This window comes from Pelophylax lessonae, assembly GCF_965119305.1.
Source record: "Pelophylax lessonae genome assembly, chromosome: 12".
Classification (NCBI taxonomy): domain Eukaryota; kingdom Metazoa; phylum Chordata; class Amphibia; order Anura; family Ranidae; genus Pelophylax; species Pelophylax lessonae.
Window position 1 is genome coordinate 200,941,938 of NC_138779.1, and position 144,179 is coordinate 201,086,116.

General features: G+C 42.7%; 8 protein-coding genes across 8 annotated transcripts in view; all 8 read right to left on the reverse strand.

The window, feature by feature from the left end:
• Nucleotides 1-7,857, reverse strand: part of LOC309568981 (uncharacterized protein) — a gene marked incomplete at both ends in the record, with an annotated part of 57,298 nt that extends 49,441 nt beyond the window's left edge. Inside the window, one exon of the mRNA XM_082274745.1 lies at nt 6,853-7,857. Within this exon, the coding sequence (XP_082130871.1) occupies nt 6,853-7,857 (1,005 nt within the window). The remainder of the gene's footprint in view (nt 1-6,852) is intronic.
• Nucleotides 1,544-4,741, reverse strand: LOC309568177 (formyl peptide receptor 2-like; the record flags this gene model as incomplete). The annotated part of the gene is made up of 2 exons (XM_082273813.1): nt 4,658-4,741; nt 1,544-2,575 (listed from the first exon to the last, which is right to left on the reverse strand). The coding sequence occupies exon 2, from the start codon at nt 2,543-2,545 to the stop codon at nt 1,544-1,546; it is 1,002 nt and encodes a 333-aa protein (XP_082129939.1). The 5' UTR covers nt 2,546-2,575; nt 4,658-4,741.
• Nucleotides 7,858-14,970: 7,113 nt separating the features above from the next.
• On the reverse strand, nt 14,971-17,096 carry LOC309568176 (chemerin-like receptor 1). The gene is made up of 2 exons (XM_082273812.1): nt 17,002-17,096; nt 14,971-16,066 (listed from the first exon to the last, which is right to left on the reverse strand). Exon 2 carries the CDS (start codon nt 16,033-16,035, stop codon nt 15,022-15,024), a length of 1,014 nt encoding a protein of 337 aa, XP_082129938.1. The 5' UTR covers nt 16,036-16,066; nt 17,002-17,096; the 3' UTR covers nt 14,971-15,021.
• Nucleotides 17,097-25,916: 8,820 nt separating this feature from the next.
• Nucleotides 25,917-39,560, reverse strand: LOC309568983 (uncharacterized protein; the record flags this gene model as incomplete). The annotated part of the gene is made up of 3 exons (XM_082274747.1): nt 38,508-39,560; nt 29,869-30,055; nt 25,917-26,949 (listed from the first exon to the last, which is right to left on the reverse strand). The coding sequence occupies exons 1-3, from the start codon at nt 39,541-39,543 to the stop codon at nt 25,917-25,919; spliced, it is 2,256 nt and encodes a 751-aa protein (XP_082130873.1). The 5' UTR covers nt 39,544-39,560.
• LOC309568984 (uncharacterized protein) lies at nt 39,556-74,353 on the reverse strand (the record flags this gene model as incomplete). The annotated part of the gene is made up of 3 exons (XM_082274748.1): nt 39,556-39,583; nt 58,379-59,359; nt 73,356-74,353. 3 exons carry the CDS (start codon nt 74,351-74,353, stop codon nt 39,556-39,558), a joined length of 2,007 nt encoding a protein of 668 aa, XP_082130874.1.
• A 9,960-nt stretch (nt 74,354-84,313) lies between these two features.
• Nucleotides 84,314-85,366, reverse strand: LOC309568178 (chemerin-like receptor 1). The gene has a single exon (XM_082273814.1). The coding sequence runs from the start codon at nt 85,346-85,348 to the stop codon at nt 84,377-84,379; it is 972 nt and encodes a 323-aa protein (XP_082129940.1). The 5' UTR covers nt 85,349-85,366; the 3' UTR covers nt 84,314-84,376.
• A 15,749-nt stretch (nt 85,367-101,115) lies between these two features.
• Nucleotides 101,116-102,252, reverse strand: LOC309568174 (chemerin-like receptor 1). Its single transcript, XM_082273810.1, has one exon. It carries the CDS (start codon nt 102,223-102,225, stop codon nt 101,158-101,160), a length of 1,068 nt encoding a protein of 355 aa, XP_082129936.1. The 5' UTR covers nt 102,226-102,252; the 3' UTR covers nt 101,116-101,157.
• A 19,190-nt stretch (nt 102,253-121,442) lies between these two features.
• On the reverse strand, nt 121,443-128,328 carry LOC309568175 (chemerin-like receptor 1). Its single transcript, XM_082273811.1, has 2 exons — nt 128,291-128,328; nt 121,443-122,620 (listed from the first exon to the last, which is right to left on the reverse strand). Exon 2 carries the CDS (start codon nt 122,583-122,585, stop codon nt 121,524-121,526), a length of 1,062 nt encoding a protein of 353 aa, XP_082129937.1. The 5' UTR covers nt 122,586-122,620; nt 128,291-128,328; the 3' UTR covers nt 121,443-121,523.
• Nucleotides 128,329-144,179: the final 15,851 nt, after the last annotated feature.

Genomic DNA, 144,179 nt, shown 5'->3' on the forward strand with positions numbered 1-144,179 from the left:
CTCTCTCTCTCCCTCCCTCACCCACACCCCTCTCTCTCTCCCACCCCCTCTTAACCCCCCCTCTCGTGAGATCTCAGGGGTTAATGCTTGGACTTGTAGTCCTTTAATTTTGGATCGAGTCAGATCCGTTAAAAAGGAAGGAGTGGGGCAAATTTACTTAGGAGGGGGAGGGGGGGCACCCAATTTTAGCCTTGCCTAGGGCAGCACAAAACCAAAATACACCACTGGGTATAAGTTACCTGTATATGGAATACTATAGAATACATTCCCATTGTCTAAGAGTTTTCTCCAAGAATATTTTTATTAGCAATATATGATTTCATGTATTATTTTCATGATACTATTGTCCTCACCTGAAGTTAGGTTGTTCCTCTTGCTATACTCTATCCAAAGCCATTAAAAAAAAAATGTATTTACAGTCAATAAACTTTATTCAGGTCCATAGAGTACCCAACCACATTTATTTTAACCACTTAAGCCCCGGAAGATTTGACCCCCTTCCTGACCAGGGCCTATTTTGCGATTCGGCACTGCGTGACTTTAACGGACAATTGCACGGTCGTGCGACACTGTACCTAAACTAATTTGACGTCCTTTTTTTCCCACAAACAGAGCTTTCTTTTGGTGGTATTTGGTCACCTGTGCAATTTTTTGATCATGCGCTATAAACAAAAAAAGAGCGTCAATTTTGCAAAAATAACAATATTTTTCACATTTTTTTATATGAAATTCCCCCCCCAAAAAAAAGGGTAAAAATCAAAATGTTTTAACATTTTCGGCCAATTTGTTTTATGCTACATATGTTTGGTAAAAAAAAAAAACGCAAAAATCGTATTTTGATTGGTTTGCGCAAAAAGTTATCGCATTTATTAACAAAGGGAAAGATTTTTGTAATTTTTGTTGTTTTTTTTTTAACGCGTAATGGCGGCGATCTGCGATTTTTTTTTTGCGGTATTGCGGCAGACAGATCGGACCCTTGACTGACATTTTTGACACTTTTGGGGTTACCAGTGACATTTCTACAGTAATCAGTGCTATACATATGCACTGTTACTGTAAAATCACACTGGCAGTAAAGGGGTTAACTTTTTTTTGAGAGGGAGGGGTTATGTGTGTCCCTAGGGGCGTGATTCTAACTGTGATTGGCTGTGGCTTGAGGTGTAGGAACAGTGATCAACGGTCCTACATAGTAGAACCGTATGATCACTATTTCTACACAGGGGAGAATGACAGGCGGCTTGTTTACATCAGCCGCCTGCCTTTCTCCCTCTGCACCGGGGATCGCCGAGTGACTAGCGGACATTGGGTCCGCCGGTCACACGCGCGGGGGGGTCCGTGACCCCGCGGGAGCGCACCTCCGGGGGCGCGCGCTCGCTCCCTAGACCCTCACAGGCTAGCGACGTAGTACTACGTCGCTCTGCCTGTGAGGGGCTGACCACCGCAGTAAATAGTCGTGCGGCGGTCGGCAAGCGGTTAATAGAAAAAGCACATTCTTTTTGAAATGATGTCCAATCAACCCTCAATATGTGTTGAAACAGCTTTATCACATTTGACTTATTGCACGATCGGGTAAAAATCTGTGTCTATTTGGATTTGGATTTGGATCTGTCACGTTGGCATCCTCAATAAAAGTTCTCTCAAATGCAGATTTAATGGCGCTCAAAAATTTTTGCTTGAAGTCTTGGCCAATGAAGACGTAGAGAAGAGGGTTAACACAGCTGTTTGAATAAGCCAACAAACAGGATATAGGTCTGCCTATGTCAATGACAAGCCAGATATTAGGATTCCATGTGTTGCTTCCGTATGAAGACATGATGGCAAATACATGGTAAGGAAACCAGCAAATAAAGAAGGAAATGATGACAGCAGCAATAACTTTAAAAGGTTTGTTAGATGTTATTCTGTGATTTCTTCGAATACGCAAAAAGAGGACAGCGTAAGAGAGAATAATGATGGTGAAAGCTATAACAAACAGAACAATAAATCTTATTATAGTTTGTACATCGCGCATTACCCAATTGTCCAAACAATACTCAAATTCTTTGCCTTCATCATATATATGGGTATTTGTAAAGTGAAATACATTGAGCAAAAGAGATATAATCCAAATTGCCAGAATTACTTTCACAGCCAGTCTCACGGTGCGATGGTTATGACACCAAACTGGGAAGACTACGGAGATGCAGCGATCAATGCTGATGATGGTGAGTTGTAGGACACTGGCAGACATATTGAGATAAGTTAAAAAACGGTTAAGCTTGCACATAAAGGTTCCAAATGGCCAGTAATAGCTAAGGGCAACGTAAGTGATAGTTAAGGGTAGAAAAAGGCTGAAGGTAAAGTCGGCAAAAGCTAAACTTAAGAACCAAACAGAGTTGACCGTTTTCTTCATCCTGAAGGCAACAAAACAGATGACGAGACCATTTCCAGTTATTCCCAACAAAAATATCCCAGATATAACCACCATGGATGAAACATCAAGTAATTTATGTATAGTGGTAAAGGAGTCTTCCTCAGTGGTGTTGGTCTCCATACTTCCAGACATGTCAGGGGGTCAGATATCAAATTCGATGCTCTGCAAAATCAAAACCAATACATGTAAATGGGATTTAAGCAATATGTAGCGAAGGTTCACTGTGACCTCTGAAGAAACATCTTGACCAAGTAAACTGGGGGGGGGGATTTATTTTTATATTTATATGAACAATCTTCATTGTTTCATTACAGCACTAAAAAGGGTTTTTGTCAGATAAAAAAGGAAGCACGGCTCTAAATAAATGAAACAATGCTGGCATACAGTTTATACATCTTTATTGATGTACAGTAAAACCTTGGATTGGGAGCATAATTCGTGCCGGAAACATGCTTGTAATCCAAAGCACTTGTATATCAAAGCGAATTTCCCCATAAGAAATAATGGAAACTTAGATGATTCCTCCAACAACCATTTATTCATAAATCCTTCAGTTTATAGTCAATATAAAAAGATTATAGCAATATGATCCAAAATCCAGCAGGGGCTACAGAGTATAAAAGAGAAGAGAGGCTCTTTTAAGTGTAGTAATATGGATACATTTATTGAAGGTTCAACATTTAGCAACTCACATGCAGTGGCGGCTGGCGCTCCATGGGTCGACGGGACGGCAGACGGACCACACCATACCCCCCCCCCGGACCACACCAGCCCACTCACCATACCCCCCCCAACCACACCAGCCTGCACACCATATCCCCCCCCCCGGTCATCGGCTCACTCACCCTGGACATGTGGAGGGCAGGAGGCAGCATACCTCCCCCCGGACCACACCAGCCCACACACCATAACCCCCCCCCGGACCACACCAGCCCACACACCATATCCTCCCCCCCTGGTCATCGGCTCACTCACCCTGGACATGTGGAGGGCAGGAGGCAGCAGTGGCGGTGGCTTCCCTTTCAGTCTCCTGCGTCTCCTCCCTCCTCCTCTTCCTTGGCCAATGGCATGGCTTCTCATTTCGGCCAATCGGGAAACGGGTCTCAGGACCTGCTTCCTGATTGGCCAGGAGGATAACCTGTGTGAGAATAGCTAATATTCATTTGCTATTGCCATACAACTGGGTGAGCTCAGGACGCAGTGCTCTGCACCCCAAGCCCACCCTTTTATGAAGCCTATTAGAGCCTCTGGCTCCAATCACGTGCTTAAAAAAAAAAAAAAAAACGCATTGGAATCCATGCGTCCAGTTCCCTGCATGTAAATTCACTTTAAAATATTTTTTATTCATTTTTTATTTTTCTATATCATATTTTTTATACATTGAGCATATCATTTCGGTCACTGTCACCTTATTGCACTTATTCACTTATATTATTTATTACTGTATTATCATCATTACTTTTAGCTATTTGTTTTTATTGGATCTTATTACCATATACTATATAACTTTCAGTGACATAACTTATTCTAATCTTTAGAACCACAATAGATTATATTATTTGGCAGCGCCACCCACCTCACTATCCCTACACATACCTGAATATAGACGTTAGACTATATTTTGAGGTAGGCTGCAGCCATTAGTATTTTTATCCATTAGCGCGGAATTCCCATTTTCTCAATGTAGTGCAAGGACCTGCCTGATTGCATACAAATTGAAAGTCTTTAGGTTTGACCTCCTATTATCTGGTTTTGGTAAATCTAAAGGAAAAAAAATCTAAAGACAATTGTATAGTGTGTATCCAGCTTAAGATTTTAGGTGTGTAGAACTAAACCTCATTATTATCCTTAGTAAACCCTTATATCAATCTAATTCATCCAATGTACTACAATGTAAAGAACGTAATAGCTGTTTGTTTCCATAGGAAACTTTTTATAGCTGGAGACTACAGCAGCAAAAAAAGTCAATATTTTTCCCACGGAAATAAGAAAGTTTAGATATATTTCCCAACGGATGTATTAAATCTTCCAAGGCACTTGCTGCCCCTCCATACAAAATTATTTTAGTGCAACAGATGAAGTCATTTATATCTAGTGACTACATACTAGTATCAGTTACCCGCACAATGGAATACTATAGAAAACATTCCCTTTGCTCAATTGATTTCTGAAATTATTTATTTATTTATTTTGTTAATCATTTTAATCCCTTCTGTATTCTTTTTCTGATATTATTGTCCTTACCTGAAGTCGTGTTGTTTCTGGTAGAAGTTTTCGGTGTGTTTAGCTCCAGCACAGCTCAGTAATGTTTTTGCACTCCGTATATGGTTACTCTTTTGGGGTCTAAGACTTGGCTATGACGTTATCGGACAACACCAACGTCTTTAGCTGAGAATCAGAAAGGAACTGAACTTATGTATGGTAAGATTAGATATGTCCTCTGTATACTAAAGAATATTTTCAGTTACTCATATGACTTTATTTTTAGTGTTAAAGAGCCCCATACTGTGTAAAAAAATATGTAATATTACTATACAAGATTTTTATAGCGCTGACAGGTTGTGCAGCACTTTACAATGTAGAGGGTGTGTGGGGGGGGGGGGGGGGCAGTACAATTACAATCCGTATAAAGGATAAAAGGAGGCATGAACACCTAGTGCATTACCCTTGGACACCTTTAAAACTTTTTATTTAAATGCCAAAAACATACTCACTGACATGAAGAGCAAAAATTGCATTGAATGAGTCCACCACATGTGGAAGTGATCATCCCTGTAATTGGACTTCTAACGCGTTTCAGGGGACACGCTCCCTTCCTCAGAGCTAGTCCACCTTCCAGCAGAGTCAGATTTATACTAAATGTACCAAGTGTGCCGACACAAGTCACTCCCCCTCCCTCCCAGGGATGATCACTTCCACATGTGGTGGATTCATTCAATGCGATTTTTGCTCTTCATGTCAGTGAGTATGTTTTTGGCATTTTAATAAAAAGATTTAAAGGTGTCCAAGGGTAATGCACTAGGTGTTTGCACCTCCTTTTCTCTTTCATATGCACTTCTGTTTGGAGTTTCCCACCTGAGGAGAGCAGCACACCTATTATTTCCATCAGAGTGAGCGCTTGGGTGATTCACTTGTTTGGAAAATCACAATTGCAATCCAGTTCAATACAGGAGGGACAGGAGGGCCCTGCTCATTGAGCTTACAATCTAAAGGGAGGGGTAGGTGGTACAAAAGGTAGGCTTGCCCGAATAAGTGAGTTTTCAGGAATTGCCTAAAGGGTAGGGGCTGACCAGACATACTGGGGCAGGGAGTTCCAGAGGATGGGAGAGCCTCTGGAGAAGTCCTGGAGGAGAGCGTGGGAGGAGGTAGCAAGGGAGGTAGAGAGCAGGAGGTCTTCGGAGGAGTGGAGAGGACGATTTGAGCGATATCCGCAGATGAGGTTGGCAATCTAGCTGGGGGCGATGTTGTGGATGGCCATGTATGTTGTGGTTAGTATTTAGAATTTTATACGGTGGAGTAATGGAAGCTACTGAAGGGATTGATAGAGAGGAGCAGCAGGTAAGAATCGGTTAGTAAGCTGTATTAATCTAGCAGCAGCATTCATAATAGACTGAAGGGGGATAGCTTGTGTAAGGGATGGCCAGTGAGGAGAGATTTGCAGTAGTCAAGGCATGAAATAACCAAGGACTGAATAGGTTGTTTTGTGGTGTCATTAGTCAGAAATGGGCAAATGTTGTGGGGGTTAAGGCAGCAAGATGTAGAATGTGGGGGCTAAAGGATAGGTCAGAGTCTAGGATTACATCCACCACCAGTGGTGGCCCGTCCATTGGGGGCGCAGGGGCGCCGCCCCCCCATCAATGCGTCTGGCCCCCTAATCTACATGCAGGGCGCCAGATGCATTGGCTCTAATAGGCTTCAAAAAAGGGTGGGCTCGGGTCGCAGAGCACTGCGCCCTGAGCCCACCCAGTTGTGTGACAATAGCGAATAAATATCACGTCCGGGTTTTTACATGGAGACCCGATCAGAGCCGAATGTGGCTTATATCGGGTCTTCGGTGGCTGGTGGGACGGGTGACCCGGGTGAGGCGCGGAAGGCGGCGTGAGGGGGGGCGTCCCCTCCCGCTCCTTGTAATGACAGCCGAGCGGCTTCTCAGCCGCATCTGTTGTCATTACAAGACAGCCAATCGTCTGCTATGGACGCCGGTACCGGGTTGATGCCTCTAGCTGCAGGCATCACTCCGGTACAAGCACTTTCCGAAATATCGGCAATATCGGTAACTTCAGGGGCCGATTCCGATATATCGGGGGAAAGTGCATATCGGCCCTCAATATATCGGCTTTGCCGATAATTGGTCGATCCCTAGTTAATAGATAAAGCACATTCGTTTTTAAATGTTGGCAAATCATTCCTCAGTTTATTTTTAAACAACTCTATCATACTTGGCTTATTGCACGATCAGGTAAAAATCTGTGTCTATATGGATTTGGATCTGGCATGTTGGCATCCTCAATAATAGTTCTCTCAAACGCAGATTTAATGGCGCTCCAGAATTTTTTCTTGAAGTCTTGTCCAATGAAGACATAGAGAAGAGGGTTAACACAGCTGCTTAAATCTACCAACACATCTGATAAACGTCCTCCTATACCAATTATAAGCCGGAAATGACGATTCCATGTGTAGCCTCCGTATGAAGACATGATGGAAAATACATGGTGAGGAAACCAGCAAATAAAGAAAGAAATGATGACAGCAGCAATAACTTTGAAAGGTTTGGTAGATGTTACTGTGCGATTTCTTTCAATACGCAAAAAGATGACAGCGTAACAGAAGATAATGATGGTAAAAGGTATAACAAACAGAGCAATAAATCTTATTATAATTTGTACATTGCGTGTTAGCCAGTCTTCCACACAAGCCACAGATTTATCATGTTTATCATATATGTATGCATTTGTAAAGTAAGATACATTAAATAGAAGAGATACAATCCAAACAGAGAGAGCAACTTTCACAGCCAGTCTCACGGTGCGATGGTTCTGGCACCAAACAGGGAAGACTACGGAGATGCAGCGATCAATGCTGATGATGGTGAGTTGTAGGACACTGGCAGACTGATTGAGATATATTGCAATAAGGATCAGCTTGCACATAAAGGTTCCTAATGGCCAGTGATAGTCAAGGGCCAAATAAGTAACAGTTAAGGGTAGGAAAAGGCAATAGATAAAATCGGCAACAGCTAAACTTAGGAACCAAACAGAGTTGACCGTCTTCTTCACCCTGAAGCCAACAAACCAGATGACCAGACCATTTCCAGTTATTCCCAACAAACATATCCCAGATATAACCACCATGAATGAAACATTAAGTATTTTAAACACAGTGGTATAGAAGTCTTCATTCGTGTAAGTTTCCTCGGTGGCGTTGGTCTCCATACTTCCAGACATGTCATCTGTCAGATATCAAGTTTTGATGCTCTGCAAAATCAAAACCAAAACGTGGAAATTTACATAGTTACATTGTAAAAATCGAAAATCAAAACCAAAATCAATTGTAAATCAAATGTAAATTTGATTCAAGCAATATGTAAGAAAGGTACCCTGTGACCTCTGAAAAAACATCCCGAACAAGCAAATGGGGGGGGGGGGGTGCTCATTTATTTTAAGCATTTTATGATCAATTTTTATTGTTTCACTACAGCACTATAAAGTAAACAAGACTCGGTTCACACTACGGCGATCCGACTTAGGGAACGACCTGTGTAGTCGCGTGCACTGCGACTTTGGCAGGACTTGCACGGACTTCATAAAATGAATGTCTATGCAAGTCGCTCCAGGTCGCCCCGAAGTAGTACAGGACCCTTTTTCTAATGGCACTTTTCCACTGCAAGTACCGGCTAGTACCAGCTCGGCTCTACTCGGCCCTGCTTGGCCTGGTTTGCTTTTCCACTGTGGTACCGCATGGTATAGTGTCGGAACGGTTCGGTACGGTACGGTATAGGTTTGCTTTTCCACTAAAGTAGTACTAAAGTTAAGTGGGTGGGATAACAATGGGGTGGGTGTGATTCTCTGACCAATCAGTGGCTAGTAGTGACTGCATGCAAAGGATTGTGGGATATGGTACCAGTTTGGTACCTGTTGGAACCACAATCGAGTAGGTACTGTTTTTTCAGAGCCGTACCGTACCGTACCGTTCGGTTCCATGCAGTGGAAAAGCAAACCTATACCGTACCGTACCAAACCGTTCCGACCCTATACCATGTGGTACCGCAGTGGAAAAGCACAAAAACGTGCCGAACTGGTACGGTTCCATGCAGTGGAAAAGCGCCATAAGTGTCGCTCCTATTAGAACCGGTCCTGTACTACACTATGGGACGCGACGGTGCGTGACTTGTCGGGCTGACCAATTTGCCTGACAAGTCGTACCAGTGTGAATGGAGAATAAAGACAAATATGAATCTTTATTTATTTATTTATTATCGAGGAAGGTTTTTTAAGATACATTATCTCACCATAACACCTTAAAAATCCCCAACACAAGAGTGCCAACAACTAAAAAATATACTCAACGTAAAAATGTATCAATGTTGCTATGCCAACTAAGTTTGTAAAAATAGATATTAGGCAAATAGTAGGCTACGGTAATGAATTATGGCAAGGGATTGCATACTGTAGCTGATCCTGTAACAGCTCCACATATAAAAAAATGTTCAAAATGTATATCACTCTTATAGAAAGCATTTACTTTTCATACCTGCAGCATCTGATAGTCATATGGCTCATCTCATCATTGTATATTTAAATTACGAACCAATGGGAGAATATCCAATATCCAGACTTTTGGGTGGAGCACCCCACTCTCCAACACCCATACCTCATTATCATGTCCACCTGTGAGTAGTCATAGGAGGGGTCCCTTCATTGCAGTTTTAACAGAGGAATCTGCAGCTAGCAAACTTCTCCCATGCAAAGAATGAGTATGCCCTATGGTTCTGAAAAGTGGGGTTTATCTTTTCTATGAATAGTGTAGGACCCACTGAAAATGGGGTACTTTGACCGTCAAAGTCGCATGTCGGCCCTGTGCTACTGTCAGGCCACTTGGGCCATGCAGGGGGAGCTCACAACTGCAGGAATGCCTGTCTGCCTCCACAGGAACAGGCACACAAAGGACAGTCAAGTCTGACTCCCGTCCCTGTGTGTGTTCACCGGATCCAGCCTCCAAACTTGGGAGCTGTCATTAGCCTGGCACTGCTGTACCAATAAATATCACCTTATCGATAATTTGCATTTTTATTCCGGTGGGTGATTGTGTAGGCGGGGCCCCAGTGCACTGCATTGCCCGGGGCCTATAATGCTCTTAAGATGCCACTGCTTTGACGTAGTGGTGGGCTTAAGCACAATATGGCCATATGGTGGGACTAAATCCCCATATTTATTTATTAAGAGCAGGTGTTTTTAAATAGCCTTGCAAGATTTTAAAGCAACTTTTTTTCGTGTATGTGTGCGCTTTTTTATGGTTTAATTTGCATATTGGTCTTTATAGCAGCACCAACCTTAGAATTGTGTGTTTAGGGTGTGCCCCCCAATATCTTTTTGTTGCCAATGGGAGAATAGACATAATGTTGTTAATAAAGATACAGAATATAAAGATTTTAGGTGTGTAGGACTCAACCTCATAATTATCCTATGTAAGCCTTATATCATTCTAATCCAGGGGTGTCAAACTCAATTTAATCAAGGGCTGCATCAGCAATATGATTGCCCTCAAAAGGGGCAGTTGTATCCATAAGACTAGATGTCCAGGGCATCCCCTACCCTTACATAAGATGTCAGGAGCCTCCCCACCATTGGAAGTTGAGTCCCCCACCCTCCTTTACATTACAGTACACCACCCTTACCTTGTGCTGCTGCTGGGAAGAAGCTAGAGGCATTGCTGGAAAGCAGAAAGCACAGGGTCTGGAGGAGGTCTGGAGCTCCCCTGCAGCTGCAGGAGAGGTGTGAGGGACACATAAAATGGATTTGGCCCACGGACTTGTGTTTGACACATGTGTTTTAATCCATCCAAACAGTGCTTTAAGTGGGCCGGTATGCACTGGTACTCAGTACCGCCACTTCCAAATATGGCTCTTGAGCATACCTCTCCGTGCGCCTTAGCGTACCAGTATTTTGGACCCTCAATTGCCCCCCCAAGAATATTTCCCACTCCAGAGCCAGACCAGTCAACACCAGTGAGTTCCCCTGCTCCGGAGTCCCAGCCCAGGCCAGGGGGGTGCTCTGTGGGGACCCTGATGTGGGGTGGGGGGGGGGGGACAAAATTTAAAGGGCTATAATAGAGTACCGACACCTCTTTTGGGCCACTTAAAGCACTGCATCCAATGCACTACAAAGTAAAGAAGGTGATCAGGGTTTTTCTCTATAAGAATTTGTCTACAGCAGTAGACTTTTAGTAACCTACAGCTATATAAAAAGGTTAGTATAGATGGAACACTCTGTCTACAGAATCCAGCAGGAAACAAGAAGCTTTAAATAAACTGTATTTCCCAATGGATGTATTAAAAAGCCCAAGACACTTGCTGCCCCACCACACCATATTAGTTATACTATACCACTATTTACGTGGTCTCAGTTACCAACCTAAAAGAATGCTATAGAAAACCTTCCCTGTGCTCATTAGATTTCTGTTTTTTTTTTAAAAAAAAAAAAATGTTGCCTTTACACACACATGAACTTTAATGGCATCCCAGTCTTAGTCCGTAGGGTTCAATATTGAGTTGGCCCACCCTTTGCAGCTATAACAGCTTCAACTCTTCTGGGAATGCTGTCCACAAGGTTTAGGAGTGTGTCTATGGGAATGTTTGACCATTCTTCCAGAAGCGCATTTGTGAGGTCATTATGATCCCTTCTGTATTCTTTTTATGATATTTTTGTCCTTACCTAAAGTCAAGTTGTTTCTGGTAGAAGTTTTCAGTGTGATTAGCTCCAGCTCAGCTCAGTAAAGTGTATGCACTCCGTTTATGGTGACTTGTTTTGGGTCTAAGACTTGGCTATGATGTTATCTGACAATACCAAAGAGATAAGGATTTAAACTGAGTGCCTGAAAGAAAACTGATGATAAGATAGAAGATGTCCTCCGTATAATAAAAAATATTTTCAGTTACTCATATGACTTTATTTTCAATGTTAAAGAGCCCCGTACTGCCCACACATACTAGGTTATCTTTTCCTCTGCCATCAAAGAGGACAGATTGTGAAAAAACTATTTTGTACTTACAGTGAGATTCTTAGAACACTAAAAGACAGTTAAACTTCTCATACATAATCCTTCCAAACCTGGCTTAGCTGTACTGCTATCGAAGGAGACAAAACTGCAGGGGGGGGGGGGGGGGGGTACAAAGGATTGAGTAAGTCCTAAAGCTGCACCTTAGACAAAAAGTTAAACCAACAATTGGAATTTGTATATGGGAAACTAGCAGCGCCATCCCCCTTTTTTCTTTTACTTCTTTACATAGTCTTTGACTATATTTTAGGGAGGCAGCAGCCTATTACTTATTTCTCATCCAAGTACATTATCATGAGCGCGGAGTTTACCATCTACAATAGTTTTACTTGCCAAACGATATTTGATTCTATTCAGATTCTTATATTAGCAAGGTACCACTACCAAACAGCATAGCTAGGTTTTACACTCCCAATATCATCTCTAAAGACTAAGCTGCAGTAGAGTAATTGGGCTTATCTATGCCCCACCCCAGCCAGTGATTAGGCAATCTCACTAATTAGCTTAAAGTGCTTCTAGAGTCAACCGTTTTTTTTTTTTTTTTTTAAACTTGGCCGGGGTCTCCAAATTATGGCTCTCCAGTTGTTCAGGAACTACAATTCCCATCATGCCTAGTCATGTCTGTGCATGTCAGAGTTTTACAATGCCTCATGAGATGTGTAGTTCCACAACAGCTGGAGGGCCAAAGTTTGGAGATCCCTGCATTAAAGCGGAGTTCCGGCCATTGGAAACTATTTTTCACTAAAAATACCTCCGGACAGTCAGGGCTAGTACATTCCATAATGGTCACACTTACCTTTTAGAAGAAATACTTACCTTGAAAATTTCTTCTCCAGCACTGCCATCTCAGGTGTGGGCAGCTGAAGCCAGCGCGTCCTCTTCTGCGTCCTCTTCCGTGTCCTCTTCAGTCCCACAATGCTCTGCACCGGCCCCGCTCGTCAGTTCCGGTGCAGGCACGTCATCCCTGCACAGCTTCTGGGCATGCCCAGAATACTGCAGGGAATACTGCCCTGTGGCCCAGTCTCTGAAGGGAGGGGATCATGCTCTGCTTCAGTATGTTACAGTACATGTTGGCATTCATGGTTCCCTCAATGAACTGTACCTCCCCAGTGCCAGCAGCACTCATGCAGCCCCAGACCATCACACTCCCACCACCATGCTTGACTGTAGGCAAGACACACTTGACCTGGTTGCCGCCACACACGCTTGACACCGTCTAAATAAGTTTATCTTGGTCTCATCAGATTCCAGGACATGGTTCCAGTAATCCATGTCCTTATTCTGCTTGTTTTCAGCAAACTGTTTGCAGGCTTTCTTGTGCATCATTTTTAGAAGAGGCTTCCTTCTGGGATGACAGTGTGCAGCGTATGGTCTGAGCACTGACAGGCTGAACCCCCAAACCTTCAACCTCTGCAGCAATGCTAGCAGCACTCATACATCTATTTCCTAAAGACAACCTGTGGATATGACGCTGAGCATGTGCACTCAACTTCTCTTGTCAACCATGGCGAGGCCTGTTCTGAGTTCCGGAACCTTTCCTGTTAAACAACTGTATGGTCTTGGCCACCATGCTGAAGATCAGTTTCAGGGTTTTTGCAATCTTCCTATAGCCTATGCTATATTTATGTAGAGCAACAATTCTTTTTTTCAGATCCTCAGAGAGTTCTTTGCCAAAAGGTGCCATGTTGAAATTCCAGTGACCAGTATGAGAGAGTGAGAGAGATAACATCAAATTTAACACACATGCTCCCTATTCAGACCTGAGACCTTGTAACACTAACAAGTCACATGACATCAGGGAGGGAAAATGGCTAATTGGGCCCAGTGGCAACCTGTGAAGCTCTGGTGTACTCTATGCCCAAGAGAGTTAAGGCAGTGCAGGAAAATAATGGTGGCCACACAAAATATTGACACTTTGGGCCCAATTTGGACATTATCACTTTTTTTTTGTGCTCACTTTTGTTTCCAGCTGTTTAGACATTAATGGCTGTGTGTTGAGTTATTTTGAGGTGACAGCAAATGTACACTGATATATAAGCTGTATACTCACTACTTTACATTGTAGCAAAGTGTCCTTTATTTAGTGAAAAAGATATAATAAAAAAATTACAAAAATGTGAGGGGTGTACTCACTTTTATTAGATACTGTATGTGCAGCTGTAGACCTAGAACAATCTGCATCTGCTGAACAGTGTTAATTTACATGACATTACCTGTCTACAGACCAATGCAGATACAAGGTAAAATCATTTGCAATGAAAACTTGTGCAGTCCAAGAGGCTTTTTGTTCTACCATACAATTTTATTGCAACAGGTAACGTCACATTAAACTTTTAGGTACTTACTAGGTATCAGTTACCTGTACATGGAATACTATAGAATGCATTCCCTTTGCTTACCAGTTTTCTCCTACAATATATTTCTTAGCAATACGTATATGATTCTTAATGTATTATGTTAATGATGTCATTGTCTTTACTTGGAGTTAGAGATCGACCGATTATCGGCAAAGCCGATATATCGAGGGCCGATATGCACTTTCCCCAATATATCGGAATCGGCCTTTGGATTTACCGATATTGCCAATATTTTGGGAAAGTGCTTGTACCGGAGTGATGCCTGCAGCTAGAGGCATCACCCCGGTACCGGTGTCCATAGCTGACGGTTGGCTGTCTTGTAATGACAACTGATGCGGTTGAGAAGCCGCTCGGCTGTCATTACAAGTAGCGGAGGGGACCCCCCCCCCCCCCCCACAGCCTTCTGCGGCTTGCCCAGGTCTCCTGTCCCACCGGGAGACCCGGGCAACCAGCCTGCATGGCCAACGAAGACCCGATCAAAGCCGCATTCGGCTCTGATCGGGTCTCCATGTAAAAACCCAGAAGTGATGTCATGAGTGACATCACTTCCGAGTACTGTCTGGCACTAGATTTAAAAAAATGACAGCATTCAAAACAGCCAAACTTGGGGTTTTGAATGCTTTTAAGTGCAGAGGAGGGGTTTGGGGTCTTCACAAGAGTACCTGTAAAATAAAAAAAAATTAAAAAATGTTTTTTTTGTATGAAAATATCAGCCAATATCGGCCAATACCGATATGTATTGGCCAAAATATCAGTATCGGTATCGGCAACTAAAAACCGATATCGGACGATCACTACTTGAAGTCATGTTGTTCCTATTGCTATACTCTATCCAAAGCAATTAAAAAAAATGTTTTACAGTCAATAAACTTTATTCAGGCACACAGTTCCCAAGCACATCTATTTTATTATAAAAAAAAACACATTAATTTTCAAATGTTAGCATATCATCCTTCAATATGTGTTGAAACAACTCTATCACATTTGGCTTATTGCATAATCAGGTAAAAACCGGTGTCTATTTGGATTTGGATCTGGCACGTTGGCATCCTCATTAAAAGTTCTCTCAAATGCAGATTTAATGGCAGTCCAGAATTTTTTCTTGAAGTCTTGCCCAATGAAGACATAGAGAAGAGGGTTAACACAGCTGTTTGAAAAAGCCAACACAGATGTTATACATCTGCCTATATAAATTGCAGGCCAGGAATTATAATGCAAAGTGTAGCTTCCGTATGACTCCATGATGGCAAATACATGAAAAGGAAACCAGCAAATAAAGAAAGAAATGATGACAGCAGCAATAACTTTGAAAGGTTTGGTAGACGTTGCTCTGCGGTTTCTTCGAATACGCAAAAAGATGACGGTGTAAGAGAAGATAATGATGGTAAAAGGTATAACAAACAGAACAATAAATCTTATTATAGTTTGTACATCCTTCATGAACCAATCTTCCACACAAGCCACAAATGTATAATCATCTGTATTATATATGTAAGTATTTGTAAAGTAAGATACATTGAGTAGAAGAGATACAATCCAAATCACAAAAACAACTTTCACAGCCAGTCTCACGGTGCGATGGTTCTGACACCAAACAGGGAAGACTACGGAGATGCAGCGATCGATGCTGATGACGGTGAGTTGTAGGACACTGGCACACAGATTGAGATATAATGCAAGAAGGTTAAGCTTGCACATGAAGGTTCCAAATGGCCAGTAAAAGTCAAGTGCAATGTAAGTGACAGAAAAGGGTAAGAAAAGGTTGAAAGTAAAATCGGCAAAAGCCAAACTTAAGAACCAAACAGAGTTGACCGTCTTCTTCATCCTGAAGGCAACAAACCAGATGACCAAACCATTTCCAGTTATTCCCAGCAAACATATCCCAGATAAAACCACTACAGATGAAACATTAAGTATTTTAAACACAGTCATATCGAAGTCTCCATTAATGTAGGTTTCCTCAGTGGTGTTGGTCTCCATACTTCCAGACATGTCAGGGGGTCAGATATCACGTTTTGATGCTCTGCAAAATCAAAACCAATACATGTAAATGTGATTTAAGCAATATGTAGCAAAGGTACACTGCGACCTCTGAAGAAAAATCCTGACCAAGCAAACTGGGAGGCAAATTTATTTTTATAATTTTATTAACAATTTTCATTGTTTCACTACAGAACTAAAAATACTTTAAGGGTTGATTTACTAAAATTGGAGAGAGCAAAATCTGGTGCAGCGCTGCATGGTAGCCAATCAGCTTCTAACTTCAGTTTGTTCAATTAAGCTTTGACAAAAAAAAAAAAATCTGGAAGCTGATTGGTTACCATGCACAGCTTCACTAGATTTTGCACTCTTCAGTTTTAGTAAATCAACCCCTTTATGTCAACAAATTAATCAAGGCATAGATACATCTATAACGATTTCTATAATCTCAATATACACCATAAAACACCCCAACACATGAGTACCAACAACTAAATAATAGAAAATGCATTATACCCAAAATAAAAATGTATCAATGTTGCTTTGTCAACTATGTTTGTAAAAACACATACGGAGCAAATAGCAGGCAATGGTAATGAATTATGGCAAGAGATTGCATGCTGTAGCTGATCCTGTAACAGCTCGACATTTAATAAAAATACATCTTCGTAATGTTTACCACTCTTATAGAAAGCATTTACTTCCCATACATATTAAACTCTTAAGTAAATACACCATATTACCAAAAGTATTGGGACGCCTGCCTTTACACACACATGAACTTTAGAGGCATCCCAGTCTTAGTCCGTAGGGTTCAATATTGAGTTGGTCCACCCTTTGCAGCTATAACAGCTTCAACTCTTCTGGGAAGGCTGTCCACAAGGTTTAGGAGTGTGTCTATGGGAATGTTTGACCATTCTTCCAGAAGCGCATTAGTGAGGTCATTATGTATGCTTCCTATGATAGTATTGTCCTTACCTGAAGTCGGGTTGTTTCTGGTAGAAGTTTTCTGTGTGTTTAGCTCCAGCACAGCTCAGTAATGTGTATGCACTCAGTATAGTGTGACTCTTTTTGAGTCACAGACTTGGCTATGATGTTATCTGACAATAGCAAAGTGATTGGGATGGGAGATCTAAGCTATCTGAAATAAAACTGAATTTCTTTATGAGAAGATAAGGGTTAGATATGTCCTCTGTATACTAAAAAATATTTCCAGTTAAGAGTATGATTTTATTATTAGTGTTAAAGAGACCCGTACTGTGTAATGAAACAATATGATGGGAAAAGGGAATTGACCACTTCAGTTCTCACACCTGTTTACCCCTTATGGACCAGAGCATTTTTGAATTTTCAGCTATGACCCTATTTATTCAGTGATAATTTTGTCACTACTTAAAGCGGAGTTCCAGCCTAAAATTATACTTACCTCCATCTTCTTGCTCCGGGTCACCTGAAAAACAAATGGATAATCGCAATTTTTTTTTTTTTTTTACTTACCTTGGATTAGAAGAAAATATACTTACCTTACTTCCTCTTCCTCCCCTCGGCGGCCACAGCAATTCGTCACTTCCTGGCTTGCAATGATTCCTGGGAGCTGAACGTCATCGCTCCCAGGAATCAATGCGTCTGCACCGGCCCCGACGTGAGTTCCGATGCAGGCGCCGTCATACCTTGCTTAACAGCTTCTGGGCATGCCCAGAAGCTGTGCAGGGATGACGCTGAGGCACCAGAAGTGACGGCGGGGCCGGTGCAGTGCATCGTGGGACCGAAGAAGACGGAAGGGGACACAGAAGAGGATCGCGCTGGCTTCAAGCTGCCCACACCTGAGATGGCAGCGCTAGACAATACATTTTCAAGGTAAGTATTTCTTCTTGCAGGTAAATGCGACCCGGGACAGATCAGAGGCTATCCATTGTGGAATGCACTAGCCCTGACTGTCTCGGGGGTATTTTTATTAAAAAAAACTTTCCCAGGGTGGAACTCCGCTTTAACATAACAACATAATACACATTGCTTTTGAAGGACAAACAAGGCTTTCTTTTTGTGAATATTGTCCTGCAACAATATTTTTTTGTTGTGCAATCCTTACACCATTAAATGTAATAATGAGCAGTGTTAGTTTAAACATAAATAGTGTTACTTCACATAAAAAACGTATGCATTTTATTCTGTAATTTGTCCTGTTTAACCACTTTAAGACCGGAAGGATTTGCCCCCTTCCTGACCAGGCCCTATTTTGCGATTCAACACTGCATTACTTTAACCACTTGCCGACCGCTGCAAGTACATATACTGCGGCTGCCAACCCCTCCTGGGCAAAGTGACGTACCGGTACATCACTCACCCACGAGCCTCTAGGGGGCGAGCACGCGCAGCCGGCGGCGCGCTTCCGCCACCGCTTGTTCCCTGACATCCCCATGCAAGTGACCGGCGGCTCCGGTCACTCGCGATCTCCCGCTGGAGAGGGAGAAAGGCAGGCGGCTGATGTAAACAAAGCCGCCTGTCATTCTCCCTGGTGTAACTGCAGAGACTATACGATCCTGCTATGTAGGATCGAATGTCTCTGTGGTTACATCACAAGCCACACCCCTTGACAGTTAGAATCACGCCCCTAGGGACACACTTAACCCCTTGATCACTAATAAAGTTAACCCCTTCCCTGCCAGTGTCATTTTTTACAGTAACAGTGCATATTTATAGCACTGATTACTGTAGTAATGACACTGGTACCCCCAAAAGTGTCAAAAATGTCAGTCAGGGGTCAAATTTGACCGCAACAATGTCGCAGTCCCGCAAAAAAAATCGCAGACTGCCGCCATTACTAAAAATAAAAACAATAAAAATGACAGAAATCTTTCCCGTAGTTAGTAAATGCAATAACTTTTGCGCAAACCAATCAAAATACGCTTATTGCGATTTTTTTTACCAAAAATATGTAGCAGAAAACAAATTAGCCTAAAATGTTAAAACATTTTGATTTTTACATTTTTTTTTTTGAGAATTTCATATAAAAAATTTGAAAAATATTGTTATTTTTTCAAAATTGTTGCTCTTTTTTTGTTTATAGCGCAAAAAGTAAAAATCGCACAGATGATCAAATACCACCAAAAGAAAGCTCTGTTTGTGGGAAAATAAGGGCGTCAATTTCATTTGGGTACAGCGTCGCACGACCGCGCAATTTTCCGTTAAATTCACGCAGTGCCGAATCGCAAAATAGGCCCTCGTCTTTGAGCAGCCAAATCCTCTGGGGCTTAAGTGGTTAACGGACAATGTACCGACGCTGTACCCAAATAAAATTGATGTCCTTTTTTCCCACAAATAGAGCTTTCTTTTGGTGATATTTAATCACATGTGCGATTTTTATTTTTTGCACTATAAACGAAAAAAAACAGCGACAATTCTGAAAAAAAAAAAAACAATATTTTTCACATTCTGCTATATAACATTCTCAAAAAAAAAAAAAAAAATCTAAATCAAATTGTTATTTATTTTTTTACATTTTAGGCCAAATTGTTTTCTGCTACATATTTTTGGTAAAAAAAAATCACAATAAGCGTATTTTGATTGGTTTGCGCAAAAGTTATCGCGTCTACTAACTACGGGAAAGATTTATGTAATTTTTATTGTTTTTATTTTTTACTAGTAATGGCGGTGATCTGCGATTTTTAGCGGGACTGCGACATTGCGGCGGACAGATCGGACCCCTAACTGACATTTTTGACACTTTTGGGGGGACCAGTGACATTACTACAGTAATCAGTGCTATAAATATGCACTGTTACTGTAATAATGACATTGGGAGGGAAGGGGTTAAAACAGTGGGTGATCAAGAGGTTAAATGTGTACCTAGGGGCGTGTTTCTAACTGTGGGGGGAGGGTGTGGCTTGTGAAATGATCACAGAGACCTGTGATCCTATATAGAAGGATCACAGGAGCTCTGTGATCATTCCAGGGAGAAGAACAGTCAGCTGTGTTTACATTAGCTGACCGTTCTTCTCTCTCAGCAGGGACGATCGCGGGTGTCAGGCGGCAATCGGAAGCCACCTGCCCCGTGCATCTGAGTCATCGCGCTCGCCCCCTAGCTGCAGGAGCATGACTGACGTAGGTCTACGTCAGTTTGGCAGGAGGGCCGCACTGCCACAGTAAATAGGTGGCGGGCGAGAAGAGGTTAAGCACAAACAAGGCTTTCCTTTTGTTAATATTGTCCTGCAACAATATTTTTTTATTGTGCAATCTTTACATCATTAAATGTTATAAAACTAAAAAAGAAAAGGCATTTTTTCTTTTTTTTGAGCAGTGTTAGTTTAAACATAAATAGTGTTACTGCACATAAAAAGTGTGCGTTTTATTCTGTATTTTGTCCTGTTTAAAACAACACTAAGGGCTCTTTCACACGGTCCGCCTCCGTAGGCGGATCCGTGCTGCTCAGCGGGGATCGATCCGCGATCCCCGCTGAGCCGGCGGATGACAGCTCCGTCTCCACTTGCAGTGCGGAGAGGGAGGTGTCACAGCCCCCGCTGCCCTCTATGGGGGATCGGATGAGAGCGGACCGCCTGTCCGCTCTCACCCGATCCGATCCGATTACTGAACGGATGGAAAAATAGGGTTTCTATCCGTCCGGATTTCACGGACAAGATCGGATACGGATGGCAGTGGGTGTCAGCGGAGGTGTCTCCGCTGACACCCGCTGCCCCATAGAGCTGCATGGAGGATCCGATCAGATCCGCCTAAAAAACTGACAGGCGGATCTGATCGGACCGCCCGTGTGAAAGAGCCCTAAAATAATGATTTTGGCACAAAGCTTTGTAAAGTTATTTACAAATGAAGTAAAGTGTTTTTTTTTGTTTTTTTTTTAGTGTGATACGTGTAAAAATTTGTAAAAGGTGTAAAAATAATAATGAATAAAGCAAAAAAAAAAAAACAGAAAAAAGGTTTAACTATTAGTTAATAAAATAGAAAAACAAATCACCAGGGAAATACAATTGAATGGAGAAGGAGAATATGGAGTTAATTAGTGCTCAAGTCATTAGAGTAAATGAAGGGTTTAAAAAGGGGTTTAACAGATACATTTAATTAGAGACATTTTTATTTTTATTTGTCAAGGTTGCTTTAAAGGGGTTGTAAAGTCAGAATGTTTTTTATCCTAGTGCATTCTAGGCATTAGGATAAAAAGCCTTCTGTGTGCAGCAATGTCCCCCCAGCCCTTCTAATACTTACCTGAGCCCTATCTCTGTCCAGGGATGTCTACGAGTGTCTCGGCTGTCCGAGACTCTTCCTCCTAATTGGCTGAGACACAGTGGTGGCGCCATTTGCTCCTGCTGCTGTCAATCAAAGTCAGTCAGCCAATCAGGAGAGAGAGGGGGCGAAGCCAGGCCACAGCTTTGTGTCTGAATGGACACAAGGAGCTGTAACTCGGCTCGGTTGCCCCCATAGTAAGCTACTTTATGTGGGGGCACTGAACAGGGAGGAGGGACCAGGAGCACAGAAGAGGGACGCAAGAAGAGGAGGATACGGGCTGCTCTGTGAAAATCCACTGCAACAGAGCAGGTAAGTAAAATATGTTTGTTATTTTTATAGAAAAAAAATTTGACTTTCAAATCACTTTAACTTTCTTTCATTATCAGATCAAAGTTCATCTCGTTGATGTGTTAATGAATAAACAAAAAGTTGCAATGTTTTAATGTCATTTTCTGTATTCTCGTCTGAGCAATGTTGTTGATAAACATTGCTCGACTGTTTTTTTTTTTTAAAGCTCCTGGTGCGACCTTCTCTGTGAACTCTGCAATGCAGCTGTGATTAATCACAGCTAAATTGCATTGTACTGGGATAGTGGAAATCCCAGCAGCAGAGCAGAAGGGCTGGAAGTACTAGACACGTCCTGTGTACAATGATGACATGTTTTTGGGCGTGTCTAGTATGCCCAAAGTCTGCAACTGGGTAAAGTGATACCAAACAGTATTTTTTAGTTTATGCTATAAAACATGCCTTGTAAAATTTTTTTAAAAAACATCAAATTTCTTCATCAGTTTAGGACAATGTATATTCTGTTACATGATTCTGGTAAAAAAAAATCCCAATACGCGTATATTGATTAGTTTGCGCAAAAGTTATAGCGTCTAGAAACTTTGGTAAATATTTACTGAATTTTTTTTATACTAGTAATGGTGTCATTTAGTGATTTTTAGCAGGACTGGGACGTTTAAGTTGGTAACAGAAGGAGTGAGATGGTGCAAGCTGAGAAATCAAGTAGAGAGTTCCCATCATTGAAGTTCCAAAGTAGGGATGAGCTTTGAGTTGAACGTAAGTTCGACTTGAACATTGGCTGTTCGCTCAATGACGAAAAATTGGGCTTCTTTGTGGGAAATTTGAGATTCCACATTATGATTGACTCTGACCTCTGATTCCATTAAATCACCTGCTGGCCAGGGGATTTGAACCCATGACCATCTCAATTAGCAAGTCTGGTATTCTACCAACTACGCCACCATCAAGCCTATTAATGCTTAAGTCTAACACACTCTCCCTTATTTCTATCTCATCCACTGTGTGTAGGGCGAGATAGAAGTTAGTTAGGCAGGGAGAGTGTGCTCCGTTTAAACATGCTTGACAGTGGCGTAGTTGGAAGAATACCAGGCTTGCAATTGCAAAGTTGTGGGTTTGAATCCCTTGGCCAGTGGGCGATTTGTAAGTGGAATTCTATAGTTAATAATACATTGCTGCCAGGGAGAACTTTTCCCCTGTTCAAGATGTTCTGGTGCAAACAGAAAAGGGGGGTGTTCAGCTCCTCACTATTCTGAAAAGACCTGGGATAAGATGAAAGTGGGTGGTTCTCCTCCATGAAAAAAATGCAAGTTTTACATTCAAGGGTTAAGTCATCAATGTCTTCACCCAAAAGCTGTACATTTGCACCTAAAATTTATTTTGAATGCATATCTTTTTGCAGGTAAAAAAAAAATGCATTATTTTTTTTTTTATTATTATTGGAAGCCTGGAAAAAACATTGTACCCACTATTAGCAAATTATGGGTGCAAAGCAGGGCTCTTACTAGAGCTGCACAATTAATCCTTAAAAAATTGTGATCTCGATTCACCCCCCTCACGATCTTAAAATGGCATCTCCTCGATTCTTACAGAACCGTTCTCTGCTCACTCCCAGATGTCAAAAAAAGAGGCTCCAGCAAATGTTTATCAACATTGTTAAGGCTGCTAGATAAATAGCTTGTGGAATTCGGGAAGTATATCAAATGATTCTTCAGAATTTCCAACGGAGCGATGTGCCAGAAAGAGACATCAGTATCGTCGCTGTCGTCACTTTCCATACCTGATGAAGAATTTTCCCACGAATCGCTATCGCTCAGTTCTCCAAGTAACTCCGTTTCGCTGTCACTGTTTTTCAGTTAGTCTAAAAGCGATTTTGCGCAAAAAGAAAGTTTTTTGGACGCCATGGTTGTTCTCTATTTTCCAGGCACAAAGAACTGGAAAAGCACAGGCAGGGCACTGGAAAAGTCACCAGGTGAAATCCTGTGGGGAAATGGGATGATACAGTGTAATCCGTTAGGATCACAGCTTTGTATCATCTCATTTGGTGTATTTACATTTTTGAAATTGCTGTCAGTTCCACCCCCCTGCATCGCAACGCTCGCAGGGAAGGGAACCGGAAGACAGGTGGCGGCATCGGCCGAGCACACAGTGGGAGGACAGCAGAGGGAATGGCTGGAGGACGGCGGGGGAAGACGGCAGGGGATCGCAGGGGAAGGTGAGTTTTAAAATATAAAACAACAGATTTCCATGCAAAATAATGTACAGCTTTTAGCACAGAAATCCTGACCTAATCAGACAGCTCAGTAGGTTAACCACTTCCCGACCACCCGCCAACTTTTTACTGCGGCAGGGTGGCTCTCCTGCGCAAAATTACGTAGACCTACGTCGGTTGCGAGCGGAAAGCTAGGGGGCGAGCGTGCGCCGCCACCGGCGCGCTCCCTCCCCCACTCGGCAGCGAGGAAGCCGATGCATGGGTCAGGCGGCTCTGATTGCCGCCTGACACCCGCGATTGCTCCCCGCTGAGAGAGAAGAACGAGCAGCTATTGTAAACACGGCTGACCGTTCTCCCTGGAATGATCACAGAGCTCATGTGATCCTTCTATATAGGATCACATGTCTCTATGGTCATTTCACAAGCCACGCCCCCCCCACACTTAGAATCACTCCCCTAGGCTTTCATTTAACCCATTGATCACCCATAGGGTTAACCCCTTCACTGCCAGTGTCATTTTTACAGTAACTGTGAATATGTTTAGCACTGATTACTGTAGTAATGTCACTGGTACCCCCAAAAGTGTCAAAAATGTCAGTTAGGGGTCCGATCTGTCGGCTGCAATGTCGCAGTCCTGCAAAAAATCGCAGATCGCCGCCATTACTAGTAAAAAAAAAAAACAATAAAAATTACATCTTTCCTGTAGTTAGTAGACGCGATAACTTTTGCGCAAACCAATCAAAATATGTTTATTGCAATTTTTTTTATCAAAAATATTTAGCAGAAAACAAATTGGCCTAAAATGTTAAAAACAATTAGATTTATTTATTTATTTATTTTTAGAATGTCATATAGCAGAATGTGAAAAAAATTTTTTTTTTTTTTTTCAAAATTTTCACATTTTTTTATTTATAGCGCAAAAAATAAAAATCACACAGGTGATCAAATACCACTGGAAAAAAAAGCTTTATTTGTGTGAAAAAAAGGACATCAATTTTATTTGGGTACAGCGTCGCACGACAGAGCAATTGTCTGTTAAAATAATGCAGTGCCAACTGCCGAATCGCAAAATAGGGCCTGGTCATTAGGGGGAAAATCCTTCCGGTCTTAAAGTGATTAAGCAGCAGTGGGTTTAGGGGGAAATTACTTTTCACATAGGGCCAGGAAGGTTTGGCCATCTTTTTTTCCCCTTATAAATGAAAGCACCATTTAAAAACAGCATTTTATATTTACTTGGGTTATCCTTGTGTAATATTAACATTTGTATGACGACCTGAATTATTTAGATGTGACAAATATGTAAAAAAAATAAATAAACAAAAATGAAGATGGGGGGCAAATACTTTTTTTACAGCACTAAATTTTCTCTCACTTCCTGTTAATGAAATTATTTCTTACATAGCACATAGCAAAATGGAAAAAATAAATAAATAAATAAATAACATTAAGGGGATTTTAACCAGTTCTGGCCTGAAGATTTTCCCCCTTAATGACCAGGCCATATTTTGCGATTCGGCACTTCGTTACTTTACTGGACAATTACGCAGTCGTGCGAAGCTGTACCCAAATAAAACTGATGTCCTTTTTCCCCACAAATAGAGCTTTCTTTTGGTGGTATTTGATCACCTGTGCGATTTTTATTTTTTGCGCTATAAACACAAAAAGAGCGACAATTCTGAAAAGAAAACAATATTTTTCACTTTCTGCTATATGACATTCCCGAAAGAAAATGTTAAAAATCTAAATTTTTTAACATTTTAGGGCAATTTGTTTTCTAATACATATTTGTTTGTATGAATAGATAGCAATAAGCGTATTTTGATTGGTTTGAGCAAAAGTTATCGCGACTACTAACTATGGGAAAGATTTATGTTATTTTTATTGTTTTTTTTTTTTTTTTCACTTCCTGTTATTGAAAGTATATTTTCCGAAGTGGCACATAGCAAAATGAAAAAAAGAAAAAATGTAATCAAAGGGATTTTAACTAAAGCAACTAAAAAACAAACAAAAAAAAAACTTTTTGCTATCTATACAATTTATTCATGCTCTTAGAGTACCCAATCACATTTATTTTTCCAGATAAAGAACATTAATGTGCAAATGTTAGAAAATTATCCCGTAAAGTCTCGAAGCAGTCCTATCACATTTGGCTTATTGCATGATCAGTTAAAGCTCTGTGTCTCTTTGGATCTCTCAGGTAGGCGTCCTCTGTGAAAGTTCTCTCAAACGCAGATTTAATGGCTCTCCAGAATTTCTCCTTGAAGTGTCGGCCAATGAAGACATAGAGAAGAGGGTTAACACAGCTGTTTGAAAACGCCAACAAAGATGATATATCTTTGCCCATAAAATACAGCACAAGCCGTGGATTATTATGTGATGAGTTGCTTTCATATGAATACAAGATGGAAAATACATGGTAGGGAAACCAGCAAACAAAGAAGGAAATGATGACAGCAGCAATAACTTTGAAAGGTTTGGTAGACGTTGTTCTGTGGTTTCTTTGAATACGTAAAAAGATGACAGCGTAACAAATGATAATGATGGTAAAAGGTATAACAAACAGAGCAATAAATCTTACTATGACCTGTACATGTTGCCTTGACCAACCTATGGAACAAACCGTATTGTTATCTACATCATCCACGTGTGTGTTTATGATGTAAGGTACATTGAGTAGAAGAGATACAATCCAAATTGCAAGAGTGACTTTCACAGCCAGTCTCACGGCGCGATGGTTCTGACTCCAAACAGGGAAGACTACGGAGATACAGCGATCAATGCTGATGATGGCGAGTTGTAGGACACTGGCAGACTGGTTGAGATATAATGCATAAATGTTAAGCTTGCACATGATGGTTCCAAATGGCCAGGTATAGTTAAGGGCAATAGAGATGACAGTTAAGGGTAGGAAAAGGCTAAATATTAAATCAGCAAAAGCTAAACTCGAGAACCAAACAGAGTTGACTGTCTTCTTCAGCCTGAAGGCAACAAACCAGATGACCAGACCATTTCCAGTGACTCCTAGCAAAGTTATCCCAGATAAAACCACCATGGATGAAACACTGAGTATTTTATACATAGTACTGTGGAAATCTCCATTTAGGTAAGTTTCCTCAGTGGTGTTGGTCTCCACATTTCCAGGCATGTCAGGGGTCATATAAAATCTCGATGCACTGCAAAATCAAAACCAAAACACGTCAATGCAACCTAAAGTAATTATAAAGATTACCTTGTAAAACAACCCATTTAGTTTGAAATAGAATTGAAAGGGGGACATTTGTGTATAGATATTAAAAAAAAAAAAAACATTATAAATACCTTTTTCCCTATGTATAAGTGATCACATGCCCTCTGTTCTCAGCTGTATAAGAGCTGGGGGAGGAGAAGGAGCAGCACACTGAGCTTCCCAGTGAATGGCTGTTTAGGGGGATGTCAGGACAAGTCTGATCATTGGAGGAGAGTAAACTTATCTCCCAGCATAGCTAGGGAACTGACCACGCTGTGCTCTCCTGCTTAGCAGTGGCAGCCCGTCCATTGGGGGCACAGGGGCGTCGCCCCCCCTATTAATGCATCCAGCCCCCTAATCTACATGCAGGGCGCAGGATGCATGGATTTCAATAGCGGATTTTTTTTTGAAGCACATGATTAGAGCCAGGGGCTCTAATAGGCTTCAAAAAAGGGTGGGCTCATGGCGCAGAGCACTGCACCCTGAGCCCACCCAGTTGTATGACAATAGCGAATGAATATTCGCCGTTATCACACTGATTTTTCTCCTAGCCAATCAGGAAGCGGGTCGTGAGACCCTTTTCCTGATTGGCTAAAAAGAGAAGTGATTTTACTGGTCATTGGGCAGGAAGAGGGAGGGGACGTATGGCTGGAGAAGACTCACAGCTGCTCGGGGAAGGAGCAGGTAAGAATGCTGGCTGGGAAGCCAGTCAGCCGTCCCGGGAGGGGGGAGAAGGTAGGGGGTGGTAGATTTGATTGTCGGCCGTCCCACCAGAGGGGGTGTTGGTTTTGCCACCCCCCCCCCCCCAATTTTCATTCTCCAGCCGCCACTGCTGCTTAATGTGGTCAGTTTTTACTAGGAAAGCAGGGGGACTGACAGGAACACCAGGGATTCCACATAAAGGAAGCAATACAAAGAGAACAGGATACTTTCTCATACAAGTACATGGTACCGCAGGCACATATCAGGAATATGAAGTGTCAGGGGAAACAAATGCTTTAAGCATTATATAACAAAAGTACACTGTGACCTCTGAAAAAAAAACACCCTGACTAAGCCAACTGGAATGAAGATTTTATTAGGATGGGTTTTTCTGAACATTTTTAATTATTAGCATTAAAAATAGATCAGATGAAAAAAAGAAGCACAACACTAAATCAATAAATGTATACAATCATTCATGTATCGCTATTGATTTATTATCAAGGAGGATTTTAAAGCGGAATTCCACCCAAAAGTGGAACTTCCGCTCTTTTGCTTCCTCCCCACCTCCGGTGCCACATTTGGCACCTTTCAGGGGGGAGAGGGGAATGGGTACCTGTTTTTGACAGGTACCCTTCCCCACTTCCGGGATATGGCGCCGTCCCTCGGAAGTTTGGAACCCTCCTCCTTCCCCCGCCGCCGAGCCAATAGGAATGTGCAGCGTGCTTCGCGCATGCACAGTAGGGACCCGCCCGTGAAGCCGCAAGGCTTCACTGCCGGGTTCCCTTACCGCCAATGGCGGTGGCAGCACCCGACAGACGATACAATCATCGGCTGCGGTGCCTACATCGCTGGACTCCAGGACAGGTAAGTGTCCTAATATTAAAAGTCAGCAGCTACAGTAGGTGTAGCTGCTGACTTTCCATTTTTGGAGGGGGGTGGAGGGGAAGGCGGAACTCCGCTTTTTAGGAAAAATAATAGCACCATAACTCCTAAATACACTCTAAAATCCCCAAAACAAAAATTCCAAAAGAAAACACAGCATATCCAACATAAAAAACGTATAAATGGTGCAATAGTAAGTATGTTTGTAAAAATACAGATATAATAGGCAATGTTAATGAACCATGGTAAGTGATTTCATAGCTGATCACGTAGCAGCTCCCTGTTTTCTCTTAAATAAATAGATACATACTACTTCTAATATTCATAAAACATATTGCATTATTGTATATTGCACTGTTCAAATTAGGAACCTGTAAAAGTGCAAAAAAAAGATCTGCCCTAACATTGTAAAGCGCTGTGCAAACTCTTGGCACTACTTATATAAATCCTCCATAATAATAATAATAATAATAATAATTGTTAACAAACATACATAAAATAGGATTTCAAACATGAAGAAATCTATATCAAAAACACACGATTCTAATCCATTTAATGTGCTACAATGTAAAGAACATACTAGGTGTTTTTCTCTATAAGAATCTTTCTACAGCTTTAGACCAATATTACCCTATTGCTACATAAAAATATTAGTATACAGTAAACCCCCGCTCCATCGCGGTTCAGTTTTTGCGGTCCCGGTATATTGCGTTTTTTCTGTAATGTTATTTTACTATATAAATCATTGGAAATTAAATATTTTTGTTTTTTCATAGCTCTTGCTCTGTCTCTCAGTATCTTTTATGTGTTTAAATGAGTTTCTATTGTTTTAAAAGTGTGTTTAAAGACGTTAAAATGCTTTTAAAAGTACAGTGACAGTAAAAAAAAACATGCCTACAGTGTATTTTAATAGGGTTTTCTATTTCGTGGATTTTTACTTTTCGCGGGTTGGTCCGGAACGTAACCCCCGTGATAGAGGGGGGTTTACTGTAGATGGCACACTCTGTTTAAAGATTCCCATAGGAACAAGGAACTTACAAATTTTTTTTCTTAATAGACGTCTTAAAAAGTCTTTAATTGCTGCCCCCTTTTGCAATATTAATTTTAGTGTAGAAGGCACTTCACCTTCGCCATGCTTTCCTGTTCACTACTTACTAGGTATCAGTTACCCATCTAATAGAATGATATAGAAAACCTTCCTTTGCCCAACAGATTTCGGAAGAACATTTTTTAAAAATTGATCCCTTCTGTATTCTTTTTATGAAATGTTTGTCCTTACCTGAAGTTAGAGTGTTTCTGGTAGAATTTTTCTGTGTGTTTAGCTCCAGGACAGCTCAGTAATGTGTAGGCACTCAGTATATGGTGACTCTTTTTTGGGTCTAAGGCTTGGATATGACGTAATCTGACAATACCAAAGTGATTGGGGTGGGAGATCTTAGTATTGTGTCTGAAAGAAAACTGAACGTCTGTATGACAAGATAAGGATACTGTTAAATAAAGAATATTTCCAGCTGCTCATATGACTTTATTCTCAATGTTAAAGAGCCCCGTACTTTGTAAACAAAAAATATTCTGGGGAAAGGGAATGGAGGGATGTTTAGCATCGTTCATTTCCCTCTTATTGATACATATTATTTCATGTCCATTAGGATTTCATAACACATTAACAGCTTCAGCTCTGGAAGGTTTACCCCCCTTAACCACTTGCCGACTGGGCCATAGCCGAATGATGGCTACAGCGCGGCAGGCTAATTCTGGGAAGGGGAAACAATGATGTCCTCCCGGAATCGTGCATTCCGCGCTCCCCCTGAGGCACGCACATGGAAGTGTCCGTGCTCCCCAGGTTTCCAGGGGAGCTCTCTGAGTCTGAGTCCGATTCTGATTGGGCAATTGAACTTGTTTTAAGCAGTGGGTCTGCTACAGAATCAGAGGAAGAAGAAAGTGTGCCCATGAAAAGAAGGTGTTCTGGGGAGGAGCAAGCTACCACAAGTAGAGCAGTGGCATCAACCAGCAGCCCTGTGCCATCCACCAGTAGGGCAGTGGCATCCATGGAGTACCACTGCATTAAAGACCAAGCACTAGTGGGGTGTCTTTTAAGCTCCAAAGGGTTAGGACTCATGCCAGCCTTCCCTATGCCCTTCAAAACCCTTTGTGGCTTCCCTCTAATTTAGGAGCAGCAAACATCCCCCCTTTTACTGCCCAGCCAGGTGTCCAGGTTAATTCAGAGAATTTTGCCCCTAATAATTTTCATTTCTTTTTTATTTTTACCCAAGACCTATTATCTTCCATCGTGGCCCAGTGCAACCTCTATGCACAGCAGTTCATATCAAGCAACCCAGGTTGAAGTTATGCCTGTCCCTATGAGTGGAAAGAACTAACAGAGGAGGAATTTAAAATATTTTAGGGCCTCACATTCAATATGGGACTCACAAAAAAAAAAAAAAGGAATTATACTCCTACTGGTCCACCAACCCTATCCACCACATGTTGATCTTCTCTACCATTATGCCAAGATCAAGATACCTAATGATTATGCGGTTCCTTCATTACAACGACAACACTCAGTGCTTGTACTGACTGTGCCTATTTCTAGTCAAACGGTTCCCAGATGGAACTAGTGCTAATGTGTTAGTCAGATTGGCAGGAATTGTTCTGTTCTGTCTATTGCAGGTGCACAGGTTGCAGGTGGACAGATAGACAAGTTAAGCGTGCCCTTAGGGGGCCGGCAGTATCGAAGGCTTGCAGAGGACCTTTGGGCCTTGGAAAGGCTATCCGCTATCCATCACTGTATATACTATATGTACAAATGTTACTTGTAGTCTAGTCAGATAGGATGTCTAATCTTCACCTGTCTGACAGATTTTTGTTTGGTGGGGGGTGTATTGGTTCAAATGCACCTGATACGTTCCTATTTTTCACTTAATTTATTGTATTTACTGGCCAGATATGGGGTATGCCCCATGGCCTTGTACATATGTTATTTCCCTTTTCCCCCTTTTCAAGTTTGTGGGATACTCCATGTACATTTTTGTATAGGTGTTTTGTAGGGACAGATGCCTAGAGCCAGTGAGGACATGGCTCCGTTTGGTGTGGGGGTGAACGTAGCACCCTCCTAGGTAGATGCTAGAGAGAGAGAGTATAGTTTTGAATCCTTTCTGCTTACCAGAGGGATTGCAGGTAAATCTATACTGTTCTCTGCCTACCAGAGAGCAGGATTTGCTAGTGAGGTCTGCTCAATGTGCTCAGGTGCTCTGAAGAGTATTTCACACTGGTCAAATAGGGAGGCATATTGGACAGTGGGAGGAAACCTGAAAAATGAGTGCACAGACGTTTAGTACAGCCCTGGTGATTTGGCAGAGAAAAGTGACTCAGTGCATGCTGGGATACTGTATAAATGACAGGAGCACATGTGCTCGGGGTCTTGCAGCTGAGAGCGGAGTCTCAGAGGGAGGGGGCGGCTGCCTCCTCCTCTGTAGAAGTGCCATGTGGCCTCAGGTAGTTGACCTGAGAGCATAAAGAGCTAGAGAGGAACTGAACTCAGAGGTCCTGTGAAGCTGACTGGAAGGGGAGACACTGAAGGATCTGATTCTGCAGTACAGTGAGTACAGATCTGTGTCAAGGGGCCTGACTTGATGGGGGCCACCCCTGCAGCTAGAAGAGTCAGTGGACAGGTATCGGTAAAGGGGATGTTAGGGAGTGTCCTGAAGAGAATGTGGATCACCAAGTCTTTTGCTGGAGAAAGAGCAAGGAGACTTAACCCTTTCCATACATGTGGCAGTATGGTTTAAGCAGCGTGACTGCTTCCACAAGCAACCTGGTGAGGCCCAGTGAGAGTTGTCCTTATCCAATGTACATAGTTCCAGTTGGAATATCCAACTATTCCCTTCTCCCATCCAAGTTCCACAATAAATACTAAAAACCAACACCCCTGGTCTGTTTATTGAGCAACGAGCCATTGGGAGTAAGGATGAATGTGTGAACTGTACCCTATGTGACTGTATGCTGGTAATCAGAGGAGGCCCAAAAGGTCATCATACAGCAAGCCATACAGGGACAATGCTACATACATTTATTTTAATAGAAAAAGCACATTATTTTCAAATAAAATTGAAAATTTTAAACAACTCTATCACATTTGACTTATTGCATGATCAAGTAAAAATCTGTCAGTTTAGCTTCTTGGATCTGTCAGGTTGGCATCCTCGATGAAAGTTCTCCACAAACACAGATTTAATAGCACTCCAGAATTTTAGCTTGAAGCCTTGCTCATTGACATAGAAAAGAGGGTTAACACAGTTGTTTGATTAAAGCGGAGTTCCGGGCACAGAAATCATTTGTCAACAAACATACCCCCGGGACAGTCAAGGCTAGTACATTCCACAATGGCTAGCCTCTGATCTGTCCCGGTTCGCACTTACCTTTTAGAAGAAATACTCACTTATAAAATTTCTTCCACAGCGTTTCCATCTCTCTTGTGGGCAGCTGAAGCTGGTGCGGTCCTCTTCGGCGTCTTCTTCCGTGTCTTCTTCACCCAGAATGCGCCTGCACCGGCCCCTCTCGTCACTTCCGGTGCGGCGCCGCATTCCTCCACAGCTTCTGGGCATGCCCAGAAGCTGTTTAGCAGGGGAATGCGGCGTTGCCCGGAAGTGACGAGCGGGGCCGGTGCCGTCAAATTGATTCCTGGGAGCGATGACGTTCAGCTCCCAGGAATCAGTGCAAGCCCGGAAGTGACGGCGGAGCCGCGGCACAGAGGGAGGAAGTGAAGACTAGGTGAGTATATTCGATCTTCAATTACAAGGTGAGTAAATAAAAAATGAAACCTAACTATCCAATTCCTTTTCAGGTGAAGGGGGACAAGCGGACGGGCACAAAAAAAAATATCGTTTTTGTGCCCCGAACTCCGCTTTAAGCCAACAAGGTTGATATACGTCCACCTATACCAATTATCAGCCAGGAGTTACAATTCCATCTGTAGCTTCCTTAGGAATCCATGATGGAAAATACATAATAAGGAAACCAGCAAAAAAAAAAAAAAAAAAAGGAAATTATTACAGCAGCAATAACTCAAAGGTTTGATAGATTTTGCACTGTGATTTCTTTGAATACGCAAAAAGAATACAACATGACAGAAGATAATGATGTTGAAAGCTATAACAAACAGAACAAAAAATCTTATTATCATTTGTACATCATGTATTAGCCTTCTTCCGAACTAACCACAGATTTATCATGTACATCATCCATGTGTGTATTTGTAAAGTAAGATACATTGAGTAGACGAGATACAATCCAAATTACAAGAATGACTTTGACAGCCAGTCTCACGGTGCGATGGTTCTGACACCAAACAGGAAAGACTACAGAGATGCAGCGATCAATGCTGATGAGTTGTAGGACAGTTGGCAGACAGATTGAAATATAATGCAAGAAGGTTAAGCTTGCACATGAAGGTTCAAAATGGCCAGTGATAGCCAAAGGCAATGTAAGAGATAGTTAAGGGAAAGAAAAGGCTGAAGAAAAGCTAAACTTAAGAACCAAACAGGGTTGACTTAACCGCTTTACCACCGCCCACAGCAATATTACTGCGGCAGAGTGGCTCGTTATCGTCTGACGACGTAGTACTATGTCGTCATACACTCCCCCTTCTGGGCGGCGCTTGCGCGCCGCCGGAGGCTCGCTCCCGCTGTTTTCATTCACAGCGGGAGTCGGGCCAGGGGAGGAGCAGCGGTGATCGCCGCTGCTCTGCCCCGATCGCCGGGGATCTAGTGTGGAGATCCGCCCGCCTGTGTAAACGCAAGCGGGCGGATCTCCATAGTGACAGGCAGTGACAGATCGGAGTGTTCAGCATAGCTGGACATCCGATCTGTCCATGACTCACTCAGTCACCTCCCCCCCTACACGTCAGTAAGCACCAGGCATGCATTAACCCCTCCCTCTCCAATAAAATTAACCCCTTCCCTGCCAGTGTCATTTTTACAGTAACAGTGCATATATATAGCACTGATTACTGCAGTAATGTCACTGGTACCCCCAAAAGTGTCAAAAATGTCAGTCAAGGGTCCGATCTGTCCGCCGCAATGTCGCAGTCCCGCAAAGAAAATTGCAGATCGCCGCCATTACGCGTTAAAAAAAAAAACACCAAAAATGACAGAAATCTTTCCCTTTGTTAGTAAACGCAATAACTTTTGCGCAAACCAATCAAAATACGCTTATTGCAATTTTTTTTACCAAACATAGGTAGCAGAAAACAAATTGGCCAAAAATTTTTTAAAAAATTGGTTTTTACACATTTTTTGGGGGGAATTTCATATAAAAAAATGTTAAAAATATTGTAGTTTTTTCAAAATAAATGCTCTTTTTTTGTTTATAGCGCAAAAAGTAAAGATTGCACAGGTGATCAAATACCACCAAAAGAAAGCTCTGTTTGTGGGAAAAAAAGGACGTAAATTTCGTTTGGGTACGATGTCGCACGACCGCGCAATTGTCAGTTGAAGTTGCACAGCGCCGAATCGCAAAAAGTGGCCTGGACGGAAGACAGCAAAATCCTCCGGTGGTAAAGTGGTTAATACTTACCTTGGTCATAGTACAGAGATACGAGGAACTTATGACTTTTAAATAGGGAGCTATTCGTATTTTATCAAATTTGTCATCAGGAGTCTGTACGATGAAACGCGTAGAGCGTCACTGCGTCACTTCCGCCTTTGCTTTTGGAACGCACTTCCAGACGTGGAACTCATAACGTTCCGGAAACAGTTACAGCGCGGCAGACCTCCCGACTCATGTTGATTTTCAAATGCCTGATTTACTGCATGTATATGTGAGTACATTTCGTTATTAAACTTTATAATTTTTTAAACGGTACTGCACTATACATTTCTTTCCTCACATGCATACCCGGATCATACCTGGCCATTGAGAGTATTCACCACAGGACCCCCAGTGGTGTTCCCATTTATCCAAGGGTGATAGGATCCCCATTGATGTTATAACCAGAGGAACCAAGTGATGACCATTGAGGGATATAGGAGCCACATCCAATTTGGAACATAGGCGTATTACCCCTGTAGGGGTTCCCCCTTCTGGTAAGTGCGGTCCTGGGAGTGAGGGGAGCACCTTGACCCATCACACCGGCTACACTTGAAGAGTCACTGGAAATACACAAGTCACCCCTTATGTGAAGTTGCACCAATTTAATACCTGGACTGGAGCACTTTGCCATGCGATTTGGGACTATTGTATTAGCAATATAGTTGCACCAATCTAAAATCCTGCAATGGAGCACTTTTGTTGTGTGATTGGAACTATTATAAATATATTGTTTTGAAGTATCATACCTCACTTTATTGGATATATATTTTGTTGAAATCTTCAATTTTTTGCAATGTATGCGATTTGGAATCTCACTGCATTCCACTATTAATTATCCCTTCTTCTTTTTTAAAACACTTGCACTGTTGTATTCGTTTGAAAACGGAGTTGTATCCATTTACACCCACCCCTTTCTGTGGGATTTGCTCTGTTAGAGTATATGCACATATAGTCACGGTAGCACTTTACATTTGCACCTTGATTGCTACTTTGCATCTCTTTTAGTTTACCATTGATCTTTTATAATTTATACCACTGAGACACTCAGTCACCTTAGTTCATGCACTTTATTTCTACAAGGGTCTCTTCCCTTTATCACCAATAGTCACTTATTTGGATATTAATTTAGTATAATATTTATTTATTTATTTATTTATTTATTTATGACCATTTTTTATATTAACCAGCACATTACGTATAAGGATTTACTTGATGTTTATTTTATGTACTTAAGTATTATTTGAACACATATCAAATTCTTACACTGCTGACATATATGTACAGGTTTTCCTTTGTCCTCTTATATTTATATCTGGCAGCGCCATTTACCTCCTTACCATTCCTTGATCTTTACTGAACACTTTCTGTGAACAGTTCTAGAGGTAGGCTGCAGCCAATTTCCTACATTCTTGATTGAGCCTCTTATTCAAAGCGTGGATCCTTCTCTCCCTTAGTGATCAGCGATGTTTGATCGCTCAGTTCTCAGCCTTAGAGACGGCAGGGGACAGATTCAGTATCAATGCTGCATCCACCTACCCACATGGAAAAAAATATATATTTAAAATATATTTAAAAAAAACATTCTTAATTTATTTTTCCAAAATATATTGGAAATATATTTGAAATGCTACAATTTTGGCCATATTCAATATATTTCTAAAAAAATTTCCCTAAACATATTGGAAATATATTTTTCTTCCATATGGGTAGGTAAGTATAATGTAAAAAAAAAAAAAAAAAAAAATTTGGTTTGCTCGCCGACTGCCCCACGCAGATTTACTGCGGCAGGGTGGCTCGGCTGCGCATAATCGCCTACATGTACGTGATTATGTGCACATGGTTTCGGCAGTGTGCGGGCACCACCAGAGCCGTGCTGCCGCTGTGATTAGACACAGAGGGAGTCAGACCACGGGAGGAGCGGGCTCAATCTCAGCCAGCCTCCCGTGATCTTCACAGAAACTGACAGAAGAGCTGCCTGCCTATGTAAACAAAGCAGGCGGCTCTTCTGTCAGACAGGCAGAGGGAAATCCTGTGTTTCAGCTAGGCTGAAACACCAATCTCCCTGTGCCTGTCACAGAGCCCCACCCCCCCCACAGTTAGCAAACACAAGTAGGCATACATTGAACTCCTTGATCACTCCCAGGATTAACCCCTTCCCTGCCAGTGTCATTTATACAGTAACAGTGCATATTATTTAGCACTGATTATTGTATTAATGTCATTGGTCCCCAAAAAGTGTCAAAAATGTCAGTTAGGGGTCTGATCTGTCCGCCGCAATGTCGCAGTCCCGCTAAAAATCGCTGATCGCTACCATTACTAATAAAAAAAATAAAAAGTCCAAAAATCCATCCCTTAGTTTGTAAACGCTATAACTTTTGCGCAAACCAATTAAAATACGCTCTTTGGATTTTTTTTTCCCAAAAAATTGCAGCACAATACAAATTGGCCTAAACTGATGAAAAAAAATTCGATTTTTTTAAATTTTTTTATTGGGAATGTTTTATAGCAGAAAGTAAAAAATATGGTGTTTATTTCAAAATTGTCGCTCTTTTTTTCGTTTATAGCGCAAAATGTAAAAACCGCAGAGGTGATCAAATACCACCAAAAGAAAGCTCTATTTGTGGGGGGAAAAAAGGACATCAATTGTATTTGAGTACAGCGTCGCACAACCGCACAATTGTTAAAGTAACGCAGTGCCGAATCGCAAAATGGCCTGGTCATTAAAGGGACAAAAACAGCTGGCGCACAACGGGTAACAAGAGTTTCACCAGGGACTTCACAAGTAGCACTAAACACAACAACCAATAAAAAGGGTTGTCAATAAGATAAAGGAATAATTCATAAGACCATATATAAATCCAAGTATGATTCCATATATGAAAAGTCCATAAAAAGGTCCATAAAAGGGGAGTCCATAAAATATCCCAAGGGGCACTCTTGAGGCAGCTCAAGTGACAAGTAGAAGAATGCTTGGAGCCAACTGGGGAAGAAACACAGGCGCCACTCTGAGTGCAGTAACTCGAGATTTATTGAATAAAATCAATAGAACAGAGGGTACTCACAAAATGAATAAAATATCATTCCGGTCGGATCAGGATGGCTCGAGCGGTGACGGGTGACAGGCTGTGAGCGGTAGCTAGCCGCTCTTCCTGGTCCCAGGAACACACAGAAGCCGATCCGGAAGTGACGAGTGGCGCCTATATTTCTTCCCCAGTTGGTCATTAAAGGGGTAAAAACTTCCGGAGCTGAAGTGGGTAAACATGATTGCATTTGGGAAAGAAACCAAAATGATCACTTGTATTAGAACTAAGCTCTCTGTTGAGGATCAAAAATTTGAAGATGCTACTATGACATTCTCAGCCCCACAATACGATTTGTTAGATTCTTCCACAAAAGCATTCTCAAACACCGAGTGAATGGACCTCCAAAATTTTTCTTTGAAATTTTGACCCACGAAGACATAGAGAATAGGATTAATGCAGCTGTTGATATACATCAGGCTCCTAGCTAAGGGATATCCAACTGCTACCACGTGTTTTAGACATTTATCATTGGTACGCTTCACAGCCATTCCCAGGAGGGCAAAAACTTGATAAGGAAACCAACACACAAAGAAGGAAATGATGATAGCCACAATAATCTTGAAAGGCTTACTGGTCTTAGCCATGTGATCCCTTTGGATACGGAAAGTAATTACTATGTAACAAGACACAATGATAGTGAAAGGGATAAAAAAAGCGATGATGAATCGTGTAACCAATAAACCCATTTCTCTTGATGATGCAACTTCGGACCTTAGATTGTCTCCATCAAACTTATAAATGCAATAAATTTTTCTGGTATTAAAACTGTGTGTATCTCGGAATATAAAGAAAGGTGAACTGAAAAGCAAAGCTAAGATCCATATAGTTAGAACAACAAAGGATGCCATTCTGGGAGTTCTGTGGTTCCTACACCACACAGGGTAAACTATGGAAATACAGCGATCAATACTGATAACAGTGAGTTGTAGGACACTAGCGTACAAGTTTAGATTAATGAGCATGGTGTTTAACTTGCACATGTACCTCCCAATTGGCCAGTGATAATCAAGGGCTGTGTTGGCAATCGAGAAAGGCAGGAACAAGGTGAAAATAAAATCAGCTGCGGCTAAATTTAAGTGCCACATAACGTTGACTGTCTTCTTTATCTTGAAAGTTGTAATCCAGATAACCAGTCCATTGCCTAAAGTCCCCAGTAGAAAGGTCAAAGAGAAGATTATGATGGAGAAAATCCAAAGAATCTGCTTTTCTTTAGAGTCATAACTTTTTGGGGGTTGGGTGGAATTCCTCAAAATAGAAAGGTGAAAGGTGGTGATATTTTCCATCTCTCATTAATGTTAGGGTTTAGGAGATCCAAGGACAATTCTAGGAAACAAAAAGACAGGAAAATTAGTCTGTTTCATTAATAAAAAAATAAATAAAATATTAGGATGGCTGTAGAAACGTGTTAATGCTTATGCAGTCAAAAATTAATTAATGTAAAATTCATTACAAAATTGTATGAAGAGTATACAAAAGAATATACAAATTGGCCAAAAAATCGAACTAAAGCGTAAAAAATTAGAATTGACTTTGAGGTGAACAGGAAAAGACTAAACTTTGTTTTTTGTTTGATAAAAGGGGGGTTGTGATGCGCTTCAAGGTGTTATAAAATATAGTAAAGTGCTTGTAGTGATTCACCTCTAAAACAATAAAACAATATATGTGTCTAAAATTCATATAATCCTATTATAATTTCCAAAATACATCTTGTTGTGCATAAAATATATTATAAGGTGCTTGGTGGCTTAAAAAAAACTTAATAAAATTATTAGGTGCTTCTCCTATGTGCTTCTCTAAAGTGCTCTATGCATACAGTGATAAAGATATATATATATAAATAGTGAATCACAATAAAATAAATGTTCCAGCAATAAATTACAATGTATCAAAATATGTGCAAAATTCGCAAATACGCATATATTTGAATGTCTGTTTCCACAATGGTGTTTCAAACAGTTCTCGATGAAATGGCTGTGCTGGCAGCCTTATTCCACCAAACAATATATAGATGCAATAAACCGGTGATAAAGTGATTTATTTCCTCCACCTGTGCCGTGATATAACCTCTAGGTGTACTAAACTCTCACCTCAGAGCAGAGGGTAATACGCCTGTATTGTTTCTCTGGATGGGGGGGGTTGATCCCTTCTCTTCCTTTATTCCAGCGTGGTGTTTAGTGTATGTGGTCTGTCCTTGGGCTTCCTGTATTAGTTCCCGACCTTGTCCTATAGACCTTGTGCTATTGCGGGTGTTTCCTATGCTTTCCTCTGAATGCAGCTTCTTGGGGTGAGTCTCGCTTCCTTAGGACTCATTAAAATTGAGGGACCATCATTGTGCAGTATTAAAGACTGTTTATTTAACCTCTTAAGCCCCGGAAGATTTTACCCCCTTCCTGACCAGGGGGTTTTTTGCGATTTTTTACTGCGTGACTTTAACGGACAATTGCGTGGTCGTACGACGCTGTACCTAAACAAATTTCACGTCCTTTTTTCCCACAAACAGAGCTTTCTTTTGGTGGTATTTAATCACCTGTGCGATTTTTTAATCATGCGCTATAAACAAAATAAGAGCGTAAATTTTGCAAAAATAACAATATTTTTCACATTTTTTTATATGAAATTCCCAAAAAAAAAAAAAGTAAAAATCTAATTTTTTTAACATTTTCGGCCAATTTGTTTTATGCTACGTATGTTTGGTAAAAAAAAAAATTGCAAAAAGCGTATTTTGATTGGTTTGCGCAAAAGTTATCGCGTTTACTAACAAAGGGAAAGATTTTAGTCATTTTTGGTGTTTTTTTTTAATGAGTAATGGCGGCGATCTGCGATTTTTTTGCGGGACTGTGACATTGCAGCGGACAGATCGGACCCTTGACTGACATTTTTGACACTTTTGGGGGTTACCAGTGACATTACTGCAGTAATCAGTGCTAAAAATATGCACTGTTACTGTAAAAATTACACTGGCAGGGAAGGGGTTAACTGTATTGGAGAGGGAGGGGTTAAGTGTGTCCTAGGGGCGTGTTTCTAACTGTGATTGGACATGTCTCCTATTGTAAAAACAGAGATCAATGGTTCTACATAATAGAACCGTCTGATCTCCATTTTACACAGGGGAGAATGACAGGCGGCTTGTTTGCATAAGCCACCCGCCTTTCTCCCGCTCTACCGACGATCGTAGTGTGACCGGCAGACATCGGGTCCGCCGGTCACACGCGTGGACTCCTCCGTGAACGAGCCGCGGCGGGCGCGCGCCTCAGCGGGCGCGCGCTCGCCCGCTATTGGCTCACAAACCGGTCACAGGCTAGTGACGTATATATACGTCACTTTGCCTGGCCGGGGCTGACCGCCGCAGTATATCTACTTGCGGCGGTCGGCAAGCGGTTAAAATTGAGGGACCATCATTGTGCAGTATTAAAGACTGTTTTTTTAAAAAAATAGCCAACTTACATGTAAAAACATATCATCCAGTATTCAGATAACGCCGAGGGAGCGCCGTCCCGTATCACACGTCACTTCCGGTTCCGGGTTCCTACGCATTACGTCACGGAGTCACGTGACTTCCTCAGGGAATGCCTGTTGTTTTTTGTTTACTTTTAGGCCCCATTCCCATTTTGCATAGTGGGAACTCATACTCCTGATCACAAATTTATTTGCGTGATTTTCGCATGATTTCACGTGTCTCACATAAGGAAGCCTATTCATTTGAATGGGCTGCCCTATGAGCATTTGTCATAGTAAAGAAGCTCAGGGACCATATTTTGCAGTGTGGGCCTCCAGCTTCATAACAACAAATAATGCTCTAGGGCCAGTACCCATGGCGTCATTCATTGCTATGATAATGGTGAAAAGCCTACGCCCGCCATGGCAAGGTATGACTCTGATTGAGCACAGCTGGCATGCAAGGCTGCCCCAGCATTTAGGAGAATATAGAAGTCTACCTCTTACAGACATCTTCCAAATCCTGCCTTTACCATGGTGCTGGAACCTACAGAGTAAGACTCTGATGTGAAGAGGGGACTGTGTGATTGGGAGTTCTATGATGGGTGAACTGTGTGATTGTGGGATTTTTTGATGTGGGGGCCTGGTTGACAATGGAGGGAAATGAAGAGAGATAACAACGCTCAGTCCACGATTCAAGGTGGGTGCTAAACCTCGGTGCTCCACCAGGAGAAGCATGAAACAAGAAAATAGTCGCACACCAGCACGGAATCCAATGAAGAAAATTTCTTTATTCACATAAGTGGTACAAGGTACAGCAGGGTAGGACAGTAGATTGTTTTACCAAAAATATGTAGCAGAAAACAAATTGGTCTAAAATGTTAAAAAAATTTAGATTTTTAATTTTTGTTTTAGAGAATGTTATATAGCAGAAAGTGAAAAATATTGTTTTTTTTTCAGAATTGTTGCTATCTTTTTGTTTATAGCACAAAAAATAAAAATCGCAGAGGTGATCAAATACCACCAAAAGAAAGCTCTATTTGTGAGAAAAAAAGGACATAAATTTTGTTTAAGTACAGCATCGCACGACTGCGCAATTAAACTAACGCAGTGCCGAATTGCAAAAAATGGCCTGGTCATTAAGGGGGAAAATCTTCCACTTTAGCGCTGCTCACTAGAGCTCTACTGCGGCAAAGTGGCTCTTGTAGGTCTGACGATGTAGACCTACGTCGCCAGACATTCCCCTCCCTCGGCGGCGCGCGCCGCCGGAGGCTCGCTCCCGCTGTATTCAGTCACAGAGGGAGTCGGGCCAGGGGAGGAGCAGCGGCGATCGCCGCTGCTCTTCCCTGATCGTTGGGGAATCGAGTCTGGAGATCCGCCCGCTTGTGTAAACAAAGCGGGCGGATCTCCTAAGTCACAGGCAGGGTCAGATTGAAGGGTTCAGCATAGCTGAACCTGCGATCTGTCCCTGTGTCACTCAGTCACCTCCCCCCACACACGTCAGTAAGCACCAGGCATACATTAACCCCTCCCTCTCCAATAAAATTAACCCCTTCCCTGCCAGTGTCATTTTTACAATAACAGTGCATATTTATAGCACTGATTACTTCAGTAATGTCACTGGTACCCCCAAAAGTGTCAAAAATGTCAGTCAAGGGTCCGTGTGTCCGCCGCAATGTCGCAGTCCCGCAAAAAAAATCACAGATCGCCGCCATTACTCGTTAAAAAAAAACACCAAAAACGACAGAAATCTTTCCCTTAGTTAGTAAACGCAATCACTGTTGCGCAAACCAATCAAAATACGCTTATTGCGATTTTTTTTTACCAAAAATATGTAGCAGAAAACAAATTGGCCTAAAATGATAAAAAAAAATTATTTTTACATTTTTTTAGGGGGGAATTTCATATAAAAAAATGTGAAAAATATTGTTTTTTTGGCCCCTGGGTGTCTGGGGGAGAAGGAGAGGGCCCCTGGGTGTCTGGGGGAGAAGGAGAGGGCCCCTGGGTATCTGGGGGAGAAGGAGATGGCCCCTGGTTGGCTGAAGGAGAAGGATAGGGACCTTGGGTGGCTGGAGGAGGAGAAGGAGAGGGCCCCTGGATGGCTGGAGGAGAAGAAGGAGAGGGACCCTGTGTGGCTGGGGGAAAAGGAAAGGGCCCCTGGGTGGCTGGGGGAGAAGGAGAGGGCCCCTGGGTGGCTGGGTCAGTTGCCAGGGAAGAGAGTGGAGCTGAGCCAGTCCTGCATATCTGACATCAAAGCCAAACATGGTGGAGCTGGAACCCTTTGCCCTACACAATGGCAGCACCCGAGGTGGAAGGTGAGGGGTAGCGGGCTGTGACATTATATAGCATATGGACTGTGTACATTATTGGTAGTTTTGGTTGGAGTTGTCCTTTAGATGTTTAATTCTGTTTTTTTTTCCCCCAGCTGTGAGGGACTGAGGAATGACAGCCCTACAATGTGGAGGACTGAGGAATCCTCAGTCCCTCACAGAGGGCACTACAAGTTCCAGAATAGCAGGCTGCCATGCCTTAGTCCCCACAGAGGGCACTACAAGTCTTAGCATAGCAGGCAGTAGTTCCTCAGTCCCCTACAGAGAGCAGTACAAGTCCAAGCATAGCAGGCTTCCATTCCTCAGGGAGGAATGGCAGTGCACTATACTGGAATTTACAGTGCCCTCTGTGGGGACTCAGGTATGGCAGCCTTCTGCAGTGGGACTTGCCGTGCCTTAGACTGTGGTGGACTGAGGAAGGGAAGTGTAAGGGGGTCTCTGGAAACTCTGATGCAAGGGGGAGCTTTGGTGACCACAGAGTTCCCTTTTACACCAGAGTCCCCAGCTTTCCCCTCAAATCAGGGTTCCCAGAACTCTCCTTACATCAGAGTCTCCAGCATTCCCCCTTAAATCGGGGTTCCCAGAACTCCTCTTACAATGTAAGGGGGAAACTCTGGTGACTCTGATGTAAAGGGGGCTCTGTGAAATTTGATTTAAGAGGAGGACACTAATGTTAAGAGGAATTCTGTGGACTGGAGGAGGAGATGCTGGGGGGAATCTGATTTAAAGGAGAACTCTTATGTAAGGGGGGACACTGAACTCTGATGTAAGGAGGGACTCAGGGAATCATGACCTATAGGGAAATGCTGGGGACTGTGATGTAAGAGCAGACATATATATATATATATATATATATATATATATATACATACATACCCGATGTTTAATGATCTTTGATTAAATTATAATTGGTTAGAGAAAATTCTAGAAACTGTGAATTCATAGTACAAAGGTTAAGGCTCTTAATATATGCAATTTATACAGTTAATTTTTATCGCTTGAATTATTTTTCCCATTATGAGCGTGAGTGGGGCCTCATTTCCAAGTTTTGCCTTAGGCCTCACAAAGCCTAGAGCTGCCTCTGCTTATCTTACCACATTTGTTATTTATTTCACATTATGAGTAGTGTAACAGGAAAGGTAAGAGCCAGTGCAGAGAGATAGTGCAAGCTTAGAAATTTGGAAGAGAGGTTTCAACACTAGAATCTCTGAGAGAGCACTAAAAATGAAACAGCCGATTCATCTAAGCCATGGACAGTCATGGCTAAAATTTTATTTTACACCAAAAGAATCGTTTAGCATAAAGTTGAATTCTAGGCACTTCTGGGAGTGTGTCAATTTCCAGGTCCCCTTCTGTAGTCCCTCCCAGAGACGGTACAAGCAGAGGGGGGGCGGAAGGGATGGATGCCCTGGGCGGTACAATTTATTGGAGGGAGGGGGGGGGGGGAGCGCAGGTGAAGTGTAGAAGTGTAGAAGTTTTAGAAGTGTGCTTCTAAAATCTGTCTGGACAAATGTGTGTGTGACTGTACATACCAGCCGCTAATAGCTGTACCTGCAGTTATGTGCTGAGAGCACTCTTGCACCCGGCACAAGCTTACAGCAGACTCGCCTTTCATTTCCCTTCCTCCCTGTCAGCAGAGATACTCCCCCTGACAGACGCTTCGTAATCCCGGCCCGGAACGACGTGACGTCACTCATTGAGAGGCCAGCCGGAGGCGGAATGGGAGGACTACATGGCAGCCCGTGGTCCGAACACGGACCAAGCAACTCTCCTGCCCAGACCATCAGGCCGCCAGTGTAATGACACATTTTAGCAGTCATTGGTTGCTAGGATCGAGGGTGTCCCAGCAACCAGTGATGTTGTGTGTCTGCCCCGTCCCCTGCTGCTGACCACGGCTCTCATTCCCGGCTCTCACTCCTGGCCGGGCCGCGAGCGGATTCGGGCTCTTGCTCCTTGCGAGGTATGATACCTCGCAGCTTCTGCCCCCTGCAGCTTGCCACCTGTGCCAACTCTTGCCCTTAAGGTATGTTGGGCACATTTTTTTTCTTACAGGGAGCACTGATGGGAATATTTTGTTAGGAAGCACTCTGATGGGCACATTTTGTTGTGCCCATCAGAGTGCCCCTTAATATAAAATGTGTCCATAAGCGAGCCACTTATTTTATGTTAAGGGGAACTCTGATGGGCACCATTTATGTGAAGGGGCACGCTGATGTGCACATTTTATGTTAAGGGGCACACTGATGGGCATATGTCATTCCGTCAGCTGACGTCACCGCGCTTCTCGAATCCCGGAAGGACGGGTAGCTGCGATTAGCCAGCTGGCTTGTTTTGATCCTAATGTGATTACGTGTTTTTCTTGCTGTAAGGGCAATATTTTATACCTTAAATAAAGTTTTTAAAGATTTTTACACTATGGCGAGCAAGCCTTTTGTGTTTTGAGAACCATCAGTGATATTGTTCCCTGGATGGTGGGTCCACTTGCCATAAGAGGTTCCTGGGACGGTTAAAGACCCTGGTTGGGTTTAGAGCCACAAGTGGCAATGACCTTCCTTGATAGGAGGTCCGTGCAATCTGGTAAGCTAGCACTTTATCTATGGTGGAGGCGACTGTCACAGGATCACTCAACTGAAGGTGGCAGATGGTGCGAATGCTTTTTTAGCACATCGGGACTTTGTGTTTATCACTGGTGTTTGACTCAATTTGTGATATGCAGCATAAGGGGATAATGTATTGCCACTGGCCACTAATGCAGCACAAAGTGGTTAATTCACCACTTTGTATCAGTGACCAGTGGCAATACATTAACCCCCTCATGCTGCATATTACAGAAATTAAATACAATTGGTAATTAACCTCCCTCAGGCAGAACCCCCCCCCCCCCAACACACACACACACACACACACACACCAATAAATATATATTAATCATCAATCATTATCGGCTTACTTGTGCGATACACAGTCTGCAGTACTTACTTCCTCCTCCTCGGCTCCTCTAGGTTGCAGCTCAAGCAGCACTCTATGCTCCTCTGAGTCCTCCCATTCCGCATCCAGCTGGCCTCTCAGTGAGTGACGTCACGTCATTCTGGGCCGGTATTACAAAGTGCCTGTCAGGGGGAGTATCGCTGCAGAAAGGGAGGAAGGGAAATGAAAGGCTGGTCTGTTCTAAGCTTGTGCCGGGTGCAAGAGTGCACTCGGCACAACGCTGCAGGTACAGCTATTAGCGGCTGGTATGTACAGTCACACACATTTGTCTAGACAGATTTTAGAAGCACACTTTATCTGCGCCCCCCTCCCTCCAATAAATTGTACCGCCCAGGGCATCCACCCCTTCCGCCCCCCCCCCCCCCTGCTTGTACCATCTCTGGGAGGAACTACAGAAGGGGACCTGGAAATTGACACACTCCCAGAAGTGCCTAGAGTTCAACTTTATGCTAAATGATTCTTTTGATGTAAAATAAAATTTTAGCCATGACTGTCCATGGCTTAGATCGGCTGTTTCATTTTTAGTGCTCTCTCAGAGATTCTAGTGTTGAAACCTTTCTTCCAAATTTCTAAGCTTGCACTATCTCTCTGCACTGGCTCTTACCTTTCCTGTTACACTACTCATAATGTGAAATAAATAATAATTGTGGCAAGATAAGTGAGACCCTCTCAATGATTCCAGCAGGGGGACACAGCATGGACTGCAGTTACAGAAATTCTGCCATTAAAGCCCCATAAAAAAGAAGCCATTAGAAATAATCTTGCGGGAAACAAAAGGATGAAACACCTATAGAAAAGATGGTAAAGAAACACTTTGGAAGGCATGGATCCATAGTTCCTTAAATAAAAATATTGCACTTTAAATATTACATGAAATTACCTAACATATAGTAATAGTTTTCCTTATTTTTCCTATGATCTTGAAATGTACTAGTTAGCTAATGTAAACTTGACCTGAAGTTTTTTTCCCCCCAAAGCCTGTGTTCCCGTCTAGACCACTGGCTCTGTAGAAAAGAATGGAACAGTTGAATTGTTTTTTTGAAATTCTCTTTCCATAGGTTGCTGATTGTGCAGCCAACATTACACCACCACCATCTGATGTAAAGAAGTGGGAATCCATGGGTCATTCTTTGCCTTTGGTTACTACCCCCATGGGGGCTGCCATTATTATACCCTACAAGTATTTTCCACCTTCTACTATAATAAACTCAAATGTTTCACCTGCTCTAACACTGCACAGGAATCTCTTCCCCGATATATCGGAATCGGCCCCTGAGGTTACCGATATTGCAGATGTTGCCGATATCCCGGAGTGATGCCTGCAGCTAGAGGTATCACCCCGGTACCGGCGCCCATAGCCGACGGTCGGCTGTCTTGTAATGACAACCGATGTGGCTGAGAAGCTGCTCGGCTGTCATTACAGGGAAGGGACTTCGCCCCCCTCCCGCCGCCTTCCGCGGCTCGTCCGGGTCTCCCGTCCCATCAGGAGACCCGGGCAACCAGCCTGCACGGCCGCCGAAGAGAAGACCTGATCAAAGCCGCATTCGGCTCTGATCTGGTCTCCGTGTAAACCCCGGAAGTGATGTCGTGACATCACTTCCGGGTACTCAGCTCCAAATTTTAAAAAAATGACAGCATTCAACACAGCCAAACGTTGGCGTTTTGAATGCTTTTAAGTGCAGAGGAGGGGTTTGGGGTCTTTTAGAACCCAAGTTCCCTCCACAAGAGTACCTGTCAAAAAAAATAAAAATTTATACGAAAATATTGGCCAATATCGGCTGATACCGATATGTGATACCGATATGTGATATCGGTATCAGCAATAAAAAAACGATATCGGTCGATCATTAATTTTGATGTCTTTAAATTGCTGTCTTCAAACAAAGTCTGCAGCAAAAAGTCTTTATATATTTCATTCTGGTCCTTCTTCACTCACTAAGTTGCTGCTGAGATACTAAACTCTTTGCCAATAAGGCCCTGAACTGACCTCTTATGTCTAATCACTGTCCATTCCCATAGCCGATTCCTCCAAGAAGGGTATTCTCTTATGATAGTTTCTTAGCATCGGAAAGTTACTTACATGCTTCTTCTGTGGTCTGTTCTCTCTTCTGTTGCTCTTACGAACTGCAAAGAAACCAAAATAAACTTTTTCTAGATGTAAAGATTAGCTAACGAAATTTCACGTTCATCAAGATAAACAGTTTGTAAGCTGTTGTGTCATTGCTTATCTCAAGCCTGTGACCTAAATTCAAGCAAATTTTGGTCTTATTTTGTTTTTTTAACCACTTAAGCCCCGGAAGATTTTACCCCCTTCCTGACCAGGGGGTATTTTGCGATTCGGCACTGCGTGAATTTAACGGACAATTGCGCAGTCGTGCGACGCTGTACCTAAACGAATTTGACATCCTTTTTTTCCCACAAACAGAGCTTTCTTTTGGTGGTATTTGATCACCTGTGCGATTTTTTGATCATTGCCTATAAACAAAAAAAGAGCGTCAATTTTGAAAAAATAACAATATTTTTCACATTTTTTTATATGAAATTCCTCAAAAAAAAAAATGTAAAAATCAAAATTTTTTAACATTTTCGGCCAATTTGTTTTATGCTACATATGTTTGGTAAAAAAAAAAATCGCAAAAAGCGTATTTTGATTGGTTTGCGCAAAGTTATCGGGTTTACTAACAAAGGGAAAGATTTTTGTCATTTTTGTTGGTTTGGGCGGCGATCTGCGATTTTTTTTGCGGTACTGCGACATTGGGGCGGACAGATCGGACCCTTGACTGACATTTATGACACTTTTGGGGTTACCAGTGACATTACTGCAGTAATCAGTGCTATACATATGCACTGTTACTGTTTAAATACACTGGTAGTGAAGGGGTTAACTTTATTTGAGAGGGAGGGGCTGTGTGTGTCCCTAGGGGCGTGATTCTAACTGTGATTGGCTGTGGCTTGAAGTGTAGGAACAATGATCAACGGTCCTATATAGTTTCTACACAGGGGAGAATGACAGGCGGCTTGTTCACACTAGCCGCCTGCCTTTCTCCCACTGTCACGGACGATCGTGAGTGAGCGGCGGACATCGGCAGTATATGTACTTGCGGCGGTCGGCAAGTGGTTAAAAAAAGGTCAGCCAGGAGGTTTTCCTATTTATTATTTGTTGAAAAAAAAAAAAAAGTCAGCCAGGGTATTTAAAATAAAAAGTAGCTCTAGCTGCAATACTCATCTTCTCTTTGGAACTGTCCCCACAGAAATCCCTTTCCCACCACTAGATGTTCTTAGTCTTAAGCTGGACACACACTATACTTTTGTTGTCAGATTTCCTTTAGATTTACCTTTGTAGTGCAAGCGCCTGCCTGATTGCATACAAATTGAAAGTGTTTAGGTTTGACCTCATATTATATGGTTTTGGTAAGTCTGAAGGAAAAAATCTAAAGAAAATTGTATAGTGTGTATGGCCCATTAGTCATACAGTCCATTGAGATCTCCCGGGAGCCACCTTCTCTTTGGAGCTGCCTTCACAGAAGTTCCTTTCCTGACACTAGATGTTCTTAGACTTTTAGTTTGAATGATCAACACCATTCAGTCCAGAAGATTGAGGACATCCTGTGAGTGCAGGGAGTCATAAACTGAAGTACAATGATACAAAGTGTGGTGCTGACATTATCAAGTCAACATACATACAGTCCATTGAGTTCTCCCAACAAATGTCCAAGACTCCCAAGGTTTTTAATGCTAAAATTGATTCAAAGCAGAAAAAATTCAACATGTCCCGGGAGCCACCTTCTCTTTGGAGTTGCCTTTACAGAAGTTCCTTTCCTGACACCAGATGTTCTTATGGCGCTTTTTCACTGCATGGAACTGAACGGTTCGGCTCGCTTTTGTGCTTTTCCACTGCATGGTACCGCATGGTACGGTGTAGGAACGGTTTGGTGCGGTACGGTGGCGCTTTTCCACTACATGGAACCGAACGGTACGGCTCGCTTAAACAGTACCACCTCAGTTGTGGTTCCAAGAGGGCCGTACCAATACCATATCCCACAATCCTTTGCATGCAGCCTTGACTGTTTGTCACTACTAACCACTGATTGGTCAGAGAATCGTTGTTATCCCACCCACTTACTTTAGTACTACTTTAGTGGAAAAGCAAACCGTACCGAACTGTTCCAACACCGTACCATGTGGTACTGTCAGAATATTTATACTGCTCTGAATATAACAGTGTCTATTTATGTCAATAAGCAAAGATCAGTGCGGTAGGAGAATCTCAACTTATTTCCACAAATCAATATGTAGCAAATTCTTTTTATTGATTAATTTCTTTTTAAAAGCATATACCAATCTTAGTGAAAACAGTCTACAGTATGGAATATATATAAGAATATTTATTCACGAGACATGTATTCACAATAAGTGATCAAACTTGAGATGACACAAAAAGATAACTTTACATAAAATACAAACTTCAAACAATGAATGCAATGTGATTTGTAGCTCAATAATAAAAGTAAAAATAAAGCAAGATTATGTTTTCTCCAGGTAAAGTATAAACCATAAATGAATGATCTATATAATCAGACCACAATTGTCTGCGCAATGCACAGCCGAAAGTCACTTCACTGCAGATGGAGCGAGAATAGGCCATGCAAAACGTGAGACTAATACGTCAATATGCCCTAAATCTGATATTAATAAAAATGTATAAAAAGCAAAAATCAGCTCTTAGAGAAAAATCTACATATGGTTAATACGGCTGGGATTGTAATCTTGTTACCCTTGAATATGCAATGTAAAACATTTAAGGAAGTACATAAACGATATTGAATATTAATCAAATAAACAGCAAGGCATATTTACCATATTTAAAATGTCTGCTATCTTAGAATGGTCGTTACCACAGTCCTTAAGATGGCTGCCTTCCCAAGATGGTGGCCAGGTAGGGAGGAGTTTCGTTTGGCATCCTTCCAAGTTTCAGAGACATGATGGAGCAAAATGGAGTATGTATAGATGAGTCTATGCATGGCTGTAGTAGCGTGTGTGTTGTATGTGTAATGTATGTTGTGCAATGTCCTGTGTTCCTCTCTCATCTGGGTTCTCCTTTTTATATGGTATAGAACAAAGGACTATTAAAATTACCATAAGTTAAACCCAGAGGGAGTAACATTATCCCCATTGGTTGGGACATCTTATTCATTAACTGGTGATTAGGGATGATTGAACTTTTCAAAAGTTCGGTTCGGCCAGAACATCCAAACTTCTCGAAAGTTTGGCCCGGATTTCAGAACCCCATTGAAATCAATGGGACCCGAACTTCGGTAATCAAAAAACACCATTTTGAAGCCCTAAAACCCAGTGCCTAGGGTTCTGGGTCATACCCCAAGGACTATTAATCACACAAAAAAAGTTCTTAAAAATTGTAATTTTTGATAGAGAGCCAATTATTGAAAGCATTAGAACCCAAAAAAATGCCCAAAAAAACGCTAGCGCCAAAAAAAAACGCCCAGGTGTATTGTTGCAGGCATTTTTTGGGGGTTTTTGGAGGCAGGCAAAACATCTGAACTTGTGTATAGTGGTATATATACACACATACTTATATGTATTTTACACTTAGACATATATAGGTGTTATAGGAGCGGAGCCATATTAGTGTAAATGATTTCATTAGCGCAAGCATATATTTCTGCTACTATCACACCTATATATGTCTAGGTGTGTATTAACATATAAGTATGTGTGTATATATACCCGTATACACAAGTTCAGATGTTTTGCCTGCCTCCAAAAACCCCCAAAAAATGCCTGCAACAACACACCTGGGCGTTTTTTTTTTGTTTTTTTTTGGCACTAGAGGTTTTTTTTTGGGCATTTTTTTGGGTTCTTTGGAGGCAGGCAAAACATCTGAACTTGTGTATATGGGTATATATACACACATACTTATATGTATATATACACCTAGACATATATAGGTGTGATAGTAGCAGAAATATATGCTTGCGCTAATGAAATCATTTACACTAATATGGCTCCGCTCCTATAACACCTATATATGTCTAAGTGTAAAATACATATAAGTATGTGTGTATATATACCACTATACACAAGTTCAGATGTTTTGCCTGCCTCCAAAAACCCCCAAAAACCCCCAAAAAATGCCTGCAACAACACACCTGGGCGTTTTTTTTTTTGACGCTAGCGGTTTTTTTTAGGCATTTTCTTGGGTTCTTTGGAGGCAGGCAAAACATCTGAACTTGTGTATATGGGTATATTTACACATACACATATATAGGTGTGATAGGAGCGTAACTATATTGGTGTTAATTATTTCATTAGCGCAAGTAGTGTTTTCTGCTCCTTTCACACCTATATATGTGCAGGTGTATATATACATACATGGGTGTGTATATATACCCCCTATACACATGTTCAGATGTCATCCCTGACTCCAAACATGTGCTCAAAAAATCCCTATAGACGCCTGCAGCCAAAAAGCAAGTTGACAGGGGCGAAGCCATATTACTGCAGCGAAAGTGACTTCAGAGAAACTAGCTTTTCTCTATAGCGGTCACCCTGATATGGAAGGGTTTGGTCACCCTGCCATAGCAGTCAGTGTCAGTTCACCCTACACTACATTACGGTCACCCTGATATGGAAGGGTTTGGTCACCCTGCCATAGCAGTCAGTTCACCCTACACTACATTACGGTCACCCTGACACTTCACACTTTCCCCACAGAAACCACCTTTTTGCATCTAACTAAAGTGTAAAAGAGCACCCTAACTACACTAGATATCCCTTTCCTCACACTAATAAATGCTAAATGACACTTTTAAAGTAAAATTAACAGAACTGCTTCCACTCTCTTCCATGTCCCTGTATAACAATGCTAGGAATTTGGCGGGGGCTATCTTATATACTGGGTGCGTATTCACTAATGATTGGACTATGGACCCCCTAGTCACTCCAATCACATTCCTAGCATTCTCCTGCCCCCTCAATTGGCTTTTGCTAATGGTTCTGGTCCAATCATAGGCTTTTAAAGCCCATTTCCTGGCCCATTTCATTTTGGTCGGTTCTGGTTGCCGAATTCCGAACTTTTTCAGCAAAAAGTTCTAAATTCGGCCGAACCTCGAACAGTCAATGTTCGAGTCGAACCGATGGTTGACCCGAACCATTCGATCATCCCTACTGGTGATGTCATTGGGTGACACCTCTTGGTTGACCAGTATATTGAATATTAAATGATGATTTCTCCATTTAAGACTATCATAAAACAACATAGTTATTTTATCCATACTCTCATCTAATATACATGTCCATCTTATATCCATTATGTATCTAAATAAGAAATTACTTTTCAACCTAAGACTTCAACTAGTAGCAGTCAGTCACCAGAGATGGCAGTATTGTATTGCTCTGAGCTTCAGCATATAGAATATAGCAGCATTATTTATCTTCAAATAAACTTTGCAACTTATATTGACAAAGAGTTTACAATCTCAGACCTTCTAGATCCTTGGCAAGGTTAGAAAAGTTTTATGATACTTTCTCACTTACAAAGGATTAACATGAAGTCTTTCTTTCTTGACATGTAGTGATGAGTCATCACAATCAGTTAAAACTAGGATTTAGCAAGGATGAAACAATTATAATATATAACGGTTTTCTACATATCTATGTATGTTAGTTATATATATATATATATATATATATATATATATACTTCATTGTTAATATTCTGTTACATATAAGATTATAACGTATCTGTAAATCTTATTTTTAAATGGGTCTAAACACAGAAAATACTGACTTGTGTTTTATGGTCCCACACATAGATAAGATTACCTTGGTATAGCTCCAGCTAGGCTTTATCTAAAGAAGGTCAACAGACTATTTATTTATTACCTTAGGTCAACACAGCATGTTTGGGTAAACCTGTTTTAGAATTTCCTGAATAGACACTTTTTGTTAAAGGAGATTTAACCTTTCAGTAGCCTTAACAAAAATGGATGTCACTGCTTAATATTTCTATATAGAACAAAATATGACATTTCCATTTTCTTTTTTTTAATCTCCCCAAATAAATCTGACAGTACCATGCAGTGGAAAACCAATCAAGGCCAAGTAGGGCCAAGCAGGGCCAAGTGGAGCTGAGCCGGTACTTGAAGTGGAAAAGTGCCATTAGTCTTTCAGGTTGACTGATGCTCAACATCATTCAGCCCAGAACACGAAGGACATCCTGTGAGTGCAGGGAATCATAGACCCTCCACTATGAGGGCCTGTCACTATGCTGCCCTGCACTCCCGTACAATCATGCAGAGTGTTGCTTGCATCATCACATAAGCACACATACAGTCCAATGTGAGTGCAAAACAAATGTCCAAGAATCCAATGTTTTTAATGGTAAAAATAATTCATAGCAGGAAAAAAATTCAACATATTTCGGGGGCCATCTTCTCTTTGGAGCTGCCTCCACAGAAATTCCTTTCCTGACACTAGATGTTCTTAGTCTTTCATGTTGAATGATGCTCAACATCATTCAGCCCAGAACACGAAGGACATCCTGTGAGTGCAGGGAATCATAGACCCTCCACTGAGGGCCTGTCACTATGGTGCCCTGCACTCACGTACAATCATGCAGAGAGTGTTGCTGACATCATCACATAAACATACATACAGTCCAATGTGAGCACCAAACAAATGTCCAAGAATCCAATGTTTTTAATGGTAAAATGGATTCATAGCAGAAAAAATGCAACATGTTTGGGGAGCCAACCTCCCCCCCCCCCCATCCCCCTTTCATCAGAGTTTAGGAATTTTGACTTGGAACAGTTGTGTGTGTGTGTGTCGGGGGGGGGGGGCACTCTGTTGTTTTTTCTACTATCGATCACATCAAATAACATGCAGAGCTATCCCTGAAGAGGGAGCTATTTTGACTCTGAAACTATTTGGACATCTATGTGACCTCTGCATGTAAAATCAAAAATATTAAGTGTAACAATGTTATGTGCATATCACCTTTTAACCATTTCAGCTCCGGAAGGTTTACCCCCCCCCCCCTTCCCTTCCTGACCAGGCCATTTTTTTTTCGATACAACACTGTGCTACTTTAACTGACAATCGCGCGGTCGTGCAAAGCTTTACACAAATAAAATTGACAACCTTCTTTCACACAAATAGACCTTTCTTTTGGTGGTATTTGATAATCTCTGCGGTTTTTATTTTTTGGGCTATAAAAAAAAAAAAAAAGACAATTCAAAAAAACAAAAAACAAAAAAAAAAAAACATTTTTCACTTTCTGCTAACATACCCAATACAAAAATGTAACAAATCACATTTCTTCATTAATTTAGGCCAATATGTATTCTGCTACATGTTTTTGGTAAAAAAAAAAAAAAAAAAATCCCAATAAGTGTATATTGATTGGTTTGCGCAAAAGTTCTAACAATTACAAACTGTGGGATATTTTTAAAGGGTTTTTAATTATTTTAATTTTTTTACTAGTAATGGCGGCGACCGGTTTATAGTGGGACTGCGACGTTGCAGTGGACAAAATCGGAGTGCCGGTTCACACATATGCGATGTCAGACATCACATGTGATTGACAGCGCCCTGCTCTGCAAATCACATGCGATGTCTGTGCGTTGCAAATTCAGCCATACAGATTGAATGGTTGAATTTGCATCGCATTCGGACCAAAGTCACACAGGACTCTTTTTTTGCCCTACACCAGAATTGGATCACATGGGTGTTCACACCTATGTAATCTGATTCATGTGCAAATTAACAGTTTGCACTGCAATATGCAAACTGATCTGTGGGTGTCATTAACTTTGTATTGATACCCCCAGCGATTCGCATATGGCAGTGTGAACTGCCTGTGAGTCAAGTGTGATGTGGGGTCCTGCAGTGGATTCGCAGGGTTCTCGCATTGCATATGTGTGAAACAGCACTTAGTGACACTTTTGACACTTTTTTTAGGGACCAGTGACACTAATACAGTGATAAGTGTGAAAAAATATGCACTGTAACTGTACTAATGACACAGAGGGCGATCAAAGGGTAAAATCTGACCCTTCAGAATGCTTTCTAACTGTGGGGGGGGGGGGGGTTGCTTTAACTTTGGGAAGACAGAGATCCATGTTTCTCTGTCTTCCCTTGTCACAGAACAGCGATCTGCCTTGTTTACATAGGCAGACCACTTTTGTGCCTCTCTCTTATGAAAGATAGGCAGGACCTAGCAAACATCGGGTCCCCCGGACCCCGCTGATTGGCTTTCGCTGTGTACAATCACAGTGGGAGCTGATCGCCAGTGAGAGAGCAAAAACACTTATGTGATTTCGCGCGGAAGAGTCGCCACCCTGCAGTATATGTACATGGGGGGTCGTCAAGTGGTTGAAGAACTAAAATATAATGTATACATTTTATGACAAATACTTCTCAAGCCCTTAAAAGCCCGCAAAAATGGAGGGAATTTAACCATTGTTAGGACTGATTTACTGTAGTTGTTATTTGGTTCTCTACACATAAATAGGTGAAAAAGCATATTTAAAGTTTTTAGTATACAACATATAATTATGTGGAACTAGAACGTCTGATATACAAGAAGAAAGAGAAAAAAAAACCAACTACCGAGGTAGCCATGCTGAAATAAAAAAAAAAAAAGGCAAAAATATTAAGGAAAAAGGAAGAAGAAAAAAAGAATAAAAAAAAATCAGAGAAAGAAGAAACAAGAAAAATAAAGAAAGATTTTTTTTATTTTTCTTGTTTCTTCTTTCTCTGTTTTTTTTTTTTTTATCCTTTTTATTTTTAATATTCTTCCCTTGCTTTCTTTTTTATTTCAGCATTGCTACCTTGGTAGTTGCTTTTTTCTCTTTCTTCTTATATATCGGACGTTCTAGTTCCACATAAGACTCGGTCCACACTAGCGCGACTTGTCAGGCGACTTGTCAGCCTGACAAGTCGCGCTCCCTCGCGGTCCATTGACCACTACAGGACCCGTTCTAATAGGAGCGACACAAATCGCTCCGACTTAGAAAAAGTGTCCTGTACTACTTTGGGGCGACCTGGGAGCGACTTGCATAGACTTCCATTATGTGAAGTCCCTGCAAGTCGCTCCGAAGTCGTGGTGCATGGCAATGCACAAGTCGCCCCCGAAGTAGTACAGAGTCGTGTCGCCTTAGTGTGAACCGACTCTAATTATATCATTGTCTATTGGGATGTAGGTACCTTATATCTGGTGGTTACAAACCTTAACACAATCTAATTCCTTTTTGCAATATACAACATATTTGAGAAGAAAAAAGTCCATTCTAGAAAGCAGGAAAAAATCATCCATAAATGTCCCTTTTTAAACCAACACAATTACTTTTGGCTTGTTTCATGATTAGTAATCGATCTGCGGTCAAATCCGTGTCTCTTTTGATCGGTCAGGTTGGTGTCCTCGGTGAAAGCTCTCTCAAAACCAGATTTAATGGCACTCCAGAATTTTTCCTTAATGTCTAGCCCAATGAAGGAATAGAGAAGGGGGTTAACACAGCTGTTTGAATAGGCCATCAGAGAAGATACCATATAACCAATAAAAATTATCTTCGAGTGTTCTAAATTCCACCCCATGTATTCTGCGTATAACGCCACGAAAGAAAATACATGGTAAGGAAACCAGCAAATAAAGAAGGAAATGATGACAGCAGCAATAACTTTGAAAGGTTTGGTAGACGTTGTTCTGTGGTTTCTTCGGATACGCAAAAAGATGACGGTGTAACAGAAGATAATGATGGTAAAAGGTATAACAAACAGAACAATAACTCTTAATATCACTTCTGTTTCCTGTATTGACTGTAAAAGGAAACATACCATATCTTCTTGGGAATTTAATATGTGTGAATTTAACAAGTAAAATAAACTGAGTAGCAGAGATACAATCCAAATAACAAGGACGACTTTCCCAGCCAATCTCACGGTGCGATGGTTCTGACACCAAACAGGGAAGACTACGGAGATGTAGCGGTCAATGCTGATGGCGGTGAGTTGAAATACGCTGGCAGACAGATTGAGGTATGAAACAAGATAGTTCACACTGCACATGAAGCTACCAAATGGCCAGTAAAAGCCAAGGGCAATATATATGGCAGTTGTGGATAGGAAGAGACTGAACGTGAAATCAGCAACAGCTAAACTTAGGAACCAAACAGAGTTGACCGTCTTCTTCATCCTGAAGGCAACAAACCAGATGACCAGACCATTTCCCGTGATTCCCAACAGAGATACAACTGATAAAAAGACCACGTATGAAACTTGAAATTTATAAAAAAAAGTCATTAAGTCTTCAAATTCAGGAAGATCCACACTGTTGTTGGTATTCATAATTTAGAAGTTAGATATTACGTTTTACTGATCTGAAAAATAAAAATCATTTAAATTGTAACTCCACTTTTGTTGAGAGAAAAAAAAAAAAACATTCCCCTCTGGGTGATCTCTGTACATTACAAGGATTTGTAACCTTTGCTTCAGATTCCTACCTTTTGTTATCCTGAAAAACAATCTGAACCTTAAATAATTCTAATCCATCCAATGCACAACAATGTGAACCTTATAGAATTCTAATCCATCCAATGCACTACAATGTGACCCTTATACAATTCTAATCTATTCAATGTACTACAATGTGAACCTTAAATAATTCTAATTCATCCAATGCACTACAATGTGACCCTTATACAATTCTAATCTATTCAATGTACTACAATGTGAACCTTATATAATTCTAATCCATCCAATGCACTGCAATGTGAACCTTAAATAATTCTAATCCATTCAATGCACTACAAAGTGAACCTTTTATAATTCTAATCCATCCAATGCACTACAATGTGACCCTTATATAATTCTAATCTATCCAATGCACTACAATGTGAACCTTATAGAATTCTAATCCATCCAATGCACAACAATGTGAAATTTATATGATTCTAATCCATCCATTGCACAACAATGTGAACCTTATATAATTCTAATCCATCCAATGCACTAAAATGTGAACCTTAAATAATTATAATACATCCAATGCACAACAATGTAAACTTTATATAATTCGAATCCATCCAATGCACTACAATGTGACCCTTATATAATTCTAATCCATCCAATGCACTACAATGTGAACCTTATACAATTCCAATCTAGAATTGTAATCCATGTACTGCACTGCAGTGTAAAGGGCATGCTGGGAGTTTTTCTCCATAGGAATATTTTTACATCTGTAGACCTATAGTAAGGTTATATGCGATCTCTTCTGTATTCTTCTCATGTTATTGTCCTCACCTGAAGTCAGAGTGTTTCTGGTAGAAGTTTTCCTGTATGTTTAGCTCCAGTACAGCTCAGCAATGTGTATGCACTCAGTGTATTGTCAGCCTTTTATGGACTTAGACTTGGCTATGATATTATCTGATGATAACAAAGTGATAAGGATGAGAAGTCAAAGTTGTGTTTCTGTAAAAAATGAAAATTTGTACAACGATCGATAAGAAAGGATTTAGATAATAAATACAGTTACTTGCAAGACATTTGTTTTCAATAAGGAGATCCTGTACTGTGTGATAAAGAACTAAACTTGAAAATAGTCAGACAAGATAGTTTATGGCTGAGGTTGCCATCTTTTTTGGGGCAAAAGATGGTAACCTCAGATAGATCGACTTGTGTACCACCAGCTAGCCCATACATGGACCGAAATTGGGCCAGTCCCTGCTGAACCAGACATACACTATATTACCAAAAGTATTGGGACACCTGCCTTTACACACACATGAACTTAAATGGCATCCCAGTCTTAGTCCGTAGAGTACAATATTGAGTTGGTCCACCCTTTGCAGCTATAACAGCTTCAACTCTTCTGGGAATGTCATCCAGAAGGTTTAGGAGTGTGTCTATGGGAATGTTTGACCATTCTTAAGAAGCGCATTTGTGAGGTCAGGCACTGATGTTGGATGAGAAGGCCTGGTTCAGTCTCCGCTCTAATTCATCCCAAAGGTGTTCTATCAGGTTGAGGTCAGGACTCTGTGCAGGCCAGTCAAGTTCCTACACCCCAAACCCGCTCTTTATGGACTTTGCCAGTGCACAAAGCAAGGTCCATAAAGACAAGGAAGAGCGAGTTTGGGGTGGAGAAACTTGACTGGCCTGCACAGAGTCCTGACCTCAACCCGATAGACTACCTTAGGGATGAATTAGAGCAGAGACTGTGAGCCAGACCTTCTTGTCCAACATCAGTACCCAACCTCACAAATGCACTTCTGGAAGAATGGTCAAACATTCCCATAGACACACTCCTAAACCTTGTGGACAGCCTTCCCAGAAGAGTTGAAGCTGTTATAGCTTCAAAGGGTGAGCCAATTCAATATTGAACCCTACGGACTAAGACTGGGATGCCATTAAAGGTCATGTGCGTGTTAAGGCAGGCGTCCCAATACTTTTGGTAATATATATACACACACACACACACACACAATATTGCAGCTTACCAATTCTTAGATGTATAACCAGGTTGGTAGGCGACTAATAGGATTGGGGGGGGGGGAGACAAAAGGTGGGAATAAATCTACCAAACACTGGATATGGGGATTTAAATGTGCCTATATATCAACAACAAAGTCCACAATTAAGAAAAGATGTAACATGTTTATTAAAATTACAGACAGTAGACAGTATTAAATATATATATATACATATATATATATATATATATATATATATATATATATATATATATATATATAAAATAAGTATATATATATATATATAACCAATATATAAGTAAGTATATCGAAGCATTTGTATGAGTACCGATACTCATGCAAATGCTTTGTATCGGCACCGATACCAGTATCGGTGAAATCCTAGTTTCCGGAGACCTGAAAGTCACTTCAATGGTTTCTCCATGTTAAAAGGTTGAAAGGGCTGAAATATAAGATGACCTATATATTTCTGGTCACACTATGGCAGGAATAAAGACTTATAGAGAGTAAATATCCCAAAAAGTTTGAGTTCCTTCTTAAACCATTTATGGACCGGGAGGTTTTCCCTCTTTATGACCAGGCCATCTTTTGCGATTCGGCACTGCGTTACTTTACCTGACAATCGCCCGGTCGTGCGACGTTGTACCTAAACAAAATTGAAGCTCTTTTTTTCCCCACAAACAGAGCTTTTTTTTGGTGGTATTTGATCACCTGTGCGATTTTTATTTTTTGCGCAATAAACAAAAAAAGAGCGACAATTCTGACAAAAAATATATATATATATATTTCACATTCTGCTATATAACATTCCCAAAAAAATTTAACAATCAAATTTTTTTCATCCTTTTAGGCCAATTTGTATTCTGCTACATATTTTTGGTAAAAAAAATTGCAAAAAGTGTATTTTAATTGATTTGCGCAAAAGTTATCTCGTCTACAAACTAGGGGAAAGATTTGTCATTTTTATTTATTTTTTACTAGTAATGGCGGCGATCAGTGATTTTTAGCGGGACTACGACATTGCGGTGGACAGATTGGACCCCTAACTGACATTTTTGACACTTTTGAGGGGGGGGGGGGGAACAGTGACAATACTACAGTAATCAGTGCTAAAAATATGCACTGTTCCTGTAATAATGACATTGGCAGGGAAGGGGTTAACCTAGGGGTGATCAAAGGGTGAAGTGTGAGCCTAGGGGGTGTTTCCTAACTGTGGGTGGAGGAACTTGTGAAATGATTCATAGAGACCTGTGATCCTATATAGAAGGATCGCAGGTGCTCTGTGATCATTCCAGAGAGAACGATCTGCTGTGTACAACAGCTGACCGTCCTTCTTTCTCAGCGGGGAGCGATCGCGGGGGCCCGGCGGCAGCTGCGGCCGGCGGTCCCATGGATCGGCATCCTCCGCTGTGTCCCAAGGATCGGTGATAGTCGCTCGCCCTCCCAGCACCACTCCCACGAACCAACATACCCCTACGTCGATTTGCGCAGCCGAGCCTGCGGCAGGCGGTCGACAAGTTGTTAAAAAAACAACAGACTTAAAGCGGAGTTCCACCCTGGGAATACATTTTTTAATAAAAATACCCCCGGGACAGTCAGGGCTAGTACATTCCACAATGGCTAGCCTCTGATCTGTCCCGGGTTGCACTTACCTTTTAGGAGAAATACTTACCTTGAAAAAGTATTGTCCAGCGCTGCCATCTCAGGTGTGGGCAGCTTGAAGCCAGCGCGATCCTCTTCTGCGTCCTCTTGCTTCTTCTTCAGTCCCACGATGCACTGCACCGGCCCCGCCGTCACTTCCGGTGCGCGCGCGTCATCCCTCCACAGCTTCTGGGCATGCCCAGAAGCTGTTTAGAAGGGAATGACGCTCGTGCACCGGAAGCGACGTCGGGGCCAGTGCAGGCGCAATGATTCCTGGGAGCGATGACGTTCAGCTCCCAGGAATCATTGCAAAAACCAGGAAGTGACGAATCGCCGTGGCCGCCGAGAGGAGGAAGAAGGAAGTAAGGTAAGTATATTTTCTCTAGGAGGTAAGTAAAAAAAAAAAAAAATTGCGATTATCCATTTGTTTTTCAGGTGACCCGGAGCGAGAAGATGGAGGTAAGTATAAATTTAGGGTGGAACTCCACTTTAATAACAGAAACACTAGGTGAAACAAAAGGAAAGAAAGCCTAAAAAAAAAAAAAAAGAAAACAAATGCAGCTGTAACATCTAAGCGCCGGTTCACACTACCGCGACGCTATTTTAAGGTGGCGACCTCCGAGGTCTATGGCGGTCGCCTCCTGGTCGCCCCAAAGAAGCTCCGGACCCTTTTTCTAGGTCACAGCAACTTGTGTCGCTCCTATTAGAACGGGTCCGTAGCTTCCCTATGGGAGGCGACCTGCGGCGACCTGTGAGGCGACCAGGTCGCCTCACAGGTCGCCCTAGTGTGAACCGGCACTTAGAGTTGATAAGCGGCAATACAATAAATATTTGCTTTTGGCTTTAATACTGCCTTAAGCAGTAATGATTAGCAGAAATAAATGAGAGGAACAGTAATGATTAGTGATGGGCCGAACATACCTACCCCTGTTCGGTTCGCACAGAACACTGTGAACATCGGAAAAGTGTCTCGAACTTCTAAAATCAAAAGAACTAATTTTAAAGCCTTAAATGCAAGTTTTTTCCCCCCCAAAAATGGTATGGGGGACCTGGGTAATGCCCTAAAGAACATAGATCAATGAAAAAAAATTAAAAAAAGAAGCATTTTTAAAGGAGCAGTGATCTTAATGATATTTAAAGCGAAACAATAAAAATGAAAAATTCCTTAATACTAATGATTAATAGAAATAAATGAGAGAAAAGAAACAGGAATTACATTAAGTTTTACTTATGTACTTGTTTTACAAAAATAAGTTTACAATTCAGAATGTTTTTTTAAAACTAAACTTAAAAATAAATTAAAATGAAAAATAAATCGTCCGTCTGGTTATTTCCGGTATTTTGGTAAATTCTTTTTGAAATCTGGAGATTTGAAAGCATAAATAATAGGATTGACTGGACCACCCAAAGAAGGACAAGCAGACTAAGCACATATATTACTGGAACCATGTCCTGTGGTCTGATGAGACCAAGATAAACTTATTTGGTTCAGATGGTGTCAAGCGAGTGTGCCGGCAACCAGGTGGGGAGTACAAAGACAAGTGTGTCTTGCCTACAGTCAAGCATGGTGGTGGGAGTGTCATGGTCTGGGGCTGCATGAGTGCTGCCGGCACTGGGGAGCTACAGTTCATTGAGGAAACCATGAATGCCAACATGTACTGTGCCATACTGAACAGATCATGATCCCCTCCCTTCCGAGACTGGGTATTCCAACATGATAAACACATCTCCAAGGCTACCACTGCCTTGCTAAAGAAGCTGAGGGTAAGGGTGATGGACTGGCCAAGCATGTCTTCAGACCTAAACCCTATTGAGCATCTAAGAGGCATTCTCAAACAAAAGGTGGAGGAGCGCAAGGTCTCTAACATCCACAAGCTCCATGATGCCACCATAGAGAAGTGGAAGAGGGCTCCAGTGGCAACATGTGAAGCTCTGGTGAACTCCATGTCCAAGAGGGTTATGGCAGTGCTGGAAAATATTGGTGGCCACACAAAATATTGACACTTTGGACCCAATGTGGACATTTTCATTGACGGGTGTACTCACTTTTGTTGCCAGTGGTTTAAACATTAATTGCTGTGTGTTTGGTTATTTTGAGGGGACAGCAAATTTACACTGTTATACAAGCGGTACACTCACTACTTTACATTGTAGCATAGTGTAATTTCTTCAGTGTTGTCACATGAAAAGATATAATAAAATATTTACAAAATGTGAGGGGTGTACTCACTTTTGTGAGATACTGTATATGTTACAGATAAATGTAGAGCTAAAACTTGCTTTATGAACTAAAATGCAATCTTTACTCTCCTCAAAGATTCAAAAGGGTAATGCCGAATTACATAGTTACATAGTTAGTGAGGTTGAAAAAAGACATCAGTCCATCCAGTTCAACCTATGATGTGTGTGTGTGTTTGCTTTTAACCGTACATTGTATACCCCTGTATGTTGTGGTCTCTAAGGTGCCCATCTAATAGTTTTTTGAAACTATCAATGCTCCCTGCTGATACTACTGCCTGTGGAGGAGAATTCCACATCCTTACTGCTCTTACAGTGAAGCAGTGAAGAACCCCTTACGCACTTTAAGGTTAAACCGCCTTTCCTCTAGTTTTAGTGAGTGGCCACGTGTCTTATTGTATCTCCTTTCTCTGGATAGTTTGTTCCTTATGCTAGGGTCACCAGTACAGTATTTGTACATTGATATCATACCCCCCCTCAATCGTCTTTTCTCCAGAGAGAAAAGGTTCAGTGCTTGTAGTCTTTCCTCATAGCTGATGTCCTCCATTCCCCTAATTATTTTTGTTGCCCTTCTCTGGACTTTCTCCAGTTCCAGCACATCCTTCCTGAGGACCGGTGCCCAGAACTGGACAGCATACTCCAGATGTGGCCAGACCAGAGTCTTGTAGAGTGGGAGAATAATCTCTTTATTTCTGGAGTGAATCCCCTTTTTTATACATCCCAGTATTCTGTTGGCTTTGCTTGCGGCGGCTTGGCATTGCATGCCACTGCCAAGCTTGTCTACCAGTACCCCCAAGTCCTTTTCCATCCTAGACTCACCCAGAGGTTCCCCCCCTAGTGAGTAGCTTGCTTTCTGGTTTCTGGCCCCCAAGTGCATTACTTTACATTTTTCAACATTAAACCTCATCTGCCATGTAGTTGCCCACCCCGTTATTTTGTTCAGGTCTGCTTGCAAGGTTTCCACATCCTGAATTAGTATTAAAAAAAAAAAATAATAATAATAATAATAATAAAAAAAAAAAAAAAAACCTTGTATGGGTTCCCCCACACCCTCATAGTTCTTATGCCAATACTTAGACCTTGGATGAAGCATGGTTCCACCTTACAATTCCCAAATTTCATTTTACTGGTGGTGTTTGCATACATTTTTTTCCCCCAAAGCCTGTGATCCCGTCTAGACCACAGGCTCTATAGAAAACAATGGAACAGTTGAATTGTTTTTTGAAACCCCCTTTCCATTGGTTGTTGATCGGTGCAGCCAACATTACACCACCACCATCTGATGTAAAGAAGTGGGAATCCATGGGTCATTACTTGCCTTTGGCTACTACCCCCATGGGGGCTGCCATTATTATACCCTACAGGCACTTTCCACCTTCTACTATAATAAACTCAAATATTTCACCTGCTCTAACACTACACAGGAATCACCTATTTTCATGTATTTAAATTGCTCTCTTCAAACAAAGTCTGCAGCAAGAATTCTTTATATATTTCATTCTGGTCCCTCTTCACTGACTAAGCTGCTGCTGGGATACTGAACTCTTCGCCAATAAGGCCCTGAACTGACCACTTATGTCTAATCACTGTCCATTCCCATAGCCGATTCCTCCACCAAAGGTCCCTCTGATGATAGTTTCTTAGCATCGGAAAGTTACTTACGTGCTTCTTCTGTAGTCTGTTCTCTCTTCTGTTGCTCTTACTAACTGCAAAGAAACCAAAATCAACTTTTTTTAGATGTAAAGATTTGCTAACGAAATTTCCCATTCATCAGATAAACAGTTTGGAAGCGGTTGTGTCATGGCTTATTTCAAGGCTGTGACTTAAATTCCAGCTAACTTTGGTCTTATTTTGTTTTTTTTGTTTTTTTTTAAAAAGGTCAGGCAAGAGGTTTAAAAATAAAAAAGTAGCTCTAGCTGCAATACTCATCTTCTCTTTGGAACTGTCCCCGCAGAAATTCCTTTCCCACCACTACATGTTCTTAGTCTTTCAGGTTGAATGATCAACGTAATTCAGTCCAGAAGACTGAGGACATCCTGTGAGTGCAGGGAGTCAAAATCTCATGTACAGTGATACAGAGAGTGTTGCTGACATCAGCAGGTCAACATACATACAGTCCATTGAGATCTCCCAACAAATGCCCAAGACTCCAAGGTTTTTAATGGAAAAATTGATTTATAGATGATACACACCCAAGCAGCGCTAGTACATAAATAATAAAAGGTAAAATGTAATCAAAGCTCCACAGGAGTGGTGGTTGGGTAGATAAATGCTGAATAATGCACTCTTCTTCACCCAAGTGCTTGACACGGCAAAGAAGTGACACAAACCATCCACCACACACTGACTCTTACCCACAGGTGAAGATGTAATCAGCAGTAAGTGGTTATGGGACCACTAAACCCCGCTCTCATGGAATCAAATACTTGTGGCATTTTTCCACCGGCTCGGCTCTACTCGGCCCTGCTTGGCCCTGCTTGGCCCGGTTTGCTTTTCCACTGCTGGTACCGCATGGTACGGTGTTGGAACGGTTCGGTACGGTACGGTATGGTTTGCTTTTCCAGTAAAGTAGTACTAAAGTTAAGTGGGTGGGATAACAACGGGGTGGGTGGGATTCTCTGACCAATCAGTGGCTAGTAGTGACTGCATGCAAAGGATTGTGGGATATGGTACCGGGTATGGTACCTCTTGGAACCACAATCGAGGTGGTACTGTTTTTGAGAGCCGTACCGTTCGGTTCCATGCAGTGGAAAAGCGCCGCCGTACCGTTCCGTACCTTACCGAACCGTTCCTACACCATACCATGCGGTACCAGCAGTGGAAAAGCACAAAAGCGAGCTGAACCGTTCGGTTCCATGCAGTGGAAAAGCGCCATTGGTGACATTCACAATTTCACACCGCTACACACCACCAATCCTTAGATACCAATATTCCACATGGGAGGATACACAGGAACGATCCGCCTTAGAAATCCAGGTTAGCAACCATCCTCATGCATTGGGGGGGAAATACCAAGAAGAATGCACCCATAGTGTATTATGTAAAACGTTTATTTACTAAAATCAAAAGTTTGCACTCACCATATACAAAGGCACAATTTTCAGAAAATGTATAGAACCATAAGGTAGGCAACGCTCCTCTGTTTCCACCAAAAAGATGGCCAACCTCCGACTTCCGGGTGTGACGTGGTGACGATGGCAAGCTCCTTCCGACGCGTTTCGCCACAATGTCTTCAGGGGGGCGTGGCCATTATATAGCCCAGATGGAAAGGGTGGCGACTAAAAACAGCTGTGTTTTCGACATAATGTACTTTTCCGGGGAAAGGAAGGAGCCACACACATGCGCTCCACCCAGGGGGAACTTGGATTACTAGTCCAACCCGGAAACCGGAAGTAACGGAGTCAAAAGCCCCGATCACAGCAAAAAGGGGACACAACCATTTAGGCAAAATAAATAATAATTAAATTTATATCATCACACACGGAAGTCTTTCAGGAATGTTGTTTACAACACTACAAAAAATCTGCACAAAATTGCAAAACAGATTATATGAAAAAAAAAGTGTTTAAGCTAGCAGCTGGTGTCTCATAGGGGGTGCAGGTTATATTGTGTGTGTTTTAAAATTGATTTATAGCACATGTTTCAGGAGCCATCTTCTCATTGGAGCTGCTTTCACAGAAGTTCCTTTCCTGACACTAGATGTTCTTAGTCTTTCAGGTTGAATGATGCTCAACATTACTCAGCCCAGAACACGAAGGACATCCTGTGAGTGCAGGGAATCATAGACCCTTCCCTATGAGGGCCTGTCACTATGGTGCCCTGTACTCACGTACAATCATGCAGAGAGGGTTGCTGACATCATCACATAAACACATACAGTCCAATGAGAGCGCCAAACAAATGTTCAAGAATCCAATGCTTTTAATGGTAAAATGGATTCATAGCAGAAAAAATTCAACATGTTTGGGGAAGCCAACCCCCCCCCTCCCCCCTTCATCGGAGTTTGGGAATTTTTACTGTGCCCAAGCAGATGCCAAATAGATCTGAACTGCAATTTAAAGCATGGAACAGTTGCAGGGGGGCAGTTTAGTGAATGCAACAAAGGAGCAAGAGCTTCTTTGGTATTTGTTTACCTGAGTCTGTTGGGGCACTATCCAAATTCCTAAGCCCTGACGGGGAGTATGCCGTAATACAGGTCGCTTCTGGGGTCTTTCACTGGAGGGAGGATTAGCTAATGAATGTCCACTGACCTCCCTCCGCCTGTCTTGGGCCTACAGGTAGGACAGCAGAGCCTGGGATACATTGTGGGAGAGGGTCACATTGGTAGGGACCTGTTCTGGTGGCCACCCAAATCACTTGCACACAAAAGTCAACAGTCAGTTTGACAAGAGTAAAGTATTTATATACGCTTGGTATACACTTGGTGCTTGGTAACACAAATTGCTAAACAGCCACTGATCGGCAGGTCCCAGGGAACATTTACAAACTGTGGGATATTTTTATAGAATTTTTTATTTATTTTAATTTTTTTACTAGGAATGGAGGTGATCAGTGACTTATAGCGGGACTGCGACATCGCGGTGGACAAATCTGACACTGAGTGCCGGTTCACACACATCTGCGATGTCAGACATCGCATGTGATTAGGAGCGCACTGTTCTGCAAATCACATGTGATGTCTGTGCATTGTGAATTCAGCCATACAGATTGTATGGCTGAATTTGCATCGCATTCGGACCAAAGTCGCACAGGACCCTTTTCTTTGGTCCGCACCAGAATCGGATCGCATGGGTGTTCACACCTATGCGATCCAATTTACGTCCGAATTGACAGTTTGCACTGCGATACGCAAACTGATCTGGGGGTGTCGTTAACTTTGTATTGACACCCCCAGCGATTGTATTCACACCCCCAGTGTGAACTCCCTGCGAGTCAAGTGCGATGCAGGAACCTGCAGTGACTGCCCAGGGTTCCTGCATCGCATATGTATGAAACGGCCCTAAGTGACACTTTTGACACTTTTTTGGGGAACAGTGACACTAATACTGTAATCAGTGCTAAAAATATGCACTATCACTGTACAAATGACACTGGCAGGGAAGGGGTTAACTTCAGAGACGATCAAAGGGTTAAATGTGTCCCTTGGGAGTGCATTCTAACTGTGTGTGTGGGTGGGGGGTGCTTTAACTTTGGTAAGACAGAGATCCGTGTTCCTGCTTAGCAGAAACACAGGATCTCTGTCTTTCCATGTCACAGAACGGCGATCTGACTTGTTTACATAGACAGACCCCCATGGTGCCTCTCTTGTGAAAGATCTGCGGTTTCCAGTGAACATTGGGTCCCCTGGACCCCGCTGATTGGCTCCCGCTGTGTCCAATCACAGTGGGAGCTGATCGCCTGTGAAAGAGCAAAATGACTTATGTGATTTCGTGTAGAAGATCTGCCGCCCCGCAGTATATGTACATGTGGGGGGGGGGGGAGTCGTCAAGTGGTTAAAGAACTAAAATAAAATGTATACATTTTATGACAAATACTTCTCGAGTCCTTAACCACTTGCTGACGGCACACTGTATATCAAAAACAAAGGGAGTCGCGCTAAAATATCGGACAGAAAATATCTGGCCACATGCTTAAAATAATTAGCACCAGTCTAACAAAGTCTTGAAGTGGGAAATGAATGGCACTGATCAGTCAAGATCATATAGTTGAAGCATATAAAATAAAAATGCTGTACAGTCCACTCTATTGATTAGAGATCCAGCAGATGCTTAAATAAAGTTCATATCATGTGATAATGTGATGAAAGGCTTCCACCCAGGTGAACGTTATGATGACAAAAAAACTTGTGATCCCATCCACCACATAGAGTCTCTTACCAGAGAGAAATAGGCAGTGCGCAGCGAGTAGTTAAGGACTACTACAGCCTCCTCCCAGCGTATCAGCTCCGGTAAGATTCAGCCACAGGATATGCACCAACACTGGCTCCCCTCCAAAACTTGATGGAAACTCTCTCATAGAGGCAATATATAGTGGGGAATAATAAAAGATCGGGACAAGCCCATAGTGTGATACCGCCACAAAACAAGTTTATTGCCAACAAAATAGGAATTGCACTCACCCACAGATCAAAAAGACAGGCATGTGATTGCTGTGTTGCACCAGAGGCTTCGGGCATTAGATCTTCCTGGATCCACCAAAAAGATGGCCGACCTTGGGCTTCCGGGTGTGACGAGGTGACGCTGGATTAGCTCCTCCCAACGCGTTTCGTCATTACGATGTTGTCAAGGGGGCGTAACCAGCGTCCGCGTCACACCCCTATAAATAGTGAATGAAAAAACCGGCAATATTGCACATCTGGAACTTCCAGCGTGACCACTCGCACAGGAAGTGACCTAAGCGCTCCATCCCGGAACAGTGCTTAGCCCGGAAATACTACATTTAGCGGCCATAATTAACCCGAATCGCTGCGCTTATTTGTTCCAAAAGGAACCGATCCATATATCCATTAGCCAATAGAAACATGGAGTCCAGGTCAGAATGGCAACCACTCAAAATAACATTCAATTTCGTTTATATAGCGTCACATCCGGAAGCCCGGAACACCGAACGCAAACCGGTGCATCACAGCAGGCACATAAACACAAATATTTTATATACAATAAAAACATTTAAAATTATATGGCGATCAAAAATTACATAAATCAATCAAGTTAAAACTACAAATGTTAAAATCACATAAATTCACAAAGCAGAATGTGAAAAATATTGTCTTTTTTTTTTTTTGTCACTCTTTTTTTGTTTATAGCGCAAAAAAAAAAAAAATCACACAGGTGATAAAATACCACCAAAAGAAAGCTCTATTTGTGGGAAAAAAAGGACATTAATTTTATTTGGGTACAGCGTTGCACGACCGCACAATTGTCCGTTAAAGTAACGCAGTGCCGAATCTCAAAATATAGCCTGGTCAGGAATGGGGTAAAATCGTCCGGTCTTAAAGCGGTTAAAAATACGCTCATTGAGAATTTTTTTGTCAAAGACATGTAGCTAAATACATTTTGGCCTAAATATATGACAAAAATTGAATATATTGGATATTTTTTAACTGTAAAAGTAGAAAATGTCAATTTTTTCGCAAAATTTTCACTTTTTTTTTTTATTAAAATCGCAAAAAAAATGAAAAGTGCAGAGGTAATCAAATACCACCAAAAGAAAGCTCTGTTTGTGGGAAAAAAAGGACATAAATTTCGTTTGGATACGGCATTGCATGACTGCGCAATTGTCAGTTAAAGTCGCGCAGTGCCAAGTTGCAAAAAGTGGCCTGGACGTTGAGCAGGAAAATCCTCCGGTGGTAAAGTGGTTAAAGTCCCCCCAGAAATTGAGGGAATTTAACCCTTGTTAGGACTGATTTACTGTAGTTGTTCTTTGGTTCTGCACACATATATATAGGTGAAAAGGTATGTTTAAAATTTTTAGTATACAACATATTTGAGAAGAAAAAGGTCCATTCCAGAAAAAAGGAAAAATCATCCATAAGGCTCGGTTCACACTGATGCGATGCGGGAAGGCTGCGAATTCGCAGCCTGTTCCCGCATCGCACACGCACCCCCGGCAGTTCACACTGCCATATGCGATCCGCTGGGGGTGTCAATGTAATCTTAACGACACCCCCAGTTTGATCGCATATCGCAGTGCGATCGTGCAGTTCGCACAGGATCGGATCGCACAAGTGTGAACCGCTGTGCGATCCGATCCTGATGCGGCAGCAAAAATGCCTCCTGTGCGTGTTTGCTGCGGGTGCGATGCGAATTTAGCCATACAAACTGTATGGCTAAACTCGCACCGCACAGCTGATCGCATGTCATGTCGGAGCAGTGCGCTCCGACATTACATGCGAACCCCGCACACGCAGTAGTGTGAACCGGGGCTAAATGTCCCTTTTTAAACCAACAAAATTACATTTGGCTTGTTTCATGAGTAGTCATCAATCTGCGGTCAAATCCGTGTCCCTTTGGATCGGTCAGGTTGGTGTCCTCGGTGAAAGCTCTCTCAAAACCAGATTTAATGGCACTCCAGAATTTTTCCTTAATGTCTAGCCCAATGAAGGAATAGAGAAGGGGGTTAACACAGCTGTTTGAATAGGCCATCAGAGACGATACTGTATAACCAATAAAAATTATCTTCCAGCGTTTTAAATCCCACCACATGTAGTCTGTGTACAACTCCAAGAGAGAAAATAAATGATAAGGAAACCAGCAAATAAAGAAGGAAATGATGACAGCAGCAATAACTTTGAAAGGTTTGGTAGACGTTGCTCTGCGATTTCTTCGGATACGCAAAAAGATGATGGTGTAACAGAAGATAATGATGGTAAAAGGTATAACAAACAGAATAATAACTCTTAATATCACTTCTGTTTCCTGTCTTGACTGTAAAAGGAAACATACCATATATTCTTGGGAATCTGATATGTGTGAATTTAACAAGTAAAATAAACTGAGTAGAAGAGATACAATCCAAATAACAAGGACGACTTTCCCAGCCAATCTCACGGTGCGATGGTTCTGACTCCAAACAGGGAAGACTACGGAGATGTAGCGGTCAATGCTGATGGCGGTGAGTTGAAATACGCTGGCAGACAGATTGATGTATAAAGCAAGATAGTTCACACTGCACATGAAGCTACCAAATGGCCAGTAAAAGCCAGGGGCAATATATATGGCAGTTGTGGTTAGGAAGAGACTGAACGTGAAATCAGCAACAGCTAAACTTAAGAACCAAACAGAGTTGACCGTCTTCTTCATCCTGAAGGCAACAAACCAGATGACCAAACCATTTCCCGTGATTCCCAACAGAGATACAACTGATAAAAAGACCACATATGAAACTTGAAATTCATAAATAAAAGTCATAAAGTCTTCAAATTCAAGAAGTTCCACGCTTTTATTGGTATTCATAATTTAGAAGTTAGATATTAAGTTTTGCTGGCCTGAAAAATAAAAATCATTTAAATTGTAACTCCACTTTTGTTGAGAGAAAAAAAAAAACATTCCCCTCTGGGTGATCTCTGAACATTACAATGATTTGTAACCTTTGTTTCAGATTCCTACCTTTTATTATCCTGAAAAACAATGTGAACCTTATAGAATTCTAATCCGTCCAATGCACTACAATGTGACCCTTATATAATTCTAATCCGTCCAATGCACCACAATGTGAACCTTATATAAGTCCAATCCATTAAATGCACTACAATGTGAACCTTATATAATTCTAATCCATCTAATGCACTACAATGTGACCCTTATACAATTCTCATCCATTCAATGTACTACAATGTGACCCTTATACAATTCTAATCCATTCAATGCACTACAATGTGACCCTTATACAATTCTAATCCATTCAATGCACTACAATGTGACCCTTATACAATTCTAATTCATTCAATGTACTACAATGCGACCCTCATACAATTCTAATCCATTCAATGCACTACAATGTGACCCTTATACAATTCTAATCCATTCAATGTACTACAATGTGACCCTTATACAATTCTAATCCATCCAATGCACTACAATGTGACCCTTATACAATTCTAATCCATTCAATGCACTACAATGTGACCCTTATACAATTCTAATCCATTCAATGCACTACAATGTGAACCTTATACAATTCTAATCCATTCAATGCACTACAATGTGAACCTTATACAGAGCTTTTTTTCTCCGAGAATAGGTGCAGGTACTCCCCTGTTCTGAGTCACCCCTTGTCTCCACTCCCTACCCACCTCCGAGCGCTGTCCTTTGGTTCCAACCTCTGCCCACCTCCCAGGACCCCTCCTTTTAGAGAATACAGAACCAAGTATTATGTTGTGGTCCTAGGTAATTTTATGGAATTTGTTAATGATAACTAGAAAAGTAGTAAAAATGGATCCCCTGGAATCAGCAACAATAGACCCCCCCCCCCCCAACAGCAATAAATCTTCCCCTGCAACAATAGAAAAAACAGTCAAATAGATCCTCTGCAACCTTATACAATTCTAATCCATCCAATGCACAACAATGTGACCCTTATATCACTCTAATCCATTCAATGTACTACAATGTGAACCTTATAGAATTCTAATCCATCCAATGCACTACAATGTGAACCCTAATACATTTGAATCCATCCAATGCACTACAATGTGAACTTTATATAATTCAAATCCATCCAATGCACTACAATGTGAACATTAATAAATTTGAATCCATCCAATGCACTATAATGTGAACCTTAATTAAATCTAACCCATCCAATGCACTACAATGTGAACCTTAATAAATTTGAATCTATTCAATGCACTACAATGTGAACCTTATATCACTCTAATCCATTCAATGTACTTCAATGTGAACCTTATAATCCATCCAATGCACTACAATGTGACCCTTATACAATTCTAATCCATCCAATGCACTACAATGTGAACCTTATACAATTCTTACCCATTCAATGCACTACAATGTGACCCTTATACAATTCTAATCCATTCAATGCACAACAATGTGAAGCTTATACAATTCCAATCTAGAATTGTAATCCATTTAATGCACTGCAGTGTAAAGGGCATGCTGGGAGTTTTTCTCCATAGGAATATTTTTACATCTGTAGACCTATAGTAAGGTTATATGCAATCTCTTCTGTATTCTTTTCATGTTATTGTCCTCACCTGAAGTCAGAGTGTTTCTGGTAGACGTTTTCCTGTATGTTTAGCTCCAGTACAGCTCAGCAATGTGTATGCACTCAGTGTATTGTCAGCCTTTTGTGGACTTAAACTTGTCTATGATATTATCTGATAATAACAAAGTGATAAGGATGAGAAGACAAAGTTGTGTGTCTGTAAAAAATGAACGTTTGTACAGCGATCGATAAGATAGGGTTTAGATAATAAATACAGTTACTTGCATGACATTTGTTTTCAATGATAAGGAGATCTCGTACCGTGTAAGAGAGAAATAAATGTGAAAATAGGCAGACAAGATAGTTTAGCACTACTCATGTCCACCCCTACCATATAGTTTATGGCTGAAGTTTCCATCTTTTTTGGGGCAAAAGATGGTAACCTCAGATAGATCGACTTGTGTACCACCAGTTAGCCCATGCATGGACTGAAATTGGGCCAGTCCCCGCTGAACCAGACATACCCTATGTTACCAAAAGTATTGGGACGCCTGCCTTTACACACACATACACTTTAATGGCATCCCAGTCTTAGTCTGTAGAGTTCAATATAGTGTTGGCCCACCCTTTGCAGCTATAACAGCTTCAACTCTTCTGGGAATGTTGTCCAGAAGGTTTAGAGCTGGTTCACATTACAGTGATCCGACTTGCCGGGGCGACCTCACAAGTCGCGGTGCGCTGCTCGCACCGCGACCTTGGAGCGGCCGGCACGGACTTCATAACATTGAAGTCTATGCAGGTCGCTCCGGGTCGCCCCAAAGAAGCTCCGGACCCTTTTTCTAAGTCGGAGCGACTTGTGTCGCTCCTATTAGAACGGGTCCACAGCTTCTCTATGGCAGGCGACCTACGGTGACCTGTCAGGCGAACAGGTCGCCTGACAGGTCACCCCAGTTTGAACCGGCTCTTAGGAGTGTGTCTATGGGTATGTTTGAGTGGCGATTTTGGCTATGAGGAAGAGGGTCCTCCCTCGAAAATGCGTAAGCCACATCAGGTTTTGAGGATGCCATCGTGCTATCCAGCAGTAGAGAAGTGTCCTGGAAGTGAGCGGTGCCCATTTCCTATATGCTTGTTCATATCCTATGTTTGTGAGTATATTGTACGCTATCCTTATTTGATTTTAATAAACTTTTAAGTGGTAATGCACAAGGTCATTGCTCCCTTCTCTTTTTGTTTTCTTATGGGAATGTTCAACCATTCTTCAAGAAGCGCATTTGTGAGGTAAAGCACTGATGTGGACAAGAAGGCCTGGCTTGCAGTCTGCACTCTAATTCATCCCAAAGGTGTTCTTTCAGGTTGAAGTCAGGACTCTGTGCAGGCCAGTTAAGTTCCTCCACCCCAATCTCACTCATCCATGTCTTTATGGACCTTGTTTTGTGTACTGGTGCGCAGTCATGTAGGAACAGGAAGGGGCCATCTCAAAACTGTTCCAACAAAGTTGGGAACATGAAATTGTCCAAAATGTCTTGGTATTCAGACGCCTTAAGAGTTCCCTTCACTGGAACTAAGGGGCCAAGCCCAACCCCTGAAAAAAAAACCCACATCATAATCCCCCCTCCACCAAATGATTTGGACCAGTGCACAAAACAAGGTCCATAAAGACATGGATGAGCGAGTTTGGGGAGGAGGAACTTTACTGGCCTGCACAGAGTCCTGACCTCAACCCAATAGAACACCTTTGGGATGAATTAGAGCGGAGACTGTAAGCCAGGACTGTTATAGCTGCAAAGGGTGGGCCAACTCAATATTGAACCCTACGGACGAAGACTGGGATGTCATTAAAGTTCATGTGTGTGTATAGGCAGGCGTCCCAATACTTTTGGTTTTATAAATATATATATATATATATATATATATACATATATATATATATGTGTACACACACACACACAAAATAATAGGTAATATATTGCAGCTTACCAATTTTTTGATGTGGTGATTGCCTAATGTCCAATTTTCTTTTGTAAGCTTTTTTTTTCCTTGGTTTTCACCTGGTGATCTGGCCAATAACACATCTCCTGTAATAGAGTACCTCCACTCTGGACGAAGGAGCAACATAGACGCCTTTGGATTGTAGCACTGTCAGTGTGGGGGGAAGAGGGTGTTAGATGGACAAGAAGATTTATATACACTAACAAATTGAAGCCAAACCCCAGCTAATACTTTATAAGCAGTTACAGCAAATTTTTTATTTATTTTTTGCTTTTGGAATAAAGCTTGTCAGGATTATTGGGGAGATTAAATAAAAGAAAAAGGGTATTATAAAAAGCTATGTATATTCAGTTCTATACAGAGAAATATTGAACAGCACAGCTTCCATCTTGTATAGAGGTGATGGAAAGTGCATATGTTCTTTTGCAAGATGCCTTTACAGAGTCTTAAGTTATATAGAAGATTTTCTTTGTATTTCTTTAAAGCGGAGTTCCGGGCACAGAAGTCATTTTTTAATAAACATACCCCCGGGACAGTCAGGGCTAGCACATTCCACAATGGCTAGCCTCTGATCTGTCCCGGTTCGCACTTACCTTTTAGAAGAAATACTTACTTATAAAATTTCTTCCACGGCGTTTCCATCTCTCTTGTGGGCAGCTGAAGCTGGCGCGGTCCTCTTCTGTGTCTTCTTCCGCGTCTTCTTGTCCCAGAATGCGCCTGAATCGGCCCCTCTCGTCATTTCCGGTTTTATTGTTTTATTATTAAAATAGTAAGTGTGAACTTGGAATTTATATAATGTTGGATATATATATATATATATATATATATATATATATATATATATATATATATATTCGAATATTTATTTTAAGTGTAAGGACCTATGTGTCTTGAAACTAATTACTTCATTCATTTTATGGCATGTGGAGGGAGTGTTTAAATAAGATTTGTTTCGGCCTCGGCTAGGTAATATAAATCCTACAAGCCAGACACTTTTCTTGGCAGCATATGACACAGCCAAGGGATTTAACTATTTTTGCCCAGCCAGGTCATAAGGTTATCAGTTTAATAGTGGTGCTATTGTATTCTATATACTGAATCTAATAAGTAATAGAATACTGCCCCCTTTGGTGACTGCTACTAAATGTAGTCTCGGGGTAAATCAGTAATTTCCAATAAATATATATATTGTATTAAAAATATATCCTTATTAAAGGGCGTTGCCAGGTTCAATCCTTACCTAGATACATGATGGAGATATTAGATGAACACATGTGTACCATGAGAGTATGGATAGATTTTCATATTGTTGTTATGATTATTCTTAAATGAAGAAATTATTATATAATTCTAATATCCAAAATACTGGATGATTAGTAGGGGTGTTGCCAATGACCTCACCAGTTAATGGATAAGTAATCCCAACCAATGGGGATAAAGTTCCTCCTTCTGGGTTCGGCTTATGGTAATTTTACTGGCCTTTTGTTCAATACAATATAAAAAGGGAAACCCAGATGTAATAGACATACACACACACCTTACGACAACACTCATTACACTTTCAACTAGGGATGCACCGAAATGAAAATTCTGGGCCGAAACCAAAACTGAAAATGCAGGTTGCCCTTGGCCGAAAACCGAAACCGAAAATGACTTTTTTCCCCCAAATGATTTTAAAATAGATAGAACAGGGGCATACATGAGTTGGCAAGTGGTTAATTTAAAAAGATTGGATAAGCCTATGCACTGACCATCAACCAGATGTAGTAAAAGGATAAAAGAAACTAGGTAGAGTACAAATATTGCTGCTTATTTTTATTATGGTATACTTGCACTTATTGTCACTGTGCACATGACTGTTCACTTATTTACATTGATTTGCTGTTGCTTTGCTTGTTTTTAGATGTTCATATTTATTCCTGTGATTTTTATAACATATTGGGGGTGATTGAGCGCCGGTTCTATCTACAATTTTAAGTGGTTAATTTAATTACCAATGGTATTTGTATTATGCAGCATGAGGGGGTTAATGTATTGCCACTGCTGGTCACTGATGCATTAGTGACCGACCAGTGGCAGTTAATTAACCCCTTTGTGCTGCATTAGTGCAACCAGTATCAGTGTTAATTAACACTGGTTGCACTATTGCAGCAGCCATCTTAAGTGTCACAAATATACCTTACTGTTTATTTGATTTTATTTAATATTGTTTATTTCCTTCCTTATATGTTTTATTTGAAAAAATGGGGTTTTGGATCTTGCATTGGAAGGTTAATAGTCGTTTCTGCCACCATCCCGAGAGATTATTTGTAGGTTGTGATGCCTCAGGTCAGGTATGGGATTTTAAGGGCAGGAGTAATTAAAGTAGGCAATAGTTGTGCAGTAGATAAAATTTATTGCATAAAGTATTGGTTTATATACAAGGATAGTGGTGACTTGATGGGTAAAGTCCCATTGTGCCAGTAAGAGGAAATAATAGAGTGTGATACAAGTGAGAAAATAAGTGACTTGAGAATAAGTTGTAGGTGGTCCTGCTCTGCTGTTCCTCGTGTCAATAGACAGGGATAAATGCAGAGAAGGGGCCTGATCGGTAATCCGACATGTTTCGGCCTGTTGTGGCCTTTATCAAGGATATGTCACCGATTCTAAGAGTAATCAAATTAAGTATTAAGTCATATCATAATATGCTGTAATTCAAGATGCAATTTTGTACTCAGTATAGTTTGACATACATTTTTTATTCACTTCCTAAGGTAATGCCTCCCCGGAGTTTCTCCAGGTGCTGCAGGAACAAGTATGCTGTATTGGGTGAGAGAGGTGATTGGCTGAATATTAGAAAAAAGGGGGAGTTTCTCATCAAGTGAGGTCTAAATAATAATCATTTACTTCTTGGGCCGTGGCACAATGGGACTTTACCCATCAAGTCACTACTATCCTTGTATATAAACCAATACTTTATGCAATAAATTTTATCTACTGCACAACTATTGCCTACTTTCCTTACTCCTGCCCTTAAAATCCCATACCTGACCTGAACCTTATATGTTTTATATTTCATATTTAAGGGTAATGAGATTACAGTCCCAGCCATATGAACCATATTAGATTTTTCTCTAAAAACTGATTTTTGTTTGTATACATTTTTATTAATATCAGGTTTAGCGCAATATTAGCGTATTAGTCTCCCGTTTTGCATAGCCTATTCTCACTCCAACTGCAGCGGAGTGACTGTTGGCTGCGCAATTCGCAGATAATTGTGGTCTGATTATATAGAACACTTATCTATGGTTTCTACTATACCTGGGGAAAACATAATCTTGCTTTCTTTTTAATTTTATTATTGAGCTACATATCACATTGCATTTATTGTTTTATGTTTGTATTGTAATGTAAAGTTTTTTTATTTTGTATGTAAAGTTATCTTTTTGTGTTACCTCAAGTCTGATCATTTATTGTGAATACATGTCTTGTGAATAAATATTCTTATATATTCCCCACTGTAGACTGTTTTCACTAAGATTGGTATATGCTGTTAAAAAGAAATTCATTGATTAAAAAGAACTTGTTACATATTGATTTGTGGAAATAAGTTGAGATTCTCCTACCTTACAGATCTTTGCTTATTTACATAAATAGACACTGTTGTATCAGAGCAGTATAAATATTCTGACAAGCTTTTACATAAATAAAAGCTGATCATTGTAAGCACCCCTATCAGTGGTAAGTGGTTTGCTCAACCTTGGAATTGCTACATCTGGTGAACAGCTTGTTCTTTTAACCAGTTCTGGACCGGAAGGATTTATAGAGCTTTTTTGGTGGTATTTGAGCACCTGTGAGATTTTTTTTCTTTTTTTTTTTTGCGCTATAAACAAAAAAAGAGCGACGATTGTGAAAAAAAAAATTATATTTTTCACATTCTGCTATATAACATTCCCCCCAACAAAAAAATAATAATTTTTTCATCCTTTTAGGCCAATTTGTATTCTGCTACATATTTTTTGGTAAAAAAAAAAAAAAAGAAAAATCCCAATAAGTTATTGCATTTACAAACTAGGGGAAAGATTCATGTCATTTTTATTTATTTATTTAATACTAGTAATGGCAGCAATCAGCGATTTTTATCATTACTGCGACATTGCGGTGGACAGAACGGACCCCTAACTGACATTTATGACACTTTTGGGGGGACCAGTGACATTACTACAGTAATCAGTGCTAAAAATATGCACTGTTACTGTAATAATGACACTGGTAGGGAAGGGGTTAACCTGGGGTGATCAAATGGTTAATTGTGAGCATAGGGGGTGTTTTCTAACTGTGTGGGGGAGGGACTTGTGAAATGATCATAGAGACCTGTGATCCTATATAGAAGGATTACAGGCACTCCGTGATCATTTCAGAGAGAACCATCTGCTGTGTACAACAGATGACCGTCTTCTTTCTCAATGGGGAGTGATCGCGGGTGTCAGGGGGCAATCGCGCCCCCCCCCCCCTGTCCCATGGATCAACATTCTTGCTGCCTAGCAGGGGCGGGAGCGCATCGGCACGCGCCCGCCCGCCCCCCAGCACCACTCCTGCGAATCGACATACCCCCTACGTCGATTTGCGCAGCTGAGCCAGCCTACCGCAGTAACAACTGCGGCGGGCGGTCGACAAGTGGTTAAAAAACAACAGACTTAACAGAATCACTAGGTGAAAAAAGGAAAGAAAGCCTAAAAAAAGAAAATGAATGCAGCTGTCACATCTAATGCTGGCCATACACTAGCCAAAATATCGGGCGAACCCATTTTCAAAACATGAAAAATCGGCCGTGAGAGTGGACGATCGTGCCATCATGTAATGACCGAATTTCGAACGATAAATCGTTCAATGGACATAAATGAATCCGTTTTTTGTTTAGTTTGTCACATATGCCTAATGCAAACAGGTCAGCCGAGAAAACACATTAACCTTTCAATTTATCGTTCGGTCGGCAGATTTTCAAAACTGTTCCTTTGATTTTTTTGGCTCTGAAAAGTTAAAAACGATTTTCTATTTGTGCCCATTAACTGGATGAAAAACGAACGATCGGACCAAATGACAGATTTTCAAACGATCTTTCGGCAGCTGTATGGCCAGCATAAGGCTCCATTCACACTACCGCGACTTGTCAGGCAGACCTCGCGGTCCATTGACTGCTATAGGACCGGTTCTAATAGGAGCGACACAAGTCGCTCCGACTTAGAAAAAGGGTCCTGTACTACTTCGGGGTGACCTCGGAGCCAGTGCTGTATTTTGGCCTAGGCCGACAAGGCCCAGGCCTAGCGCGGCACTTTGCAGGGGGGGCATCAAAAAAGCCCCCCTCCACCTTAGACTCTATTGGCCACTAGTTGCTAGAACTGCCCCTCTCACCCTCTTCTCTCTCTCTCTCTCTCCCTCTCTCACCCCCCCATTCTCTCTCTCTCACCCCCCTTTCTCTCTCATCCCCCGCTCTCATCCCCCCCTTTCTCTCTCATCTCCTCTGGTCTCTCTCTCTCACCCACCCCTCTCTCTCTCATCCCCCCTCTCTCACCCCCCTCTCTCTCTCCCTCACATCCTTCTCTCTCTCTCTCTCTCTCATCCACTCTCTCTCTCTCTTTCACACACACCCCTCTCTCTCTCTCATCCCCCTCTCTCCCTCTCTCTCTCACTCCCTCTCTCTCCCATCTCCCTCTCTCTCTCTCTGTCTTTAATCTTCTCTCTCATCCCCCCTCTCTCTCACCCCCCTTTCTCTCTCTCTCTCACCCCCTCTCTCTCTCATCCCCCCCTCTCTCTCATCTGCCCTCTCTCTCTCTCTCCCCCCCTCTCACCCCCCCCTCTCATGAGATGTCAGGGGTTCATGCTGGGACTTGTAGTCCTTCAATTTTGGAGGGAGTCACACCCATTATAAAGGAAGGAGTGGGGCAAACTTACATAGGAGGGGGTGCAAAATTTTAGTCTTGCCTAGGGCAGCACAAAACCAAAATACACCACTGCTCGGAGCGACTTGCATAGACATTCATTATATGAAGTCCGTGCAAGTCGCTCCGAAGTCTCGGTGCACGGGACTTCACAAGTCGCCCCCGAAGTCGTACAGAGTCGTGCCGCTTCAGTGTGAATGGGCTCTAAGAGTTGATAAGCTGTAATACAATAAATATTTGCTTTTGGGTTTAATACTGCCTTAAACAGTAATGATTAACAGAAATAAATAAGACAAAAAAAAAAACATAAATTACACAAAGTTTTACTTTTACAAAAACAAGTTTACAATTCAGAATGTTTTTTTAAAACTAAACTTAAAAATAAAAAAATTGTCTGTCTGGTTATTTCCGGTATTTTGGTAAATTCTTTTTGAAATCTGGAGATATGAAAGCATAAATAATAGGATTGATTGGACCACCCAAAGAAGCCAGGCTTATTGCGATTGGCTGAACCATTTCCACAACTCCAACCAGGTTTTTTCCTCCAGAAGTAGATAGGGAAAGTTTTACGAAGGATAACACATGATACGGCAACCAGCAAAAACCAAACAACGTCTGAAAGGTAAAGATCATCTTTAGGGCTGGGGTATATTTTGAGGTCTTCTTCTGTTGATAAACCACGGCCGTAATAACGAAACACAAGAAGATGATGAGGATTGGAATGCAGTACCCTAGGATGAATGTTATTATTGCTAGGACCTTATTTCCGTGTTTCCAGGTGTTGGTCATTTCAGTATCATCAAATCTATTAAAACATCTGATTGTACTAGAACATTCATAGGTGGTTTTGAAGAAGAAATGGGGAAAACCGACACAGACAGCGAAAACCCAGCAAACGATGACTTCTACTGAGGCCAGGTGAGGTCTTCTGTAGACATTGTATTTTAAGGGCCACATCACAACCAAGCAATAGTCAACACTATACAAGGTCAGAGTAAAAGCGTTAATGAACATGTTGAGATGGAACATAAAGTTGTGTAGCTGGCACATGAAGGAACCAAAAGGCCAGTTGATGTTGCAGGCAAAGTAGACAATGTTTAGCAGCAGAAATAATGACCAAATGAATCCAGAGATGAACAAACTTTGGGACAACACTGAGCGGAATGTCTTCTCCAATCTGTAGACTTTCATCCAGATAACATATCCAGTGGCTGGTATTCCTACAAGGAATTCCAAAGAACAGATGACAGCGGACACAATGTTAATGTTCCGGGCAAAGTGGTTATCTTCTTTAGTGAGGTTCACACAATGTCCTTGTGAACCATCACTGGCATCAAAGATAGAGGTCAAGTTGGAAATTAAGATGTTCTCCATTATAGTCGCATGGAAAGGTAGACTGTTGTTTCCTACAGAAATAAGAAATGTATTATAAGCTTATATACAAAAAATATTAACTGCGTCCATACAAAGACCATGGGGCACTGCCCCGTCACCGCTCCCTCGTCAGAGTTTGATTGACAGCAGCAGGAGCCAATGGCTGCCCACTGCTATCAATCTGCCCTGTGAGGGGGGAGGGTAGATTTAGGAGAGCTTGTGCTCTCATGCACAACACTGGATCGCCATAGGGCTCACGTAGATATAACGGGGGGGGGGGGGGGGTTGTGGGCGATTCCAGACAGAGAAAGTTTTTAACCTTTATTTACAGAATGCATTAAGAAAAAAAAAACATTAAAGTGATTGTAAAGTCTTGCTTTTTTTTCTATTAAAATAACAAACATGTTATACTTACCTCCTCTATGCAGTTGGTTTTGCACAGAGAAGCCCAGAATCCTCCTCTTCTTGGGTCCCTGGCTGCAGCTCCTGGCCCCTCCCTCCTGTTGAGTGCCCCCACAGCAAGCCGCTTGCTATGGGGGCACCCAAGTCGAGCTGCAGCTCCGCGTGTCCATCCTGACACAGAGATGCTGTTCAGCCCAGCCCCCCTCTCTCTCTCCTGATTGGCTAGCTGAGTTTGATTGACAGCAGCAGGAATCAATGGTGCCGCTGCTGTGTCTCAGCCAATCAGGAGAGAGAGTCCCGGACGGCTAAGGCACTCGTGAACATTGCTGGATAGAGAGGGGGCTCAGGTAAGTATCATGGGGGCTGAGGGGCGGCTGCTGCACACAGAAGGTTTTTTATCTTAATGCATAGAATACATTAAGATAAAAAAAAAAAAACTGAATTTACAACTCCTTTAAGGCTTCACAAACATTTTAATAATCCAAACCCTTGCAAGCCAAAATCTTTTTTTTTTTTTTTTTTTTTTTTTTTTATTATCCTTACACATGGTTGGGTATTTAAGAGGAACACAGATTCTCCCTATTTTTTTAAGCCTTAAAAATGTGTTGGGAATATTTTTTCATACAAATAAAATATAAAAGGTATCTCAATAAAACAAAGCTTATTTGTAGCACTACAAAAGAAAATAAGTGAAACCATAGAAAACCGGCAATATTCTAATCATAATAGAACATTAGAAACCTGTGTGGGGGGGGGGGAGGGGGGGATGGCCCCTATTTACTAATCTAAGTGAATAGTCTCTATTCCTTTAGTAGATCAACCCTAAATTGAAGCACATTGTTAGCAAATGTTATATCTTTCATGCTTTAAGTAATAATAAATTAATATAAATGTAATTATATAAAACATAAATATTTATAGATATTCTCAAAGCTCATGGCTAGAAATGTAACAAAAAAAGGCAAATACATAAAACTCTCTCTCTCTCTCTCTAATTTATATATATTTATTTATTTATTTTGTAATTTTTTTTTTCTATGTGAACACAGATTTGAAGTGGTCACAACTTTTGGTAACATTTTCTAATTGTCTCTTTTTTTTTTTTACATCTCCTCGTGTCCAACAGGTTCTGTCTCTAAGCAAAAACAATATTCTTAAAAATGAATATCTATGTAAAAAGACTGATAATGCTAAACAAATGTAGAAAATGTGAACTTACAGTTGTTGAGCGGTTGATGAGTATAGTGAATCCTCTCCTTTCTGGCTCTGACAATTTTAGCGCTTTCTCATTTCTACCAAACTTCCACTTTTTTAAAAAATTTCCTTACACAGTTAGTGAATGTGAAGGGACATGATCTTCCTTCATGAAAAAAGTAACTCTAGTTAATGCTTCCTCATTGCAATAGAACTGTGTTATGTTGCAATGAGGAAGTCCATGTGACGCTGAATCTTAAATGCAAATCAGCTGTATTGTTTAAAAAGGAATCTAATTATTTTAGTTGTTAACACATCACTGTGATAAAAAAGGTATGAGGACTGATAAATGTTCCAGGAACCACCTAACATCTATCAGCCTTACCAAAGAAACAGGGTTTTTTTTTCCAGCCTAATGGACTTTCCCACCATATAGTTGACTATATCTACATATTAGTAATGTGATATACTCTTGGCTGCTAAAAAATAAAAGAATGTATAAAAAAAAAACACAACAATATAGAATATGCGATTGATGTACAATAAACGTTGTAATTAAATGTTATTAAAAATACCTTTTTTGTAATTTTTTTTTTTTTTTTAACATTTAATTACAACATGGATTGTACATCAATTGCATATTCTATGTTGTGGTTTTTTTTTTATTTTTTTTATTTGCCATAATTTTTTCCATGAAAATTGAGTTTCTCTTTAATACACAGGGTACCTATTCCTTCCCAGCATTTGGTAGGATCCTCCTAGCCAAGTGATCAATGTCCTGAATTATTGGTTTATTCAGACTTTAGCCACGAGCTGAGGATTCTTTGCATGTATATTATAATGTTTGGATTCTTTTATTTGCCTTTTAATAAATAGTATCATCTGCATTCTGTGGTGCACCTGTGATATGTAAATTGGTTTTAATGCTTAGCGTACCTGGATATTCTCCATTATCTCCAATTATTCTACATAAATTTGCAGATTTTTTTCTTTTTTTTTTTATCATATAAATAGCGGGGGACGTTAAAAAAAAAAAAATAGACAAGTACATCTAGTTCAACCAATAGAAAAAAAATAATAAATAATCAGAAAACCCTCCATATACTGAACCCTATACACAAAATTGATCCAGAGGAAGAAAAAAAAAAAGAAGACGACCTCTAATAAAGCATGGTCCTTTTTGCTCCAGCGGGGTAAAAAAATCCTTTCTGAGCCACCAACACAGTCAGATATTCCCTGGATCAACAATCCTTGGTGTTATTACTAATGATGAGCCGAACACCCCCTGGTTCGGTTCGCACCAGAACACTGCGAACAGGGGAAATGTTTGTTCAAACAAACAAACTCTATTGAAGTCTATGGGACTTGAACGTCTAAAACCAAATGGCCTAATTTTGAAGGCTTAATTGCAAGTTATTGCCCCAAAAAAGTGTATGAGGGTCTGGGTATTGACCTGGGGAACATGTAGTAATGCAAAGTTTTTAAAAGCGATCGTTTTTAAAGGAGCACTGATTAACTGATTTTAATGAGGCTTAAAGTGAAACTATAAAAATGAAAAATTCCTTCACAAATCGTGCCTGGGGGGGTCCCCTGAATGTGCCTGTAAAGTAGTGCATTTCTACAATGTATGTAGCCTGCTGCAGCAATACTGACATTTCTAAAGGAAAAAAATGTCATATACAAATATAAATACAAATTTCAAATCGCATGTACTTGTCATGCAGGTGCAGAAAAATTGGGCCTTGGTTGTTGGTGGTTGACACCATAACCCCTCGCAGTTACTCTTGCTGGGCGCAGAAATGGGCCCTGCTGCTAAAAATTGTATAGAAATTTTGAAATCGCATGTACTTGTCAAACAGGTGCCAAAAATTGGGCCTTTGAGGTTGCTGGTGCCTGAACACCGTAACCAACCTCTCACAGTTACTCCTGCTGGGCACAGGAATGGGACCTGCTGGTAAGAATTCCATACAAATTTGAAAATTGCATGTACTTGTCATGCAGGTTCCAAAAATTGGGCCTTTGGTGTTGGTGGTGTCTGAACACTGTAAACCCTCAAAGTTACTCCTGCTGGGCACAGGGCACAGGGACATGGCCTGCTGTTTAAAGTTGTATACGAAATTTAAATTGTATGCACCTGTCTTACACATGCAGAAAAATTAGGCCTTGGGGGTTGGTAGTAACTTAAACCAAAAACATTTTTGTAACCTGGCAGAATCAAGGTAGATGAATAGGATAGGAAGCATATGCAGTCTTCAAGGGATGGCAGACCCCTAGCAAATCCAGTTAATTCAGCATCAGGGGCTTGATAGCTGTTGATCCAGGACTGATTCATTTTGATAAAAGTCAGCTGGTCAACAGAATCTGTGGACAGCAGCACTGAACGTCCGTTTGGAAAGTACGTTGGAAGCAGGAAAGGCCAGTAGCTCCATTGCATATTAAGCAAGTTCTAGCCAGTTCTAGGCAGTGCGGATGCTGATGCACAGGGCCGGTGGGCAATCGTGATCGCTTCCCGCTGAGAGAGAATGACGGTTTGCTGTTGTAAACACAGCCGACCGTTCTTCTCTCTTAAATGATCACAGAGTGCCTGTGATCCTTCTATATAGGAGCACAGGTCTCTTTGGTCATTTCACAAGTCCCGCCCCCATACAGTTAGAAAACACCCCCTAGGTTCACACTTAACCCTTTGTTCAACCCTGGGTTAACCCCTTCCCTGCCAGTATCATTATTACAGTAACAGTGCTTATTTTTAACATTGATTACTACAGTAATGTCACTGGTCCCCCCCCAAAAATGTCAGTTAGGGGGTCCGATCTGTCCACTGCAATGTCACAGATCACTGTCATTACTAGTGAAATAAAAAGATAAATCTTTCCCCTAGTTTTCCCCTACTTTTGCGTAAACCAATCAAGATTTTATTTTCCAAAAATATGTAGCAGAATACAAATTGGACTAAAAGGATGAAAAATCTTGATTTTTTTTTTGAAATGTTCTAATATATATATATAATCAAAAAAGTTTTTTTTTTGCCCAGAATTGTCGCTCTTTTTTTGTTTATAGTGCAAAAGATAAAAACCACACAGGTGATCAATTACCACCAAAAGAAAGCTCTATTTGTGGGGAAAAAAGGACATCAATTTTATTTTGGTACAGCGTCGCACGACCGCGCAATTGTTAGTTAAAGTAATGCAGTGCCGAATCGCAAAAAATGGCCTGGTCATTGAGGGGTCAAATCTGTGCTGGCTCACACTAGTGCGATGCCAGACATCGCATGTGATTCACATCACATGTGATGTCTGTGGGATGCAATTTCAGTCTCACAAACTGTATGGTTGAAATTGCATTGCATTTGCGCCAAAATGGTGCAGGTCCCTATTTTTGGATTGCACTGGAATCGGATCACATGGGTGTTCACACCTATGCAATCTGATTTCTGCACCATTTCACAGTTCGCACTGCGATCTTTGAACCAATCTGGGGGTGTCATTAACTTTACATTGACACCCCCAGCAATTTGCAGATCTCAGTGTGAACCACTGTGCGATTCTGGTGCAATACGAGAACCAGCACTGAATTGCAGGGTTTCCCGCATCGCACCAATGTGAAGAGAAACCAAATGGATAAAGTTAATAAAGTAATTTTGTGATGCATCAATGTATAGGTAGATGATGGGAAGGAAGGAGCTTATTAACAGAAAGGGGTAAAGCTATTTCCAGTGCTGGCAAAGACAGAGGGGGGGGGATCAGGGAGACAGATGGGAGGGAGCCAGGGAGACAGAGAGGGGGGAGTCAGGGAGACAGAGGGGGGGGTCAGGGAGACAGAGAGGGGGGTGGGGATCAGGAAGACAGATAGGGGGGTTCGGGGAGACAGATATGGGGGGTTCCGGGAGACAGATATGGGGGGGGGGGGTCAGGGAGACAGATGGGGGTCAGGGAGACAGCGAGTGGGGGGGAGCCAGGGAGACAGAGAAGGGGTGGTCAGGGAGACAGAGAGGGGGTGGGGATCAGGAAGACAGATAGGGGGGGTTCAGGGAGACAGATAGGGGGGGTTCAGGGAGACAGAGAGGGGGGGGTCAGGGAGACAGGGAGGGGGTGGTCAGGGAGACAGAGAGGGGGGGGTTAGGGAGACAGATGGGGGGTCAGGGAGACAGAGGTGGGGGAGTCAGGGAGACAGAGGTAGCGGGGTCAGGGAGACAAAGAGGAAGGGGGTCAGGGAGACAGAGAGGGGGGGGGATCAGGGAACGATGGGGGGCGAGGTGAGAGCAAGTTTTGGTCAGTGACAGTGATCACTCACTTGGAATGGTCCCGGGGGACTCACTGGCTCATTCAGCAGTGTTGTATTTCAGTGTGGTTGTCAGCTCAGCTGCTTCTTTTTAATCTTCCTGCCCACCTTTCCTTCATAGATGGAGCACACAGGAGGGGGAGGGGGAGGGGGAGAAGGGATGTGTGTGAAGCTCAGGGCAGGCTGCAGGTATGCTGGAGGTGGAGTGGATGGAGCAGTGTGGGAATGGATTGGACACAGCTGCACCTCCCAAGCCGTCACCTGCTCTGTACACACACAGAGAGCAGAGGACGGAGCAGCCATTGGAGGAGGGGGGAGAGGAGCAGGTGGATAAGTCTTCAGAAACTAATTTCTACACCCCTCACATTTCTCCTGGTGGCTTATCACTTTTACTGGATATTTCCCCCCTCCAAATCGCACATGGACACATGCAACAGGCCTAACTAACAATCAGGCTCCCCTGATAAGCAGATGGAGACACTACCTCACAACCTGGAATTAACAGAGATTGTTTGAGGATTTAACCCATTTTATTTACAGAACATGCCCACAACTTTGAAGATGTTTTTTTTTTTTTATTGTGAAGCAAACAACAAATAGGACAAAATAACAGAAAATGGCAATGTGCATAACTATTCACCCCCCTAAAGTCAATACTTTGTAGAGCCACCTTTTGCGGCAATCACAGCTCCCAAGTCGATTTGGATAAGTCTCTATGAGCTTGCCACATCTTACCACTGGGATTTTTGCCCATTCCTCCTTGCAAAACTGCTCCAGCTCCTTCAAGTTGGATGATTTGCGCTTGTGAACAGCAATCTTTAAGTTTGACCACAGATTTTCTATTGGATTGAGGTCTGGGCTTTGACTAGGCCATTCCAACACATTTACATGTTTCCCCTTAAACCACTCAAGTGTTGCTTTAGCAGTGTGTTGAGGGTCATTGTCCTGCTGGAAGGTGAAAATACATCCTAGCCTCATATCACGCACAGAGTGGTACAGGTTTTGCTCAAGAATACCCTTGTATTTAGCACCATCCACCCGCTGCTGAAAAACATCCTCACAGCAGGATGCTGCCACCACCATTTTTCACTGTGGGGATGGTGTTCTTTCGGTGATGTGTTGGGTTTGCGCCAGACATAGCGTTTTCTTTAATGGCCAAAAAGTTCAATTTTAGTCTCATCAGACCAGAGCACCTTCCTCCATACATTTTGGGAGTCTCCCACATGCCTTTTCGCAAACTCAAAACGTGCCATTTTGTTTTTTGCTGAAAGTAATGGCTTTCTTCTGGCCCCTCTGCCATAAAGCCCAACTCTATGGAGCGTACGGCTTATTGTCCTCCTATGTACAGATACTCCAGTCTCTGCTGTGGAACTCTGCAGCTCTTCCAGGGTTACCTTAGGTCTTTGTGCTGCCTCTCTGATTAATGCCCTCCTTGCCCGGTCCGTGAGTTTTGGTGGGCGGACGTCTCTTGGCAGGTTTGCTGTTGTGCCATGTTCTTTCCATTTGGTTATCATAGATTTGATGGTGCTCCTTGGGGATCATCAAAGATTTGGATTTTTTTTATAACCCAACCCTGACTTGTACTTCTCAACAATATTGTCCCTTACTTGTTTGGAGAGTTCCTTGGTCTTCATGGCAGTGTTTAGCTAGTGGTGCCTCTTGTTTAGGTGTTGCAGCCTCTGGGGCCTTTCAAAAAAGGTGTGTATGTGTAATGACAGATCATGTGACACTTAGATTGCCCACAGGTGGACATCTTTTTACTAATTATGTGACTTCTGAAGGTAATTGGTTGCACCAGAGCTTTTTACGGGTTTCATAACAAAGGGGTTGAATACATATGCACAAGCCAATTTTCTGTTTTCTATTTAAAAAAAAATTGTTTTATGTATATATTTCTCTCATTTCACTTCACCAACTTAGACTATAGTGTTCTGATCCATCACATACAATTCAGATTAACAAAGCATTGAACTTAAAGCGAAGTTCCGGCCTCGGGGGTCAATTTTAGCTAAAAATACCATCTCAGGTGTGGGCAGATGAAGCCGCAGCGTCCCTCTTCGTGTCCTCTTCAGTGACGTTGGAGTCCCACAATGCACTGCACCGGCCCCTCTCCTCACTTCCTGGGCAGGCGCGGCATCCCTCCACAGCTTCTGGGCATGCCCAGAAGCTGTTTAGCAGGGAATGCCGCGCCTACCCTGGCCTGCTCTAAAGGCAATTTGACTACTTTCTTTAATAACTACATAAAACAATACTTGTACTTTTACTTTCAGTACTTGAGTAGTAAATTTTAAAATAAACTACTTGCAATACTTAAGTACAAAAAATGTTGAATACTTTAGTACTTCTACTTAAGTTTGGTGCTTAACCACTTGCCGACTGCCTAACGCCGATTTACGTCGGCAGTCAGCCCCTCACAGGCAAAGCGACGTAGGTCTACGCCGCTAGCCTGTGAGGCTCTGGGGAGCGAGCGTGCGCCGCCGGAGGCGCGCTCCTGCTCGCTCACGGACCCCCCCCCGCGCATGTGCCCGGCGGACCCGATGTCCGCCGGGCACTCGTGATTGTCCGTTAGAGCCGGAGAAAGGCAGGCGGCTAATGTAAAAACAGCCGCCTGTCATTCTCCCCTGTGTAAGAATGGAGATCACACGGTTCTGCTATGTAGGACTGTTGATCTCTGTTCTTACACCAGTAGCCACAGCCAATCACAGTTAGAAGCAGGCCCCTAGGGACACACTTAACCCCTCCTTCTCAAAAAAAGTTAACTCCTTCCCTGCCAGTGTCATTTTTACAGTAACAGTGCATATGTATAGCACTGATTACTGTAGTAATGTCACTGGTAACCCCAAAAGTGTCAAAAATGTCAGTCAAGGGTCCGATCTGTCCGCCACAATGTCGCAGTCCCGCAAAAAAAATCGCAGATCGCCGCCATTACTCGTTAAAAAAAAAAAACAAAAATGACAAAAATCTTTCCCTTAGGTAGTAAGCGCAATAACTTTTGCGCAAACCAATCAAAATACGCTTTTTGCGATTTTTTTTACCAAACATAGGTAGCATAAAACAAATTGGCCTAAAATGTTCAAAAATTTTGATTTTTACATTTTTTGGGGGGGAATTTCATATAAAAAAATGTGAAAAATATTGTTATTTTTGCAAAATTGACACACTTTTTTTTGTTTATCAAAAAATCGCACAGGTGATCAAATACCACGAAAAGAAAGCTCTGTTTGTGGGAAAAAAAGGACGTCAAATTTGTTTAGGTACAGCGTCGCACAACTGCGCAATTGTCCGTTAAAGTAACGCAGTGCCGAATCGCAAAATAGGCCCTGGTCAGGAAGGGGGTAAAATCTTCCGGTGCTTAAGTGGTTAAAGAGCACTTCAACTTCTACTCATGTCACTTTTTTGATAGAGCACTAGTACTTTATACATCTCTGATAACACATCGATGTAAAATATATGAGTTTCACCTTTTCAATTGAATTACCAAAATAATTTAACTTTTTTGATGATATTCCAATTTTGCACTTGTATTCTTTAATATCCTGTTATATTTTGTGCAGTTAGGAATGCATCCAGATCTTTTTCAAAATGATCTACGGAGCTGAAAAGAACTAGTTCATTACGGTGTCTACTACACATTTTCTCAGCTCTTACTGCGAAGAAACTTTTCGGTATGTGACAACTAAAGTCTTTAATTCAATTTATTTATACAGTACGTATGAAGGTTTCATTTTTACGTAGCAAAAATGAAAGCTTTAGGCAAAAAATTTCATAAAAAACAGTAATTTAAATGTAAGAAACTTCTCTTGGTGAATCATAATAGCTTTATAATTTACAGCTGAGTTATATCTATTATTATTCACACTCACAGCTTTGGTAACACTTATTTACCAACTATTTTCATCTTAATGTATAAAACATAGAACAGCATTTTAGCTTAGGATGTCAGATTTGATTTTATAACATGCACTTGGACATAACTTTCTAAATAAGAAAACCACAGGAAGTTAGGCAACAGTTTACTCGCTAAGTGCTCAAAGATTTGGGAAATGAGCAGTTAATGCATGCAATCTGCAACAGTCAAGGGACAGACGTCACGAATGGCATCAAGGTCAATATATAATAACACGCGCAATACGTTTATAGAATCCTCTAATAATAGAGGCGGCATCAACACTCTTATTTCTTCACCAAATGACTTTAACCTCTTTGCACTGACATTACACGAACATGTGGCCTCTGTTCAGGTGGGCTTTGATGCTAAGTGGCGGCATATTTGCGTACCAACATATAAACCAACCTGTACCGAGAGCGCGCACCTTGCGCGCTTCCGTTACAGTTACTGGCATCTAACGGAAAGCTCCAGATCGCTACTTGCATTCGAAAGCTTTCCGATCATGTGACCGTTGTGACAGACAATAACGGCAGTCACATGATTATCAATTAGGGATCAACCGATTATCGGCTGATATGCACTTTCCCCGATATATTGGAATTGGCCTCTGAAGTTACCGATATTGCCAATATTTCGGTAAAGTGCTGTACCGGAGTGATGCCTGCAGCTAGAGGTATCACCCCGGTACCGGTGTCCATAGCCGAGGGTCGGCTGTCTTGTAATGACAACTGATGCGGCTGAGAAGCCACTCGGCTGTCATTACAAGGAGCGGGAGGGGACGTTCCCTCCCGCCGCCTTCTGCGGCTCGCTTGGGTCGCCCATCCCACCGGAAGACCCAGGCAACCAGCGTGCAGGGCCGCCGAAGACCCGATCAAAGCCGCATTCTACACAGATCTCCATGTAAAAACCCGGAAGTGATGTCATGACATCACTTCCAGGTACTTGGCGCCAAATTAAAAAAAATTACAGCGTTCAAAGCAGCCAAACTTCGCATTTTGAATGCTTTTAAGTGCAGAGGAGGGGGTGTGGGGTCTTTTAGACCCCCAGATCCCTCCACAAGAGTACCTGTCAAAAAAAAAAAATGTAATGTATGAAAATATCGGCCAATATCAGCCGAAACCGATATGCGATGACCAAAGTATCGGTATCTGCAATAAAAAAAACTATATTGGACGATGACTATTATAAACCTCGCCTTTCTGGCATCAGAAACATCTTAACCACTTCAGCCCCGAATGTTTTTACACCCTTAAAGAGGAACTCCAGTCACCTATAAAAAAATAAAAGTCAACAGCTACAAAAAAAGTGTAGCTGCTGACTTTTAAAAAAAAAAAAACAGCCACACCTGTCCCATGGTCCACCGGTGAGCTCAACACAACCGTCTTCTTCCTCCATCCTCCCTCAGCGGCGCTGGCATCTTAACTATGGGCACCCGGCTTTGACAGCTTGAGGCTTCTCAGCCGGGCACCCACTGCACATGCACGAGTCGCGCGGCGCATCCTGTATTGGTGGATGCAGTCTTCTGGGACCTGCCAGGGTCCCAGAAGACTGCAGGGGGGAGGAAGGAAGAAGAACTTGTGGGAGCAGGTTCCTGTCAAAATCCGGCACCTGCCCTTCCCCCCTCCCCGCTCCTCAAAAGTGCCAATTGTGCAAGAGAAGCGGGGAACGAGTCCTTAAAGCGGAACTTCCCCTTTTGGGTGGAGTTACACTTTAAAGACCAGGCCATTTTGTGCGATACAGCACTGCGTTATTTTAACTGACAATTGTGCGACAATGTACCCAAAAAAATGTGATGTCCTTTTTTTCACACAAATAGAGCTTTCTTTTGGTGGTATTTGATCACCTCTGCAGTGTTTTTTTTTTTGTTTGTTTTTGGGTTTTTTTTGCGCAATTGGCTTAAATTAATGAAAAAATTTGATTTTTGAATCTTTTTTTTTATTGGCTGTGCTGTCTCACAAAAAAATGGGCTGGTCATTAAGGGAGTAAAACCTTCCAGTGCAGAAGGGGTTACAAGAAAGACACGCTTAAACTATATCACTCTGTGTGTAATGAATCTACATAATATATGAGTTTCACTTTTTGAATTGAATTACTGAAATAAACTAACTTTTTGATGATATTCTCATTTTTTGAGTTGCACCTGTATATATTTATTTATTGTTAATATATATATTTTTATTATTTTTTTATTTTATTTTTTAATCTTTATCACATTTTCAGTGTACAAAAGAAAAACACACATAAAATATCAAACACAACTAGTTCAGTTTGACGCGCTTGATGTAAAAATGCAACCTCGAAACAGAAAAAAAGGAGGACACCTTAAAATTTGTAATAAAAAACGCTAAAAGCATACTCACAAACATAAAAGAATAAAACACATTTCATATACAATATATATTGCGGATGACACATGATGCGTACTCAGACTGGTCTGGAGTGGTAAGTGGGTCAAAATTAGTAAGAAGACAGGATCAGCTCAGTTTTCACAGATGACACAAATAGGTCAATAGATAGGCAGGGCAATAACTTCTCATGAAGATATAAAAGTCTTACAGAATGACCTCAACAAAATAACAGAGTGGGCAACTACGTGGCAAATTAGATTTAACATAGAGAACTGTAAGGTATTGCACTTGGGTGCAATAAACCTAAAGGTAAATTATGCTCTAGGAGGGGAACCTCTGGGGGAATCCAGGATGGAGAAGGATTTGGGGGTTCTAGTAGAAGATAGACTAAGTAATAGCATGCAATGTCAAGCTGCAGCTGTCAAAGCCAGCAGAATATTAGCATGCATAAGGAAGGGGATGTATTCCAGAGATAAAACTATAATCCTACCACTTTATAAAACGATGGTCCGCCCACATCTGGAGTATTCTGTTCAGTTCTGGTCGCCAATCCTCAGAAGGGATGTGCTGGAACTGGAGAGAGGGGGGATTGTAATTAAGGGATTGGAGGACCTTAATTACGAGGAGCGATTACAAGCACTTAATTTATTCTCCTTGGAGAGGAGACGCCTGGGAGGGGACATGATAGCAATTTAGAAATATCTCAATGGTGATCTCAGCATAGGTAAAAAACTATTTGTCTCAAGGAGTGCAAGAGGAAACGTGGCCACACAATGAGATTAGAGGAGAGGCGGTTTAAGGGGTTCTTCACTGTAATGTGGAACTCTCTTCCACAAATGGTGGTAGCTGCGGGGAGTATGGCTACTTTTAAAAGACTATTGGACGTGCATCTCACAGATCACAACATTTAGGGTTATGGGAAATGATCAAGCCACTAACACACACACACACACACACCTATACAAGTTGAACTGGATGGACTGATGTCTTTATTCAACCTCAACTACTATGTAACATCTCTACGGTTGGAAAGCTGATGTGTTTCAGGAGGCAAGCTCACTTCCTCAGAGCTAATCTAATACATATAACCTTAGTGGAATAGCTGAATACACAAAATCATTATTTATTAACTATAATTCATCATTCAATCATTATTCATTAACTATTATTAGTGCCCTTTTGTATTACTGTGCCTATTAATGATATAGCTAAATACAAATTATTGAACCCAACAACAACAAAAAAAATCTTGAATCTGTTAAGTCCCATGATAATATGACTTCTCTTAAAGCTTGTGGCAATATATCTTCTTATGTAAGTGTCCTTTAATTTCACAACAGTTGAGAATCAGCAATAGACCTTGACTTACTCTTGAAGGATGCTTGGTTAGGTTCCTCCATGAAAGCTCTCTCAAATATCGACTGGAAAGATTTCCAGAATTTTTCTTTAAAATCTCAATTAACAAGTACATAGAGCATGGGGTTGATGCAGTTTTTTTAACAGCCAGATTTTTACAGAGTGGTATTGCGATCAGTTCAACATACTTGAGATGATGTTTTCCCCATAATGCAAAGATAGTTCCAAGAAGAAGAATAACTGGAGGGGAAACCAGCAGACAAAGAATGCAATAATTATGGCTACAACCATTTTGAACGGCTTTCTAGATGTGGTCTTTGGCAGACTCACCCAGGACAGAGGCTTTTGGAGGGGATTAATTGCTAGCCTCTTGCCTACTTACTATGGGCCCTGGCATTTGAGGGAGCTACCAGCATTTAGGAAGATGTTCTATTATATAATAGAGAACTGTAAGGTATTGCACTTGGGTGCAATAAACCTAAAGGTAAATTATGCTCTAGGAGGGGAACCTCTGGGGGAATCCAGGATGGAGAAGGATTTGGGGGTTCTAGTAGAAGATAGACTAAGTAATAGCATGCAATGTCAAGCTGCAGCTGTCAAAGCCAGCAGAATATTAGCATGCATAAGGAAGGGGATGTATTCCAGAGATAAAACTATAATTCTACCACTTTATAAAACGATGGTCCGCCCACATCTGGAGTATTCTGTTCAGTTCTGGTCGCCAATCCTCAGAAGGGATGTGCTGGAACTGGAGAGAGGGGGGATTGTAATTAAGGGATTGGAGGACCTTAATTACGAGGAGCGATTACAAGCACTTAATTTATTCTCCTTGGAGAGGAGACGCCTGGGAGGGGACATGATAGCAATTTAGAAATATCTCAATGGTGATCTCAGCATAGGTAAAAAACTATTTGTCTCAAGGAGTGCAAGAGGAAACGTGGCCACACAATGAGATTAGAGGAGAGGCGGTTTAAGGGGTTCTTCACTGTAATGTGGAACTCTCTTCCACAAATGGTGGTAGCTGCGGGGAGTATGGCTACTTTTAAAAGACTATTGGACGTGCATCTCACAGATCACAACATTTAGGGTTATGGGAAATGATCAAGCCACTAACACACACACACACACACACCTATACAAGTTGAACTGGATGGACTGATGTCTTTATTCAACCTCAACTACTATGTAACATCTCTACGGTTGGAAAGCTGATGTGTTTCAGGAGGCAAGCTCACTTCCTCAGAGCTAATCTAATACATATAACCTTAGTGGAATAGCTGAATACACAAAATCATTATTTATTAACTATAATTCATCATTCAATCATTATTCATTAACTATTATTAGTGCCCTTTTGTATTACTGTGCCTATTAATGATATAGCTAAATACAAATTATTGAACCCAACAACAACAAAAAAAATCTTGAATCTGTTAAGTCCCATGATAATATGACTTCTCTTAAAGCTTGTGGCAATATATCTTCTTATGTAAGTGTCCTTTAATTTCACAACAGTTGAGAATCAGCAATGGACCTTGACTTACTCTTGAAGGATGCTTGGTTAGGTTCCTCCATGAAAGCTCTCTCAAATATCGACTGGAAAGATTTCCAGAATTTTTCTTTAAAATCTCAATTAACAAGTACATAGAGCATGGGGTTGATGCAGTTTTTTTAACAGCCAGATTTTTACAGAGTGGTATTGCGATCAGTTCAACATACTTGAGATGATGTTTTCCCCATAATGCAAAGATAGTTCCAAGAAGAAGAATAACTGGAGGGGAAACCAGCAGACAAAGAATGCAATAATTATGGCTACAACCATTTTGAACGGCTTTCTAGATGTGGTCTTTGGCAGACTCACCCGGGACAGAGGCTTTTGGAGGGGATTAATTGCTAGCCTCTTGCCTACTTACTATGGGCCCTGGCATTTGAGGGAGCTACCAGCATTTAGGAAGATGTTCTATTATATAATGCAAAAGGATTTGTGCCCAGGACTACTTCCAATGTGGTCTACTAGATTATATCATCTGTCTGGTTTTGCTAACCACGATTTCCCCGAAACCCTATGCATATTACATTTAGGTTTGCTGTGATTAATTGTGGAGGATGTTCCTCCTCCTTTGTTCATGCTGTGTATGTTTGTTTTTTTTTATGTCGCCAGTCATTGCCCCTGTGTGGGTGGACTACGTTCCTTTTTGTATTACTGTGCCTATTAATGATATAACTGAATACAAATTATTGAACCCAAAAAAAAATAAAAAATCTTGACTCTGTTAGGTCCCATGATATGACTTCTTTAAAGCTTGTGGCAATATATCTTCTTATGTAAGTGTCCTATAATTTCACAACAGTTGAGAATCCGCAATGGACTTTGACTTACTCTTGAAGGATGCTTGGTTAGGTTCCTCCATGAAAGCACTCTCAAATATCGCCTGGAAAGATTTCCAGAATTTTTCTTTAAAATCCCGACCAACAAATACATAGAGAATAGGGTTGATGCAGCTATTTATAACAGCCAGATTTTTACAGAGTGGTGTTGCAATTAGTACAACATACTTGAGATGACGTTTGCCACCATAATCCAAAGATAGTTCCAGGAAGAAGAATAAATGAAGGGGAAACCAGCAGACAAAGAATGCAATGATTACGGCTACAACGATTTTGAACGGCTTTCTAGATGTGGTCATACGCTTTCTTCGGATACGCAACAGAATGATTGCATAACATGAGATGATAACGGCTAAGGGAATGACAAAACTGAAGATAAATCTTGAAATGGTTAGATTCTTGTCTAATGCCATAAGAACATCTCTGTCTTCAATGTTATAGGTGCAGACAGTTCTCTGACCAATGACCTTTGTGTCAGAGAATATGAAATATGGCACACTGAAAATCATTGCTAGAATCCAAATGGCCAGAGCCACAAAGGAGGCCAGTCTCGGAGTTCGGTGATTTTGGCACCAAACAGGGTATATGACGGAGATGCAACGGTCAATGCTGATAGCCGTGATTAGGAAGATACTGGCATAAAGATTGATAAAGAAAATAGCATCATTCACCTTGCACATGAATCCACCAAAAATCCATTGAAAATTTAGGGCTACAGTGATAACTCTGAGTATGAGTACAAACATAAAGATGAAGTCAGCTATGGCTAAATTGAGAAACCACACAATGTTAACGGTCCTTTTCATCTTGAAGACGGTGAAATAAATAACCAGCCCGTTCCCTACTGTCCCGAGCAGAAAGGCCAAAGAGTGTCCAATCATGTAAATGATACGAAGAACGTATATCAATCTTTCATCATAGTCATCATAGCTTGGTGTAATAGGTATATTGTGGGTGGCAAAGCTGGTCACAGCCTCTGCTTGGCTGGCATCATCAGTTGGATATGATTCAGTGAAATTCATGATTCTCCCAAAACAAAATCAGGATCAAGAAATACTACAAAAAGTAAATAAAAACAGAAAAGTTTAATAGTCAATGAAGCAATTTAGCCATGTAGAAATATTTAAAAAAAAAGTGAAATATACATTTACTAAAGTTAAATTTTGCTGTGCACATAGGGAAAACGCACTGACTGCAAAACGTGAGATGATTAAGTGAAACATTAATAAAAGCTTAACTCCAGGCACAAAAACTTTCAAATCTCAAATATTTTCCCCAAAAGCTACATGGAATACAAATCTATTTCTATTTTGTGTTCATTAACCTCCCTGGCAGTAATCCCGAGTGTGGCCCGATTTTAATTTTCAGTACCAAAAGCGGTAACCCAGAGCCACACTCAGGGCTACCCTGTAGTGAAACTTACCTTGTCCCTGCAATCCCCCGATGTCCTCCCGCTGTGTCCTCCGGCATACATCTTCTGGTTTCCCTTCCCTGTGAGCGCCGAGATGCAGGGGGGGGGGGGGCGGAACTGGGCGGGAAATTTTAAAGAAAGTACACAAAATATGGCATGATACATTGAAGTCTGTTAGGATTACATTACTGTATCAAACCATTTCACCTCAGCTTTGTCTCTAGTGCTTTGTCCAGTGCCCTGCCTGCACTTTTACTGTTTTATTCCTTTTATTTTTATTAATAATTTGTTATTAATAAATTATGATTTTTTTAAATTCATTTATTAATTTAATGTTTAGAATTTATTAGTTCATTTATTAAATTAATTTATGAATTTATTAATTCAATTATTAATTCATGTATTCATTTATTAATAATTTTTATTCAATTTTACTGTTTTTTTTTTTTTTTTACAATTACCTGGCCTACGACGTAGATTACTACGAAACGCGTAGAAGGAGCTTACCTGCGTCTGACGTTCATGGTGAGTGCAATAATACCTTTTTAATAAAATCTTATGCTGAAATGTACTGCACCATAAGCCTCTTCCTTCATTCCACATACACATATCCCATTGGATTACACTCGAGCCACACATACCAGGAGTTGAATACTCTGCATGCCGGTCTGCCCACAGGACAGAGTGCCCATGGTTCTATGCTGTGTCCATCTGGGGATCTTGATTCTTTAGATGCGCTTTAGATCACTATGAGAGCAGTGATCCACAGTTTCTGGTAAGAGGCCTAAAGATACATGTGGTTGAGGTGTAGGCTACCTTTGTTCACCAAGTGTCAGTCTGGTTTTGCACATCAAAGGGTGGAAGACTATGATTCTACTTCTATTTCAACTTAAAGTGATTGGAATATTTATGGACTTTATTATGATTATGGTTGTCCATTAGTGCTGCATTTTATATATTATCTTTTATATCACCTGTTGATTGATGCTAGCTGCTATTTTCAAATTTTGGATGCGCGGTTCTCTTTATTATACTACAATATAAAACAACAGATTTTCCATGCAAAACAATGTATCGCTTTGACATTCAAAAATACTGACATAATCAGACTGTCAGGGAGGATAAAGTGATTGTAAAGTCTTTTTTTTTTTTTTAATTTCTTTTTAAAATAACAAACATGTTATACTTAGCTGCTTTTTGTAATGGTTTTGTCTAGAGCAGCCCAGATCCTCCTCTTCTCAGGTTCCTCTTTGGCTCTCCTGGCCCCTCCCTCCCGTTGAGTGCCCCCCCAGCAAGCAGCTTGCACCCTCCTGCCCCCGATCGTCAGCGGGGAAGCCGATGCGTGTGTCAGGTGGCTCAGATTGCCGGCTGACACCCGCGATCACTCCCCGCTGAGAGAGAAGAACGGTTGGCTGTTGTAAACACAGCTGACCGTTCTTCTCTCTGCAATGATCATAGAGCCCCTATGATCCTTCTATATAGAATCACATGTCTCTATAGTCATTTCAGAAGCCACGCCCCCCACAGTTAGAATCACTCCCCTAGGGTCACATTTAACCCCTTGACCACCTATACTGTTAAACCCTTCCCTGCTAATGTCATGATTACTGCAACCGTGCATATTTAAAGCACTGTAGTAATGTGACTGGTACCCCCAAAAGTGTAAAAAATGTCAGTTAGGGGTCCAATCGGTCTACCACAGTGTCGCAGTCCCGCTAAAAATCGCAGATCGCTGCCATTACTAGTAAAAAAATAATAAACAATAAAAATTACATAAATATTTCCTGTAGTTAGTAAACGTGATAACTTTTGCGCAAACCAATCAAAATACGCTTATTGCGATTTTTTGTTTACAAAAATATGTAGCAGAAAACAAATTTGCCTGAAATGTTAAAAAATTTCGATTTTTAAATTTTTTTTTTGGGAATGTCATATAGCAGAAAATGAAAAATATTGTTTTTTTTTTTTCAAAATTGTTGTTCTTTTCTTTGTTTATAACGCAAAAAAACAATTTGCACAAGTGATCAAATACCACCAAAAGAAAGCTCTATTTTGTGGGAAAAAAAGGACATCAATTTCATTTGGGTAAAGTGTCGCACGACCGCACAATTGTCAGTTAAAATCATGCAGTGCCAAGTTGAAAAAAGCGGCCTGGTCATTAAGGGGCAAATCCTTCCGGTCTTAATGCACACAAAGTGGATTTATACTGACCACTTTAAGTATCTTTGCAAGCTCAGATATTCCCTTGTAAAGATAGTGATGACATCATCATATTGCTGCATATAGTCTCCCTAACATAAATTAGTATTGATTAGGATAAATTAAGGGTTGGTATGGGGTAAATAGGAACACAATTTGTCAGGTTGCTTTAGCTGATATTATATGCAGACTGAAGCTCCTCCTGTTAAGTAGATATAGAAGTAACAGCGTTACTTTGTTTCTATATATTCCATGTCTGAACAGTGTCTATAAACATTTTTTTGACAAACAGAGCTTTTACAACCCTTGTATTTAGACAGCAACTCCTGGCTGTCATTTTGACAGCTGGGAATTGCCAGGAAGTGTGCTTGTGTCTTTGCTAAATTTAAAAGATAGTGTATTTAATTAAATTATCTTTTTAAGCAAAGTCTATACCCATTTGTGTCTATGATTCCTATATCTTTGTCTTTTTATAAACTACATTCTTTTACAGGCCTCTTTGCCATCTTACAGGCTTTTTGACTATTCAAACAGAAATATACAAATATACATATTCATTGAGAAATATACTAACTGCCATTTGTTAGTATGTTTCTCAATGGAAGTCTAACATGTAACAGTAAATAAATAAACAACACAAGCAAAATAATATATAAATAAATAAATAATAAATATATATGACTTGAAATAAATTCATAGAGCTACCGTCAGATTACAGTTTGCCAAGACGATATATATGCCTTTTACCTAATAAATGGTTTATGTAATTTTACCTAAAAATATTTTATACTTCATTGCATGGTCCTAAAATATTTGAACCACTTGCGGACTGCCCACCGTACATAAACTGCGGCAGGGCGGCCACTCTGTGCCAGATCATGTACTTAGTACTTGATCTGACACTTCCGGGGTCTGGGGCCCGCACGCGCTTTGCCAGCGGCCCACTACCGCTGTTGATCACATACAGCAGGAGCCCGGAACCAGCCAGCACATCTGGCAGTACACAAGCAGAACGACAATCTGCCTATTTAAACAAGGCAGATTGTTGTTCTGTCAGTAGGGAAGGCATGGATCCTGTGTTCCTGCAAAGCAATAACATGGATCAATGCCTTCCCCTAGTCACAACACCTCCCACACAGTTAGTAAGCACTGGCCAGGCACACATTTAACCCTTTGATCGCCCCCTGACGTTAACCCCTTCCCTGCCAGTGTCATTAGTACAGTGATAGTGTATATTTTCTAGCACTGCTTACTGTATTAGTGTCACTGGTCCCCAAAAAGTGTCAAAAGTGTCAGTTAGTGTCAGATCTGTCTGCCACAATATCGAAGTTCCGCTATAAGTCACTGATTGCCGCCATTACTAGTAAAAACAATAAATAAATAAATCAATAAAAATATCCCATAGTTTGTAGACGCTATAACTTTTGTGCAAACTAATCAATACACCGTACGTTTATAGGGACCTTTTTTTTTTTACCAAAAACATGTAGCAGGATACATATTGACCTAAATTGGTAAAGAAATTCGATTTTTTTTTTTACATTTTTTGATTGGATATTGTTTTATAGCAGAATGTAAAAAATATTTTTCCTTTCAAAAATTGTCGGTCTCAAAAACCACAGAGGTGATCAAATACCACCAAAAGAAAGCTCTATTGGTGGGGAAACCCTTTGATCGCCCCTGACGTTAACCCCTTCCCTGCCAGTGTCACTAGTACAAATGACAGTGCATATTTGTTAGCACTGCTTACTGTATTAGTGTCACTGGTCCCCAAAAAGTGACAAAAGTGTCAGTTAGTGTCTGATTTGTCCGCCACAATATCGCAGCCCCTCTATAAGTCACTCATTGTTGCCATTACTAGTAAAATAAATAAATAAATAAATCAATAAAAATATCCCATAGTTTGTAGATGCTATAACTTTTGTCAATATACACTTATAGGGACTTTTTTTTTTTACCAAAAACATGTAGCAGAATACATATTTACCTAAATTGATAAAAAATTTGATTGCCCCCGACATTAACCCCTTCCCTGACAGTGTCATTAGTACAGTCACAGTGCATATCTTTTAGCACTGCTCACTGTATTAGTGTCACTGGTCCCCAAAAAGTGTCAAAAGTGTCCGATTTGTCCGTCCCGCTATAAGTCGCTGATTGCCGCAATTACTATTAAAAAAATAAATAAATAAATAAAAATACCCCATAGTTTGTAGACGCTATAACTTTTGTGCAAACTAATCAATATACGCTTATAGGGATTTTTTTTTTTTTTTTTTTTTTTTTTACCAAAAACATGTAGCAGGATACATATTGACCTAAATTGATAAAGAAATTAATTTTTTTTTTTTTTTTTTTTTACATTTTTTGATTGGATATTGTTTTATAGCAGAATGTAAAAAATATTTTTCTTTTCAAAAATTGTCGGCCTCAAAAACCACAGAGGTGATCAAATACCACCAAAAGAAAGCTGTATTGGTGGGGAAACCCTTTGTTCGCCCCTGACGTTAACCCCTTCCCTGCCAGTGTCATAAGTACAGTGACAGTGCATTTTTTTAGCAGTGCTCACTGTATTAGTGTCACTGGTCCCCAAAAAGTGACAAAAGTGTCAGTTAGTGTCTGATTTGCCCGCCACAATATCGCAGTCCCTCTATAAATCACTCATTGCTGCCATTACTAGTAAAATAAATAAATAAATACATCAATACAAATATCCCACAGTTTGTAGACGCTATAACTTGTGCAAACTAATCAATATGCTCTTGTAGGGACCATTTTTTTTTACCAAAAAAACATGTAGCAGGATACATATTGACCGAAATTGATAAAGAAATTCGATTTTTTTTTTTTTTTTTTTTTTTACATTTTTTGATTGGATATTGTTTTATAGCAGAATGTAAAAAATATTTTTCTTTTCAAAAATTGTTGGCCTCAAAAACCACAGAGGTGATCAAATACCACCAAAAGAAAGCTTTATTGGTGGGGAAAAAAAAGGAAATCAATTTTGTTTGGGTACAATGTCACACGACCGCGCAACTGTCAGTTAAAATAAGACAGTGCTGTATTGCAAATAATGGCGTGGTCATCAAAGGAGGTCAAGAGGTTAAAAAGTGGAGTTGTAATCTGAATTTTTACCTTTGTATAACATTTACCACACTAATCTTAGGCACGAACATAAAAAGATGTAGAAATATTTACAAGTGTATAAGTGATAGAATGTGAGGATATATTTGTGATTTTACTTACTTGGATTTGCAGCTGTTGAGGTTTATTCCCAAATCTTCTAATGAGCTTTCACTGAAGATGTTGAGACATATATACACATGATAAGTTGCAAAAACATTTACCAGATCTTACTTAGCAACACAAGGAATTTTACAGTAACGTAACTTCCTCTTTCAAAGATTAAATTGTATAAATAACCCAAACTCTTTTTTTTCTTGTTTTGGATAGAGAAGATCAAGAAGGCTTAAAACCTCTATCAGCTTACCTGTTGGGGAGATTCCCATTCACTTCCTGTGTGAGAAAGGAGAGGAAACGTGAGGGGAATTCCAAACTTAAAGCACAGTTCCAGCCAAAAGGGGAAGCTTTGTTTGCCCGTCTCCTCCCGCCCTCCACTGCCAAATTTGGCACCTTTTGTGTGAGGAGGAGGGGTAGGTGGGTACCTGGCTTTCACAGTCACGCAGAGTTGTATAAAGTACTCGAAACCCATACTTGAGTAAAAGTACAAGTGCTCGATCAAAAAGTGACTTGAGTAGAAGTGGAAGTGCTCGATCAAAAAGTGACTTGAGTAGAAGTACTAAAGTATTCAACATTTTTTGTACTTAAGTATTGCAAGTAGTTTTTTTTAAAAATGTTGCTACTCAAGTACTGAAAGTAAAAGTACAAGTACTGTGCTATGTAGTTATTAAAGAAACAAGGCAAAAGTTTGAACATCATATTGTTTTTTATTATTTCAAATGCAGCTTTTATTTATACATACAGTAGCATTTATTTTCGTATGCGCTGATAATACACATGTTTTGAGCTTCATGAAACCTGCCATCTACTGTTCTGGCAGTGGTAATTTTTATAATTGTAACAAGTAACTATGCAGCACAAAAAAAAAATATTGGAGTAGAAGTATTGAAATCATCGACAAAATGTAGTGAATATGAGAAAAAAATTCTACTCTAGGAAAGTACAGATACCGCCTTTCGGTACTTAAGTACAGTAGTGAAGTAGTTCTACTTAGTTACTATACAGCACTGTATGGTGAATAAAACATAAAAAGTTTAATTTTAAAAGTAGTTCCATAAATGTTAATCATTGGTATAAGACAGCAGTACACATTGTGCAAAAATACCCCCTTGATCTGCACTGGTGAAGCCAATAAGGGGTTAAGGACTCACAAATAGGTGACCATCCAGCATGCTGTAGAAGGCATGGAACCAGCCAGGGAGGGTGCATCAGTGTAGGGCAGCTGTGCTGTGCTGTGCTTTGGGCTGTGAGGAGGTGGTAATGCCCAATTGCAGGACGAAGGGGGATGGAAAAGTCGCTTGATGCCCAATGTGGGGAGGTTGAGAGAGTCGCCGTATGTGGCTACTCTGATCCACCCGCGGCGGGTACCAACAAGGAGGAGACATGATGTCGGACCCTTGGGGTAGGATATCCAGAGCGAGACTTGAACCGCTGATCAGCCACTGATGGTAAAAGGCAATGCCGGTGACACAGTGCAGATGGAGCAAGGGAGCGCAGGCAGGGAGTAGCTGCTGGGCGTCTGGTTATGATAGGTACCTGCTCCCACTTGTGGCTGGGTTTGCTGCGGCAAACTCAGCCGGAAGTTCAGCCCTCTCCTCTTTCCCCCCGCAACTGACCATTTCACAGAGTGATGCTTGATTCATGCATGCGCAGTAGGAAACCGGTTGTGAAGCTGGAAGGCTTCACTCCTGGTTTCCCTTAGCCAAGATGGTGGTGCCAGCACCCGAGAGCCGATTCAAGAACTAGCTTGGGTGAAGACACCACTGGATGCCTGGGAAAGCAAGTTTCCTAATAGTAAAAGTCAGTAGCTGCAGTATTTGTAACTGTTGACTTTTAATTTTTGGAGGGGAACTCCTCTTTAATTGGGGATACATGAGGAGAAGCCTGTTCAAAATTTTTCATCTTAAGAAAATTCATTAGATTTTCTAATGCATTGGTGGTTCAGTGGTAGAATAAAATGATTTGTATTAGTGCTCAGTGGTAACATTCAATTCATTGCAATGGTGGTCACTGATAAAAAAATACTTTGTATTGGTGTTCTGTATTGTAATAAAATTCTGTGCATTGGGGGTTAGTGGTAAAATAAACGACTTTGCATTGGTGCTCAATGGTACAATATTTTGTGCATTGTTGTTCAGTGGTAAAATAAAATGCATTGCATTGATGGCCAGTTGTATAATATTCTTTGCAATGGTGGTCAGTGATAAAATAAAATAATTTGCATTGATGGTCAGTTGTATAATTTTCTTTGCAACGGTGGTCAGTGATAAAATAAAATTCTTTGCATTGATAGTCACTGGTATAATATTCTTTGCATTGGTGGTCAGTGGTAGAATAAAATTATTTGTATTAGAGTTCAGTGGTAACATTCAATTCATTGCAATGGTGGTCACTGATAAAAATAAAATACTTTGTATTGGTGTTCTGTATTGTAATAAAATTCTGTGCATTGGGGGGTTAGTGGTAAAATAAACTACTTTGAATTGGTGCTCGGTGGTACAATATTTTTTGCATTGGTGTTCAGTGGTAAAATAAAATGATTTGCATTGATGGTCAGTTGTATAATATTCCTTACAATGGTGGTCAGTGATAAAATAAAATTCTTTGCATTGATGCTCAGTGGTATAATATTCTTTGCATTTGGGGTTAGTGGTAAAATTACATTTTTTTGGCATCAACGTTCCATGATGAAATAAAATACTTTGCATTGATGGTCAGTGGTAGAATAAAATGATTTGTATTAGAGTTCAGTGGTAACATTTAATTATTGTAATAAAATTCTTTGCATTGGGGGTTAGTGGTAAAATAAACTACTTTGCATTGGTGCTCAATGGTACAATAATTTATGCATTGGTGTTCAGTGGTAAAATAAAATGATTTGCATTGATGGTCAGTTGTATAATATTCTTTGCAATGGTGGTCAGTGATAAAATACAATTATTTGTATTGGTGCTTAGTGGTAAAATGCAATTCTTTGCATTGATGGTCAGTGGTATAATAGTCTTTTTATTGGTGGTCAGTAGTAAAATAAAACACTTTGCATTGGTATAACAAAATACTTGGCATTGCAGCTCTAATTAAATGTTAAATAGGAAAAATGAAAGTAAACCCACCACCTCCTTTTAAAATTTACGGCATACAACCACAGCCTGGTTAACCTTTTACCAAACCAAGCCTGATGGTCCATATAGCATTGCCTCTGTTGCTTTTGAAGACAAGATTTATACATTCTGCCCTCCCCCCCCCCCCCCCCCCCCAGATAGCAAGCAATTGTGCTGCAAGTTTGAAAATTGCTTGCTAAGCTATTGCTAGACTTGCCAGGCTTCACACGTTTGTTGCACAATTGTAGCAAGTCCACATTGCATGACTCCAGATCAACTTTCTTTCTGGTTCAGTTATGTTGGGCAATAGTTATCCCGCCACAGGGGTCACCGTGGCTGAATTTTCATGTTGTAGACTTGCAGAACTCTTGCTGTAGACTCACCACTGCAACTTTGCTCTTGCTAGAGACTTGCCACGTGAATTTGCTACAAATTGGAAAAGTATCAACTAGAACTTGTGTTTTAAGTGCTCTGCAAGTGTACAACTTACCAGTGAAAATGTGCAGCAAGCTAACAGACTTACAATTCAACACTGCCACAAATTTGTAGCAAGTTATCCCTGGAATCTGAGCCAGGACATTGCACCCTTATACAAAATACAATGCTTTGCATTTGTGGCTATTGGTAAAATATAATTCTTTGCATTGGTGGTCAATGGCAAAATAAAATACTTTGCATTAGGGTTACATCGTAACATAACATTTTTACAATAGTGGTCAGTGATAAAATAAAATAATTTGCATCAGTGTTCTGCGTTGTAATAAAATACTTTGCATTGGTGGTCAGTAGTAAAATACAATTTTTGGCATTGGTGTTCCATAGTGAAATTCAGCCATGTTGAAACAGGTAGAGGCCATCCCCAAACTGATCCCACAAGGTTGGGAGCATGAAATTGTCCAAAATGTCTTGGTATGCTGACCCCTTAAGAGTTCCCTTCACTGGAACTAAGGGGCCAAGCCCAACCCCTGAAAAACAACCCCACGCCATAATCTCCCCCCCACTCCCCCAACCCCCCCACCAAATGATTTGGACCAGCGCAAGGTCCATAAAGACATGGATGAGCAAGTTTAGAGTGGAGGAACTTGACTGGCCTGCACAGAGTCCTGACCTCAACCCAATAGAACACCTTTGAGATGAATTAGACCAGAGACTGTGAATCAGGCTATCTCGTCCACATCAGTGCCTGACCTCAGAAATGCGCTTCTGGAAAAATAGCCAAACATTCCCATAGACACACTCCTAAACCTTGTGGACAGCCTTCCAAGAAGAGTTGAAGCTGTTATAGCTGCAAAGGGTGGGTGAACTCAATAATAAACCCTATGGACTAAGACTGGGATGCCATTAAAGTTTGTGTGCGTGTAAAGGCAGGTGTCCCAATACTTTTGACAATATAGTGTACATATACAATTTTTTTATATATATATCTATCTATCTATATCTATCTATCTATCTATATAGAGATAGATAGATAGATAGATAGATAGATAGATAGATAGATAGATAGATAGATAGATAGATAGATAGATAGATAGATAGATAGATAGATAGACAACTGCTCCAAAAATATAAAGGAACGCTTTTTAAACAGAGTATAGCATCAAGTCATCCTCCAGGATGGCACATGAATACATGACATTGCCAGAAGGTTTGCTGTGTCTCCCAGCACAGTCTCAAGAGCATGGAGGAGATTCTAGGAGACAGGCAGTTACTCTAGGAGAGCTGGACAGGGCCAAAGAATGTCCTTAACCCATCAGCCAGACCAGTATCAGATCATTGTGCAAGGAGGAACAGGATAAACACTGCCAGAGCCCTACAAAATGACCTCCAGCAGGCCACTGGTGTGAATGTCTCTGACCAAACAATCAGAAACAGACTTCATGAGGGTGCTGGTCAGTGAACACAGGGCCCGCCCTCCTCTAGTGGGCCCTGTGCTCACTGACCAGCACCATGGAGCTCGATTGACATTTGCCATTGAACACCAGAAGAATATGGCGCCCTGTGCTTTTCACAGAGCTGCCTGTAACATCGTTCAGCATGACTGGTTTGGTGGTGGGTCAGTGATTGTCTGGGAAGGCATATCCATGGAGGGACGCACGGACCTCTACAGGCTAGATAATGGCACCCTGACTGCCATTAGGTATCGGGATGAAAACCTTGGATCCATTGTCAGACCCTACGCTGGTGCAGTGGGCCCTGGGTTCCTCCTGGTAGACAACAATGCCCGGCCTCACTTGGCGAGAGTATGCAGGCAGTCCCTGGAGGATGAAGGAATTGATACCATTGCATGGCCCCCATGCTCGCCTGACATAAATACAATAGAACACCTCTGGGGCATTATGTTTTGGGCCATCTGACGCCACCAGGTTGCACCTCAGTCTGTTCAGGAGCTCAGTGATGACCTGGTCCAGATCTATTTTTTTTTTTGTAACAGTTACAATATAGTATATCTACCAAATATAACTATAGATAAGTCATATTACACAGTATGTTAATATGAAGTTTCCTAACAGCTCCAGTTACAGTAAGTTGAGGTTATTTAGAAGTTAATTATGCAACTGTGGCTGAAACAAAGTAGGTAAATGGTGCAATAATGTTGCAATTCCTAAAAAGGAAATTTTGTTTTGACAACAAACTTGGTGTAATATATATTATTGTTACACAAGCATATATTATTACACAAGCAACTTTTTTTTAATCCACGCGACTAATAATGACATTTCTATTTCAATCGAAAGCCAGCTAAGAGTTCTAACATTTAACAAAAAAAAAAAAAAAATAGCTTTTCACTTTCATATGACCGTGACTCATCATTCTGTGTACAGAATTCTAATTTCCTCATCTTCTAATTGACTACACGGAGGCGTCACAGATCTTGAGGCTAAATTACCAATATCCCCTGCATTTTAGCACAATACTAAAGAACAAACAGAAAGAGACAGTGAGGCTGATCTTGATATGTATGATCTATTTTGTAAAATTTAAAAGGTATATTGTATTTGTGCACCTACACATAAGTCAGAAGACAGTTGTCCCTGTTTTTTTTTTTTTTTTCAGGAGGCCATACAAGAGATACACATATAACATAAAAGGCAATCACTTTATTGAAAACCTGAGAATAAAAATAGTTTAAAAACAGAAATTGTACCAGAAGCAAAGCATAGTGTGTTACAATTTCATCTTCTAAATACATATTATCAAATTTACTCATACAATATTTAGTAAACAGCTTATAAATTGATAACATAAGTTGAAGAACATCACCATCTCAACGCGTTTCATGAGAGATAATTCACTTTGTTACGAGTTTGATGTTGCTGACAGCGTGTCTGTAATTAAATCCAAAATTACTCCAATCCATTTTTATTCTTATGTTTTCTATAAAGTTATTGAATTTTATATTTTATAATTATATTTCTTGAATGGCCTTCTAAAAAATTAGTACAAACATATGGCAACCACCCCAACCTATAACCGGCCTTTGCAGCAAGGAGCACATGGAAGGACGATGCATTTCAAAAAACAACAAACAAACATTCCCAGCTCACTTACCAACCAGCCGGCAACAAACCAAATTGTCCCTTTCTAACACTTAACATCTGCAAATACATGAGTAAGCTGTAACAGCCATGTCATGGCACAGCAGTGTACTGCAGTCTTAACTCTATAATTTGTGAGTATCCAAAGTCAGAACACATATATAATAATGAATAGTTTAAGGGCAGGTATGCCTAGAGGGAGTCCACTCCTCCTTAAAGGTATAGGAATTCACTGGACACCCAGTAAGATCACAATGGCAGCAAAGATGTCCAGTGCATCCCCTCATCAATTACCAACAGCACAAACAAATGGCAAACAAATATAATGTTGGTAATTGATGACGGTACACACTGGATACCTTTGCTGCCATTGTGATATTGCTGGGTGTCCATTGCTTTCCTATACCCTTAAGGAGGGATGGGCTCACTTCAGGTATACCTGCTCTTAATGAATCTGGACTGGGGTGCTGTGACATGGTAACTGCAGCTTAAGTTACACATGTATCTGCAAATGTGTGTAAACTAAACCTCTTGGTTTTAAAATAAAAAATGGTCTACTCTAGAATCCTAGGAACAAAGAACACGGGGGAAAAATGGGAGTGCTTTTAGAACATACTAAATTAAGGTATTGGCCAGTGCATTCCAACGGGGAATAAGTTGAAAAAGGCTAAAATAAACCCTTGGTGGCTAAACTCCAATGTAAAAATGCATATAAAAACTAAAGAAAATGTCTTCAAAAAATACAAGACAGAGGGGTCATTGGCAGCATTCCAACATTACAAAGAATGCAATAAGAAATGTAAGAGCGAAATCAAGGCTAACATAGAACACGAAAGGCATATAGCGGAAGAGAGTTAAAAAAAAATAGAAATTCTTTAAGTATATAAATGATAAGAAAGTGAGGCCAGAACACATTGGCCCCATAATGAACGAGGAAGAGAATCTGGCTACAAAGGACAGAGAGAAGGCGAAGGTGCTAAATAAATTCTTCTCCTCAGTCTTCACAAAAGAATTGGGGGTATACAGTAACCTAGACTGTAATGTTAAAGTTAACAACATGTCACAGGAAGCACCCTCATGGTTAACAGAAGAAAGACTCAGAACTTGACTTGAAAAACTTGACATAAATAAGTCACCGGGACCAGATGGCTTACACCCGTGGGTCCTTAAAGAACTCAGCCAGGTGATAGCCAGACCATTTTTATGGATAGTCTACTGACGAGAATGGTACCAGCTGATTGGAAAAAAGCCAATGTAATACCAATATTTAAAAAAGGGCCGAGATATATCCCTGGGAACTACAGGCCAGTTAGCCTAACATCAATAGTGTGTAAGATATTGAAGGGGATGATAAGGGACTATATACAAGACTTTAGTAATGAAAACGGTATCATTACTAGTAATCAGCATGGATTCATGAAAAATGGCTCTTGCCAGACCAATCTATTAACCTTCTATGATGAAGTGAGCTGCCATCTAGATAAACGAAGGCCTGTGGATGTGGTGTATCTGGATTTTGCAAAGGCATTTGATACAGTTACTCACAAACATTTACTGTACAAACTAAGGTACGTAGGTATGGACCATATGGTGAGTACATGGATTAAAGCTAGGCGAGTCCAAAGGGTGGTGATAAATGGGGAGTACTCGGAATGGTCTAGTGTGGAAAGTGGGTCCCCCAAGGATTGCTCCTGGGACCAATCCTATTTATTTTATTCATAAACGACCTAGAGGATGGGATAAACAGCTCAATCTCCGTATTTACGGACAATACTAAATTAAGCAGGGCGATAACTTCTACGCAGGATGTGGAAACCTTTCAAGAAGACCTGAACAAACAAAAGGGGTGGGCATCTACATGGCAAATGAGGTTTAGTGTTGAAAAATGTAAAGTAATGCATTTGGGTGCCAGAATTACGAACGCAAGTTACTCACTAGGGGGAGAGCATTTGGGAAAATCTAAGATGGAAAAGGACCTGGGGGTCCTAGTAGACAACAAGGTCAGCAATGGCATGCAACGCCAAGCTGCTGCAAGCAAAGCCAACAGAATACTGGCATACATAAGAAAGGTGATTCACTTCAGAGATAAAACGATAGTTCTCCCACTCTACAAGTCTCTGGTGCGGCCGCATCTGAAGTGTGCCGTCCAGTTCTGGGCATCAGTACTCAGGAAGGATGTGCTGGAACTGGAGAGAGTCCAGAGAAGGGCACCAAAGCTAATAAAGGGACTGGAGGATCTCAGCATTGAGAAAAGACTGCAAGCATTGAATGTATTCTCTCTGGAGAGGAGACACTTGAGAGGGGATATGATATCAATGTACAAATACCGTACTGGTGACCTAGTAAATGCAGTATCCCTGGGCTATCGTAGTTACTAATGATTGTATTCAGGCCTTCATATATATTCTTCGCTGACAATTAGTGCTTGTATGGTATATTTATTTTTTTAGATAATTGTTTTATTTTCTTTCCCCCTCTTCCTATTTTACTTTGTACTATTATTTCATAGAGCATATACCAGCGTCTCCTTATCCCAGATATATATCATTTTTATTGTACTAAACATATAATGTATTATTGTTGCCTTTACTGTTATTTATTCTAATTCTGTTTGTAATTATCAAGATATATGCCAGGTCTCCCTTAGGAAGCGGGCTTTGTCCTACGAAACATGTTGGAGATGAAGATATGTATATGAGACCCTCTATATGACCAACCCGGGATATAGTTTTCACCGATGTCTTGATTTACTACTGCAATTGTTCTGAAACAATACCCGGATGTTTAAGATTTACATTTTAATCCTTATTAATGTTTTGTATAATCAAAGTGCACGTTTTTATCCTTAATATTTTTTTTTTATTAGTGTGGTACCTTTAAAGTCCTAGTAATTTTTTCATGCTAGGGATTAAGCTATATTTCGTCATTTATAATATCACAACTTACCAATTCTTAGATGCGATAGCTACATTGGTTTTCTTTTTAAGGCTTTCTTTCCTCTCATTTCATCTGGTGATCTGGTCAGTAAGTCTGTTTTCTTTTTTTCAAAAGAACAAGCTCTCCAGCAGAATGTATCAGTTACAGGGATGAGGCAACCCATTTAATACCAGCAGGAGCGCTTACAATGATCAGCTTGTATGTATTTATGTAAAACCTTTAAGGGAAAAAAACTGTTTGCTGTAACTGCTTACAAAGTCTTAGCTGGAGTTTGGCTTCAATTCTAAATCTGACACTTCCCTCCCCCAAGAATGGCAATGCTGCTGTCCAACAGTGCACCCTGTGCTCCTTCATCCAGAGTGGAGGCGCTCTAATAGAGGAGGCGTGTTTGTGGCCAGATCACCAGGTGAAAACGGATGGAAAAAAAACCTAAAAAATAAAGTTAATGCCGCCACCACATCCAATGATAGGTAAGCTGCAATATAGTATTTTGGGTTTAATACCACTTTAAGTCTAACAATTTGCTATGAACTATAAACTGTACTGCCAGCTTGTTCGGATGCACAAGGCTTTGTCTTTTCTTGAATATAGTAGAAAACACCCCTAGTAATTCCCCGAGGTGTTGAGCGGTCGGTGCACTGGCTTGAAGTGTTCCCCTAGCACTTGAGCAAACATGTAGATAAAAGAAAGCTGACAGCCCGATCTTCCACAATGAATACATTTATTATTTATTATGAATTATTATTATTAATTAATACATTTATTAATTCAGGTGTTAGAAAATAAAAAAGAGGAAAAGAGCGCACGACCACCCTAGCATAACACCGTTTCTTGAAATAGAAAATGAAGCAGTCAAGAATACACTCACATTGAAAGGATGAATGTAGACACATCAATGCATCGATGACCCCCAGCTCTCTGATGTAGATGACCACACTACCGCTCGCCATCCAAGTGCACTCTGTCTCCTGCACACCCGGAGGTGGAGACTCCCATCTCTGAGTCAGCTGCTTGGAGTGTGCGTGCGCCCGGTCCAGCCGGTGCCGGAAGGAATGCCTCCCGACCTGAAGAAGGAGGCAACACCTAAGAAATGCGTAGTCATAGCAACCCCCTGTTGCGATGTGACGTCGGGAGGCTTTCCTTTCTGAAGCCTCTCTGGAGCCTGTCTGTTTGTGGCCTCTCCTTCCCGTCTTCTGGCGCATGTGTGGCACTGGCTGGACCAGGCGCACGTGCCCTCCGGGTGGCTGACACTGAGACGGAGGTCTCCACCTCCGGGAGTCTCGGTGTGCAGAAGACAGAGTGCACTTGGATGGCAAGAGGGAGTGCGGTCATCTACATCAGAGAGCTGCTAACGTCCTGTGGTCATTGATGTATTGATGTGTCTTCATTCATCCTTTCCATGTGAGTGTATTCTTGACTGCTTAATTTTCTATTTCAATAAACGGTGTTATGCTAGGGTAGTCGTGCGCTCTTTTCCTCTTTTTTATTTTCTTATAGTGATTTCCCCCACCCAGTGGAGAGTCAGGATAGCTGCAACGCCCCATGGCTTGTATCACCATGTGTTATTTTAAAAGAATAACCAGCCTGGACGTTTAAGTCAAGGATCAGCGCATGAAATGTTAATGTGTCTTTCAGCTTGTATTAATTCAGGTGTGGTACAGAATAATGTAAAAAGATGATCCACACACCAGTAATTGCTCTTAAAAAATCTTTATTCAGGAACCACAGAACACAACTGCTGGTAAGATCAGTTAACGTGTTTCAGCCTATAAGGCCTTAGTCATAACTACATTTAGACACAAAACTTTGAAATATATAGTGACTCTATATATATCACAGGCTCCACCCATTCAGTGTCCCAATTAATTGCAGACAATTAGAAATATTAGAATCAGTTGTAGTATATACTAAGGAAACCCATGTATGTGCCACTTTATATGCACAAACTACACAATGATAGTATACATAGATAAAAAAAAAAAAAATCAATGAAAATAATAAAGAAAAGTTCTAAAGAGATCAAAAGGGAAGAGAAAAAATGGAGAGAGACAGTTTAATGTATGTGCAGAGCTAGATCCCATCTCAGGTTTAACCCCTGAGGTGATCTGGAATTAAGTCTAAAAATCCACCATGCCTCAGTAACCTTCTCTCGCTGTCGCCTCCTCTAGGTGAGTGAGACAGCTGTTCTATACCTCTAAAGCTAAATGAGGAAAGGTCACCCTGATGGCATTCCCTAAAGTGACATGTTGCCAGTGGCGGCTGGTGCATGATAATTTGAGGGGGCGTCAAAACCCCCCCCCCCCCCCCCCCCCCGTGGGACGGATGGCCCGCAGGCAGGCAAATCCACCTAGACCGCCCCGTCAGTCAGCCAGCAGGCGAATCCACCACCCCCCGCAGGACACAAGGCTGGATGGACAGACAGCCTACTTACCTCCTCCTTGTGGCTGTGTTTCTCCTCCCTCTTGCTGGCCAATGGCCAGTAAAATCACTTCTCTTTTCAGTCAATTGGGGAAAGGGGTCTCACGACCCACTTCCAGATTGGCTGGGAGAAGAATCAGTGTGATAATAGCAAATATTCATTCGCTATTGTCATACAACTGGGTGGGCTCAGGGCGCAGTGCTTAAGCATTTAATGCATACTATATTGTACAAGGACAAGCCAACATTTCTGTATTAAAAATCCTTTTGTTTTTATTGGTGTTATGTAATATTCTATTTTTCTGAGATACTGAATTTTGGGTTGTCACTAGCTGTAAGCCATAACCATCCAAATTAAAAGAAAGAAAGGCTTAAAATATATCACTCTGTGTGTAACACATCTATATAAAATAAATGAATTGCACTTTTTGAATTTAATTACTGAAATGAATTAACATGTACCCGTATGCCTCCAACCATCCTAAAGTACATGGACACGTAAGATAAGGTTGAGCTGCTTCTAAAGACAAAACACCCTTAGAAGCAGCGATTTTTAAACCAGTGTGCATGATCCCTTAATTTCACCAAGGGTTTTGTATAATTAGTTTATTTCAAAGTAGAGTACTACCCATCAGTTCTCAGCTACGTAAATGACAAAACATGAATTGCAATTTACAGTAATTAATTTGTAGGCCATGAAGTAGTATACAAATAGGAGGTTAGTCTGCTTACATCTATTAGACCAGGGGTCTCCAAATTTTCTAAACAAAGGACCAGTTTACTGTCCATCAGACAGAGGAGCCGGAGTGGCTAGTGGGAGTAAAAAAAAGCCCCAGTGTCAGCAAGAGTAACAAAATATATATAATTACATAGTGCCTGTAGTCAGTAAAAGGGGGAATAGTGTCCCTTCATTGGTATATATGGGGGGAATAGTGCTCCATTGATGGTGTCAGTGAAAGGATTCGTGTCTCCTTGTTGGTGTCAGTGGGAGGGAGTGCTCCAAGGGCAAGATAAAAGCAAGCAAAGGGCCATGTTTGGCCCATGGGCTGCAGGTTGGAGACCCTTGCTTCTAGTCAATCCCATGCCAGAATGCATGGTGGGGCTTACTTATTGGAGATTATAGCTCAAAATTTCAGCCTATTCTGAAAAAAATGCTTGGATCTGTTAAGTCCCATGATAAGATGTCTTCTGTTAAAGCTTGTGGTAATATATCTTCTAATACGAGTGTCCTTTAATTTTACAACAGCTGGGAATCTGCAGTTGACCTTAACTTACTTCTGAAGTTTGCTTGGTTAGGTTTTGTACCATTGTCTCTAGTCAATCCCATGCCAGAATACACAGTGAGGCTTACTTATTGGAGATTATAGCCCATAACTTCAGCCTATTCTGACAAAAATGCTTGGATCTGTTAAGTCCCATGATAAGATGTCTTCTGTTAAAGCTTGTGGTAATATATCTTCTATTACGAGTCTCCTTTAAATTTACAACAGCTGGGAATCTGCAGTTGACTTTGACTTACTTCTGAAGCTTGCTTGGTTAGGTTCCTCCATGAAAGCGCTTTCAAATATCGACTGGAAAGATCTCCAGAACTTTTCTTTGAAATCCCGACCAACGAATACATAGAGAATAGGGTTGATGCAGCTATTTATAACAGCCAGATTTTTACAGAGTGGTATCGCGATCAGTACAACATACTTGAGATGACGTTTGCCACCATAATCCAAAGATAGTTCCAGGAAGAAGAATAAATGGAGGGGAAACCAGCAGACAAAGAATGCAATGATTACGGCTACACTGATTTTGAACGGCTTGCTAGATGTGGTCATACGGTTTCTACGGATGCGCAACAGAATGATTGCATAACATGAGATGATAACAGCTAAAGGAATGACAAAACTGAAGATGAATCTTGAAATGGCAAGACTAATATCTATGACCTTCGCCACATCTTTGTCCTCAATGTTATAGGTGCAGACAGTTCTCTTACCAATGACCTTTGTGTCTAAGAATATGAAATACGGCACGCTGAAAATGATTGCTAGACTCCAAATTGCCAGGGCCACAAAGGAGGCCAGTCTCGGAGTTCGGTGATTTTGGCACCAAACAGGGTATATGACTGAGATGCAACGGTCAATGCTGATAGCCGTGATTAGGAAGATACTGGCATAAAGATTGATGAAGAATATAGCATTGTTCATCCTGCACATGAATCCCCCGAAAATCCATTGAAAATTCAGGGCTACGGTGATAACTCTGAGTATGAGGACAAACATAAAGATGAAGTCAGCTATGGCTAAATTGAGAAACCACACAATGTTGACGGTCCTTTTCATTTTGAAGACGGTGAAATAGATCACCAGCCCATTCCCTATTGTCCCGAGCAGAAAGGCCAAAGAGTGTCCAATCATGTAAATGATACGGAGGGCAAATCTTTCATCATAGTCATTATAGGTTCGGGTAATAGATATATTGTTGGTGACAGAGCTGGTCACAACCTCTCCTTGAATGACATCAGTGGTTGGATATGACGCCGTGAAATTCATTGTTCTCCCAAAAACAAAATTGGGATCAAGAAATTCTAAAAATTGTAAATAAAAACAGAAAAGTTTAATAGTCAATCTAGCAATCTAGCCATGTAAAAATATATCAAAAGTGAAATAGACATTGACTAAACCTAAATCCTGCTGTACTGTGTGCATAGTGAAAAAGGCACTTATTGCAAAATGTTGCATGATTAGGTAAAACATTAATAAAAAATACATTCCGGGCACAAAAATCTAATTTACCCTATATTACCAAAAGTATTGGGACACCTGCCTTTACACACACATGTGAACTGAACTGTAATCGTATCCCAGTCTGTAGGGTTAAATATTGAGTTGACCCACCGTTTACAACTATAACAACTTCAACTCTTCAGGGAAGGCTGTCCACAAGGTTTAGGAGTGTGTCTATGGGAATGTTTGACCATTCTTCCAGAAGCGCATTTGTGAGGTCATGCACTGATTTTGGATGGGAAGGCCTGGCTTGCAGTCTAAGCTATAATTTATCCCAGGTATTCTATCGGGTTGAGGTCAAGACTATGTGCAGACCAGTCAAGTTCCTCCACCCCAAACTCGCTAATCCATGTCCTTATGTACTTTGCTTTGTGCACTGGTGTGCAGTCATGCTGGAACAGGAAGGGGCCATCCCCAAATTGTTCCCACAAAGCTGGGAGCGTGAAATTGTCCAAAATGTCTTGGTATGCTGACGCCTTAAGAGCTCCCTTCACTGGAACTAAGGGGCCAAGCCCAACCCCTGAGAAACAACCCCACACCATAATCCTCCCTCCACCAAATGATTTGGACCAGTGCACAAAGCAGGGACAGAACCGGTTAATGTGGAATATTAAACTGTATGTCCAGGCAAAATCTTAGTTTTAGATACAGTACAATTTTTTTTACTGCTTTCTGGGATGCTGTTAGAGAGATTTGCACTTACTTCCTGTCCTGCTGACAACGTGAGAGCAACAAAGAGAAAAATAAAAATGCTTTTTTTAGGGTAGGGGAAGGCTAATCCCCTGTAAAAAGTTTAATTCAAAGTTTAATTAATTTAACCTCCAGAGCTATTACTGGAAAACATTTTTAAAAACATTGTTTTTATTTAAAAAGTTGTTTTTTTATACAATAAAATGCAATCTTTTAGATATATGATACGTAATAATATTTAATTTTGTAACAAGCATCTGCGATAATTTAGAGATACTAATAACCGGTTCCCGACCGCCCGTCGCCGATTTACTGCGGTAGTGCGTCTCTTCTGCGCGAACTGATGTAGACCTACGTCGGCCGCATGCCTGCAGCTAGGGGGTGAACGTGCCTTGCCGGCCCTGCGCTTTCCCAATCGGCAGCGGGGAAGTTGATGCACGGGGCAGGCGGCTCCGAATGCCACCTGACACCTGTGATCGCTCTCCGCTGAGAGAGAAGAATGGTCCGCTGTTGTAAACACAGCTGACCGTTCTTCTCCCTGGAATGATCACAGAGCGCCTGTGATCCTTCTATTAAGGATCACAGGTCTCTATGGTCATTTCACAAGCCCCGTCCCCATACAGGTAGAATCACTCCCTTAGGCTCACATTTAACCCCTTGATCACTCACAGTGTTAACCCCTTCCCTGCCAGTGTCATTATTACAGTAACAGTGCATATTTTTAGCACTGATTACTGTAGTAATGTCACTGGTCCCCCCAAAAGTGTCAAAAATGTCAGTTAGGGGTCCGATCTGTCCGCAGCAATGTCGCAGTCCTGCAAAAAATCGCAGATCGCCACCATTACTAGTAAAATAAAAAAAAAAACAATAAAAATGACATAAATCTTTCCCGTAGTTAGTAGACGCGATAACTTTTGCACAAACCAATCAAAATACGCTTATTGCGTTTTTTTTTTACCTAAAATATGTAGCAGAATGCAAATTGGCTTAAAATGATGAAAAAAATAGATTTTTTTGTGAGTTTCACCACCACCTCTGGGGTCTCATCATCCCCGTTGGGCAGTAGTAGGGCCCCCGGGACTCCCTGTAGGGAAAGAGTTCCTGGTGGGAGATAGCCACAGAGAAGCCTTAAGGGGAGAAGGGGTCCCTGTCCCCCAGGGAAGAAGGGGTCCCTGTCCCCAGGCGAGAAGGAGTCCCTGTCCCCAGGCGAGAAGGGGTCCCTGTCCCTAGGGGAGAAGGGGTCTCTGTCCCCAGGAGAGAATGGGTCCCTGTCCCCATGAGAGAAGGGGTCCCTGTCCCCCAGGGGAGAAGGGGTCCCTGTCCCCAGGAGAGAAGGGGTCTCTGTCCCCCAGGGGAGAAGGGGTCCATGACCCCAGGAGAGAAGGGGTCCCTTTCCCCCAGGAGAGAAGGAGTTCCTGTTCCCAGGGGAGAAGGGGTCCCTGTCCCCAGAAAAGGAGTCCCTGCCCCCAGGGGAGAAGGGGTCCCTGTCCCCAGAAAAGAAGGAGTCCCTGTCCCCAGGGTAGAAGGGGTCCCTGTTCCCAGGGGAGAAGGGGGTCCCTGTCCTCAGGGGAGAAGGAGTCCCTGTTCCCAGGGGAGAAGGGGTCCCTGTCCCCAGAAAAGAAGGAGTACCTGTCCCCAGGGGAGAAGGGGCCCCTGTCCTCAGAAAAGGAGTCCCTGTCCCCAGGGGAGAAGGAGTCCCTGTCCCCAGAAAAGAAGGAGTCCCTGTCCCCAGGGTAGAAGGGGTTCCTGTCCCCAGGGGAGAAGGGGTCCCTGTTCCCAGGGGAGAAGGGGTCCCTGTTCCCAGGGGAGAAGGGGGGCTGGCCTTGCAGACAAGCCTGCTGTGTCCTCCGGCTCTCCTAGGGTTCCTGTACAGCAGCAACTGTGTGTATGTATCATTTGCGCAGGAGCCGACTCAGGGGTGGGGGCGGGACTCTGGCTGGGGAGGAGATGTTGCTGAGCACGCTGAATGGAGAAGCCAGCTGAGCACAGGGGCGGGGAATTTCAAATTTCTGCCTGGATCTCTGGCTTGCACACCGGTTCTGCGAACTTCTTAAATGTTAGTAACAGGTTCCAAAGAACCGGTGCGAACCGGCTGAATCCCACCACTGGACGCCTGCCTTTACATGCATGTGAACTTTAATGGCATCCCAGTCTTAGTCCATAGGCAGGGAAGGACTGGGGCAGGGGGGCAATTGCCCCCTGGGCTGCTCTGATGCCCCCAAAAAAGCTGCACCGCTTCTGACACAGTCATGCTTAAAGAATTCCTGGTGCAGAGAAGTAAAAAGTCCCTGCTGCTGACCTACTGAGCGTGGGTTGAAGACAAGGACAGAGCACACCCCTCCCCCCCCAGCATGTATGGTGTAAACTGTGTCTGTTCAAGTAAAACCAAAATCTCCTGCGCTCAAGTGCTGTCTGATGGAGTAGAAAGAGGTGCACTACAAACTCAGATGTAAAGAGAGCTGTTTGGTCTTGCTGCCCCCTTTAGGATCAAGGGTATCCAGAACCACTGGTAGAAAAGACAAAAAAGAAAAAGAGGGGCGCACCGACCTAGTGCATTACCATAAAAACGTTTATTAAAATATTAAAAAATATTAAAAAGTGTACAAAGTACTCACAAGACTGGTGTGATACAACACACATCAAGAATAGCATATACAGTCTCCAAGGTAGCCAGGTCCCAATTGTGACGAATGAGCATGCAGATAGTCGCATGGGGCTGCTGTGGCTAGGCTGACGCGTTTCAGGAGCTAGCCCCCTTCCTCAGAGCCAGAAAAAATGCTGCTAGATCACAAGCCAAATGGCCGAAGGCTAAATGGGAGTAGGCCCCACCTCTTCCTGCTCCGCCTCAGCCCTAAGGGCGGGACAAAGGGGAGGGGGGAAGGGAAGAAAGGGGAAGAGGAGGGGAGAAGGGAAGGGAGAAAAATAAGACGGAAACGGCAGCAAGAAGGAGAAAGAGGGGAAGGAAAAGTGGGGATGCTGGGACACGGAAGGAACATGGAAGAGGGGGGGGGGGGGGGGGGCAGAAAGGACACTTATCCAGCCCAAGCCAAGCCACATCCACCTTCCAAGGCCAGCTCGGACTATGTGATCAGCGGCAAAAGAAATATGATAAATAAAATACATATACAGCAAATGAAACACTTGTTCGAACAAGAAAGGAAACAATAACAAACCAAATGTAATGGATAATGCATTGAGGTCAAAAGCGGTATACATATATATATATATATATATATATATATATATACATATGCACACACATGCACATATACATACATATACGTACACATACACACTCACATCAACAGTTAATACTTTAGATCTCCATTGGGTCAGGAGAATACTCCACTGCTTTACCCGTGCATGTCCACTAGCAAGCCGAGCAGTGTCAACCACCCCCGACCTGCAACACTGCAGGGGGGACACTATCCATGGGAGCAGAACATGTACAGCTCGCCTGGCATGGTGCACGGGGATCTCGCTGGCCTCCACACACAGATGATACCTGTAATCCTGATGTGAGGAGGGCACCCCTGGCCGGGACTAAAAAGGTCCGCTGTATGTTAGAACATCGCCATTTGGATGGCTGTGTCCCTTCTCTGGGACGCACGCCAACCCGTACCCGGAAGTGGGAAACCGGAAGTGCTGTGTAAACTGTGTCTGAGCAGAGGCCGGTTCCATGCCCCACTGGAGACTCTCCTCCCCCAGCCAGCCCCAACCAAGCTGTCCCAGCTCTCTCCAACCGCCCCCTGCTGGACAGGTCGGGAACCCAGATTCAGTCAGTGAGTAGAGGGTACCCGGAGTGGAGCTTCAGCCTGGAATAGGGGTCAAGAGGAGGCCGGGAAGAGGGAGAGTGGGAGGGGGGCTGAGTTGCTGCACCATGGGCCTCTGGTTGGTACTTGCCCCCTGGGCTGAAATTTGCCAGTCAGCCCCTGTCCATAGGGTTCAATATTGAGTTGGCCCACCCTTTGCAGCTATAACAGCTTCAACTCTTCTGGGAAAGCTGTCCAAAAGGTTTAGGAGTGTGTCTATGGGGATGTTTGACCATTCTTGTAGAAGTGCATTTGTGAGGTCAGGCACTGATGTTGGATGAGCAGGCCTGGCTCACAGTCTCTGCTCTAATTCATCCCAAAGGGGTTCTATCGGGTTGAGGTCAGTTCTGTGTGCAGGCCAGCCAAGTTCCTCCACCCCAAACTCGCTCATCCACGTCTTTATGGACCTTGCTTTGTGCACTGGTGCGCAGTCATGTTGGAACAGGAAGGGGCCATCCCCAAACTGTTCACACAAAGTTGGAAGCGTGAAATTGTCCAAAATGTCTTGATATGCTGACACCTTAAGAGTTCCCTTCACTGGAACTAAGGGGCCAAACCCAACCCCTGAAAAACAACCCCACACCATAATCCCCCCTCCACCAAATGATTTGAACCAGTGCACAAAGCAACAAGAGCCTAGTAAATGTGGGGAAATTTAACTTTACAAAAAAATACTCAATCATGTGCAAGGAATAAAAAACAAAACAAAAAAAAAAAAAAACAGTATCTGTTCTTGCACATTGATGAAAGTTATCAAGCATTACCACATTCAGTCTCAAAGCTCTGGGTACAACTTCCATTGCAAAGTGAATTGTCCATTTGCCTTTAGTAAATCAACATCAGGTTTTGTATCACATTTTCCTTCTGTAGGTTTTGTTTTTTGTATAAATGCAATAAAAAAAAATGAAAGTATGTAACAATATGTTTGCATGCCTGTGTGTGTATTTGTAAAGTCATTATGTTACTTACTTGGATTTGCAGCCGTTGATGTTTTTTCCTAAATCTTTGCTCTGCTTATGAACTTCACTGATGACGTTGAGACATTTATATACATGCTGAGTTGCAATAATACGTCCTAGATGTTACTGCGCAATACAGGGAAGTTTACAGTAACTTCCTCTTTCAAAGATTTTCCTTAAAGTGGTTGAGTTTTTTTTTTTTTTGTTATTTTTACCCTAACCACTTCTGGACCGGAAGGATTTGCCCCCTTAATGACCAGGCTATTTTTTGCGATTCAGCACTGTGTTTCTTTAACGGAAAATTGCACGCGCAACGCAATTAAAAGAAAATAATGGATGTCCTTTTTTTCCCACAAATAGAACTTTCTTTTGGTGGTATTTGATCACCTCTGCAATTTTTTTTTTTTGCGCTATAAACAAAAAAAGAGCGACAATTCTGAAATATATATATATATGTATATTTTTTTTTTACTTTCTGCTATATAACATTCCTCAAAAAAAAAAAATTGAAAACCAGAATTTTTTCATCCTATTAGGCCAATTTGTATTCTGCTATATATTTTTGGTACAAAAAAATCGCAATAAGCGTATTTTGATTGGTTTGCGCAAAAGTTATCGCGTCTACAAACTACGGGAAAGATTTATGTAATTTTTATTAATTAATTTTATTTACTAGTAATGGTGGTGATCAGCGATTTTTAGGGAGGCAGTGCTGTGGGGGGATGTGAAGGGGGCAATGCTGTGGGGGGGGGTGTAAAGGGGGCAATGCTGTGGGGGGGATGGGAAGGGGCAGTGCTGTGGGGGGAATGTGAAGGGGGCAGTGCTGTGGGGGGGGGGGGGGGGGTGTAAAGGGGGCAGTGCTGTGGGTGGGATGGGAAGAGGGCAGTGCTGTGGTGGGGATGGGGAGGGGGCAGCCGCAGTGCTGTGGGTGGGATGTGAAGCGAGAGAGTGTGTGTGAGGGGGATGTGCAGGGGGCAATGCTGGGGGGGATGTGAAGGGAGACAGTGTGTGTGAGGGGGATGTGAAGGAGGCAGTGCTGGGGGGGGGGTGAAGGGGCATTGCTGTGGAGGGGATGTGAAAGGGGGAAGTGATGTTGGGGGGATGTGAAGGGACACAGTCCTGTGGGGGGGGGGGTGTGAAAGGGGCAGTGCTGTGGGGGGGTGAAGGGGGCAGTGCTGGGGGGGGGATGTAAAGGGAGACAGTGCTGTGGGGGATATGTGAATGGGGCAGTGCTGCAGGGGGGATGTGAAAGGTGCTGTGCTGTGGGGGGGGGGGGTGAAGGGAGCAGTGCTTTGGGGGGATGTGAAGGGGCATTGCTGTGGTGGGGGGATGTGAAAGGGGGAAGTGCTATGGGGGGGATGTGAAGGGAGACAGTGCTGTGGGGGATGTGAAGGGGGACAGTGCTGGGGGGGATGTGAAAGGGGCAGTGCTGTGGGGGGGGGGTAAAGGAGACAGTGCTGGGCGGGTGTGAAGGGGGCAGTGCTGGGGGGAATGTAAAGGGACACAGTGCTGTGGGGGTATGTGAATGGGGCAGTGCTGCAGGGGGGATGTGAAAGGGGCTGTGCTGTGGGGGGGTGTGAAGGGGGCAGTACTGTGGAGGGGATTTGAAGGGGGCAGTGCTGTGGGGGGATGTGAAGGGGCATTGCTGTGGTGGGGGGATGTGAAAGGGAGAAGTGCTGTGGGGGGGATGTGAAGGGGGCAGTGCTGGGGGGATGTGAAGGGGCAGTGCTGTGGGGGGGGATGTGAAGGGAGACAGTGCTGTGGGGGGTATGTAAAGGGGCAGTGCTGCAGGGGGGATGTGAAAGGGGCTGTGCTGTGGGGGGGGTTGAAGGGGGCAGTGCTGTGGGGGGATGTGAAGGGGCATTGCTGTGGTGGGGGGATGTGAAAGGGGAAAGTGCTATGGGGGGGATGTGAAGGGAGACAGTGCTGTGGGGGATGTGAAGGGGGACAGTGCTGGGGGGGTGTAAAGGGGGCAATGCTGTGGGGGGGATGGGAAGGGGCAGTGCTGTGGGGGGAATGTGAAGGGGGCAGTGCTGTGGGGGGGGGGGGGTGTAAAGGGGGCAGTGCTGTGGGTGGGATGGGAAGAGGGCAGTGCTGTGGTGGGGATGGGGAGGGGGCAGCCGCAGTGCTGTGGGTGGGATGTGAAGCGAGAGAGTGTGTGTGAGGGGGATGTGCAGGGGGCAATGCTGGGGGGGATGTGAAGGGAGACAGTGTGTGTGAGGGGGATGTGAAGGAGGCAGTGCTGGGGGGGGGGGGGTGAAGGGGCATTGCTGTGGAGGGGATGTGAAAGGGGGAAGTGATGTTGGGGGGATGTGAAGGGACACAGTCCTGTGGGGGGGGGGTGTGAAAGGGGCAGTGCTGTGGGGGGGTGAAGGGGGCAGTGCTGGGGGGGGGATGTAAAGGGAGACAGTGCTGTGGGGGATATGTGAATGGGGCAGTGCTGCAGGGGGGATGTGAAAGGTGCTGTGCTGTGGGGGGGGGGTGAAGGGAGCAGTGCTTTGGGGGGATGTGAAGGGGCATTGCTGTGGTGGGGGGATGTGAAAGGGGGAAGTGCTATGGGGGGGATGTGAAGGGAGACAGTGCTGTGGGGGATGTGAAGGGGGACAGTGCTGGGGGGGATGTGAAAGGGGCAGTGCTGTGGGGGGGGGGGTAAAGGAGACAGTGCTGGGCGGGTGTGAAGGGGCAGTGCTGGGGGGAATGTAAAGGGACACAGTGCTGTGGGGGTATGTGAATGGGGCAGTGCTGCAGGGGGGATGTGAAAGGGGCTGTGCTGTGGGGGGGTGTGAAGGGGGCAGTACTGTGGAGGGGATTTGAAGGGGGCAGTGCTGTGGGGGGATGTGAAGGGGCATTGCTGTGGTGGGGGGATGTGAAAGGGAGAAGTGCTGTGGGGGGGATGTGAAGGGGGCAGTGCTGGGGGGATGTGAAGGGGCAGTGCTGTGGGGGGGGATGTGAAGGGAGACAGTGCTGTGGGGGGTATGTAAAGGGGCAGTGCTGCAGGGGGGATGTGAAAGGGGCTGTGCTGTGGGGGGGGGTGTGAAGGGGGCAGTGCTGTGGGGGGATGTGAAGGGGCATTGCTGTGGTGGGGGGATGTGAAAGGGGAAAGTGCTATGGGGGGGATGTGAAGGGAGACAGTGCTGTGGGGGATGTGAAGGGGGACAGTGCTGGGGGGGTGTAAAGGGGGCAGTGCTGTGGGGGGATGTGAAGTGAGAGAGTGTGTGTGAGGGGGGATGTGCAGGGGGCAATGCTGGGGGGGATGTGAAGGGGCATTGCTGTGGAGGGGGTGTGAAGGGGGGAAGTGCTGTGGGGGGATGTGAAGGGGGACAGTGCTGTGGGGGGGATGTGAAAGGGGCAGTGCTGTGGGGGGGGGGGGGGGTAAAGGAGACAGTGCTGGGGGTGTGTGAAGGGGCAGTGCTGGGGGGGAATGTAAAGGGAGACAGTGCTGTGGGGGTATGTGAATGGGGCAGTGCTGCAGGGGGGGTGTGAAAGGGGCTGTGCTCCTGGGGGGGGGGTGAAGGGGGCAGTGCTGTGGAGGGGATTTGAAGGGGGCAGTGCTGTGGGGGGATGTGAAGGGGCATTGCTGTGATGGGGGGATGTGAAAGGGGGAAGTGCTGTGGGGGGGATGTGAAGGGGGCAGTGCTGGGGGGGATGTGAAGGGGCAGTGCTGTGGGGGGGGGGAAGTGAAGGGAGACAGTGCTGGGGGGATGTGAAGGGAGACAGTGCTGTGGGGGGTATGTAAAGGGGCAGTGCTGCAGGGGGATGTGAAAGGGGCTGTGCTGTGGGGGGGGGTGTGAAGGGAGGCAGTGCTGTGGGGGGTGGATGTGAAGGGAGACAGTGCTGGGGGGATGTGAAGGGGGAAGTGCTGTGGGGGGAGAGAGGATGTGAAGGGAGACAGTGCTGGGGGGGATGTGAGGGGGGCAGTTATGTGGGGGGAGGATGTGAAGGGAAAAAGTGCTGGGGGGATGGGAAGGGGGAAGTGCTGTGGGGGGATGTGAAGGAAGACAGTGCTGGGGGGATGTGAGGGGGGAAGTGCTGTGGGGGAGATTTGAAGGGGGCAGTGCTGTGGTGGGGGGGTGAAGGGGGCAGTGCTGTGGGGGGATGTGAAGGGGGCAGTGCTGTGGGGGGATGTGAAGGGGGCAGTGCTGTGGGGGGGATGTGAAGGGGACAGTGCTGTGGGGGGATGTGAAGGGGGCAGTGCTGTGGGGGGATGTGAAGGTAGACAGTGCTGGGGGGGAAGTGAAGGGGACAGTGCTGTGGGGGAGATATGAAGGAGGCAGTGCTGTGTGGGATGTGAAGGGGGCAGTGCTGTGGGGGGATGTGAAGGGGGCAGTGCTGTGGGGGAATGTGAAGGGGGCAGTGCTGTGGGGGAGATTTGAAGGGGGCAGTGCTGTGGGGGATGAGAAGGGAGCAGTGCTGTGGGGGGATGTGAAGGGGGCAGTGCTGTGGGGGGAATGTGAAGGGTGCAGTGCTGTGGGGGAGATGTGAAGGGGGCAGTGCTGTGGGGGAGATGTGAAGGGGGCAGTGCTGGGGAGGGGAGATGTGAAGGGAGACAGTGCTGTGGGGGTGTGTGAAAGGGTCAGTGCTGTGGGGGGAATGTGAAGGGGCAGTGCTGTGGGGGAGATGTGAAGGGGGCAGTGCTGGGGAGGGGAGATCTGAAGGGAGACAGTGCTGTGGGGGTGTGTGAAAGGGTCAGTGCTGCAGGGGGATGTGAAAGGGGCTGTGCTGTGGGGGGGTGTTATGGGGGCAGTGCTGTGGGGGGGATGTGAAGGGAGGCAGTGCTGTGGGGGGAATGTGAAGGGAGGCAGTGCTGGGGGGGATGTGAAGGGGGCAGTGCTGTGGGGGGATTTGAAGGGGGCAGTGCTGGGGAGGGGAGATGTGAAGGGAGACAGTGCTGTGGGGGTATGTGAATGGGGCAGTGCTGCAGGGGGGATGTGAAAGGGGCTGTGCTCCTGGGGGGGGGGTGAAGGGGGCAGTGCTGTGGAGGGGATTTGAAGGGGGCAGTGCTGTGGGGGGATGTGAAGGGGCATTGCTGTGGTGGGGGGATGTGAAAGGGGGAAGTGCTGGTGGGGGGATGTGAAGGGGGCAGTGCTGGGGGGGATGTGAAGGGGCAGTGCTGTGGGGGGGATGTGAAGGGAGACAGTGCTGGGGGGATGTGAAGGGAGACAGTGCTGTGGGGGGTATGTAAAGGGGCAGTGCTGCAGGGGGGATGTGAAAGGGGCTGTGCTGTGGGGGGGATGTGAAGGGAGGCAGTGCTGTGGGGGGGGGTGGATGTGAAGGGAGACAGTGCTAGGGGGATGTGAGGGGGGAAGTGTTGTGGGGGGAGAGGATGTGAAGGGAGACAGTGCTGGGGGGGATGTGAGGGGGGGCAGTCATGTGGGGGGAGGATGTGAAGGGAAAAAATGCTGGGGGGATGGGAAGGGGGAAGTGCTGGGGGGATGTGAAGGGAGACAGTGCTGTGGGGGGATGTGAAGGGGACAGTGCTGTGGGGGGGGGTGTGAAGGGGGAAGTGCTGTGGGGGGATGTGAAGGAAGACAGTGCTGGGGGGATGTGAGAGGGGAAGTGCTGTGGGGGGGGGAGAGGATGTGAAGGAAGACAGTGTTGGGGGGGATGTGAGGGGGGCAGTTATGTGGGGGGAGGATGTGAAGGGAAAAAGTGCTGGGGGATGGGAAGGGGGCAGTGCTGGGGGGAAGTGAAGGGGGCAGTGCTGTGGGGGAGATTTGAAGGGGGCAGTGCTGTGGGGGGGGGGGGGTGAAGGGGGCAGTGCTGTGGGGGGATGTGAAGGGGGAAGTGCTGTGGGGGGATGTGAAGGGGGCGGTGCTGTGGGGGGGATGTGAAGGGGACAGTGCTTTGGGGGGATGTGAAGGGGGCAGTGCTGTGGGGGGATGTGAAGGGAGACAGTGCTGGGGGGGATGTGAAGGGGGCAGTGCTGTGGGGGGATGTGAAGGGAGACAGTGCTGGGGGGGAAGTGAAGGGGCAGTGCTGTGGGGGAGATTTGAAGGGGGAAGTGCTGTGGGGGTGCGAAGGGGGCAGTGCTGTGGGGGGGATGTGAAGGGGGCAGTGCTGTGGGGGGAATGTGAAGGGGGCAGTGCTGTGGGGGAGATTTGAAGGGGGCAGTGCTGTGGGGGATGAGAAGGGATCAGTGCTGTGGGGGGGATGTGAAGGGGGCAGTGCTGTGGGGGGAATGTGAAGGGGGCAGTGCTGTGGGGGAGATGTGAAGGGGGCAGTGCTGGGGAGGGGAGATGTGAAGGGAGACAGTGATGTGGGGGTGTGTGAAAGGGTCAGTGCTGTGGGGGGAATGTGAAGGGGGCAGTGCTGTGGGGGAGATGTGAAGGGGGCAGTGCTGGGGAGGGGAGATGTGAAGGGAGACAGTGCTGTGGGGGGGTGTGAAAGGGTCAGTGCTGCAGGGGGATGTGAAAGGGGCTGTGCTGTGGGGGGGGGGTGTTATGGAGGCAGTGCTGTAGGGGGGATGTGAAGGGAGGCAGTGCTGTGGGGGGAATGTGAAGGGAGGCAGTGCTGGGGGGGATGTGAAGGGGGCAGTGCTGTGGGGGGATGTGAAGGAAGGCAGTGCGGGGGGGTTGTGAAGGGAGACAGTGCTGGGGGGATGTGAAGGGGGCAGTGCTGTGGGGGGAATGTGAAGGGAGGCAGTGCTGGGGGGGATGTGAAGGGAGGCAGTGCTGTGGGGGGATGTGAAGGAAGGCAGTGCTGTGGGGGGATGTGAAGGAAGGCAGTGCTGTGGGGGTGTGTGAAGGAAGGCAGTGCTGTGGGGGGGTGTGAAGGGAGACAGTGCTGGGGGGGATGTGAAGGGGGAAGTGCTGTGGGGGAGATGATGTGAAGGGGGACAGTGCTGGGGGGGATGTGAAGGGCGCAGTGCTGTGGGGGGAGGATGTAAAGGGAGGCAGTGCGTGGGGGGGTGAAGGGGCAGTGCTGTGGGGGGATGTGAAGGGAGACAGTGCTGGGGGGGATGTGAAGAGGGAAGTGCTGTGGGGGGGGAGAGGATGTGAAGGAAGACAGTGCTGGGGGGGGGATGTGAAGGGTGCAGTGCTGTGGGGGGAGGATGTGAAAGGAAACAGTGCTGGGGGGGATGTGAAGGGAGACAGCGCTGTGGGAGAGATGTGCAGGGGACAGTACTGGGGGGGGGGGGGAGATGTGAAGGGGGCAGTGCAGTGGTGGGGATGTGAAGGGAGACAGTGCAGGGGGGATGTGAAGGAGGCAGTGCGGTAGGGGGGGATGTGAATGGGGCAGTGCTGTGGGGGGAATGTGAAGGGGGCATTGCTGTGGGGGATATGAAGGGGGCAGTGCTGTGGTGGGGGGATGTGAAGGGGGCAGTGCTTACTAGATATAAAACCAGATATAAAAAGAGAACATTACACTCTGCTCATTGAAAGGTTTCCGCTGCGCCGCACTACTCTATAGCACACATTTTTTTTGTTGGGGCTCCAAATTTTTGCTATACCATGTCAAATGGTTCCATGGGAAAAATGAATTGGTAAAAACCTGGTGTATAGTATAAGTGTCACTGGTAATGTCAGTGGCAGTTAGTCAGTCCCCCCCCCCCCCCCCCGATGTCAGTTAGTGTCAGATTGCCCACCACACTATCACAGTCCCACTATAATTAGCTGATCACTGCCATTACTAGTATACAAAAAATTCCAGTATATATATATATATATATACCGTCATTTTTAGAAGCTATAACTTTCACGCAAACCAATTATTATACACTTATTTAGATTTTTCTGATCAAAGACATGTAGCAGAATACATTGTGGCCTAAATTTATGAAGACATTTGATTTTTTAAATTTTTTTGATATGTTGTATAGCAGAAAGTAAGACATAGTGCTTTTTTCCAAAATTCTTAGTCTTTTTTGTTTATATAATAAAAAAAAAAAAAAAAAAAAAACAGGTGATCAAATGCCACCAAAAGAAAGCTCTATTTGTGTGAAAAAAAATGATATAAAAATTTAATTTGGGTACAGCGTTGCATGACCGAGCAAAAGTCTTGAAGGGGGTAAAATCTTCCGAAGGTCTAGTGGTTAATTAAACAGTACATGGAGGCAAGACAATTTTTTTTTAAGGTTTTGGATAGAGTAGGAAAAGGTTTTATGTATTTTCTCTGTGTATTTAGCTGCTTGCCTGGAGTTCAGCATTAATGCAAAAGCTATATAAGTACCTGAAATAAAATAATAAAAATAAATAAAAATAAAAGTTCAACATAAATAGCTGCAATATAAATTTTAATTGGAACTTCAATCAAAAGTGTTATATTTTTCTAGCCGTTCATTTTTTTTCTGTCTTTTCTGGATGCCTCTCCCTCATTTTCTGTCCCAATTACATGTCAGTGGGAAATAAAAAATAAAAAATACCTAGAATACAGGGAAAAAAAACATTTTGGTAAAGTGGGGAAGGGTTAGAACTTCTGTTTTAGTCAATTTAGCTTTTAAGAGGAAGTATAGAGTATTAAAAAGCAATACAAACCTGACAGAAGTTTTAACTCTTTTTTTTCCTCTCAAAATAATTGTTCTCTATTTATTTTATTTTATTCTATTTATTTATTTACTTTTTTTTAACCTTTCAGAGATGTCCATGCATTCCTCTTTGGCCTTCATCATGCAGAAAACAGTCGTATTATTCTGCCTATTGGCACACAAGGAGAATTGTGGAATAGATTTATTTGCTTGGGAGTTCTAGATTCTAGGAGCCGTCAAAGCTTCTAAAAGTACATAGAATACAACGGGTGCTATATCAGATATGTGCTAATCAGCTGTATTTTTTATTTATTTTTTTAATCTGATTGCCTGGAGCACCACACTCCCAAAAACACATAACAAAATAAAAAAAACTAAAAAAAAAAAAAAAAAAAAACTTTCTATTTTGACTAGTTTAAAAAAACTAAAGTAACTGGAAATAATTTGTCACAACAATAACACTAAAATAAAATAAAAAAAAAAACATTAAAAAATTATTTTTGACATTTTGCTTATTTTTTACACAATGCTGCAAAATCTGAAAAAAAGAAGAAAATTACAAATGAAAATGGTAAAAAAATAATGCTTAAGGGGGGATTAAAAAGAAGGAAATAATTAGAACTGGTTATTGTTATCTTGGGGTTAATAAGGGGTTGCAAATTTAAATTTTTTCTTAAAAAATAAAAAAAAATTCTTTACTTGTGTGGTTGCCAGCTTTAGGTAAAGATCAAAGCATGTGCGTCAGCAAGTAGGGGCAGGGGGGCGGGGGATGCCCCCTCTGGAATCTCAACTTCCCCTTTAAAGTGGATGTTAAGCCACTTTATACCATCCTGTCTGGTCTGTTTATTAATCCTGTGTGCCCCTGTGTCTGTGTTTTAAAAAAAATAGGCGTTCTTTACCAGTTTTCAGAGCGCCGCTCACGTGACCCGTTGGCTCTGTCCTCTCCCCGTCTAACAGCTGCCTGCAGCGGGTGGGGCCGAGGATTCCTTGCTGTCATCAATCGGGAGGGGAGGAGGAGGGGAGGGGGAGCGGAGGGGAGAGGCGGCCGGTCACGTGAGCGGTGATTGGCGCTCTGAAAACTTGTAAAGAACGGCTTATTTTTACATAACACAGACACAGGGGCACGCAGGATTATTAACCACTTTATGACTGCCCGCCGCAGTTATATTGCGGCAGGCAGCAGCTCCTGGGCAAACCGACGTAGCTATACGTCGGTGGTGAGCAGGAGGCTAGGGGGCCAGCGTGCACCGCCAGTGGCGCGCTCCTACCCCCGCTCGTCAGTGGGGAAACCGATGCAGTGGGCAGGCGGCTCCGATTGACACCTGACACCCGTGATCGATCCCCGCTGAGAGAGAACGGTCGGCTGTTGTAAACACAGCTGACCGTTCTCCTCCCTGGAATGATCATAGAGCCCCTGGGATTCTTCTATATAGGATCCCATGTCTCTATGATCATTTCAGAAGCCACACCCCCCACAGTTAGAATCACTCCCCTAGGCTCACATTTAACCCCCTGATCACCCACAGGGTTAACCCCAGTGGCGGCTGGTGCTCAAAATTTTTGGGGGGGCGCAAAAAGAAAAATGTAATAGGTATTGCTTTGCGTCAAAAAACGCAGTAAAAATTTGCGTGACTTTGAAGTCATGGTACAGGCAGGGCACAGGTGATGGTATAGGCATGGCATAGGTGATGGTACAGGCATGGCACAGGTGATGGTATAAGCATGGCATAGGTGATGGTACAGGCATGGCACAGGTGATGGTATAGGCATGGCATGATATGGTATAGGCATGTCACAGGTCATGGTACAGGAGATGGTATATGCCCCCTTTCAATGCAGTGACCAGCGTACATACCCCCTTTCAATGCAGAGACCAGTGTACATGCCCCCTTCAATGCAGAGTTCAGCGTGCGTGCCCCCTTCAATGCAATGAACATTGTGCTATGCCCCCTTCAATGCAATAAACACTGTGCTGTGCCCCCACAATGCAGAGTTCAGCGTGCATGCCCCCTTCAATGCAATAAACACTGTGCAGAGTTCAGCGTGCGTGCCCCCTTCAATGCAACTGTTCCGTGCCCCCATCAATGCAGAGTTCAGCGTACGAGCCCCTTTCAATGCAGAGCGCCACAGCATTGTCCCCAATCACTGCAGAGCGCCACAGCATTGTCCCCAATCACTGCAGAGCGCCACAGCATTGTCCCCAATGATTGCAGAGTGCCACAGCATTGTACCCCAAAGATTGCAGAGCGCCACAGCATTGTCCCCCAATGATTGCAGAGCGCCACAACATTGTCCCCCAATGATTGCAGAGCGCCACAGCATTGTCCCCCAATGGTTGCAGAGCGCCACAGCATTGTCCCCCAATGGTTGCAAAGTGGCCACAGCATTGTCCCCCAATGATTGCAGAGCGCCACAGCATTGTCCCCCAATTATTGCAGAGTGCCAGCATTGTCCCCCAATTATTGCAGAGTGCCAGAATTGTCCCCCAATGATTGCAGAGCGCCCCAGCATTGTCCCCCAATGATTGCAGAGTGCCACAGCATTGTCCCCCAATGATTGCAGAGCGCCACAGCATTGTCCCCCAATGGTTGCAGAGCGCCACAGCATTGTCCCCCAATGGTTGCAGAGTGGCCACAGCATTGTCCCCCAATGATTGCAGAGCGCCACAGCATTGTCCCCCAATGGTTGCAGAGCGCCACAGCATTGTCCCCCAATGGTTGCAGAGTGGCCACAGCATTGTCCCCCAATAATTGCAGAGCGCCACAGCATTGTCCCCCAATGATTGCAGAGTGCCACAGCATTGTCCCCCAATGATTGCAGAGCGCCACAGCATTGTCCCCCAATTATTGCAGAGTGCCAGCATTGTCCCCCAATGATTGCAGAGCGCCACAGCTTTGTCCCCCAATTATTGCAGAGTGCCAGCATTGCCCCCCAATGATTGCAGAGCGCCACAGCTTTGTCGCCCAATGATTGCAGAGTGCCAGCATTGTACCCCAATGATTGCAGAGCGCCACAGCTTTGTCCCCCAATGATTGCAGAGTGCCAGCATTGTACCCCAATGATTGCAGAGTGCCAGCATTGTCCCCCAATGATTGCAGAGCGCCAACATTGTCCCCCAATGATTGCAGAGCGCCAGCATTGTCCCCCAATGATTGCAGAGCGCCACAGCATTGTCCCCCAATGATTGCAGAGCACCACAGCATTGTCCCCCAATGATTGCAGAGTGCCAGCATTGTCCCCAATGATTGCAGAGTGCCAGCATTGTCCCCCAATGATTGCAGAGCGCCAGCTTTGTCCCCCAATGTTTGCAGAGTGCCAGCATTGTCCCCCAATGATTGCAGAGTGCCAGCATTGTCCCCCAATGATTGCAGAGCGCCACAGCATTGTACCCCAATGATTGCAGAGCGCCACAGCATTGTCCCCCAATGATTGCAGAGTGCCAGCATTGTCCCCCAATGGTTGCAGAGTGGCCACAGCATTGTCCCCCAATGATTGCAGAGCGCCACAGCATTGTCCCCCAATGGTTGCAGAGCGCCACAGCATTGTCCCCCAATGGTTGCAGAGTGGCCACAGCATTGTCCCCCAATAATTGCAGAGCGCCACAGCATTGTCCCCCAATGATTGCAGAGTGCCACAGCATTGTCCCCCAATGATTGCAGAGCGCCACAGCATTGTCCCCCAATTATTGCAGAGTGCCAGCATTGTCCCCCAATGATTGCAGAGCGCCACAGCTTTGTCCCCCAATTATTGCAGAGTGCCAGCATTGCCCCCCAATGATTGCAGAGCGCCACAGCTTTGTCGCCCAATGATTGCAGAGTGCCAGCATTGTACCCCAATGATTGCAGAGCGCCACAGCTTTGTCCCCCAATGATTGCAGAGTGCCAGCATTGTACCCCAATGATTGCAGAGTGCCAGCATTGTCCCCCAATGATTGCAGAGCGCCAACATTGTCCCCCAATGATTGCAGAGCGCCAGCATTGTCCCCCAATGATTGCAGAGCGCCACAGCATTGTCCCCCAATGATTGCAGAGCACCACAGCATTGTCCCCCAATGATTGCAGAGTGCCAGCATTGTCCCCAATGATTGCAGAGTGCCAGCATTGTCCCCCAATGATTGCAGAGCGCCAGCTTTGTCCCCCAATGTTTGCAGAGTGCCAGCATTGTCCCCCAATGATTGCAGAGTGCCAGCATTGTCCCCCAATGATTGCAGAGCGCCACAGCATTGTACCCCAATGATTGCAGAGCGCCACAGCATTGTCCCCCAATGATTGCAGAGTGCCAGCATTGTCCCCCAATGATTGCAGAGTGCCAGCTTTGTCCCCCAATGTTTGCAGAGTGCCAGCATTGTACCCCAATCGATGCAGAGACCAGCGTGCGTGCTCCCTTCAAACTTACCTGGCGGCGGGGCAGCTCAGCTTCTTCCTCTTCTGCGGCGGGTCCTTCTCCCTCGTCTCGGCGGCGGGAACCGGCGGGCGGCCTGCTCCCTTCAAACTTACCTGGCGGCGGCGCGGCTCAGCTTCTTCCTCCTCTTCTGCGGCGGGTCCTTCTCCCTAGTCTCGGAGGCGGGAACTGGCGGGCGGCCTCTCCATTTCTCTGAGCGGCGGTGACGGTGAGTGACTGACGCACGCACCGGCACCGCCCCCATTGCGACGTCAGCGATATCCTGGATGATGATTGGTCCAGGCTGTAGACTGGACCAATCACAGCCAGGATATCAGAAAGTGGGGGTGTCCAATCGCAAAGACTTGCGCCCAGGATACCCCCCTACCCCCCAGAAGGCAGCCAATCTGCGCCTCTTCTGGGACGTAACCCCACCCCCCCCCCCCCTAGCCACCAGTTCCTTCAGGCGAGGCCGGCGAACCCAATTTTTTTTTTTTGTACAACTTTATTTGTTCGTTTTGTTTTTTTTGTTTATTTCTTTTTTTCTTTTTTTTTAGGGGTAGGGGGGCGGCGCCCTGGCGCCCCCTATGCACGGGCCGCCACTGGTTAACCCCTTCCCTGACAGTGTCATTATTACAGTAACTGCGCAATCGTCGGTTAACTTAACGCAGTGCTGAATCGCAAAATATGGCCTGGTCATTAAGGGGGCAAATCCTTCCGGTCTAAAAGTGGTTAAACAGACTGTAGACAAGATATGAAACTTTAAATTAAACTACAGCACCAGGAGGGGAGGGGGCGGGCACTGACACAGAAGTAGGCAGGCAGGAAGGGAGAGAGCACAGAGGAGAACAGGTGAGATGGAGGCTCGTAAACTGACCACGATGTCAGGGCTCAGCAACCATGGTATACCGTGGTCAGTTTGCAGAGGGGAGGACATAGCCGGGCAGGGTCAGCCAGGCATTTTAGGTGATGCGGGGGGGGGGGGCCATTTTTACACAGCACAAGCGCTGTGCTGTATAACATGCTTTAAGGGAACAGGATAAAAAAAAATTTAGGTTAACAAACACTTTAAAAATAAATGTTGCCGTTTGCCCTTTAAAATTAAATACTCAAAATAAGTATAATGACTAAGCCCCTCCCCTTCATGACATTGTTGAAAAGGGGCGGAGCATGAGTGACCTTAAAATGATGCCCCCCCCCCCCCCTGAAAAACGTTCTGCGGACGCCCATGGATCAAAGGAGACTCTTTTATTCTGAAGATAAAAATTCTAGTCAAAATATGTTGTAGCAAAGATATTCTTACAATAATTTATCAATGATAAAAGCAAACATTTGGGCCAGAGCCACTTCAGCAGCTCTTGGGGAACAAAGCAGGATGAATCTGTGCAAATGAGAGACAAACCTCACCATTTATATCAGTAGAAGATCAGTGGTGGGGAAAAAGTCAATATTGGGTTGGACCACCCTTTGCAGCTATAACAGCTTCAACTCTTCTGGGAAGGTTGTCCACAAGGTTTAGGAGTGTGTCTATGGTAATGTTTGACCATTCTTCCAGAAGCGCATATGGCCGGGTCAGGGGCGCCAACTGCTATGTTCCAAAGACAATGCCGGGTGTTCTGTTAGAATCGGACAATCGGCAGATTCGGTAACGGAAGTGTCGTTTCCGTCAGAACACCACGATGCCCATCTTGGTACACCCTGCACTCGGCCGCAGTAGGCCTGCAGTCAAAAGGCGGCAGCGGACATCTTGTTACACTCAGCCCATATAGTGAAATAATTTCACTATATGGGCTCACAGTGCCCATCAGTGACGGCCATCACTTCCCATCAGTGCCACCCCATCAGTTCCACCTATCATTGCCCTTATGTGCCGCCTATCAGTGCGCATCAGTGCCATTTATCAGTGCCACCCATCAGTTCCCATCAGTGCCGCCCATCAGTGCCACCTATTATTACCCATAAGTGCCGCCTATCAATGTCCATCATTGCCACCCATCAGTGCCCACCAGTGCCACCTATCAGTGCCACCCATCAGTTCCCATCAGTGCCACCTATCATTACCCATAACTGCCGCCTATCAATGTCCATCAGTGCCGCCTATTAGTGCCCACCAGTGCCACCTATCAGTGCCACCCATCAGTTCCCATCAGTGCCACCCATCAGTGCCGCCTATCAGTACCCATCAGTCAATGCTATCTATCAGTGCTGCATATCAGTGCCACCTATCAGTTCAGTGCCCATCAGTGCTGAGTATTAGTGCTTCCTCATCAGTGCCACCCCCTCCGTGCCCATCAGTGCCACCTATCAGTGAGTTTTTACATCTTTGTGACAAGCAAATAAAACCGTTTTATTCTTTTATAATGTCTTGAGTTACAGTTCTTCATAAATATAAAGAAGATATCATTTATTGGTATCGGCGAGGACTTAAAAAAAATATTGGTACTTGCACTTGGTCTTAAAAAAGTGGTATCAGTGCATCCCGAATTATAACTGTGTTAGACATTTATTCTCAGGACGTCTGATAAAAGAAGTTGTACATTTGTATACTGCACAGTAGGTGGCAGTATAATGCACAGTAGGAAGAATACTGCAGTATACTGCACAGTAGGTGGCAGTATACACCGTCCATTTGTACATTAGCAAAACCACTCGCACTATAAAAATATTAGATACTTTTTCATCTTGCAATGGAACGCCAGCAACACACTGCAAAACCATGTAAAAATAAAGGCCCAATAAAACTTCCAGGTCAAATTAGCTAATTGCATCCAAAGTGCATCAAAACAAATGTGTTAAAAATGTTTCTGTTTGTTTTCTTTAGAAAGCATTAAAATGTAGAATAAAAAACAAAAATTCTGTGCTGTTGATTTTGAACCACTTATGGACGGCCCCACGTACATTTACTGCGGCAGGGCGACCCTTAAGCGCTTAGACACAGCGGGGGCCAAACAGCGGGTCCGGCGGCCTCAATGACTGCCGGCAACCTGCTATCATTCGGAGGAATGACAGAACGGCGGTCTGCCAATGTAAATACGGCGAACCGTCGTTCTGCCAG

Bases quoted from the DNA above. Each gene is read 5' to 3' on its own strand.
- LOC309568175 (XM_082273811.1), bottom strand. From the start codon at position 122,585: ATGAATTTCACGGCGTCATATCCAACCACTGATGTCATTCAAGGAGAG.
- LOC309568176 (XM_082273812.1), bottom strand. From the start codon at position 16,035: ATGTCTGGAAGTATGGAGACCAACACCACTGAGGAAACCTACATTAAT.
- LOC309568178 (XM_082273814.1), bottom strand. From the start codon at position 85,348: ATGGAGAACATCTTAATTTCCAACTTGACCTCTATCTTTGATGCCAGT.
- LOC309568174 (XM_082273810.1), bottom strand. From the start codon at position 102,225: ATGAATTTCACTGAATCATATCCAACTGATGATGCCAGCCAAGCAGAG.